This window comes from Aotus nancymaae, unplaced genomic scaffold (genome assembly GCF_030222135.1).
Source record: "Aotus nancymaae isolate 86718 unplaced genomic scaffold, 86718_ANA_hifiasm-v0.15.2.pri h1tg000006l, whole genome shotgun sequence".
Lineage (NCBI taxonomy): Eukaryota > Metazoa > Chordata > Mammalia > Primates > Aotidae > Aotus > Aotus nancymaae.
In genome coordinates, this window is record NW_026988417.1 from 96,629,981 (window position 1) to 96,759,160 (window position 129,180).

At 43.6% G+C, this 129,180-nt stretch overlaps 1 protein-coding gene across 10 annotated transcripts; it reads left to right on the plus strand.

Annotated features, from left to right (window-relative positions):
- The first annotated feature begins 45,312 nt into the window (after window positions 1–45,312).
- On the plus strand, window positions 45,313–116,598 carry ACSL1 (acyl-CoA synthetase long chain family member 1). Of its 10 annotated transcripts, none has more exons than XM_021670124.2 (21): window positions 45,313–45,397; window positions 68,315–68,541; window positions 83,717–83,831; window positions 87,832–87,896; window positions 91,319–91,420; window positions 94,643–94,742; window positions 94,963–95,141; window positions 98,340–98,372; window positions 98,505–98,556; window positions 99,071–99,144; window positions 101,791–101,868; window positions 103,827–103,961; window positions 105,581–105,715; window positions 106,344–106,439; window positions 107,709–107,781; window positions 109,354–109,442; window positions 110,069–110,185; window positions 112,026–112,169; window positions 114,287–114,388; window positions 114,501–114,572; window positions 114,936–116,598. In XM_021670124.2, exons 2-21 carry the CDS (start codon window positions 68,347–68,349, stop codon window positions 115,074–115,076), a joined length of 2,097 nt encoding a protein of 698 aa, XP_021525799.1. In that variant the 5' UTR covers window positions 45,313–45,397; window positions 68,315–68,346; the 3' UTR covers window positions 115,077–116,598. The 10 variants fall into 10 exon arrangements, with proteins under 10 accessions (XP_021525799.1, XP_021525800.1, XP_064225881.1 ...); XM_021670125.2 differs by lacking the exon at window positions 101,791–101,868 and adding an exon at window positions 101,939–102,016; XM_064369811.1 differs by lacking the exon at window positions 45,313–45,397 and adding an exon at window positions 49,009–49,027.
- Window positions 116,599–129,180: the final 12,582 nt, after the last annotated feature.

The window sequence follows — 129,180 nt, forward strand, 5'->3', positions numbered from 1 at the left end:
CAGAATTATTTTCACTAGGGTTTATTATTATTCTACATAACAATATAATTTCTGTCAGTAACATCAACCTTGGGACCAAGGCATTATCCTGCCTATTCCTGGAGTCAGAACTTTTCAGAGGGACTAAACGCCTTCATTTATTTCTTTCTGTGAGTAGGGGTTGAGAACAGGATGCAGCCATCACAAGAAGTCACTGATTTGACCAATGGCATTTGTAAGAAATCATTAGGACCATCCTAAGCCTCAACAGTGTAAGACTAGATTTATTATTCATTCATTCCTTTATCCAAAATAATCATTGTTGACACTCACCATGTATTAGTAATTGTGCTAGGGTTTGGAAATACAACAGGTGTGACCCCTACCCTTTCTCAGCCTACAATCTAATGGGAGAAACAGACAAATAGAACAAACAATAGAAATACAGCGTGCTAGCATTGGTCGCTAAGCAGCCCTTCTTCTCAACTCAGCAGAAACCTTTCCCTGCAGCTCTGGGTTGAAACTATTCTCAAATGAATGTAGGCCAAGAACCCTGCTATCAAAATACTAACGCTAACTCCTGCTGTCCCAGAATGGTTTTATTCTCTTGTGTTCCAAAAGGTGTTTGGTCTTCAACGGTTCCCCGATTGGTGTGATAGACACTAAATGGAAGCCAAACTCTTGGTGTGTTATAGTTATATGGCTAAATAGATAATAACTAGTCCTTTTTCCAATATAGATAAAAAAGTATTATGATGAATAAAATACAAGTTCATTTGAAAATGTTACTGAATTCATTGCAACTTTGATTGTTTTTTTATTTTTTCCCCCAATCACTAGGTACCAAAAATACGATTACTAACATGTAGGAGAAATCCTCAAGATTAGTTTTATGTTAAGCAGCAAACTTCATTCATTTAAATGCTGTGAATTACAAATATGAAGAATAAATTCTTAGTGGAGTGGAGAGGTGTATTAGTTTTCTCCTAAATGAAACATTTCATCCAGAAACGATTGGAGATAGATAGATGGTAGATAGATAGATAACAGATAGATGATAGATAGGCAGATAGATAGATAGATAGATAGATAGATAGATAGATAGATAGATAGATAGATAGATAAAAGAGATTTAGTATGAGGGATCACTCCTGTGATTATGGGGGCCGAGAAGGCCTACAATCTGCAGTCAGCAAGCTCTAGGCCCAGGAGAGCCAGTGGTATGGTTCCATTTCAATGGTAGAAGTCCCAGTCCAAGTCCAAAGGCTTGAGGACAAGCAGTGCTGATGTCCAAGGATGAGAGAAGATGGATGTTCCAACTTAAGCAGGGAGCAAATTTGCCTTTCCTCCACTTTTGCCTTCTGTTCGGGCCTGCAGTGGAATGGTGATGCCCGCCCACATTGGTGAGGGGAATCTTCTTTACTCAATCCACTGATTCAAATGCTAATTTCTTCCAGAAACACTGTTACAGACACTTTTAGAAAAATAAATGTTTTGCCAGCTATCTGGGCATCCCTTAGCCCAGTCAAGTGGACACCTAAAATTAATTGTCACAGGAGGAGAAAAGGGAAGGGCGAGGGTATGTAGGAAAGCAGGATTCCTGGGAATGAGGAACCAGGCATTGAGGAGATGCCATTCGAAGTGTGTGTATTTAATTCATTTACACCAGACTCCTGGAGTTGCTAGGTGGGCTAGCATGTGTTTTGGTTATGTTCTAGGTGGGCAAGCCGCATTCTACATAGCCTGTGATGACTCGTTCAATTAATTTTTTTTTACTAAATTGATTAAACTAATTTGGTTAATCGGCTGCTTTAGTGTCACATAGACAGAACCTAGCCATCAAATGTTGGGGTTCCCTGAGGGCAAAGACCAGGCTGGCTAACTGCCTGGTCGGTTTCCCTAAATTCAGAATTCCCCTCCAGTAATGCAATCCACTGCGTGTCTGCTTGTCACCTGCCTCTCTTTGTGCTGCCCTGTGAGCATGGCGACTCCGGGAATTGGCATAAGAAATGATACTCAGCCTACTGCTTTTGCTATGAGTAATAAAGTCCCGAGCTTCTGACATCTTCACATATGACATATGTCATAGGTTCCACCAGCACCCACGAAACTATGGAAAGCTAACTTGCAGGCAGGGCAAAATCCCAGCGTTTTTACACTTCTTGACAGCATCCTCTGTGCTTAGCCAAAGACACAGGTCCAGCCATTTAGGTCCTTGACATGGCCCCAATATAACAATGAACCACAATACTCAAGGGAATGCAGAAAATGTGATTTCGGCTTATGAAGTGTTCACCCACATTGAAAAGAACGTGGGTACATGACTGGAATTTACCTCTAAGACCACATCAATTCAGAACACTTGCCACGTAGTCCCCTTTACCATGAGCTGGCAGGCTTCGCTGGGATGATTCTGAGCCATCCTCTTTCAGTGGCAATAAAAGAACTATTCCCAAGTCTGTGTGCTACGCTTTGCACAACATAATGCAATCAGAGCCTCCTAAAAAGCATAGCCTCTCACTTTTGTTATTAGTGGAATCTGTCTGCTACCAGTGCTCATTTGCCTCTGCTAAAAAAAAAAAACTTGGCTAGGCGCGGTGGCTCACACCTGTAATCCTAGCACTTTGGGTGAGCAGATCACGAGGTCAAGAGACTGAGACCGTCCTGGACAACATGGTGAAACCGCATCTCTACTAAAAATACAAAAAATTAACTGGACGTGGTGGCGCATGCCTATAGTCCCAGCTACTTAGGAGGCTTAGGCAGGAGGATCGCTTGAACCTGGGAGGTGGAGGTTGCAGTGAGCCAAGATCGCTCCACTGCACTCCAGCCTGGCGATAGAGCAAGACTCTATCTCAAAAAAAAAAAAAAAAAAGGTTCATCCTGAAGATGGTACAGAAATCAGAGTAAATAATGCAGTTGTTCCCCTTATTCACAGTTTTCTTTTCCCTCATTTCAGTTACTCATGGTTAATTGTGGTCTAAAAATATTACAGTATTCTGAGAGAGAGAGAAAAAAAAACATATTCACATAACTTTAATTACAGCATATTCTTATAGTTTCTCCATTTTTATTATTATTTAAACTCCCACTGTGCCTAATTTATAAATTCAACTTTATCGTAGGTGTGTGTATATATATATATGTATGTGTGTATATATATATATGAAAACAACAGTATATCTAGGACTTGGTACTATCCATGGTTTCAGGCATCCACGGGGTGACTTGGAAGGTGTCCCCCATGGGTAAGGGGGACCTACTGTACTGACCTACTATTCGTGCATCTGCCTTGGGAACAGAGGTCAAAATTCCTGCTCTAGCGACGCTTTTGTGGATACGTTTGTTCATTACTGCCTTTGAAGATGTCCCTGGACAGTGAACTCTGCCTACTAAAAACCATGATGGTGGCCTTGCTTCTATTCCACTGGGGATTTCCTAAACGTTGGATTCAGCTCAACCACTCGAATCACCACAAACAGCTACAACTTCATACATTTGTTAAGTTCCTAGACCTTGCACTTGCCTCCAAATGCCAGCCTTCTTGGGCTTTCTGCCTTCATGCCCAGATAAGCAGCATTCACTCATTTTGTCATTAACCAGACTCCCAGCTCTGGCTGGTCCAAACCACTCTGGCCGGTTTCCCACACAGGGCCCATCAACAGTGCCATGGATCTGACATCAGCTCTTCCTGATCACCATGACAACTTTACAACCTGACATTTAAGTGCCCTTTGTGTTAATTTCTAATTTAGTGCATACATTTTAATTTTACAATCTACAAGGCAAAAGGACAATTTTTACAAATAGGAAAACTACTTTTAGAAAATTCAATGCTGGCCAGGCGTGGTGGCTCATGCCTGTAATCTTAGCACTTCGGGAGGCCGAGGCAGGTGGATCACCTGAGGTCAGGAGTTCAAGACCAGCTTGGCCAACATGGTGAAACCCCATTTCTACTAAAAATACAAAAATTAGCCAGGTGTGGTGGTGGGCACCTATAATCCCAGCTACTTGGGAGGCTGAGGCAGGAGAATCACGTGAACCCGGGGCACAGAGGTTGCAGTGAGCCAAGATTGCACCACTTCACTCCAGCCTGGGCAAATGAGCGAAACTCAATCTCAAACAAACAAACAAACAAACAAACAAAAATTCAATGCTAAGTATGTCCTTGCAAACTAACCTTGTAAAATATAATTGAGACCTGAGAATTCAAATAAAATAAATAACTGAGTAGTACTTGATCTTTTAATAATACAGAATTAGGCCAGGTATGGTGGCTCATGCCTGTAATCCCAACACTTTGGGAGGCCAAGGTGGGAGGATTGCTTGAGGCTGGGCAACATAGTGAGATCCTGTCTGCAAAAAAAAAATAAAATAAAATTAGCCCTGCATCAGCCCATGCCTGTAATCCCAGCTACTTTGGAGGCTGATGTGGGAGGATCGCTTGAGCACAGAAATTCGAGGCTGCAATGAGCGATGATGGTGCCACTGCACTCACTGATAGGGCAAGACTTTGTCTCTAAAAAAATAACATAGAATCAGACATGCAGATTCTATGTGACTTAATTAGGGTCAAGTCAGGAGGACAAACCACAGCAGTTAATCTAGCAGGGAGAATTTGATCTAAAGGTGAATGCTAGTTCCCTATTGCTGATGTAACAATGACCACTAATTTAGTGACTTAAGACAACACAAACCTGTCATCCTACAGTTCCGGAGGTTAGGTATCTGCGATCGTTTCACTGGGCTCAATCAAGGTCCTGGCAAAATTGTCTTTCTTCTGGAGGCCCTAGAGGACAGTCTGCTTCCTTGCCTTTCCCAGCTTCTAGAGGTCAACTGCACTTCCTGTGACATGGCCCCCATTGCTCCAGCCTGTTTCCCCTGCTGCGTCTCCTTCTCTGACTCTGGCCGTGTTGCCTCCCTCTCATAAGGACCGTTGTGATTACATTGGGCCCCTGCAGATGATTCTGGGTAATCTTCCCATCCCTCAGTTGCTAACTTAATCATACCTGCAGAGTCCCTCTTGCCATATAACAAGCTATTTCCAGGTTTGGGGGATTAGGATGTAGGCCTCTTCAGAGGACCATTATTCTATTAGAGTAACTAACAGGCAAAAACAGAACTCTAAGGTGCCATAATTTATGGACTGAATCAGCAACTGCAGGAAGCTACAACCTTCCCCAGGGTTGAAGTCATGAAGAGAAGATGTTGGAATGTATAAAACATGGAGCCTTTAAAATGGGACTCCACAGGACAAAAAAACCAGACCTCGTGGACAAGTTGCCAATGGCTAGTGCTACTGTCTCTGGAGGGGCCAATGAGGCAGGTTCTCTGAAGGTGGGGAGAACTGCAAACTACTGCATCCGCAATGAAGTATGGCTGCGGAGGCGTGGGGTGAGGGCTGGTAGTGGGGTGGGAAGCATTGCTGGCCAGGCAGGAAACAGACAGGAAACTCACAAGAAGCTCCAAGGGGCAGATCCCTCTCCCTTCCTCCCGTCTGCTGGTTTTATTCTAGTGCTCCTTGTTGGCAGAGTCCAAGAGGGAGCTGGGAGGCAAAGGAGGTACACAGAGTCCCAGCCCCAGCGTCGCAAGCGGAGCACAGAAGGGCAGTGCAAACCTGAGAGACAGGAGCTTTACAGGTGCTACAGAACTCAACCTGATGGAAGGCAAAACGTATGAATCAACCAATTGTTCTTGAGCAGGATTTCTGGATCAATACAGTGGATGTTGCATCAAATCATTTCACAATAATAAATGAAAGGAAACCCATAGAGGAGATGTCCTGAGGCACAAAGTCAGAGATTGAAAAATCTATCCCATTTTGAGAGTGCAGTTTATTCATTTTCACTCATATTTCGGCCTCGTTTTAATGACGTGTGTGTATACAGCAATCTGGGATTGCTAGAATCCTTAATTACTAAGAAAAAGAAAAAATTTCCCTCTTTATTGAAAGATACCATCTTAGACTTCAATTTATCACTACAATTTTTTATATACAATATCTGGCACTCATTAAAGATAATCAGACATTTGAAGAAACAAGTTAATGTGGTAGATAACTAAGGGAAAAATAGACAATAAAAATGAATTACAAGAATCTAAATAATCAGATACACAGACCTTAAAATAACTGTACTTAATATGTTCACTGAAATAAAAGCAAGGTTTAGAATTTATGTAGAAACTGGAAATAAGTTTTAAATGAAATTTCTCAAAGAGAAAAACTCTAACGAGTTTAACAACTGAAAAGAAAATTAGTGAACTGAAAGGTCAGTAAGAAATATCCAGAATAAAAGCACAGAGAGATTTTGGCCGGGCGCGGTGGCTCACGCCTGTAATCCTAGCACTTTGGGAGGCTGAGGTGGGTGGATCAACTGAGGTCAGGAGTTCAAGACCAGCCTGGCCATCATGGTGAAACCCCATCTTAAAAAACAAAATAAAATAAAATAAAATAAAATAAAAAGCACAGAGAAATTTTTAAAACCTAATAATGCAGAAAAGAGGCTAAGAAACAGAGGATTCAGTAAAAAGTTTTAAAATATGAGTAACTTGGTGTCCAGGGGAGAAGAAGGGGAGAATTAGGCAGAAAGTTTATTTGCCAAGTTAACAGTTGGGATGTTTCCAAAATGGATGGGTGATATCAAACTGGATTCAGGAAGCACCACAGAACCAAGAAAGTAAATGTAAAGAAAATGACACTTTTGCACAGTGTAGCACAAATGCTGAAAACCAAAGACAAAATTACCTTAGAATTAACAAAAGAAGAAAAATAAGCTTCAAGTTAGTGACAATAAGACTGACAGTTAACATTCCAAGAGAACCAATAAGGCTGGGAGACAATGGAATGATATCTTCAAAATGCCAAAAGGAAGTCATCGTAATCTCTATTTCATCCAAAATGTCTTTTAAAATGTAAATTAAATACATTTTCAGATAAGAGAATTCAGCAGTAGCAGACCAGCACTAATGAAAACAGCAAAAGATCTTCAGGCAGAAAGAAAGTGATCCCAGATGGCAGCTCAGAGATGCAGAAAGGAATGAAGAAAAAAACCAAAAGGTAATCACACAGGGGACTATAACTGAATATCAATGATTAAATTATCATAATGAAATACTTGGAGGCTTAAATATATACAAAGCAAAATACATGGCAGAATCACTTTGGAAAACAATGTGGTAGTTTCTTAAAAAGCTAAGCATACATTACCATGTGACACATCACTTCCAGTGTCCATGAAACAGTGAATACATAAACAAATCGTGGAATATCAGCACAGTAGAATACCACCCAGCTCAGTATAATAGCAGAAAGCAAATGGCAAGGTAGTTGATCTGGATTTAAAAAAAGACTACTCCTTGCAGAAGACACACCACAAAGATAAGATACAGAATTCAAAGTATAGAAAGTAAGGAAATAGAAAAAATAAATCATGCAAACATTAACCCAAAAAAGCCAAGGTTATCACATTAATACAAGAGAAAGTAGACTTTCTCTTAGAAACGAAGGAAACACAGAGAGATTAGGATCCCTGGAGCTTTCTGAAGAGGCAGATGAGAGGCTGAGAAGCTCAGCAGAGACAGCAAAAGCTCATGACACTTGAAAGAAATACCTAGAGCTCGTACACTATCAGAGAAGGAGATTCTAGCAATCCCCCTAAGCTTTGGAAAGGGTGTGAGACTACACTCTAGGACTAAGAGTAAACTGTAAGTGGGCTGACCTTCTCAGAGACTAGAGCCAGGTTTAAATCGTCTCAATCTCTGATGAGACTCAGGTTGCCTGGGATTGCTAGAATCCTTAACTACTAACAAGAAGAAAAAATTTTCCTCTTTATTGAAAGATAACATCTTAGGCTGCAGTTTATCTCTGCAATTTTTTATATACAATGTCTGGCACTCATTGAAAGATAATCTGACATTTGAAGAAACAAGTTAATGTGGTAGATAAAGGCAAAAATAATTACTGGAGATCTATAGGAATATTTCATGATAATGTATAATTTAATTTACCAGAAACATATAATGATTATTCAAATGTATGCATCTAATAACATAGCTGCATATATTTGAATAATTATATCTTTCTGGTAAATTAGACAAAAATTAACCTTACAATGGGACCAAATGAATAATTCTACAATAAGAGTGGGAGATTTTAATTTAACATAGATAAAATTTAATGTAGACAAAAATTAACCTTATGATGGGACAAAATGAATAATTCTACAATAACAGTGGGAGGTTTTAATATACCTCTCTCATTAAGAAGACAAAAACAAAACAAAAACCTGGTGCAGTGGCTCACACCTGTAATCCCAGCACTTTGGGAGGCCGAGGTGGGAGGATTGCTTGAACCCAGGAGTTTGAGACCAGCCTGGGCTATGAAACAAGACAAAAAATAAAATTAGCTTGGTGCACTGGTACCTACCTGCAGTTTCGGCTGCTTGGGAGGCTAGGGTAGGAGGATTGCTTGAGCCCAGGAGTTTGAGACTGGAAAGAACTACAATCTCACCTGAGTAACAGAGCAAGACCCCATCACACACAAAAAAACTAATTAATTAATTAAAAATTCAAATAAATATTTTTTAAAAGACAAAAATAGATTTGAACTTCACAATTAACAAATTCGATCTACTTGACATATGAAGACTATTTCACCTAATGCTGCAGAATTATTTTTAAAGTACACTTGGAGTATTTATAAAAATTATCACATGCTGATTCTAAATTTAATCTCAACAAATATCAAAGGCCTGAAATAAAATAGTTTGTTGTCTGCCAATTGGAGAATTACATTATAAATAGATTATAAGAAGATAATTTGAAGATCCCTCCATGTGTGAACATTAAGAATTATCCTTTAAATAATCCACAAATCAAAGAAGAAAAAGCAATGGCTATTAGAACATATTTTAGTAGGATGAAAATAAAAATATTACAAAGAATGTTGGTAATGAGTGGCTAAAGCCACAGAGTAAAATTTATACCCATACAGGGCACACAATAAAAAAAAAAAAGGCTGAAAAAACAATAATGTAATCATATCTGAGAGCAGAAAAAACACACTTAAGGCAGGGCGCGGTGACTCACGCCTGTGATCCCAGCACTTTGGGAGGCTGAGGCAGGAGGATCATGAGGTCAAGAGATTGAGACCATTCTGACCAACATGGTGAAAGCTGAATCTACTAAATATATAAAAATTGGCCTGGCATGGTAGCACATGCCTATAGTCCCAGCTACTCTGGAGGCTGAGGCAGGAGAATCACTTGAACCCGAGAGGCAGAGGTTGCAGTGAGCCGAGACTGTGCCACTGCACTCCAGCCTGGCGACAGAGCGAGACTCTGTCCCAACAACAACAAAAAATCAACAACAACAAAAACCACTCAAAGTGCTTTATTGCTGTTCTTTCACTGTATGACAACAAGCAACACAGAAGACTTCTGTGGTCAAATGTGGGAGTTTCTCCCCAAACACCAAGAAAGCAAGCAATTCTGCAGCCAGCACCCCAGCTGGGTGTCCTCCAATTCCGCTCCAGCATTATCTACCTGGAGAGAGTCAGATCCCACCTGCTGAGGCAAAGTATCCGAGACTGCTCCCACCTCAGGCACCAGTCGCAAGTCTGGGCCTCAGGAACTGCTGACCAATGAGCTTCAAGTTGGAGTTCCCACAACTCCCTCTCTGAATTTGATTAATTTTCTCCCAGAGAACTCAGAAAAACACGTAAGTTAACCAGTGTAATATAAAGGATATTACAAAAGGCACAGATGAAAAGATGCATGGGGCGAAGTGTGGGGGAAGGGACACAGAGCTTCCCGGCCTTTCCAGGCTGCACCTCTTCTTATAGGAACCTCCACGTGTTTAGCCATCGCAGGAGCTCTCTGTACCCTATCCTCTTGGGCCTTTTATGGCGACCACTGAACAGGCATGCTGGACAACCATGTAGATACGTGATTGGACGAAAAAGATCAGATCTAATAATAGACTGAGTGGGGACGCCCAGCAAGACCTGACCTGTTCAGATTCTTCTTGGTCTCTTTGTGCGGCATACATTCTTCCAGGGTGTGGGGCAGGACCCCTTCTGAAATGAGCGTCTTATGACACACAATCAGAAAGGTAGGGGAATACTTGAGCCCTGCTTTGGGCAAGTGAAAGGAGGGCAGGAGAAGGTCAGAGAAAGAGAGAGGTTTTGTTTCCTGAGTCCTGCTTCTGCGGCCTAAAGTTCCACAACATTATTACAAGACTATAACAAGAGCCATGGGAGTTATAAGACAGGAACTGTGCATAAAAACCTACATATATATGTATGTTTTCATCATTTATGTATTATAAAATATTCCAGCATCTGTCTCAAAAAGTTAGAAAAATATCAAGTTAAACTCAAAGATAGTAAAAGATAAAAGAGAGAAAGTATAAAAGAGGAGAATTAAATGGAATAGAAAACAAATATATAGGGCAGGCGCGGTGGCTCAAGCCTGTAATCCCAGCACTTTGGGAGGACTAGGCAGGGGATGGGGATCACCTGAGGTTGGGAGTTCGAGACCAGCCTGACCAACAGGGAGAAACCCTGTCTCTACTAAAAATACAAAAGTAGCCAGGTGTGGTGGCACATGCCAGTAATCCCAGCTACTCAGGAGGCTGAGGCAGGAGAATCACTTGAACCTGGGAGGCGGAGGTTGTAGTGAGCCAAGATTGCACCATTGCACTCCAGCCTGGGCAAGAACAAAGAACAAAACTCCATTTCACAAAAAAAAAAAAAAAAAAAAAAAAAAAAAAAAAAAAAAACAGGGCCAGGCGCGGTGGCTCAAGCCTGTAATCCCAACACTTTGGGAGGCCGAGGCGGGTGGATCAAGAGGTCAAGAGATCGAGACCATCCTGGTTAACATGGTGAAACCCCGTCTCTACTAAAAATACAAAAAATTAGCTGGGCACGGTGGCACGTGCCTGTAATCCCAGCTACTCAGGAGGCTGAGGCAGGAGAATTGCCTGAACCCAGGAGGCGGAGGTTGCGGTGAGCCGTGCCATTGCACTCCAGCCTGGGTAACAAGAGTGAAACTCCGTCTCAAAAAAAAGAGAGAAAAAAAATCACACACACACACATATCACATATATGTGTGTGTGTGTGTGTGTGTGTGTGTGATTTTTTTTCTCTCTCTCCTCTTTTCCTTGATCCATCCCACCAGGGACTTAGAATTTGCTAGTCTTTTCAAAGAACTAGCCACCACGCCCACCCACAGTGTGGTGGTGGTGTTATCGTTCTTGCAAAACTAAAACAGCAATGTCTAAAAAGGTGAAAACATTGTGACAAAACTGGCCTATTTTAAGAGTAAGAACAGTTAAACATTTGAAAACAGTAAAATTCATCTCACTAACAGAAGAAAAGGACAAAACTTAATACTGCCTTCTAGATAAATGCTGAAAACAAAATTCAATATACATTTATGATTAGGTCTTTTAGCAAATATAAATAGAACTACTCAAATCTGTTAAAATACACCAACAAAAATCTTATGTAAACATTTCGATTAAATGTTAAAAAACTTTCCCTCTGAAATTGAGACTAGACAGGAGTGTCCTGGCCAATCTGATAAGCAAGAGAAAGCAAGCAAGCATAAGAATGTGAACACAAGGACTAAACCTGTTCCCATTTACAGGCAATTTAGAGATGTACGTAGAAAATCTGCTGGGCATGGTGGCTCACATCTATATTCCCAGCATTTTGGGAGGCTGAGGCAGGAGGATCTCTTGAGGTTAGGAGTTCAAGACCAGCCTAGGCAACATAAGGAGACCTCTATCTTTACAGAAAATTAAAAACAAACAGACAATAAAAAAATACAGTCTTCATGGCACGCCTGTAGTTCAGCTACTCAGGAGGCTGAGGCAGGAGGATCACTTGAAGTTGCAGTAGGCCATGATCACGCCACCATATGCCAGCCTGGGTGACAGAAGGAAACCCTGCCAAAAAAAGAAGAACAAGAAGAAAAAAATCCCAAAGAATCTACAGATGAACACTACATTTAAGTTTAGCAAGGTTACTGGATATACAGATGCAAAAACCAATTGTATTTTTTTATCTCAACAAGCAAAATTATTAAAAAATCAATTATACCTTTTATAATAGCATAAAACCTATCATTAACAATGTAAAAAAAAACCTAAGTAAAGACATGCAAGACATCCTCAGTAAAACTGTAAAAATATTATTAAGAGAAAATTTAAAACATAATAAGTGAAAAGTTATATCATGTTCATGGATTAGTAGCTTCTGTATCATAATATAGAAAATGTCAATCTCCATGAATTAATCTATATGTTCAAAAGAAGTTCCAGGCCGGGCGTGGTGGCTCACACCTGTAATCTCAGCACTTTGGGAGGCCGAGGTGGACTGATCACTTGAGGTCAGGAGTTTGAAACAAGCCTGGCCAACATGGTGAAATCACGTCTCTACTAAAAATACAAAAATTAGCTGGGCGTGGTGGCAGGCACCTATAATCCCAGCTACTCTGGAAGGTGAGGCAGGAGAATCTCTTGAACCTGGGAGGCAGAGGTTGCAGTGAGCCGAGATCACACTATTGTACTCCAGCCTGGGTAACAGTTCGAGACTCCATTTTGAAAAACAAACAAACAAACAAAAAACAAAAGAAGTTCTAGGTTTATTTTTGTGGTAGTTGACCAGGTGACTCTAAAGTTTATGGGAAAATTAAAAGGACCACAGGTAGAAGACGTTACCCTAGAGGAAGGTCAAGTAACTAATCTAAAGCAAATTAAATCAACGGGACACCATTTTCCATCAATCAAATTAGCAAAGACATCTTAAATGATAACACTCCATGTTGGCAAGAGTGTAATAAACTAATTTTCTCATGCACATACAGAAGAGTGCATATAGGTACAACCTGTCTGGAAAGCCAGTTGACAAGCAAATTGGCAAGAAAACATGGAGATGTTTAGAATTTCATATCCTCGATCACAGTGTTTCACCTTCTAGGAATCTATCCTTTGAAAATAATATTCATCACACACTTGGCTAAAGTTTTATGTCTGAGGGTGCTGCAGCCTTATTTGCCATGGCAAAAGTTTGAAATCACCTAAATGTCCACACAGACACACACACACACACACACACGCACGATTAGATTACTGTGTCCACTGATAGTGAGAGGTGGCACTCAATCAGAGGAAATGTTTCCAGAAGGCAACTTAATAAAATGGAGAAATGCTCGTAATTATAAAGTGAAAGAAGGAGATGCAAAGTATATGCACTGGAAACAGCCCAGACGCTTCAGCAGATGGGTGAGAAACAACATGTAGCATTGACATACATGCAATGGAATATTTTTTAGCCTTTATTTTTTATTTTATTTTATTTTTGATGGAATATCGTTCTTGTTGCACAGGCTGGAGTGCAGTGGTGAGATCTTGGCTCACTGCAACCTTTGCTTCTCGGATTCAAGCGATTCTCCCTGCCTCAGCCTCCTGAGTAGCTGGGATTATAGGTGTGCACCACCACGCCTGACTAATTTTTGTATTTTTAATAGAGACGGGGTTTTGCCATGTTGGCCAGACTGGTCTCAAACTCCTGATCCACCGGCCTTGGTGATCCTCAGGTGATCCACCAGCCTAGGTCTCCCAAAGGGCTGGAATTACAGGTGTGAACCACTGTGTCTAGCCATTTTTTAGCCTTTAAAAGGAATTAAATGGCACTATATGTGACAACATGAGTGAACCTTGAGAACATTACATTATCTAAGTGAAGTAGGTGACGCACAAAAGGACAAATAAATACTCTATGATTCCACTTATAGGAGGTACCTAAAATAGGCAAATTATTCGAGACAGCAAGCAGAATAGAGGTTACCAGGGGTTGAGGGAAAAGCAGGAATGGAGAATTATTATTTGGTGGGTACAACTTCAGTTTTGGTGGGTACAGAATTTCAGTTTCTTTTTCCAGAAAAAGTTCCGAAAATGGATAGTGGGAATGGTTGCACAACATCGTGATGAAACACTTCCACTGAATTACACACTTGAAAGTGGCTGAAATGGTGACTTTTATGTTAAGTATATTTTGCCACAATAGAAAATGCATAGAAAAAAAAAACTGTATCCATGAGTTTATTTAAAATGCATGCTTTGAGATATAGGACAATGTGTAATGAGATATGAAGATGTAATCTCAGAGTATGCATTGATTCATTGAAAAAAGAGAATTCTATTGAGCCCCTACTTGTGCCAGTTACTCTTCTGGTTCTGGGAACGGAGCTTGGTAAATAAGACAAGCAGCCTCTGGCCCTAGTGGAGGGGTAACAGACACTGGGGTTATAAGAAGATTCTTTCTTTTTTGCCCCTGTATTTTTCAAATCTTTCCAATGGGCATTGTATTTTTATGTATGGGAAAAATATAAATGGAAGAAGGGAGGCAATTATGAGGTCATATTGGCCTGAGATGGTTGTTAATTTTCCTCTTCCTCTTGGGCTTATGCTGTGAGTACAGGCCTCATCAATACAGAGAGGACCAGGTCTGATGATGATGAGGGAGGGACGCAGGAAGATCAGAACTTACAGAGCAAGAGAGTGGCGCCTGCCCAGTCCGCCATCCTGCTGTCTCCCGGCTATGCTTTGGGCTTACCGGCTTCCAGAGACATTGGGACTCCAGTGACCTGTCAACTCCCCTCATTTTACCCAATGGGCATTTACATCTATGTTCAAAAGATTCAGAGTTTCTCTTTTTTGGTGCTGGGATTTTCATTCTTTTAACCATAGTCCTGCAATCGCTCTTGAATAATTGTCTTGATCCCTCCTCTACTTACACCAGGCCATCCCACTTCTAGACACTCACAAAGCTATCCGAAACTGTAAGGCAGAGGTTAATAAATGAAAGGGCTCAGCACCTTTCCTCCAAGAAATCATTGCTAATTTGGGGCTCCTCTTGCAACATAGCAAAACTTAGAATTTCAGGGCCTGGCAATGTAAAAAGTCCCCAGTGGCCTCATTTCTACATGTCCTCTCCACCCCCAAATAATTGACCCTAAGTTTTTGTTCATTCTTGTCTCATCTTGGCTGATATTAGGGGAGGTATTCAGACCCAGATGAATGAAACTCTGCTTCCTTGATCATGGATGCAAAGAAACACCGCTCCCCCCGCCGCCCACCTCCTCTGTGCCCAGATAGAGTCACTCAGAGCGCACAGCTCTCTCCAGCCTCTGACAGCCTGCGCCCTGTGCTGTAAGAGATGAAACAGATCCGCAAGATGACCCCTGGTATCTTTGGCTACTGTTATTCTTCTGTATCCCTTGGCCTAGGGATCTATTTTAGGCAGTAACTTCTACTCCCTCTCTGTCAGAAACCTCTCTCATCTTTGAACTAGATTTTGGAAGTGTATGAACATCTGGTTTTTGGACTGTGAGTCCCCTCAAGGCTAATAGCATGTTTAATTTTAGCTAATGAATGAATATTTAATTTATAAGTATATGATGAATGAACAAAACCAGTTTGATGGCTTCATTTTAATCTCATTCCAGGACAAATCTTACTTTCTATATTTCCCCCACAAAAACTGATTTTTCTTCTCCATTTCAACTGTTTTCGTCTCCCTAAAATCTCCAATTATCAGCTCTTCCATGGAAAATTCCTTCTCTGCTCTCTATTCTGACTTGTTCATGATCTAGTAGCTTTCTCTAAGGAAGGCTGTGTGGTTTGGAGGTTATAAAGCTCAGGCTTCCTGAGTTCAAGTCCTGATTCCACCATTTGATGGTTGTAACCTCTGTGTGCCTCAGTGTCCCCATTTGTAAATTGGGGCTAATCAAAGACACCAGGTTGTGGGGTACTCGGGGGAGGGGTAATGAAGGTTAAAAAATAAGCATCTATCATAGAACCTGGCAACTGATGAAAGATTCAATAATGTTGACTGTTAGTAATGTTACTTAAGTAGATAGAAGTTATAACATTATCTAGGTAGGTTGTCCTTTCTTAATGGCCTTGGTCTCAACCAACACTATCGTATGGGGAGAAAATGTATAATTGATGCGTGAGGAAAAATCTGAAAGAATGAGTTGCTGGTGCCAGAAAGCAGGTGCCTGGAAAGTGTAACAACTCCTCTTGCCCTGCACAGAACCTGCATCCACATGCCTCAGAGCCTTTGAGCCTCCAGATACTCTGCCATCTGCTCGAGGTGTGAATTTAGCACATGGAGAGCTCACCAAGGTTCAGCCTACTTATCAGTTGTCTTATTCCCCCTTTCAAAGAAATGAGCATGAAATTATATGACATTTTGGCCAGGCCCGGTGGCTCACGCCTGTAATCCTAGCACTTTGGGAGGCCGAGGTGGGCAGATCACCTGAGGTCAGGAGTTTGAGACCAGCCTGGCCAACATGGCAAAACCCCGTCTCTACTAAAAATACAAAAATTAGCAAGGCATGGTGGCATATGCCTGTAATCCCAGCTACCCAGGAGGCTGAGGCAAGAGAATCACTGGAACCTGGGAGGGCAGAGGCTGCAATGAACCGAAATTGTGCCACTGCCCTCCAGCCTGGGCAACAGAGCAAGACTCTGTCTCAAAAAAAAAAAAGTGTAAGACATCTTTAAAACTGTGAGGATTTAGAGCTGGGGTATCTTCTTTGTTACCTAAGGAGGGAAATGTGCTTACGGGGCTAGATTGGGATAGATCTGTTTATCTTCTGGGGGGTAGGGAAGAGTGAAAACTTTCTCTGCCATAGGTAAAGAACTCTAGTCTTTATTTTCAACTCATACCCCTCACACTACATTCAATAATCACCTTTTTCTAGCCATGTATGCTATATCATACAGATCTTTTTTAAAAAAAGTTATTTATTATTTTGTATTTTTGAGATGGAATCTTGCTGTGTCATCCAGGCTGGAGTGCAGTGGTGCGATCTCAGCTCACCGCAACCTCTACCTCCTGGGTCCAAGTGATTCTCCTGTCTCAGCCTCCCAAGTAGCTGGGATTACAGGCACCTGAGATCACGCCCAGATGATTTTTGTGTTTTTAATAGAGACAGGGTTTCACCATGTTGGCCAGGCTGGTCTTGAACTCCTGACCTCTGGTGATCCACCTGCCTTGGCCTCCCAAAGTGCTGGGGTTACAGGCATGAGCCACTGCACCCCGCTCCCGCCTTTTTTTTTTAACTTTAAAATCCACTTTGACACTTTTAAAATGCCGTCAATCTTGTGTATTAAGCTACTGTCATGACAACCATGATAATTTCCTTCTAGAAATGGTTTGGAGACATAAAATAACAAAAATAACTTTTAAAATGCAATGTCACTCTGATTCTATCAGGAAACACAGAAGTCACTGGATTCAAACTATGTCAATGCCCTGTACTTTCTGTCTCTCAATATGCGCCGTAACTGTTGGCTAAATAATTCTTTTTCATGGTTTCTTTCTCATTTCTGCTTTTTAGATTTTTTAAATGTCTTTGTTTCTTGGTGAGCAGAATTATTTCCTACCACGTGACCATGAGTCATGACCTTATACTCTTCTTTCAGTACAGGCAAGAGCTTCATTAATTTACTAATGCATTCATTCAACATGTAAACTTCTGCAATCCTTGTTTACTCATATACTTTTACAAGAACAAAAGGAGACCCACACGCTCTTTTCAAATACATGTTTTTGGTCTTCACAACCCAAAAACATGTATTTGAAACTGAAAATTAAATCATTCCATGTTTATAGGCATATTGATTGGTAGAAACATAGAAATCATTTCCCAGATTTTTTTTTTTTTTTTTTTTTTTGAGGCAGAGTCTCACTCTGTCATTCAGGCTGGAGTGCAGTGATGTGATCTCTGCTCACTGCAACCTCCGCCTCCCAGGTTCAAGCAATTCTCCTGCCTCAGTCTCCCGAGTAGCTGGGATTACAGACCCACACCTGGCTAATTTTTTTTTTTTTTAATTTTTAGTCGAGACAGAGTTTTATCATGTTGGCCATACTGGTCTTGAACTCTTGACCTCCAGTGATCCACCCGCTTCAGCCTCCCAAAGTGTTGGGATTACAAGCATGAGTCACCAAGCTCAGGCTGAATTGTTTTTTAATCCAACCCAATTCCATATTTTCCTCTAGAGAGACTGACTCATCAAGCCTATCTCCTTTTCCTGGAAACACAATCAAATTAACATCCCAGTCACCACTGCATTTCAGGTGGGGCCATATGAGTAGTTCTCACCAGTGGAATGTAGTGAAAATGAGATGCCGTCTCTTGGGGATTAAGGAAGCTGTCTTTCCTCTCCTGATATTTGCTGGCTGGATGATGCTAGACGATCCTGAAACCCTGTGCTGAAGACCGAAGACGGCAGTGGTGTCTCTGAATTATCATGTAGAAGGCCACTTGTCTAGCATCTGATGACTCTGAAGTAAAAGTTGTTAGGGATCTGGGATTGTCTGATACAGCAGTTAGGAGGCCCTGAGTGACATATCCCTCTTACTCTTTAAGTTGAACAAATTAGAGACTGGAGTGTTTTGGGTAGCCTTGCTGTGTGGCAAGGTCAAAGACGGGGCTTCACAGATGATCTACAATCCTCCTACCATTTACACTGTCTTCATGTTAAGAAATAAAACCTGTAATTCCCTCATCTTCAGCAGAACAGGAAAAGGGGCTCAAAGCCGCAAACTCACACGCTGCCTTTCAGTTTACCTTTGCTGCTAACCCACAGTGGCGGGTTCCTGAGCCTGGCAAGACCTCTCCCTATTTGAGCATTTTATGAATACAGAAGAATGGGCGCCTGGTTTGACTCAATGTCAGAATCCAAACATGGCGTCTGTACCTAGCCCTTTGCTTCTTTTAGATCATTCAATATACATAATCTGTTTTCTTTCAAAATAGCATGGTTATCTAATTCCCTTCATTAGCAGCTAGTGAAAGAGGCCCCGGGCTTCCCATGACCTAATTCGCTGCGTCCCTGAGCTCATTTCGGGTTTTCCCTCTCACTCTTGTGACAGACACAATCTCACTTCTTTAATGTAAAGGTTTTTCTGCTGAAATGTGCTTCTTGTTTTCCCCTCCATAACTTCCAGGCGTGACTGCCTGGGTCTCCTTTCATTATTCCCAGCCCACTGCCTCTTCATATCCAGTGGGACCTCTGTCTTCAGGAGCCTCCTTCACTACTGTTCCCTGGAAATTTATCTCAGATCATTTTCTTCTGGGTCTATCTCTTCTTTAAGAGAAATAATTTTAAAGTTAAAGCTCCACAATAGAGATCCGTGTCTCTTTCCCGTCACATGTTTTCTGAACCTCCCCTCCTGGTTCAAGCCCCTGCAGGATGATTTGAACACAAACCATCGACTGCCAACTGAAATCAAACAAGATAATGTCCAATTTGCCCTTTTTTCTCTCTCATTTGTCCCAGTGTTTAGATTTCTCCAACAATCAATGAACAAATCCCTTTGGTACACTGTGCCAGGAGCTTTGATGGGCGAACAGAAGACATATAAGCAAGCTCACCAGCAACTTATGAGGCTCACTTACACAAAGCCGTTCAAGAGTAAGGCAAAAGACAACACCAGTCCCTTAGTGTACACAGAAAGTGCATTCAGAATTGCAGAGGGGAGAGATCACCGTGTGCTAGAGCCAAGGGAACATTTAGTAAAGATGGGATTTAGCCGTTAAGGACTGTTAGGCTAGAGCCATAGGAAGGACAAACATTTCCTATGCAGAGAATCACACGAACAAAGGCACAGGAGCAGAAATATTAGTAAGAGCCCCAGTGGGTCCTGTTCATCATGCACCTACCACGTGCCTCGCACCATGCCTGCCGCATCCTTTGCACTCCTCGTATCCGATGCTCACAGCAATCCTGAGGCTACAAGTTGGGTATTTTACAAATACAAGAAGTCAGTTTTAGAGAAATACTAAATGGCAGAATCAGAATTTCATGTCTGCACTTCATTCACTGCATAGGAAGGTGAGGGTGGTTAAGAAGGTACCACTCTGTGAGCAGACGGCAGTCACCGAGGCAGATGGGTGGAGCTATGTTATGGAGATCTGGTAAGCAGCAGGGACTGCCGTCGATGTTTTAGCACAGAAATAGGATGACAGAGTTTACTCAGACAAAATCTGAGTTCAAGGCCATGTTCTGTGTCAGCTGTGTGACTGGGAACCATGGTTAAACCTGCTGAGATGCTGTTTCCTTCTCTATAAAATGTGTTCAACAGCAATATCAATTTATAGCACGGAAAGGCTTACATGAGATAACTTTTACTAAAGCACCTGAGACATAGTTTGCATTTGATATATTATAGATGTTGTTGATGTTAGTGCTACCACCAGCACTGCTACCGCGATGGTGATGGAAAGAAGGATGATACTGGAGAAAAAGAGCCAACAGGTACTTCCTGAAGACATGAAATGAGACGGCATAGATAGGAAGGTAGGTAGGTAAACAGATATAGATATATGCCATTTCATTATACATACGTAACCAAAACTTGACTCTGGAAATATAGATGAATAAATAAAGGTGAATTAGAGGCTAGTATAAAGAGAGAAGACCAGTGGATGAGGATTGACACACCCGGGGTGCCCACAGTTGGGGAGTGGGACACGGGAGAGAGTCAGTGACAGATACAGGAAAAAGCAGAGGAAGAGGTAAGATGGTAACACAGACCACAGCAGTCAGGTGACAGGAAGGGGTTCCTCCAAAGGCGAGGGAGGTCTATTGTGCCCAGGGCTGCTGCGGGGAGAAAAGATTGAGGACTAGGAAAAGGCTTCTGCCGCTGGGGCAGTGACGACATAGAACCCAGACTGGGAGGTGGGAATGAAGGACGCTGGCCACAGCCACAGGCCCTGCCCATTCATCTGAGATGTAAGTACACAGAGAGAACTCAGCTGGGGCTAGAAGTGGTAGCAAGACAAAGCAGGTTATTTTTAGTTCTTGGAGAGGCCAATACCGCTGATAATCCTGAGTGAGCTTCAGTTCATCTCCACCCCTTACTATGGCACAATTCTTCATGGACGGGTTCCTGAATCTGCACCCTCTTCCCATGGCTACAGCCACAGAGAAGAAGGTGCGCGTTAGGCTTGCACTTAGTCTGGCTTCTGTTAACTCTTGTTTTCCCCTTCGGGTCTCACCGTTGCCACCCCACTCATCAACCTGATCTGTTTGACCCCAATCCCACCATTTTGGATGACGTTATGAATCCTATGAGCTTTAACAAGTCCATCCAAGATTGTCTGTTTCTCCTAAGGTGTCCCCAGGAATGAAGATTCTTTCCCCTAGTTTATTTTTTTCTGGTTTGACACATGTGTCTGAAAAAATGATAGCAATTATTATTATTATCATTGTAAGATTCACTCCGTTTAAACACGTTCAAAACGTTTCTTCCTCTCTTTCATCATGATTGTACTAAACTGCTACCCAACTATGCAGCTGTGTCTTGGAGCCGTATAATTCCATCATGAGTTGTACTCAACTGTTATCCAACATATCTTGGAGCATGTACCAGGAACAAACTCCCTGACTCAGCCCACTTTGCAAGTAATTCTTAGACACACACTTTTAAACTGAAAGACTGGAATTCAGAGCCACTGTCATAGACTGAGAAAGTCGATGACTGCAGCACATTTGCAGAAAGTGAAAGGAAAGTGAGGCTATTTAACTGCCATTACATCATCCAAAATGGTGGGACTGGGTTCAGACAGATCAGGTTGATGTGTGGGGTGGCAACAGTGAGACCTGAAGGAGAAAACAAGGGTTAACATCTCAGTTAACCCTTTCCTGCAGTTACGTCTGTGTATCCTGTGCTGGTGAAGGGTGGGTGGGCTTTGTGCAAACCTTTCTCCACAAAGTCTGTCTAGTTGAAGTTCTCTAAATCCCACCTTAAGCCCAGGACTTTCATGGTCACATCCCATTTATTCCTTTCTCAAATACGCTTAATGCACTTTATCTCCAGCTACAAACATTGTCTGCTAATGAGCAATGCAGATAGCTACCACGTTGCATAAATAGTTTATCTATTTCCCTTCTGCTGTTGGTTTTATCCAATAAACTAGTCTGATCGGCTTCATTTTATATCACCTTGTCGCATACAGATTAGAAACTGTACCTAATTCAGCCTATCTAACTGGAGGTAACTCTAGACTGCAGCATTTCTGCACAACGTAGTATTAAAAATGGCACCCTATAAATTTTTTCATGCGTTAATAATGATTGTGATCCCATTCCTATTCTCTACAATTTCTTCTATTATGGTGGCAATTAAACAGCCTCACTTTCCTTTCACTTTCTGCAAACCTGCTGCAGTCATCATTAACTTTCTCAGTTGACAGTGGCTCTGAATTCCAGTCTTTCAGAGAGTTCCCGTAAAGAGCCTCTTTCTTAATACTTATAGCATAATGTTTTCCTCCTTTCCTTGCATTTCATTTGGGTGGGTACATCATTTCAAGCTCTTCTGGGGTTTCAACACTGACTTCAAAGCACCCTTGCTCATCTCACTGGGAGACTCTGCAGCCAAGCAGGGATTTGCATTAATCCCACCCACTCTTCTGCAGCACAGGATACACAGACATAACTGCAGTGACTCTTGGCAACTACTGTCTGTGCTGCACACTCTCCACCCTACCACCAAAAAGGTCCCCAGTACCCTAAAAGGGACTCTGGACTCAAATATCACCTCAAATAAGACAAGGTCTTTCTGAGAGAAAGGAGATGTTGATGCACATGAGCGGGACGGGATAGGAGAGGCTTATTATAAAATGCAATTATAGGCTCTTGTGGTTTCCAAAGAGGGGATGATTCAATGATTCCTGACTGCTCCACAGCCATATATCAATCGAGGTTAAAATGCTAATTCGAATTGTAAATCTCTTAAAAGAAGGGGAAAAGCTAAGGAGATAAAATTTAATGGGGTGAGTCCTGAATTTAGATTTTAAACAAACTTCACAAGTACTAGAAGGCAGAGGCTGGCAACAGTACTTGCTGTCTTGTTTAGCTGGCTGTGGTCAGTCTGAGACGGCAGTAGGTGTGATCGTGTAGCAGCTATAGAAAGCTTATGCTGCATTTAATAATAGCAGTGATACGTTAAAGTGTGTTTCAGTTATGAGTGCATTCTGACCAGAAAAGTAACTTGCACCAGCTTAACAGTCAAATAGCAAGACGCATGGAGAAGTGGCTGCTCGCCGTGCCTCAGCAGCTCAGCAGTGTCTCTAGGACTCTTAGCCTCTTCCTACTGCCTGCCGCCTCTCAGTCACAAGACAGCTGCTGCGACGCAGGCTCAGGTCCTAATTCAAGGCAGCAAGAAGGCAATGGAGTGGTACCTGGCAGTTACGTCCCTTTCCCAGGCATCCCCAGCAGGTTTCTCACTGTCTGGAACTGCATCCCATGGCATTCCCAGGTGCGAGGCTGGCCTGGAGAGTGCACGCTTGCACTTTCCAATACCTGCACGGGACATGGATAAGAAGGAAGGGAGGGGGTTCAGGGAACCAATAGTGCCAGGCCTTTGCTTGTATGATCTCTGATCCCCTCAGCACCCCTGAGGAGCAGCTATTTATTATCCTTATTGAGCAAATGAAGAAAATCAAAACCAGCAACATCAAGAAAAAGTGAGGAAAGATGTACATTAGTAAATAATAAAGCCAGGGTTCCAGTTCATAGCAGGTTGAATTCAAAGTTCCTCTCCCTGCCATTATGACCCATCATAGTGTTCAGTTCATGTGGGCCTGGGAAGGATAAACCATGATCAACCATCCCACCACATTTTTGGCCATTTTTTAAAAACTAAAGTGGCCGGGCATGGTGGCTCACGCCTGTAATCCCAGCACTTTGGGAGGCTGAGGTGGGCAGATCACCTGAGGTCAGGAGTTTGAGACCAGCCTGGCCAACATGGTGAAACCCTGTCTCTACTAAAAATACAAAAATTAGTCAGGCGTGGTGGTACGTGCCTGTAGTCCCAGCTATTAGGGAGGCTGAGGCAGGAGAATAGCTTGAACCTGGGAGATGGAGGTTGCAGTGAGCCAAGATCATGCCACTGCACTCCAGCCTGGGTGACAGAGTGAGACTCTGTCAAAAAAACACTAAAGTCTAACACACATCTTGTTATGTTAATACTGACATCTTAAGAATATTAAATCTTCCAATGCATGAACATAGATTGTTTTTACATTTACTTAGTTTCTTCTTTGATTTATTTCAACAAATCTTTGTAATTTTCACAGTATAAGTTTTATACTTCTTTGTTAAATTTACTCCTAAGTATTTTAGTCTTTTTATATTAAGTGAAATTACTTTCTAATTTCATTTTTGGTTTGTTCATTGCTACTGTATACAATACAATTAATATTTGTACATTTGCTCTTAATCCTGTAACCTTGCTGTACCTTATTCATTTTGTTTGTTCTTTGAATACATGAAACATTCAAAAGATTTAAAAAGCCCAAAACAATACAAAAAGATATTGTCCTTATAATTTTATGTCTGATTGGAAGAATTCTCCACAGACTAGCTTCTGGTCTAGAAGCTACTATTTTTCAGACCTTGTTCTTCTCCACTACCTATACGTTTTCATGTGAATTCTGGGTACAGAAGATACAGTCATACCACAGTATGACCTCTGGTCCTGAACTTTAGTATCACAATTCTGGATGCGTTAGTCACCAAGTCATAGGAGTATTCCTGGAAGTCATTTCTACACTGGAATGCCCAGTAATAACATAACTGTATGTTGAAGTTACTGAAAAAGACATCATTATAACTTACTCCACCAAAACTCAATGCATCTTAACTCAATTTCCCCTTAACTGGATCTCCAAAATGCCCAGTAACACCTGACCCAAGGAGAAATGTGATGGGGGGGAGGCTGAAGTGAAGGTATACCAGACTTAACCAGTTGTAGTAAAGATCTTTACCACTGAACATTGATGAAACATATGACCATGTAAACACATTTCTGGGTCCCCTCTGGGGCCTCGGAAGAAGGTGTCCGTGCTAGTGAGGGGCTCTAAAAGTGAAATCGTCATTAAATTCATTGCAAATTCACCTTTCTACTCCAACTCTCTGAGTTGTGTTCCTTTATTTGCAAAATACAAATAATATTTGCTTTGCCTATTTGAAAGTTTGTTGTGATATATAATGAAATTTGTGTGTTTTTTTTAAAAAAAAGAAACTTTATATTTTTATTTAATGCCTGATTAGAGTTTTTGTGTATTTCATGTATTAGAGTTTTACATGTATTTTCCAAAATTGGCTACAACAATATCTCCCTTCCCACATTCTCTTCTTCTGGTGACTTTGACACTCCTCCACTGGGAGGTAAGGTCTTTGAATTTGAATGTAGTCTTGTGACCACAGCAGAAGTGATACTATGACTCCAAAAGCTATGTCATAAATTGCAATACAGCTTTCACCTGGCTCTCTTGGGATACTGCTTTTGAAATCAAACTGTTGTGAGGAAGTTTAAGCCATAGAGAAGCCCACACAAAGAACAGACAGCTAGCTACCTCCAACTTTCCAGCCATGTGAGGGAGCCAATTTGAAAGCGGTTTCTCCAGGTCCCATTAAGCTGAACACAGACAAACTATAGATTCACGAGCAAAAGAAATGCCTATTGTTGTTTTAAGCCTTTAGATTTTGGAGTGGTTTCTTTATGCAGCAACAGATCACTGATACACCCTCCCATCTTTCCAGCTAAACCCCTCTCCACTCACACCAAAATGAACTTGCCCCTGTTCTGCGATACACTTCACAATTCCCCGGCAGTTTGTCTTTTCTCACGACATCTCTTCCACCAGAGCGTTCTCTGACCATTGAAATATGACTTATCCTCAAAGGCCTCTTACACATGTCACTTCCACTCTGAAGTTCCTCTCACTGCCCGCGTCCGGTTTTGCTATCTCTCTCCTCTGAAATCTTGGAGACCTTTGATTCCATCATTTATACAGTACTTATTGCCAGGATCGATAATTAGGATATTTACCAACTGGTCCAGGAGGGAAGCTTCCTGGATTATCAGTCCTGGGAGTGCCCTCTGCCTTGCAGCAAAGTTAGTTCCACACCTTTTCTGCACCTCTTCTAGCCTAGAAGCATCTTAAGGGCAGGGTGCCTCCTATATTTTTCCTCCATGCAAAATAAATTTGCACATAATAAACATCATACATTATTTTATAAATAATTTGTTGGGACTTAAAAATGGAGAGATAATGGGGAGAAAGAAGATTAAACCTTTAAAACTATAAATTACTGGCTGGGCATAGTGGCTCACGACTGTAATCCCAGTATTTTGGGAGGTCAAGGTGGGCGAATCATGAGGTCAAGAGGTTGACACCAGCCTGGCCAACATAGTAAAACCCTATCTCTACTAAAACTACAAAAATTATCTGGGTGTGGTGGCACACACCTATAATCCCAGCTACTCAAGAGGGCGAGGCGGGAGAATTGCTTGAACCTGGGAGGCGGGGGGTTGCAGTGAGATGAGACCACACACCATTGCACTCCAGCCTGGGTGACAGAGTGTGACTCCATCTCAAAACAAAAACCAAAAATCTGTAAATTACTGAGAAATAAGATCGTTTTTCTCAAACTGAGATTGTGAAGTCACGATATTTTTGATCTGGCAGCTTAGAGATCATTTAATTGGGTCTCACATTTTTCCTTTTTTTTTTTTTGGGGGGGATGGAGTTTCACTCGCTCTTGTTGCCCAGACTGTAGTGCAGTGGCACAATCTTGGCTCACCGCAACCTCCGCCTCCTGGGGTCAAGCAATTCTCCTGCCTCAGCCTCCTGAGTAGCTGAGATTACAGGCGCCTGCCACTGTGCCTGGCTAATTTTTGTGTTTTTGGTAGAGACAGAGTTTCATCATATTGTCCAGGCTGGTCGAAAACTCCTGAACTCAGGTGATCCACCCACCTCAGCCTCCCCAAGTGCTGGGATTACAGGTGTGAGCCACCAGGCCCAGCCAGTTCTCACATTTTTGTATGCAAAAGAATCACTTGAGGAAGATGGGAGAGGAGCATGCAGGTTCTGGAGTCCCCTTCTAGACATCCTGAACGAGCAAATCTGGGTGTGCTGATACGGTCACCTCCTTAACAAGTGACACTGATGTGGGTAGTCTGAGGCCCATGCTGTCAGAGGCCCTGGTTTAGTCAGGCTCCTGCATGGTGACTGGTTTGTCCCCTCCTGAGGGAGTCACGTGCCCTTTGAACTAGCTGAGGCTGCTGGAGGGCCGTCGAGCAGAAGAGGTCGCCAGAAAGGAAGGACAACTTGTGGGGACAGCCACAGCTTTGGGGCTGGATTTGAAGAAGAAATCACTGCCTTTCATCCTTGTGTGGTGGGAAAAGCAAACAGAACACTTCACTGAGATCAGCAGGGAGGCTTGGAACCTGTGTGGGCGTCTTCCTTTGGGGATGTCCTCAGGTGGAGTGATCTGTTTCCTCACAGTCAGTCATTGTTAATGGTGTGAATCACTCAACTCTGGTTCAATCTCCACCCTCCCGGTTCCCACCAGTCCCACGTCTAATTTCATTTACTCTTAGCCTCAGGGCCACGCTGAGATTCTAACACTAGATCGTCTGCTGCTGCCCATTTTTCTACCTTGTTCTGAAACCTCCATCTATTTAGAAATAGATCCATGCAGTCTTTCCAGTTTATTTTTCCAGCTACTGTCTCCCTATCCCCTAGAATGCGCGACAAAATGAGTGACTCTGCCCTGGGATCTGCGTCTCTGGATGAGGGCTTGGAGCCACTGCCTGTGCCTATGAGCTCACCCCATCATTGCTAACAGGTTGCTCCACAGCCTTTCAGATCTCAGTATTTCCCAGCATAAAAACCAAAAGGCCAGGTTCGGTGGCTCATGCCTGTATTCCCAGCACTTTGGGGGGACGAGGTGGGTGGATCACTTGAGGTCAGGAGTTCAAGGCCTGCCTGGCTAACATGGAGAAAGTCCGTCTCTACTAAAAATACAAAATTAGCCAAACATGGTGGTGGGCGCCTGTATCCCACTACTTGGGAGGCTAAGGCAGGAGAATTGCTTGAACCCCAGGGTGGAGGTTTTGGTGAGGCAAGAATTGCCATTGCACTCCATCCTGGGTGAAGAGCGAGACTCCATCTCAAAAGAAAAAAAAAAAACCAAGGGACTTCCAGGAACTGAAACAGCTGGACTCTGTCATCACAGTGTCTTCCTCATCTTAGAAGCAGAAAAGGAAAAAAGCAGTTGGAAGCAGTAAGAAGCTACGGCTGATTCATCATGAATTACTGTCAACTGAATTATTCAGCAGCTGCAGAATAGCCATCTTTTGTTTTAAAAAAAATGCCTTTCTGAAATTCTTTCCATGTTTTTTATTTTTATAAATACCTGCCCAGAACATAGTCGAGACAACTGGCATCTGCTAAGTGACTGAGGCCCTGTAGCATTTGTACACTGGCATGGTGTGCTGTTTTGTGCAAGTATAACCACAGAGACAGACAAATCTCTATCATCGCGACAGACTGCTTACAGCAAAATTCCAGAGCTCCTGTCACTGGTCTTCAATAGTTGTGCTTTGTTGATTTTGTTACAACATGTGCATTTGTATCAACATTATACAAAGCACTCCTTATCACAAGAGATCGTTTCACTCTACAACCACACTGTAAAACAGGTATTATTTTAGGATCAAGAAATCGAAAGCTCTGAGAGGTTTAGTGACTCACCTAAGATCACAGAACTAATAATAAGCAACAGATCAAGGACTTGACCCGGGACCTTGATGCCAATTCCAGGGCACATTTCACTGCATCATGTGGTACTTGCTCGACCTATGTGCCAGGCAGCACCCACAAGTCTTTTTCATGAGACAACCGCAGTTGTGAGAAACTGCCTCGCAGAGCTCCACCTGGGAGCACATCTGGCCCAGGGCGCCAGCCACCACTCCATGCTCTGAATCCATCCTGGTTTGTGCTGATGCCCCCCTTTCCATGGGCTGCTCCCGGCCTATGATGGGGCATGGCAGGGGCACTAGGCAGGCCCCTTCCTGAGAGACATGAGGCTCCTCTGCCTAGAACTTTGTCTCAGCACTCCTCTTCTGCCTTGCTGAACTTTCCCTAGAGCCAAGGAGGCTTCCATACAACCTTTCCCTCCTTCATTTGGAGTCAGACTTGCATTGCAGTCTAATGGTGATCCCACTTTTCTCCAGCTCCCCAATAAAATCTATGGCCTCTGCTTCTTGGAGGACCCAGATTATCACAGTTTATCTCATTCCTTTTGTTAGATAGAGTGAACTCCAAGTTTCTCTTCATAGAATTAGTATGTCAGTATGTTCAGTTTTCTTATTCTTTAATTCCCCATTTTAAAGTTTAACTTCCTTGTAGTTTCAGTAAACAACCTTTTCCACCAGTTCTAATTAGTAGTTCACATCTATTGCCCCAGTGCCCTGCTCTGTCCTGACTCATTGTGTTCACCTGCTGTGGTCACCTGCCCTGATCACCTGTTCTGACCTGGCCCGTAACTGTCCTTCCCGCCAAACTACCCACCCCACCACTCCAGCTCATACTCCTGCTCTCTTTAAAATAGCCAATCAGATTGAGCTTAGACTATGCTATCTAACCGTAGCCAATAGGGGAATGACAGAGCAGTAGGGCTACCTGTGTCAGGAATAAGAACTCCTTCTCCTTCCTTGTTCAGGTATGCTTTCGATGTTGCTCCATCTGTGTGATGCACCCTTCTATAGAAGTAAATTGCCTTGCTGAGAGAATTTATATTCAAGTGCTACTTCTTTTGCAGCACCAAAAATTTACATATAACACTTTGCTGCAGATGCTCCTGCAAGCCGTCTCTCTACGCTCAGGAACCTAAAGGAAAATCTGGCCAGATGTGGCGGCTCACACCTGTGATCCCAGAACTTTGGGAGGCTGAGGCAAGAGAATCACTTGAGCCCAGGAGTTGGAGACCAACCCAGGCAAGATAGCAAGACCCCCATCTCTACAAAAAATTTTAAAAAAAAACATTAGCTGGCTGTGGTGCTGCACACCTGTAATCCCAGCTACTCTAGAGGCTGAAGCTGGATGATCACTTGAGCCCAGGAGCGAGCTATGGTCGTACCACTGCTTTTCAACCTCAGTGACAAAGCAAGGCCCTATCTCAAAAAAACACACACAGAAAACTAGTGCTCAGGTTCTCTAGCAAAGAGGAAGGCAAAACGTAGAAAGGTCAGACAAACTTAAACATGCATGCCAAGATTGGCCTGGATCAGTCTGGAGACACGGAGGAATCTTCCAGTGGAAAGTTAGACAGGGAAATGGGCACTGCTATAGGCATGTCTGCCTGGGCAGCTTGCAATGGTCAGGAGGAGGTGATTGTTCCCCAGCAGTGATGCTTCTGATGAAGCCCTATGTTGCAGTGGAAGACAAGCCATTCCTGTCACCTGCTGCACAGTGCCTAGGCTTCCAAAAGCTGCTATCTACTAGACCCATTTTTGTTCACCTTTAAACTGCTTGTTATGGGGAGGAGCCAGTCCGCCATGATGCATACTTGTTAAAGAAACAAACGCCCATATTGAGCTGTCCTGATAAGAAGACGTCAGAGAGGTATTCATCATTGTATCTGTCATTTGAAGAAGGAACCAGTATCAAAAATCCCACACATTCTCCTCCTGTGAGTCACAGAGCAAGCCTCCCATTCTTGAACCCATTCATTCACCAAACACATTCTGAGCCCTCCTGTGCCCAGGTGGTGGGATTCAGAGAAGAAATGCTGCCTAATAGCCAGCACCCAGTGCCAGGAAAACAAGACAGGGGAAGTTGTCAGGGGAGACGCCTGGATTGAAGTTGCTTTTACTGAAAAACATTTCTTTTTTTTACCTTGTTAGCAAACATATTTACCATGGTACATGGTACATGGTGGCAATTCTCCCAGTTTTAAAACACAGTAGTTATTTTCCAGTGGTCACTAATTAATGCAGGTGTGTCTAGGGATAGCTGGATATTGATCTGCGTGACGATGGCACCTCTGTCATCAGGCCGCCATTGCTGGCACTTTGGGGAACGTGGCTGTGTGCCCCGGGTTTACATCTCACTACTTTACAGCACAGTGGAGCTCCCAACAGTCCCCCAGAGCCCAGAGATTACCGATGGGCAGAAGAGAAAGGAGGGGTTTAGACATCACGGAGCAAAGTTCTACAACATCCTCTAGATCCAGCCTACCGAACGCTTGAAATGTGGCTAGTCTGATTTGAGATGTGCTGTGTGTAAGAGACAACAGATTTTTAAGACAGTATGAGAAAAAGAATATAAAATATCTCAGTAATTTTATATTGATTACATGTTGAAGTGATACTAATTTTTAATATACTGGCTTAAATAAAATAGATTATAAAAATTAACGGCACCTCTTTCTTTTGACCTTTTCAACGTGACCACTAGAAAATTTCAGCTTACATAGTAGGCTCACTTTCTTTCTTTTTTTTTTTTTTTTTATGAGATAGAGTTTCACTCTTGTTACCCAGGCTGGAGTGCAATGGCACGATCTCGGCTCACCGCAACCTCCGCCTCCTGGGTTCAGGCAATTCTCCTGCCTCAGCCTCCTGAGTAGCTGGGACTACAGGCACGCGCCACCATGCCCAGCTAATTTTTTTTTTGTATTTTTAGTAGAGACGGGGTTTCACCATGTTGACCAGGATGGTCTCTATCTCTTGACCTCGTGATCCACCCGCCTTGGCCTCCCAAAGTGATGGGATTACAGGCATGAGCCACCGCGCCCGGCCCAGTAGGCCCACTTTCTACTGCACAGCCCTGGATGTCAAACTCAATGAGAGCAGTGTCTGTATCTGTTTCTGGTCCTCCAGTCCACAAAAGTCAGCACAGTACCTAACACTGAAAGTACTCCGTGAGTATTTGAGGAGTAAACAAAGTACAGGTGAACAAATAGCATCCGTTACTCATTTCCGGTAAGTCAAGAAGGAGTTCTATCCTCTCCTTATCTTCATCTAACCTCTGAGAAGGAGTTAGGAGATTTGCAAAACTCCATCTCCCAGATTTGAATCTTCAGCCCTGAACTCCCCGAGATGTACATCTGACTGCTTACTTGCAAACGCCACTTAGATGAGTAATAGAAGTTTCAAACTTCGCATCTCCAAAACAGGATTTTTTATTTTCCCCACAAACTGTCTCCTATCTAAGTATTTTTCGTCTTAATAGATGGCACCATGATCTATCTTTTTTTTTCCAAGGCTAATACCTAGTAGTCATTCTTGAGTCCTCTATTTTCCTGCTCTTCTTCCCCCATGACCACCACCACCTAATTCCATCCATTCAAGAAACAGTCCTATTGCTCATGCCTGTAATCCCAGCACTTTGGGAGACTGAGGTGGGTCGATCACTTGAGGTCAGGAGTTCGAGACTAGCCTGGTCAACATGGTGAAACCCTGTCTCTACTAAAATACAAAAACATTAGTTGCACATGGATGCTATGAACTGTGCAGTAAGATGACTTTGAACCTCATGTAACAGATGCACTTCCACAGAGACACCACTGTGGGAGGGAAACATCTGGAGGCAGTCATCTAAATATACGCCTGTCTTCGGGCAAGTCTTCACTTGGCTGGTCCAGACAGAAATCTACCCTCTTATAAAGCCCTCCACAGATGTGGGGTCCAGAGACAGGCATGCCCAGCTTTGACTAGACCATTCATTAGCTGCATAACCTTCCCCAGGGGGTGGGTACAATAACAACAGCGAGCATCACTTTCCACCCCAGTGCTCTTCCCACTGCCTTTGGTGACCTCATCAACAGCATTACCCAGTTCAGAAGCAAGCAAAGTAGAACCCTTGCCCCCACTCAGAATGTACAAAACCAGAAACAGCCTTCATCTGCAGGATCACAGAAAAATGAAGGAGGAACAAAAGATCATAGAACCACATCACAGACACACTTTCCTGATTTGCTGATTTAATGAGTTTCCATTGCTACAGAATTGCAGAGGAAATTATCTCCGCTTACAAGAAGAGGGAGGACTTGGAGCCTGAAAGTTTCACATGAGGGCTTTGCCACAAGAGCAGACAACTCTGATGCTCATCTCTGCGATTAGACTAGGGACTCCACACCTTCATGCCCTCCCTCTTCCTGCCTCTAAATGTCACCTTCTCCTATGGCAATCCTTCTTAGACATCCTCCTCTCTTACAACTTGATAGGCCCCGTAAAAACACTGCCATTCTTCCAGTCATCTTTGACTCCTCCTTCTGCTCAATCACTCATCTCCATTGCTGATTCTTGTGTTTTCCTTCAAATGTTTCCTAGACCTGCTGGCCCCACCAGGAGCAGATACGTATGTCCATATTTCATGTGACCACCATTGTCTCGGGAGGAGGTCCTTTCTTCACCGTCTTCCCTGTTAACTGATTAACCGCTGCCAGGTTAATCTCCCAGAAGCACCATTTTCTGTAATTCATTCTAAATAAGAATCTGCAGTTGGATGGGCACAGTGGTTCATGCCTACAATCCCAGCACTTTGGGATGCCAAGGCGGGCAGATCACCTGAGATCAGGAGTTCGAGACCAGCCTGCCCAACATGGAGAAACCCCATCTCTACAAAAAATACAAAAATTAGCTGGGCGTGGTGGCGGGCACCTGTAGTCCCAGCTAATCGGGAGGCTGAGGCAGGAGAATCGCTTGAACCTGGGAGGTGGAGGTTGTGGTGAGCTGAGATTGCGCCACTGTACTTTAGCCTGGTCAACAAAAGCAAAACTCCCATCTCAAAAAAAAACAAAAACAAACAAACAAAAAAGAAACAGAATCTGCAGTATCTTCCTATGGCTTATTCATACATTTTTTAAAAAATCCATTCATCCAACACATAGTTATGCCAGGCCATATGCTAAGTGCTGGGGATAATGATAAACAAGACAATTTAGCATCAACTTCATAAATTCCAATGAACTCCACACTCTTCTGTATGATTTTCAGCCCTTCACCAGCTCTCAATCAGGTCTTTGCTTTCATTATTTCCCCAATGTGAAGTTTCTCCTCCACGTACATTTATCCTCTGAATTTTGCTCATCATGAAAGGACCAAGTCAAAGCCTCCCTCCTCAATACGTCTCTGAATTCTTATCATTGACCTCCTATATGCCATTCATTTGGTTCTGATCCTCTACTGTCTTTTTTTAAATGCATTTCACAAATGAAATTACTTTTTTATTTCTGAGTCTTATCCCCACAATTATAAAATAAAAACACCCTGAGGAGCGTTCTCCCAGAGATTTTAGTTGGTAGAGCGTTTCACACCAATTTTTGATTAATTACTTTACCTACATAGAAATTTATTATTTGGGCCGAGTGTGATAGCTCACACCTGTAATCCCAGCACTTTGGGAGGCCGAGGCAGGTGGATCACTTGAGGTCAGCAGTTGAAGACTAGCCTGGCCAACATGGGCAAACCCCATCTCCACTGAAAATACAAAAGTTAGCTGAGTGTGGTGGCATGTACCTGTAATCTCAGCTGCTCAGGAGGCTGAGGCATGAAAATCACTTGAACCCAGGAGGCAGAGGTTGCAATGAGCTGAGATTGTACCACTGCACTCCAGCCTGGGTGGCAGAGTGAAACTCCATCTCCAAAAAAAGAAATTTACTGTTTGAGGAATCAACTCCATTATGTCAGTGAAGGCCATATAGAGGAAATGAGACTATCATTTTATTGTTGTCATCATAACAAATCCTCCAGTTGAATTTCTACCATTTAGACTGTATATTAAATCTTTGATAAGCCGGTATTTAACATCTATCCTATACATTGAAAAATTGTTTACAAACGCTATCTGTAAAACAGGAACCATGCTTAAAGTCAGGATTTGATATTTTGCTTTTCGTTATTACATATTGTGCTTAATACGTCATTGAACAAACAGCAAGTGCCCATTACAAAATGATTCACTGTAATATTTCCCTGTGCTTCAATGGTCAATTTTCTTGTCTGACTTTGCTGTTTCTTTCTGACTTACTCAAAGGCATGATTGTGTTTTGTCCACTGTGGCATCAAGTGGTACCCAGGACAGGCCTGGTACTGACTGAAGGGGAAAAGATCAATGAAGGTGATCAATGGAGGGAGGGATGGCTGAATAGACAAGTGAACAGATAAATGGGTGAGTGACATAGAGCAGCAGAGATTTCCCCCAGTCTGGGGTATTAGAAACTTCCTCAAGGAACTGGTTGGTATTTAAGCTGAATCTTACAGGCTAAGGAAGATTTAGCTGTGTAAGGTGATAACAAGGGCAAACCCAGGCAAAGCCAACATCCTGAGCAAAAGCTTAAAGTGTGACTGCAGGAGAGCTGGCAAGTTATGGAGACATAGAAAATAAGATTGGTGAATAAAGGTACGTTTGACATCTTTTGGCCAGATGCAGTGGCTCACACCACAAAATTAGCCAGGTGTAGTGGAATGTGCTTGTACTCTCAGCTGCACGGGAGGCTGAGGCAGGAGAACTGCTCGAACCCGAGAGGTGGAGGTTGCAGTGAACTGAGACTGGGCCATTGCACTCCAGCCTGAGTGACAGAGCGAGACTCTGTCTCAAAAATAAAATAAAATAAAAGGGGGCCAGGCGCGGTGGCTCATGCCTGTAATCCCAGCACTTTGGGAGGCCGAGGCGGGTGGATCACGAGGTCAAGAGATCGAGACCATCCTGGTCAACATGGTGAAAACCCGTCTCTACTAAAAATACAAAAAATTAGCTGGGCATGGTGGTGCATGCCTGTAATCCCAGCTACTCAGGAGGCTGAGGCAGGAGAATTGCCTGAACCCAGGAGGCGGAGGTTGCGGTGAGCCGAGATCGTGCCATTGCACTCCAGCCTGGGTAACAAGAGTGAAAACTCCGTCTCAAAAATAAATAAATAAATAAATAAATAAATAAAAGGGTACGTTTGACATATTCTAAATACCTTAGAAGGGGTTTAAGCTCCTTGAAGTCATGGCCAGTTCATGGTTGCACTCCCAGATCCTAGCACAGTGCCTCTCCCACTGAAAAAATATTATAAGGCAGTGGCACACACCTGTAATCCCAGCTACTCAGGAGGCTGAGGCAGGAGAATTGCTTGAACCCAGGAGGTGGAGGTTGCAGCGAGCTGAGATCATGCCATTGTACACTAGCCTGGGAGACAGAGAGAAACTCTGTCTTGAAAAAAAAAAAAAAGGAAAAAAAACTATGCTGGATGCTGAAAAGAACAGCCTGACAAGCACCTTAAAAAATGGATTTTTAGGCATGATACAAAGTCATTCCCCCAAAAGTTAATAATCTTTAGCTGTGTAGAGTGCAATATTATAATCAATTCTATTCAGTCAGTGAGAACATTGATATTTACCATATTGAACTCATTTCAAAATCTCTACATTCAATATATTCAGGCCAAAGACATCAATTTTTACTACACAAGAATATCTCTAATGGAGGAGCTTGGCATTGAGTTTAACGTAGTCAAGGAGGAGAATGTATTTTCACAGAGATATATGGGTGTCAAACACAGGCCAGACTTTGATCCCATAGCCAAAGTGCTGGAGGTCGCAAAAATAAAATGTCTTTTTAGCAGGTTAATCAGGTAAAACATTTTATGCTAAACATTTTAGGCAAGATTGCATTCTGTGGATAGATGGGCACTAGGTCATCATACTACAAGCTCCCTGAGGTCTCATATTGTATTCAACTCTGTATACCTTTCACAGCCAGGTATAAACACACACTTGCATACTCCAGCACCTACCACTGTGGTTAGCACAAATAAATGCTCAGTAAATGGTTTTACGCGAGTACATGAAGACATGAACTTGGAATTAAACTTCCACCTGTTAGCTCCAGGCACTTGCAAATGGTAACCTCATATCTAGAAGGCTGAGACGGGGAAGAGAAAACTGAGGACCTATCACATAGCAGGCCCCTTACAACCTGCAGTCCTGGCTATTATGATACCTCATTTTCAGATGTAGAAATTGAGGCTCAGAAAGATCAGCCACAGAATTAGTAAGAGGTAGAATCAGACCTTGAACTTAGATTTCTGAAACTACAAATCCAGCGCCCTTTCTATTCCACCATGGGCTTTTAACCGGGGACCCCAGGGAACCCATAGAAAGCATGTGGGAAATGTTTGTGAGGAGGGTGTGTATCCTTCATTGCATTCCCAAGGTGGTGCATGGCCTCCAAAGTGCTGAGATGTGAGCTCGCAGCACGCAGGCTCTGGGCTGGCGCCGGCCTGCTGCAGAAGAGAAGGAGAGGGTGCAAATGGAAGTGGAGGACAATGCTGTGCTGTTCCACTCACAGCTGCACATCCTTCTGAGCTGATATGCCGACTCCAGGGAGTCCTGGGGCCCTGCCCCCACAGGGCATCATAGGGTGACAAATGACCTGATCCAAGTCCTGTCCACTGCCTATGGTATTTATAGACACACTCTACTCACATAAACTTAAAATACTGATGTTTGTGCACATGTGTGAGTGTGTTGGGGTGGGGTGGGGTGTCAGAGAGGCCACGGGGATATGGATGGGGCCTCCAGTGATTCTCTCTGTTGTGGTGATGTCACTGGGGTTTGATATAAAAAGGAGATAAAAGCCAGCAGAGTGCATACCCTAGGGATGCAGTAAGAAACAACTGTTGACAGATTAAATACTAAATCTAATTTTACTCTGGCCTCTGGCCCACAGGCCTTCTTGGGTGTAAGACAGAGATTGAAAACTCTGTTTTCTAAATTTAATAGGTATTAAATTTAGAGTGGCTCATTAAAGCACTCTAAATATTAAAGCACAGTGGCTCGTGCCTGTAATCCCAGCACTTTGGAAGGCCGAGGCAGGCAGATCACCCGAGGTCAGGAGTTCGAGACCAGCCTGGCCAACATGGTGAAACCCTGTCTCTCTCTATTAAAAATACAAAAATTTGGCTGGGTGTGATGGTTGATGCCTATGATCCCAGCACTTTGGGAGGCCGAGGCAGGTGGTTCACCCAAGGTCAGGAGTTCAAGACCATCTAGTTTGATTACTATGGTGAAACTCCATCTCTCCTAAAAACATGAAAATTAGCCAGGTGTGGTGGCGCATGCCTGTAATCCCAGCTACTTGGGAGGCTGAGGCAGGAGAATCTTTTGAACCTGGGAGGCAGAGGTTGCAGTGAGCCAAGACTGCACTCCAGCCTGGGCAACAAGAGCAAAACTCTGTCTTAAAAAAAGAAATACAAAACTTAAGTTGGGCATGGTAGCAGGTGCCTATAATCCCAGCTACTCAGGAAGCTGAGGCATGAGAATCACTTGAACCGGGAGGCAGAGGTTGCAGTGAGCCGAGATTGCATCACTTCACTCCAGCCTGGGTGACAGAGTGAGATTCGATCTCAAAAATAAATACTTAAATAAATAAAATGTAACAGGTATTTACAGAGTATTTGCTGCTACCACTAGTCATGGTACTGGGGAGCTCTGTGTAATATAAAGAAATAAGGAAAATTATATATGTGTGCATGTTATGCAAACAGGTCATCACAGCTCAATGTGACAAGTCCTATACTAGAAAGATGATAGGGTGCTGTGAGAGCACCCCCAGAGGAAAGGAAGATGATACCCAGAGGAATGAGAAGCAGTTCTGTTGGAAGTGACGTGCCACTTCAATTAAATAAATACATATCAAGTGCCAGGCACTGTATTGGCTTGGGGAAGGAAGGTGTCTAGACACAGAATATCTGCTACGAAAGAGCCCAAAGCCAGGCCCATGGAAACAGAGGAATGACAACCTGCCACAACAAAGGCAATGTGTGTAAAGTACAGGGTGGCACAGCCCTGAGAGCAACAGTGTGTGTCCTAGGGAGAGTGATGTCCGGGTTTGGGAGGATAAACATGAATTTACCAGCTTTCTGGTAGAAAGAAGCGCAGACACAAATGCGATAGTAATAGTATGTACAGAACATTCGCTGGGCCAAGCACTATACTAAGTGATACCGCTGACACTAGCTCACAGAGCAGCCCTCTGAGGTAAGCACTACCTCTACATTCTGTGTACCCTTGGTACATATCTTTCAGACTTTATCATCTACACAATCGGGATGTGGGTAGATTGTGAAATAGTCAGCTTAATTCTCCTCCTTTTACCTATGTGCTTCAGCATTTCTTTCCCATACTGAGTCTTGACTTGGTCATGTGGCTTGCTTTGGCCAACAGAATTCATCCCTGCTGTCATTCCCCGCTCCAGCAAGACAGAACTCTACAGGTTAAGAACCAAGGGTCTGGAGCCAGACTGCCTGGATTCAAGCACACAAACATGATGCAAGGGGTTGTGAAAAACGCTTATACCCTGAGGCTTGTCCCTTTTGCTGTTCTTGGAGCCCTGACGCTGCTGTTTGAACACACCTGAGCTAGCTTGCTAGGGTGGCCATGTGAAGAACTGAGGAGCCTCAGCAAACAGACTACCAACCATTAAACGTGTAAATGAGGCCATCCCAGAGCATCTGGCCCCAGCTGGTCCACCAGCTGTTGGTGGCTGCAGGATGGAACTCAGGAGAGACCAGAAGAGGAACCACCCAGCTGAACCTAGCCCAAGTGCCAGCCCACAGAATGATGAGCTAAAGAATGACTGTGGTGTTAAGCCACTAAGCTTTAGTGTGATTTGTCATACAACAAAAGCTAATTGATAGAGGGTGTATCTTCCAATGGACAATGTTTTGCAATTAAAATGAGCAGAAATGTTTTAGCAGGGCTACATAAACAGTGCATCTTACAATTGGTGATGTAGATTTGATGCAATACAGGATTGTAATCACTCAGCAAATAAGAAAGATAGGGATTTGAGGGTTACTTGCCTTGGGTCTGAACTAGTAAGTAGTGGCATTGTATCCAAGCAGTGTAACTCCATGGTGGTGCTGAAGTGGCCAAGGACATTTTGGAACCCAGCTAAGGGGAGCTGGAGCTGAACATACATCTCTTTGGGTCTGGGGAGATGTAGTTATGGAATTCACAGTGACTTGCATGTATGTCTCTAGCTTTCTCTCACAGGAATGCCTTCAGGGATACTTCACCCTCTCTGTCAACTCATCTAGCATACCGGCAGGAGGTTCAAGGCCAGAGATCATATCTCTCTATCAACTCAACCTTTCCTAAGTCCTCTGGAAGTATATGGGCAGGGGAAGAGAAACACATAGTGAAATGGACATAGCCAGTAGGTTTACCACTGAGAAGTCTTCCCATCAGCATTCATTTAAAATGAAAAGCAATGAACTTAGTACTCGTCTACATTGAATCAAAACTACCAGTGTAAGAAAAGCCCATCAATCATAGTAAAGTCTGAATTTTCTTTCTAATTGTTTAAAATTATATTATAAAAATGTCATATGTGGTCTTCCTCCCAAAAACCTATAACCCCAGTCTAATTGTGCGAAAAACATCAGACAACTCTCAATAGAAGTATGTTTTACAAAACACTGGCCAGTATGCCTTAAAACTGTCACAATCCTAAGAAACAAGGGTAGTCTAAGAAACTGTCACAGTCGAGAAGAACCCAAGGAAATGTGACAAGTAAATGCAGTGCCATATCCAGGTTGGGATCCTGGGACAGAAAAAGGACACTGGGTAAAAACAGATGAAATCTGAAAAATGGATGGGCTTTAGTTATAATAATGTGTCAATATTGGCTCAAGCATCATCACAAATGTTAATCTAAGATACCAATCTGTGGAAATTGGGTGGAGGTTTTGTGGGAACTTGACAATTTTTCTATAAATCAAAAACTGTTCTATAAAGTTTATTAAAAGTGTCACATGAAGAAAACATTCATGAGTATGCAACCCAAAACATAGGAAAAAAACATTATTAGAGAGGTAGGAAAAAAGAATTAATAAAATGTTTAGGTTACTTTTTTCTGGATTTTGTGAAATTTATGGTTGCAATTAGGTATGGAACATTTTTTCCCTTCCCTACTGCTAGAGGCCCTAGAAAACCCAAACTTTTAAAATTTATATTTTACTGTGATTTCTGTTCTAATTCTAAAGGAAACATTCACTTTTATATCCAACTTTGTATCTGTAATTTTCTTAAAGAGGTCCCCTAAATTGTGTAAGTTTAAGGCTCCAAACATGGCTCCATCCTTGGTTGTCATTGATCACATGCATCTGGGTAGTTAGAAAAATGTGTCCAACTCAACAATTGAATACCTAATCTGTGTCAATGCAGAGGACTTGCAGGGGAGTAAGAAAGACCGGGATGGTTCACGAGGATTCACGGGACACACTGCCTCCCTCCAGGCCCTTACCGTTTCATGGGGGACATGGATGTATGTCTAACATAGTTGCAGCCCAAAAACAGATTGAACAAGCCCTCAATTACTGATGCCAATCTTCCTTTAGCCAGCCAACTACCAAAGTCTGTAATTAAAACCACATGGGGCACTGTTAATTGATGTGGCTATACTTCAGACAGCTGTGCTCAAAAGAAATAGATGCAGAAGATCAATAATAATCACAGCTTTGTAGTTCCCAATCACGAGTGGGAACTTCTGAGACAAGGGCACTGTAAACATACCAATCAGCTTGTCCCAGAAAGAATTTGACTCTTTTGTAGTTGTTGTTGTTGTTGTTTTTGACAGGGTCTTGCTCTGTTGCCCATGCCAAAGTGCAATGGTGCAATCACGGTTCACTGCAGTCTCGACGACCTCCTGGGCTCAAGAGATCCTCCCACCTCAGCCTCCCATGTAGCTGGAACTACAGGCTATAGGTGCACACCATCATGCTGGACTAATTTTTCTATTTTTTGTAGAGACAGGTTCTTGCTCTGTTGCCCAGGCTGGTCTTGAACTCCTGGGCTAAAGCAATCTGCTGACCTTGGCCTCTCAGCATGATAGGATTACAGGCATGTGCCACTGCACCCGGCCCAACTCTCTTTAGCTTCTCTAGGAGATTGATCCATCGGTGTTAGACAGGTGTCAGTGTGGATCTAGCCAGAAATAGCCACAATATTTTAATCAGGCCAAAATGTTACAAGGGCTGGAGCAACCGAAGAAAGACTCAAATTTCCATTAGGAAATTTGCTCCACTACAATATCCAATTGGCTCTTATTCTGTTGGCTAGAGAGGTGTTGGAAACAAAAAACAAAAAAAAGAAAGAAAGAAAGTAGAAAGAAGGGTTAAGATTGGTTTCTTAAAGAAGTAAGTACAAGAAAGCATAAGTTCATGCTGGCTATTTCTAAAAGAATTCCATTCCTCATAACTATATAACATTATAATGCTACTGATTCAATGGAGTTTAAATTAACTCTGTGCAAGAGGACAGCAATATTATTAGTGTTTATTTTCATCTAGGATCTTTATTCTTTAATATTCTTGGTTCCATTGAAACACTTCAGTATACAAAAACACTGCAGCATTAATAGCCAAGAGAAAAGCCATCATCATATGGATGGTGGTCACTGTGATCAGTGTGGTACGATTTTTAAAAACGTTTTGTTAGAGACAGTGTCTCACTATGCTGCCCAGGCTGGTCTTGAACTCCTGGGCTCAAGCAATCCTCCTACATTTGCCTCCCAAAGTGCTAGGGCTACAGGTGTGAGTTTCCTCCAATTTTAAAAACAAACTATCATGTCTTTCATTTAAAAAAAAAAAAAAAAAAAAGACTGGTTTTTTACCTAAGTCACAAAATGGAACTCCAAACTATAGAGTCTGGAATATTCATTTAATGAGAACATCAAGGGCATGGCTGTCAATCTATGACACCTGTCTGAGGTAGGTATTTTTCCTGTTTTACAGAGGATGCAATGAGGCTTGATGCAGATTCATCCACCCCAAAGTCTGTGTTATTAACCACTATGCAATACTGCCTCCCATCAAAGTCCCTATCACAAGGCCACAGGACAACCCCATAAATTGTAGAGCTTTTTGGAATGATTAGATAAAAAGTTTTTTTCAAGTGTTCGTGCTGAAAGAGATGAGAGACTATTCAGCCAAGACCCCTTGTATCCTGAGGAGAAATCTGAGGTTCTAATGAATGAAGGTGCTTCCCAGTGTCACACAAAAGCTCTTGCCAGGGGGAGTGGGAACTCAGGTCTGATTCTGGTTGTGTGCCTTTCCCAACCTTGAGTTGGAAATCACCTGCATTAAGGGCTAGAGCCCAGGGAGAGGCACCCAGTTTGAGAAAAGTGTCTTGAGAAGAGAGAAGGTGAGACAGTCAGTGACAACTGTCCACATGTTATGGGTTGAATTGTCACCCCCCATTACCCAAGTTCATATGTTCAGGTTTTGTTTGTTTGTTTGTTTGTTTTTTGAGACAGAGTCTTGCTCTGTCTCTCAGGCTGGAGTGCAGTGGTGCTATCTCGGCTCACTGCAACTGCCTCCCTGGGTTCAAGCGATTCTTCTGCCTCAGCCCCCTGAATAGCTGGAATTATAGGCATGCGCCACCATGCGCCGTTAATTTTTGCATTTTTAGTAGAGACAGGATTTCACCATGTTGGCTAGGCTGGTCTTGAATTCCTGACCTCAGTTGATCTGCCTGCCTCAGCCTCCAAAAGTGCTGGAATTACAGGTGTGAGCCGTTGTGCCTGGCCATTCAGGTATCTTAGAATGTGACCTTACTTGGAGATTACCTCTTGATTACAGAGGTAATCACGTTAAAATGAGGCAATTAGAGTGGGCCCTAGACCAGTATGACTGGTGTCCTTATAGAAGGAAGGAATTTGCACACACACACACCACAGGGAAGATGGTGTGAAGAGACATAGGGAGAAGATGGCTGTCTGCAAGCCAGAGAGGCCTGGCACAGATGCCTTCTCATGGCCCTCAGGGGCAGCCAGCCCTGCCCATGCCATGATTTTGTATTTCTAGTCTCCAGAACCAGGAGAGACAATACATTTTGGGTGTTGAAGCCACTTAGTGTGTGGTACTTCATTCCAGCAGCCCTTGAAAAAAATAGACCACAGAACTTGGGAGGTGCCTGTGGAGGCTCTGGGGCTGAAGGACTGGTTGGAGAAGTAAGAGGAAAAAGGAGAGGGGAAGATGACGAAATCACAGGTGGGGAGGCGAGACCTAGACAGAGAAACCAGGGAGTAGCCAAGCGTGAACCAGTGAAAACGAATGTGGAGTCCATCTTTTCTAGATCTGGAAGATACAGATCTAGATGAACTGAGCTGTTAGAGATGCTGCTGGTGTGTGCGTTGGCCTCACGTCACTGCACCGCTGCGCCCTGCACACAAAGACACCCAGGGAAAATCCTTAAGATATCTGTGGGAGTGAACTGCAGGGTGCCCAGGGCCTGAAGTGAACCCATGGTCAGTTTCTCCGGCCTGCAGCCCAGGCATAGTCCTGCAGTGGTTGTGCCCATACTCAGGGGGCAGGCTGCCTGAGTGCCAAGTGTGGGACTGCCCTCACTAGCATTTAACCTCTGTGCCCCAGCTTCCTCTTCTGTGAAAGGGCAGTAATGACAGTACCTACCCCATCGGGTTATGAAGATTAAACAGAATAATGTGTATGCAGTGTTTGAGGCACTGCCCGGCATCAAGCACTGTGTAAACAGTGTCTGTTATTCACAAAGGCATTTATGACAACAATCACTCTTCAAACAGCCCTCCAGCCAACGCTAGACGCAAACCCCACGGTAACGGGGACCACTGTTGTTAGAGGTTGAGGTTCCTGGTAGGCCCCAGGTGCTAAAAGAGCAGCCTTTGGGATATGAGCCTGAAACCATCGTGTTGGCTTCTGAAGCCCCCAGATGGCCATGGTAGGGAGGCGGAAGCCCTCAGAACCGCACAGCAGGTGGCCGCCCCGGTGCAGCGCGCAGTCGGCCTTCCGCTCCCCTGCACCGGCACAAGCTGCGGGCGCTGCGCACGCCAGGCTCTGCAGACACCCGACAGAAAGGGTCTTCCGGTCAGGCAGCGTGGCGAAACCCTGTGGGGCCGCGGTGGAAAAGGGCTCAAGGGGCCGCTCAGGTCAGTGTCAAGGAAAAACAAAGAGGAAGGCCCTAGCCGCCAGGGCCCTCGCAGCAGAAGCCCGGCCTGCTCAGGGGCCAGCGGGACACGCGCTGAGGGTGCAGGATCCGGAGGGCGCCGGCCGCCCCTCGGGCATCGCGGGGCCCAGGGTCCGCGGGGCGTCTGAGCTGAGGCGGTCCAATATACCCTTTGTCCTTCCTCAGATTCATTATGAAATCCGGGGCAGTCTGGGCGACTCCAGCCGTGTTCGCCCGCCGCCACCTCTAGCCCGCCAGCCACCCACCAGCCACGCGCGCACAGACTGGAGGGCTGCAGGGCGCGCAGCGGGGCGTGGCTCGGACGTGGCGGGCCCGCTGGAGGGCGGGACCTGAGGGGGCGGGGGCGGGGCCGCTGGAGGGCGGGGCCGACGCTGCGAGAGTGCAAGCAGCCTCCTGGCTCAGCCGCGGCGGCGGCGGCGGGGGCGCAGCCAGCGGGCAGCGGCGGCGGCGGCGGCGGCAGCGGCGCCTTAAATAGCATCCGGAGCTGGCGCAGGGCAGGGAGTGGGCTGCAGTGACAGCCGGCGGCGGAGCGGCCCGGCCACGGAGGAGGTGAGTGCGCCCGCCGTGCGGAGCCGCGCCTGCTCCCGCAGCGGTGCCCCGGCCCGGCAGAGGCGCGGGCTAAGGTTGCCCCGCAGGGCCGAGCCCGAGCAGCGGCCGCCGCGGAGGCGCGTGAGCCGCCTCAGGCTCTTGGGGCCGCGCTGCCTTTCCGGCCTCCTGCCCGCGGCCCGGCTTCCCTCGGCAGCCGGAGGCCTCCAGGGCGCCTGAGCCACCGCGGCTTCCTGTGTTTGAGCTGCGGGAGGCGCGGGCGCGGTGCTGGTGCGCAGCGGGGGACGCGCGCGGTACCGACCCCTATGTGTGCGGCAGCGGGGACCGGCGTGGCGGAGCAGCCGGACGCCGCGCTTCGGTCGGGAGGAGGTGGCCCCGCCGGGCTGCTGACAGTGCCCTCGGCCGCGGCCCCCACCTGCCCCAGAGGCCGGGCTCGCGGGCGCTCGGACCGCGCATGGGGCGGAACTGCATTGGCGCCCACTGAGATGCGGGCTCCACGCCGCGCGCCGGCACGAGGGCCACTGGCAGCTCAGAGGCCGCTGCCAGAGGCATACATTCTTGCGGTGTCTACAGAGGAGTGCCCGTGGCCTCTGCTCTTGGCCGTGGGGTCATTGATTTAAGGAGCGCTGGCATTTTTTGAATTTGGGAAGCAAAGATGATGTCTGTCACCTGGTAGCGTAGACGGAGAGTGTTGGTAGATGACTTGAATGGACACGTGGATTCGAGTCTGGGGACAGGCGTTCCCCCAGTCAGTCCGTGTGAGGGTGTGGAACCCCCCGCAACTCCGTCCAGTTTGAAGGTTATGGAACGTAATTAAAAGTGGCCATTCTAAAAGCGTCCTCTAGTGTCCTGGCTAAAGCTTCTTCGTGCAGGCATATCTGAAGACCTGCGACTCTCACTGCTCTGCTTTTTATTATTTCTTGACCTTCGATTAGTGTTGAGAAAAACTGGTTAAATCTTGCAGTTTCTGCCACACATTTTACAACTTGACCTGTGATTATCCCAAAGAAAACAATTATTCGCTTCGTGCAAGCAAAAAAATCAACCAAAACCTTCTGGTTGATTCTGTTTTGGTTTTTTTTGTTTTTGTTTTTGTTTTTCAAGTGGACGAGGAAGGTTAGATTGGCTAAAACGTAAAAGTTTTGAGTTGTAGGTCCGTTCTGGGTAGGCCTGAGAAGATGGAGCTTTTTAAGGAACAATTGCTTGCCATCAGATTGGAGCCAGACACTGCAGTGTGATATAGTGGAAAACAGGACCAGTCTTGGGAGACTTACTTTCTTGTTCTGACTCAATTCGGAAAACACCTCCCTAATCGGAGGCCCTCTCCTTATATTTGTGAACAAACTGCATTAGACTAAAATCTTTCACGAGCGAAAATTTTGTAACTAGAAAAAGAAACTTGCTATCAGCACAGCTTACACCTCTCCCCTTTAAAATAACAGACATATTAAAGACTTATGTTTTCTGAATTTACTGTAAACAGAATAATTTTTAAAAAACAATTACCCAGCCCAGCGTGGTGGTTCACGCCAATAATCCCAGCACTTTGGGAGGCCAAGGTGCGCAGATCACTGAGGTCAGGAGTTCGAGACCAGCCTGACCAACATGGCGAAACCCTGTCTCTACTAAAAATATAAATAATTAGCCGGGCTTGGTGGCACGCACCTGTAGTTCCAGCTACTGGGGAGACTGAGGCATGAGAATCGCTTGAACTCAGGAGGCAGAGGTTGTGGTGAGCCAAAATTGAGCCATTGCACTCCAGCCTGGGCGACAGAGGGAGACTGTCTCAAAAAAAAAAAAAAAAAAAAGACCAATTACCCTTCCCCCACAATTATAAGCATTTTGACATATTTCCTTCCTGTCTCTGTTGTTCCTATTTTGGCGGTATTTTTATTATTATTGCAGGCAGCCTAACTAAAAAAAAAATCAGTGCTTTTAAGTTTTTGGCGTTTGGGAGGTAGATACATGTGACCCATACGTGTAGGGACAAGTATCTATTTATACCATAAGGTAGAGTTTTCATAGCCACCTCTACTTTTTGGTGAAGTTTAGGCTAACTGAAAGAGTACCAGCATGCCGTGGTGTATGCAGAAAAATGAACATAACTCAGATTATGTGATAATTTTCTTCTGTTGCCATTGTATATAACCCAAGGCTTACTACAAACTGAAATTTCTTAACACATTGACGTTAAGCATTTGATGTAAAATGACAATCTCAGAGTTGCTGCCACAAACACTGGTAAAACTGTCCCTACCTTCTAGCGTGCTTAATGTCTAGGTCTTGCTACATCTTTTTTGATGTAACTGTTTTGTGGAAAATGGTTGTGCATTTGGGGAGGCTTTTGAGAAAAGATCAGGTTGTCTTGTTATTATAGCTGGGTATTTCTCCTCCTCTCTTCCTTCCAGTTTCACTTTTCTGGAAAGAGCAAGACTATAGGAATAGTGATTTCTAGATATTTATAGTCAGTAACCTTAGAGGAATGTTTTGGTTTTAAGATCAATTGAATTTATTGTGTAAGTTTGCCATTTAAAATAGATGCCCATTATTCCTTTGTGTTTACTGTCTCTTGGAACGAAGCTCTGTTAAATTAGAATCCATTAATAATGTTTTGTGGACAGTCTTGTTTACATGATGCAATGCATGAGGCTCCTGTGTTACAAAATAGAAAAGTATTTCCTTTAAGGCAGCTCAAAGCTGTTTGTATATGAAAACCTTTTAAGTCTTACTCTCTGACAGACAGTGATCTGACAGGAGGTAGATAAAGGTACCAGAGTTTTTAGTGAAGGTTGGCAGTCCAACTTGGTAGTTAAACACATGACGGTCATGAAGTGCCTTTGACACTGGTGCCTGGAGAAGAATTCTCAGTGACCAGAGCTAATCTGAAGCTGCAGGCAGCTGAGTTTGCGTTTCAACATGCTGTTACTTCAAGGGGCTTCTGAGAACTTTTAAAGGAGCACAAGCCCTAAAGGAGTAGCTGACCTTTGTGAACTAGTGAAGGCAGGGGCAGTTTTACCAGGATTTGTGGCAGCAACTCTGAGATTGTCATTTTACATCAAATGCTGAATGTCAATGCATAAGAAATTTCAATTGGTGGTAAGCCTTGGGTTATATATAATGACAAGAAGAGAAAACTATCAGATAATCTAAGTTATGTTCATTTTTTTACATCATGACATTCTCACTTTCTTTTTTTTTCCTTTTTTCCCAGATAAGATCTTACTCTGTTGCCCAGGCTGGAGTGCAGGCATGATCATGGCCCATTGCAGCCCTGGGCTCAGGTGATCCTCCCACCTCAGCCTCTCTAGTAGCTTAGACCACAGGTGCACACCACCATGCCCAGATAATTTTTGTATTTTTTTGTAGAGAGGGGGTTTTACCATATTGTCCAAGCTGATCTCGAACTCCTGGGCTCAAGCAATTTGCCCTCCTTGGCCTCCCCAAAGTGCTGGGATTACAGGCATGAGCCACTGCACCTGGCCCATTTTCACTTTCTTGATTGTGTTAGAAACAACACAGTATCCATTCACTTATGACCTTTGAGGAATCAAGAGGGACCTGTGAAATACCAGAGACTCCTTGAAGTGTGGCTGGCTTGGAGGGTGTCACTCTTGGACAAAAACTTAAGTGGAGGTAAGTAAGGGCCCTGCTCTCCTGTGCTGCCTACCTTAGAAGGATATGATCATCTGGAGGCAAATGTCTTGTTGCTTGAGGCCAGGAGTTCAAGACCAGCCTGGGCAACACAGTAAGACCTCATCTTTAGAAAAAAACTAAAAACAATAAAATAAAATCTCAAAATGAGAGACTCCATATAGGTGCCTGGGCTGATTCTCTTTATGAATTATTTGCTGGTCTTCAAGTTTTAAATAAAAGTCTGAAAGCTGTGTAATATCTAAACCAAAACCACTCGCTATAGAAAAGCTATATTCATTTTTCATATTTTAAGAGTCATACATGCTTATTGGAGAAAATTTGGGAAATAGGAAAAATGAAGCTCTAACAGAGATTAAATTCTTTTAACATTTTGATATATTTCCTTCCAGTCTTTTTTTCCCTATACAATAAATGAATTTTAAGCATACATTGTTAATTAAAGAATAAAATTTTGACAATTTAACTTTAATCATCTAAGCTATATTGTGGGCTTTTTTTCCATGTTGTTACATATTCTTCAAAAAATAAGTTCTGAAGAAGACCGCGTTATATGCTGTATGCGCCGTGTTAGTTACTTCCCCCTATTGTTGGATAGTTTTCAGAACAGTTTACCAACCTTTATTACATGTTTAAATACATCTTTTTTTTTTTTTAAAAAGCATGTTCTGCTTTAAAGCTCTTGAAATTAACAGCAATTTGAAAAGTGTTTTTACGAATGAATAGGTTTAATGGACTTTTGGATTCATGTATTCTAGTCAAAAGCGGTTGAAATAGGGATTTCATGGTTTGGAAGACAAATGGAAAGAAGTTAGGGCATCAGAGAAGGAAACGTGGCCTGCTTGTAGACCATTTCCTCATTCTGGAGCAGACTTCTGATAAATGTAGAATCTATCTATTAGCACAGCTTTGGCTCCTATAGAAATGGGTATTTTCCACTGAGGTTTGTTGTGGGAGAAATGTCCGTATAAGAAGGACTGAAATACTCTGAATACTGTTTATTCCTTTGTTACGCAGAGTCATGAGAAAGTGCTTCAGGAGCTAGTTTCTCCCCCAAGGCTCAGGTGTCTACCATAAAGCAGATTTGTGGTAGCTGACCAAGGTGGTGGCCATAGCCTGGACATGGCCAGGCTTAGGAACAGAGCAGTGATGATAGCAGCCGACAGAGCCAGGCGCTGCTAGGATTCTGATGTGTTAACTCATTAGTACCCCCAGCAACCATGTATGGTAGGTCCTGCTGCCATCCTTACTGTATACAAGATAAAGGAACAGGTGCAAAGATTAAGTTGCTCAAACCAGAATTTGAACGTAGGCAGTCTGGCTTCAGGGTTGGTGCTCCTAATTCCTTGGCTCTACTGCCCCTCCAGAGCTAGAAGTTTCTCAGTCCAGGAGGGCCTAGAAAGTTCCAGATCCTGGTGCAGTGGCTCACGCCTGTAATCCCACCACTTTGGGAGGCCAAGGCGGTGGATTACCTGAGGTCAGGAGTTCGAGAGCAGCCTGGCCAACATGGTGAAACCCTGTCTCAATACAAAAATTAACCAGGCATGGTGGCACATGCCTGTAGTCCCAGCTACTCGGGAGGCTGAGGCAGGAGAGTCACTTGAACTGGAGAGGCAGAGGTTGCAGCAATCCAGTCTGGGAGACAGAGTGAGACTCTGTCTACTGAAAAAATAAAAGAAAGTTCCAGGCTATGCAGATGTCAGTAAGACAGGAAGGACAGAGCTGGGTCTCCTTCATTGTCACTGCTCCTTGATTTCCCCCCATCTCATTTACGTTCTGCCTTGAATTATCTCTTTATACCACTAGAGTGCTGAAAGAGACCACAAATTTTGATTCAGCTTGGCTCAGGAAGTGATAAGATCACTTGCTATGTAGCTGTGACTTTCTAGAGAATTAAAAAATAAAAGGCTTTACCTGCCCTAGACGTTGGTCTTGTAAGGCTGGAGAACAATTGGGATACATGATTAATGCATCCAGTTTGCTGGGGGAAGAGAGCACATTCCAGCTGGGAACGGGACCCAGGCTCAGCAGATGGTGGAGCAGTGCTCAGTTAATGTAGGAGATTGGCCTCACTGTGCACATAGGTTTGCTTTCTGCTGTGTATCCGGGGGTACTTTTATCAGAAACAGACTTTCTCAGTGTATTCTAGATGACATTCAGCACTTTCAATAGACAAGAGAATAAAATTGTGACTTTTCAGGGTTTGAAGGCACAGTAGCGTTGCCTAGTAGTTATGGGTCTCTTTTTCCCAGTGGGATTTTAGGCAGAACCCTGAGAGATGAAATACATAAAAGCAGGACTGCAGTGGTTGAAGGGCTTCCTCTGTTTTCCTTGCCACCTCTGAGCGACTTCAGAGCAACACTGAAATAAGCCTCACTCATTCATTGCACCTGTGCAGTGACTGCAGGGCAGGGAGAGGGGTGACTTGGCCAAGGTGACACAACCTGGCTGTTCCTCTGGCCATGGCACACGTGGACTTTGTTTCTGGGCCCTGTGCCTGTTCAAAGAATCGCCGGACCTCCGTGTTGCCCTTGATTTCTGCCCAGAAGTCCAGTCAGTCAGCAGTTCTGCTTATTCCTACTCTCTGTGCAGTATTGCCCAAAGCACATGCATTTCCTCCTTGCCTTCTCAGTATTGCCATTCTGATCCAGAATTGTCACCTGCAATTTAAACAGTGAAGGCCCTTGTTAGAAAGCAGGGGAGGGTGCAGAGGGGGAGGGTTGCTTTTTCTAAAGCACAGCTCTGATCAAATCCCTCCTGAGCAGAAGCCTTCCAGGCTCCCCTCCGTAAGGCCCCAGGTCTTTATTCACCTTGCCTCTCAGGTGCTTCTGCAGCTTGCTTCCTACCTGCTATCTCCACACCTCCCTAAAGCACTATATCCTGAGGCTTCACGTACAGCGAACTCTGGTGGCACAGGGTTAATGGTTCTGTATACCCAAGAGATTGTACATGGGTGCTGTCAACCGCCCAACTGACTTCCTGTGTCCTGGTCCAATGGTATCCTTGATCTTACAGCTAAGATCAAGACATTGAAAATCTCTAGACCCAAGCCTGTGCTTTTGTTGGGATAAAGTTTGTGTTGAGTACATCTAGGCCAGGTGTGGTAGTTCACACCATTCCACTCTTTGGGAGGCAGAGGTGGGTGGCTTACCTGAGGTCAGGAGTTCGAGACCAGCCTGGCCAACATGGTGAAACCCTGACTCCACTAAAAGTATAGAAATTAGCTGGCTGTGCTGGTGTGCGCCTGTAATCACAGCTACTCAGGTGGCTGAGGCAGGAGAATCACCTGAGCCCTGGAGGCAGAGGTTGTAGTGAGCTGAGATGGCACCACTGCACTCCAGCCTGGGGTATAGAGTGAGAATCTGTCTCCAAAAAAAAAGTACATCTAAACGGTACAATGCCCAACTCGGCCTATTTGAAGTGCCATTCCTTGTCCCACAGAGCCCTGCTCCTCAGAGGCACTTTTCCTGGAGTGACTTTCCCCTTCTTCAGCTACGCTGTCATTCAGTTGGAATGCATCAGCGACCATACTGATGGTGAAAATGTCAGAATACTCCCGTCCTAGGTAGAGAATAGCTGCTACCTCAAGTGCCCCACCCTTAATTCAGAAACTAATGGGTTAATACCCGGGGCAGCAGAGGAACTTCTGAGCCCTGTTCTGGTGCACTGGCCTGTGTCTTTTCTGACTGGTTGGTGCCTGGCCGTACTGGCTGTTAAATATTTTGACGAGCATCCCAGCCTCTGTCCTGCATGCAGCTTTTCATGAGCGCATATCTGGCTTTCTCAGATAGGCACCACAGCCACACTCTAAGCTCTGGGCACGGGGGAGACCTAGTCATTGTCATTTCTGTGTTTTTAACAGCATTTAACATAGGGCCTTATAGCTAGTAAGCATGTAAGATTATCTGATGATGGATTGAGGGTAGGGCAGTTTCCAATGGTCAGATATCCCATAGAAGGTGGTCACTGATGAGAATATACGTTGTAATGTTTTACTGTTCCAGGTTTGTCTGTTGTGATACTGTGCAAAAGTTAGATTTTTTTTTTTTGAGACGGAGTTTCGCTCTCGTTACCCAGGCTGGAATGCAATGGCGTGATCTCGGCTCACCGCAACCTCCGCCTCCTGGGTTCAGGCAATTCTCCTGCCTCAGCCTCCTGAGTAGCTGGGACTACAGGCACGCGCCACCATGCTCAGCTAATTTTTTGTATTTTTAGTAGAGATGGGGTTTCACCATGTTGACCAGGATGATCTCAATCTCTTGACCTTGTGATCCACCCACCTCGGCCTCCCAAAGTGCTGGGATTATAGGCGTGAGCCACCGCGCTCGGCCCAGATTTTTTTTTTTTTTTTGAGACAGTTTTGCTCTTGTTGCCCAGGCTGGAGTGCAATGGTGTGATCTTGGCTCACTGCAACCTCTGCCTCCCGGGTTCAAGCAATTATCCTGCCTCAGTCTCCCAAGTAGCTGGGATTACAGGCATACGCCACCACACCTGGCTAGTTTTGTATTTTTAGTAGAGACAGGGTTTCTTCATGTTGGTCAGTCTGGTCTTGAACTCCCAAATTCCAGTGATCCACCTGCTTCGGCCTCCCCAAGTGCTGGGATTACAAGCATAAGCCACCGCATCCAGCCAAAATTTAGATCTTATAGCTAAGATAAAGGCATTGAAAGTGTCTAGACCTAAGCCTGTGCTTTCACTTGGGTGAAAGTTTATGTTTAGGAGTACTTCTGAGGCATTTCTTTCCGTGTAGTTTCAGTTGTGTTGGAGAAGCAGGTGGCTGTGGTCTTTGCAGGGTGTGGGAGGGGTGGAGATTAGTGTTGAGCCCCAGCTAATCTTACATAACTGTACTGTAGTCTTAGTTTACCTGGTATTCCTGCATTCAAATTGCCCCTTGTTTCTGTGCCACTAGTGAAATGGTCAAACGGCTCATTGTTCCTTCTGTAGGACAATTACCTACACTGTGCCTCAGGCAAGCTTCTGAGGTATCCCAGGATGGAGAGCTGGCGGGGTCCTTGTCTGTTAGGCAGCCCAGCCAGGCCCCTCACAGTGGATGGAACTGAGTTCTTAGCAGCCCAGAGTCCCAGGATGGACTCTGAAGACAGAGCCAGTCTGTGCTTTTCTCTCCTGACATGAGTCAGAGGCAAACTCTAGTTCAGGCAGGGTGAAGATCCTTGTCCCTGGGGTAAGGGCTGAAGCTGCAGGGTGTCCAGGACAGACCTTCAGAGGAGGCCAGCCATGGAGCCTGGCATGGGCCTTGGCCTCGAGTCTCTGTCCTCTTGAAAGGCCAGCTCAGTCTACCCGGCCTCTCACGCAGGCCAGGTGATGGTCACCAGCAGCGACCTCCCCACTCTGGCATGCTTCTCTCCATCACTGCTTCACTCCCTTCTTGATGTAACAGTCCCTTTTTGCAGGCTTTGTCAGGCACTGTCCCTCTGCCTCCCAGGCGTGGCATGCGTTTCAGGGTGCTTCCATTAGCAGTTTCATTCATTGTTGTCCATGGTGGGGAACAGATGGAGATGCTGGCCAGGCTAGCCACCAGAGAGGCTGCAGGGCTGCTCAGGAGATTGAAGGACTCTCTCCAGAGTGGGGTGTCTGCCCCATAGTGGGTGGCTAGAACATCCATTAGAGTATAGAACAGAAATATTAGAATTTCTATGGATAGTTATTTCTTTGGCCATCTTTTAAATTCATATTTGTGTGTTTTCTAATGTTCAGAAAATATTTGCAGAATGTATACGTTTATAGTTATAAATAAAAGCATTTACATGTGAGAGGTGCATTTATTTGTTACTGATTGGGGTACATAATCGAAAATTTAGAAAACCAGAAAGTTAACTCCTTCTCTAGCACCAGTATCGTAGAGACCTCTGAATGCCATTTTTTAAAAAGGAGATAACTCAGTTTGTCAATTAAAAGGGAATAGAGGCTGGGCGCAGTGGCTCATGCCTGTAATCGCAGCACTTTGGGAAGCTGAGGTGGGTGGATCATGATGTCAGGAGTTCAAGACCAGCCTGGCCAAGATGGTGAAACCTCATCTCTACTAAAAATACAAAAATTAGCCGGGCGTGGTGGTGGCTGCCTGTAATCCCTGCTACTCAGGAGCTGAAGCAGAGAATTGCTTGAACCCGCGAGGTGGAGGTTGTAGTGAGCCGAAATTGCACCACTGCACTCCAGCCTGGAAAACAGAACGAAAATGTCTCCCACCACCAACCAAAAAAAAATTGGGGAATAGAAACAGCTGTCTGGCTAGGTTGTGATTCATCTTAAATATATCTGTGACTTCAGGAGAGTCAGGTTAACTCCAGAATATGTTTTGTCTTTGGTCCCAAAACTTAGCAATGTGGAAGCCTCATTGGGATAAGCCTTTTATTTTTTTCTCTTTTGTTTGCTCTTACGTGCCCTGAGGCCTAGCTGTCTTAACTATCCTGAATATTTGCAGATTGAATACATGGGCCTTTTTCTTGCATGACAAATACTATGCTGAGTTGGATGCTTTAAGTCAATATTCAGGTTGACTCCTTTTGTTGGAATCTTTGGGCAGTTGGCAAGATGCAGCCTGTGTGCCAGTCAGTTTTACTGACTGCACATGATATCCCCACACCGTAGAGCCATAGAGCCCTGGAGGCCTCCGAAATGTCACCCGAGAGACAGGGTGTTGGGATGTACCTTAAAGTAATTTTTTAAAAAGTGGATGTAATGAAGCAATATTAGCAAAACGTTGATCATTATTGAAGCTGGAATCATGGGTACATAAAATATAGTTTAATTTACTACTATGTCTACTTTTGAGTAGATCTGAATTTCCATAATAAATTTTAAGTGAAACATAAAGGGAATACAGAGACCTCAAACTAGTATCACCTATTCCAAGCAGGTAAAGGCTGAACTGGACAGTCTCCTTTTCTCTTTGTCTTTTAAACACTGGTCATTATTCTCTAATCTTCTGCAGCTCGTTAGCTTTGTTTTGATTTGGGCTTCCGCACGGCCAGTCACCTCTTTTTATAGTTACCTGAGCTCTCTGTGTAACTTTAGCTCATGTCTCGTGGTTGTCACCAGGACCTCTCTTCTTCCCCATACGATGAGCTAAGTCCTGGTGAACCTTTTCTCTATTTCACTTATTGCCTCCTCCAACACCACTGAGGTCTCCACGTAACAGGCACAGTTTAGAGGTCAGAACGGGGTCCCATGTGTTTTGCAGGCTGTATCCAGTCCTAGGGAACCTCACAGCCTATAATTATCTTGTAGATTCCATTCATCTTCCCTTTTTTTTTTTTTTTTTTGGAGAGACAGAGTCTTGCTCTGTTGCCCAGGCTGGAGTACAGTGGCGCAGTCTTGGCTCACTGCAACCTCCACCTCCCAGGTTCGAGGGATTCTTCTGCCTCAGCCTCCCGAATAGCTGGGACTACAGGTGTGTACCTTAACGCCTGGCTAATTTTTGTATTTTTAGAAGAGATGGGGTTTCGCCATGTTGGCCAGGCTAGTCTCGAACTCCTGACCTCAGATGATCCACTCCACTCAGCCTCCCAAAGTGTTGGGATTACAGGCGTGAGCCACCACACCTGGCCTCATCTCTGATTTTTAAAGTAATGGTAGGTACCTGTTGAAATATGTAAAAACTCAACTCAGAAGGGGATTCTTCCAAACTTGTGAGAAGCTGGTCTTTCTCTCCCTGGGCAGAGAGGTCTTTGTGTTCTGTCTTCTCACCCATGTCCTGCTAAGCCATTTCTCTGGTTATCAGTCTCTCTGAAACCTTGATCTATTTTAAGAGGTGTAAGTAACTCTACCTAACCTGCGCCCTCTTTAGCCTTCTTATCCAGGTCACTGATATGTGATAGCTGTGACCTCTGTGAGCTGTGGGGTGGTGTGGACTCTTTGAAGACAAGGACTGGGTCTTGTTCTTCCCGGTCTCTCACCCCAGGCCTGGGTCCTGGCGGGGACAGGAGGGCTCGGTGAACTAAACACCAGCTGGGCGAGGGCGAGCCTCCTGCAGCCAGCTGTTTCTTACTCAGCCTGTTGACAAGAATGCTGTCATGGGAGAGAGAGGCAGAGGCTCCTGGCCGTTGCTTTACAACACTGCTGTGAGTCCCCAGCCCACCTGCTGCCCCTGCAGGGCCTCCTCCCTGCCTCTTTGCTTGCAGCACTGTCTGGCTCTTACTGGTGTGCCTCCACCCCCTCCTGTCTCTGCCTGTTCAGACCTGGCCTGGTTCCACCCTCAGCTCTCTGGACAGCCCTCCCTCAGATCCTGGTGCATGCGTACTGTTCTCTTCTCTAGATTCCTGCAGCACCAGGCCCCTACCGTTTATTTCTGCCGTGGTTATCAGATCTGTCTTCTGTAGGTCTGTTAACTCTTGCAGGTGTGTTTGTCTTCACTGATATCCTAAACTTGCTGAGCAAAGAAAACATTGTAAGTTCTTTATCCTCAGGCTTTCTGTTTGCCTGGGACTAAGGAGAGTTCTTCATCCCCCTGTGATGTTCAGAGTGTTGCCTCTTTTTTTGTATTGTGACCCCTTTTTCAAAGAGGCACTTAAGTGGAAGTGGCTCACATAGCAGGTCAGTGGCTGAGCTGGGTCCAGTGCAAGCTTAGATACGTATTTTCCAGGAGGGGTTTATATCCTATCTGTCATTCTGTCTAAGGACAGCTTGCTACCCTAGATCTTTGTGGAGCAGGTGGGAAATACATAATACAAGAAGACGTGAACTGACCTGACTCAGTTATAGCTTCTTTATCTTGAGAACCTTTAAAAAATACAGCTAGGCCGGGCATGGTGGCTCACGCCTGTAATCCCAGCACTTTGGGAGGCTAAGGTAGGCGGATCACGAGGTCAAGAGATTGAGACCATCCTGGCCAACATGGTGAAACCCCGTCTCTACTAAAAATGCAAAAAAATTAGCTGGGCGTGGTGGCGTGCACCTGTAGTCCCAGCTACTGGGGAGGCTGAGGCAGGAGAATTGCTTGAACCTGGGAGACGGAGGTTGCAGTGAGCTGAGGTCGCACCACTGCACTCCAGCCTGTCGCCTGTTGATGGAGTGAGACTCTGTCTCAAAAAAAAAAAAAATACAGCTAATAGTTAGGATGGCATATTTTATATTATATGAATTTTACCATAATAAAAAATTGGAAAAAATACAGCAACATACAAAGAAGAACAAAATAGTAGTAAAGGCACCCATAGACCCACCACATAGAATTGAGGGTTTTTAACATTGATTATTTTCTTCATACATCACTGTTCTCTGGGGTCTTTGGGTATAGGTGGAAACTTGATTGTTTAGTCCTGGACACCAGGATTGCCTGGCCATCTTTTCTCTTCTCTTACATAGTCTTGGAGAAGCTACCATGGTATTCATGATGGAAGGAGGCATAGCTTTCCTCTGTTCCCTCTCTCTTCTTTATTCTCCCTGAAGCCCACATCAGTAGAGGAACTGGCTCAAACTTTGCAGCTCATCAGAGGCACAGCCAGTACCTAGAATGTGGTCTTTTTGCATCTGGGTCTAGGATTCTTTCCATGTTCATATTCTGTTTATTTCCATAGTCACACAGGAAGATGGGAAGATCCTGACTTTGAGCAAAGCACCTGAGAGGACCCCAGGATCTAGGTACCTTCTCTGCATGCAGCTTCTCAAACAAGTGGACCTTCCTCTCCATCCCTGGCCCTTGGGGGAGGAGAGTGCCTTCCTAGCTTGGGGCCAGCTCTGGCTATTGTGAAAGGAAATTTGATCCTCTCTGCTGTTAAGTTGTCCTCCCTTATGGTGTGGGCTCTTGCTTCAGGGCTTACTTTGTGATTCAGCTGAGTCCAGTAAGGTGAAGCCTTTTCTGGATTATTTCAGTGGCAGAAAGCCTTTTATTTCCTTCTTTAGCTTTTTAGTAACAGGCTCTGTTTGTCTTGCCTAATACCCTTAGAACGTGGTGTCATGTTCTTCAACATGCAGTCATACAGACATAATTCCAACTCCTCCTGTGCTGAACGTCAACTGAAATAATATGCTTTATTGATCCAGTTTATCAGTGAGAAGTTTAATCTACACAAGCCTTTTCTGTCTTGCTCTTTGCAGAAGGGTTGGGTCAGCCTAACAAGCAGGTCTTGTCTCCATCCGCTGCCACAAAGCTGTTGACTGAGGCTATCTGCCCAAGCCTGCTGCCTTCTCTAGCTCTTACCAGTAAACCTCTCTGTGTCGTTGGGACATATCTACAGCAATTGCTTAGCCATATTCAATCAGTATTGGAAGACAAGTGGACTAATCTTGCTTCTAGGAATTTTTTTGAATGGAAACTTGCCCTCTTAAATATGTACTACCAAGACACAAAGGCTGTACGTGACCTAGATATCTTCATGGGGCATGTCCTGACTATAATCATCATTTTCTCAAGTAGATGCACATGACAGGTCCTTGTAGCTGTGTATGAAGAGAGAAGGAGGAGAGCTATATGGTTTTTGTTGTTGTTGTTTTCGTTTGTTTGTTTTGCTCTGGAGAACGTTGGGCAGGTCTCGTCGTCAGCATTCCTCATATCTCAGATGGCCGCCCACTAGCTCTGTGTTTCTGGGAGCATCCTCCTCACTAGAGTCCTCACGTGGGACTCTGGATTTTGTGCTTGAGTCTTGTTTGTTCCCCTGGTTTGGAGGATTCTCTTTTCTGTCATATAAAATTCACAGAAGTTGGAGTCCAGCCCTGGTATGGGGCTCTGGGCTTAAGACCTTCTGATACTTGCTGTTCTACCTAAGAAAAATACTTATTTGATCTCGTCCCTTCCCCATGGGCAGCCACGATTTGTTTTGAATGAATCATCAGTCGTCTGTCCAAATATGTATCTCAGTGTCTTCTAAAGACGCTTGCTCTTAAGTTGACAGTGGTCTTGGGCTGACATTATACATCAGTGAAGCAATTTGAGAACTATAAAACATGATGAAAATAAGAGCAAGAGAATATTTTTATATAGGCTTTAAATCAGTGGCTTGCACCCTTTTCTTTTTTCCCCCAAGTCAGCCAGGAGATGTTCTGTACTCCTTTCTGGTGCACTGGCTCACAGCAACTCTGTGGGGGGGGTGGGTAGAAGAAGGAGACTACTGAAGTTGGAAAATGCTTTCAATACCCCCTTTCTTTTTTTGAGAATCACTGTTCTATAAATATATCCTCCAGGGACTTGCCACAGAGAAACAGTGAGAATCACAGAGGGTCATTTATGACTCGGTAGATGCTTGTGAAGTACCTGTCCTGGGCTCCAGACTGTGTTAAGCACCAAGGGCATCTAAAGATAGATGGGAGGAGGCCCTGGCCAGGGAGAGGGAGAAGCATGTGCGTAGGTACTAAGTACCACTCTCTGTAAGTATAAGACAGGATGTGCTAAGTACCCCCCAGGGGTACAAATAAAGAATTCCTGCAGTTCAAAGGAAGGACTGATTTGGGGGTGGCCGTGGAACCGCTGCCTCCTCACACATGAAGGAGGGCCCGGAGGACCCTGGTAAGTTGGGCCTGTTGCTCACAAATCACTCTTCTGTCTCCCCCTCCCAGTGTCTCTGTAGTGTTTTGCCATGCATTCTCAGGCTCAAAATTACCTCTCTCTTTTCTACTTGTTTCTACTTAGTGTATCCAATTCTTAAAAATAATTAAACATTTTTTATTGTGGTAAAACATATATAACATAAAATTTGCCATTCTAACCCTTTTTAAGTATGAAGTACATTCACAGTGTTGTATAACCATCACCACCATCTAGGTCCGGAACTTTTCGTCATCCTGAACTGAAAGTCTGTACCTGTTAAGCAATAACACTCATTCCTCCTCCCCCCACCCAGCCCCCAGTAACCTTTCTGCTGCTTTCTGTCTCTGTGAATTTGCTGATTCTAGGTGCCTCACAGAAGTGAGATCATGCAATATTTGTCCTTTGGTTCATCCATGTTGTGGCATGTATCTAAATTTCCTTCTTTTTAAAGGTTGGATAATATTCCATTGTTTGTATAGACCATATTTTGTTGATCCATTCATCTGTTGATGGAAATTTGGGTTCAAATCCCGGGCTCTTAAAGCATTGTGCATTGTGGCTTGTCATCATTGGTGTCACCTATTTATTCCCTTTGTCTAGACTTGAACACCCACGCGTGCCGGGGCTGATGTGCTTGGCTCTTGAGGTCCATGGGCTTTGGCTTCAGACCCAGGCACTCGTCCTGTTCTCATGTGGAATAAGGGCAGGACATTTGACTGCTACACAATTTCCTGGTCTTTGAGCTGTAGGCAGTAACAACACCGTGCAGTAGGGACTGTGACGAGAATGCATTTAGTCCTTTGCACGGTCACTTAGCACAGCACCTGACACCTGGCAAGTGCTTAAGCAACAGTGGCTCCTAAATCATAGCTAAGCCGATTTCTGGGAAGTCTTCCTTCCCCTCTCCTATCCGCTTGAGCACTATTGTTTGTTCCAGATTAATGTGCGAAAATGTGAGCCCTGGGGTCAGGAGGCACTTGTGGTAGCCTTTTCTCTGTTCCCGTAGCCTGAAGGATAGCTCCTTTTCCTAGATGATATTCATTTGTTGAGGACCAGCTCAGCTGTGCCTTCTCCATGCAACTCTCCCTGAGAGCGAACGCTCCATTTCAGAATTCCTTTTGCACTTACTGCTGCTTTATCTACTGTTTTGTGTATACATTTATGTTATGTCTTTTCATGCCAAGCCTCATGAGTGGGGTCTGAAAGTTTTTCCTTAGTTTGAACCCCCATCTGAATATGAAAAATTAATCTGCCCCAATATAAGATGAAAGTGTCCCCCAAATTCTCCTTCAGTCTTCCTATTAAAGTCTTACCAAGGCTGTCGTATTACGGGGTGCTCTCTCAGCCCCTGTATTTTGAACAGCATCAGGGAGAGAAGGCACCTTGTCCTGAAACCATCTCTGCCAGTCCTAGTCATGGGTCTTTCTAAAGGTCAACTAGCTGAATTAGACTTTTTCTAAGGCAAATTTAATGCTAGCTGGGTAATTACTTTTTAGGGTTTGACCTTACAAAAGCAAATGTTGGTTGTTATTGTAAAAGGTGCATTTAAAAAGCAATAAAGTATGAGGTTTAGTTAGATAAATGTGGACCCACAGGACAAAATTTCTACTGTTCTGTCGTTCAAATGTGTTGTGACTTGCGAGAATTTTTTCACTAGTAGCACATATACGACTTCAAAAACTGCTTCAACTTCAACAACTTCAATGGAAGAGGAAAATGTGAAGATACACCACAGAAAACTGTTAGGGGACTCAACAAGTGGCTTTAGCGATGCCCCAAACCCTATTTGGAGATGCATGTTCAAATAATTCAAATAACATATTAATGAAATGTGGATTTAAAGCAGTATTTCTAAAGTAATTTAGTTCTTCATATGACTTGAATATATTTGTAATTTAATGATTACAGAAACTGCTATATTTGACCTGGCATCCTAAAAATTTATCTGTTCAAATTGGACACATTGTGTTTGAGATCTGTTTATTTTGGGGCACATATATGATACATGTGATCAATGTGAACGGGTGAGGTATGGTCTCATATTACTGGTTAAAAGTTAGTGTCGCTTTACACTTGCTCTTAAAAGCTTTGTGTCTCACTCTTTCTCTGATAACTTTAAGGGGATGGGCAGGGTGTGGTTTAAGTGTAGGAGTATTCAGCTGGACTTGAATATTTCAATAAGTCAGATTTATAAAATCAAGGCATCCGCTTTGTTTCTCCTTTTTAAATCTTTTGGAAATTCAATTGGTAACCTATAAGATCACTTTAATGAAAATTAAGTGGGTTTATGATTTATTATACTTAATTGGGAAGAAAAAGCCCCAAGGCAGTGGGTGGGAATAACCAACTCCTGTGGAACCACTTGCATGTTTGTGCTTGGGATCCCAAAGTTACCCCACATCCTTCTCCTGATGCTCATAGTAAGGAGATGGGCCCAGGGCAGTGACCACAGTCAGGCATCCTGTGGGATTTTGGACAGTGGCTTCTGCTTTCCTCTCTAGCTGGGAGACTGGCCTCTCTTTTGAGCTACTGTAACCTCCCTCTCTAGGGACAGCCTGACTCTTCTTTTGGTTCAAGAGGCAATGGCTTAAGCAAATCTAACTTTAGGGAATTTGCCAAGTCAGGGTTAAGGAGCACGAATCCAGCGGGTTTGGAGTGGTGCTTTGAAAGAACAGCAAATGGCCTGGCTGCCGCTCTCTTGTTTCTCCCTGAAGCCTCAGCTCTGCCCAGCTAGTGAAGGACAAAGGGGGCACTTTCTGCCTCTGTAAATAGCCTATTGTACAAGGGGAGGAGGCGGGGCACGGAATGGCAGCATCTTGCCAGCTTGGGTTGCTGCATTAAGGAAAGATGTCAGGCTTTCTTAATTTGCCACTGCTGGGGCAAGGGTGCTATTTATGTGGGTTTGTTTGAGGACTGCATTCCTAGTAAAGTATTCCATCAAACTGCCATTATTCATCTTGATGAAAGCTTGAGGAACTTTAGAAGGAGAGGAACATTCAGATCACCCGCTTTTTGGTTTCTAAATGACGTGAAAATAATACAATGTTAATGTAAGTAAAAGTTTGCAGAATTGCAGGGGCTGTGTGTGTGTGTGTGTGTGTGTGTGTGTGTGTGTGTGTGTATCCCCAAGAGAATGATGTCCTTGTGAGTCACCTCTGGCCCTGAGCCACTATTTTCATGGTACAAATAAAGTGGTGAAGAGGTGAACCTTTGTGTATAGTGGGCCTTGAACCCACATGTTCAGAGGCCAGGGTGATGGGATAAATGCTAACATTTATGTAAGATGTTGAGCATTTAGATGGATTTCAACACGGAGCTCTCATAATACCTGGGAGTATGAGAACTGGAAGGACTTTAGAAACCTGACCTCATGGTTCCTAACCTGGGTTGGGCTGAAGGGGACTTGTGATAATTATGTGTATTCTCGGGGGACAGGGTCAGTGACTTAGCATAGTTAAGAATTATTAGCATAGGTTGGATTTAAAGTCTCATTGGTTGGTGTCCCGTTCTTGACTAACATCTTGGGGAAGACTTATCAGTCTCTGGCCTTGGTTTCTTCCTCATCAGTTTGCTTTTATGGTGTTCAGATAAGACATTGGATATGAAAGCCTTTCCAAAACACTAAGTAAATGCTAATTGCATTTTTAGTTCTTCTATCCAAAGTCTGGGTAGACAGGTACCAGGATTTCTGTTTTCTGATAGTCATGCAGTTCCGTTTCTGTCACCCTGCCTTGCTATGCCTGTCTCTACCCAGGTCTATTTAAAGGAATCTTCTGCGCTGGCTCTTTGCACTGGGCTTGTGCCAGTGTAAAGTGCCTACACTCGGTAGGCCTTGGCCATTGTTACCTTCCCTGTCATTCTGTGGTTCAGCTTTATAGGAAATTCAGAAAACCCAGCTGAGCAAACCCATTTTCTGTGTGTGGGGAGGAGGGTGCGCAGGAGTGGCTGTAGAGGAAGGAGAAGCCGGCTGGCAGTAGCCTTGTGTGTTCCTGGCTGGGAAATACTGGCTTCTTAAGCCTTTAAGCCAATTGAATCATATTTTTGGCAAACAGCAGCATGATTTATATGCCCAGCCTATAAATTTCCTTAGATATTTATGTGGAAATTTGATTTTGAAAGAATAAAGAAATATTCAAACCAGAACACTGTTGGAATAAGAATAAAATATGTCTGAGTTTTACCATTTGTTAGCAAGTGTATAAGTCTTAATCCTTCTTAGAGACCCCTTAGCCTAATGCTTATTTTCAATACAGCATTGAAAGGCTACTTACTGTGCCTGATTTTCTTCGGATGTAGGTCTGCCTCCATATCTAAATACCCCAACTGCCTTTTCTTTAATAGCATTAAATAGAAGGGAAAATACTTATAATGCTATCAGTGTCATGTTGAAGAGTTGTTGTTCACACAGATCTAAATGAGCTATTGTCTTAATTCTTTATGCATAGACTATAGTTTTCCTGTGTGTAGTGTTAATCAGTTTGCTCAGTGAAGTTAGTTTGCAGCTTGTTACCTGGCTGCCATCTAACAGGCATGAATTAAACTGCTGTAGTTTGTCATTATTACCCACTAAATATAGGAATTTGGCTGGATTCACACCCTTAGTATTACAGATTAGTATCTAATGAAATGCTCTTGCATACATGCTACTAAATTTATAATTTTCTGAAGTTTTTTAAAAAGTGTTCTTTCTTAGACTTTCTTGATATAATGCAGTTTATAGCATGGCTACTGCTGATGCTTAAAATAAACAAATTAATCACCTGTGTCTGTATGTGTTTGTTTATAGAGGAATTATTTAATATTCTCACTCAGGGATGTGATTCTGTTGAACAGTGCCTTCAAGTTCACACAGTCTAGGTTTTATGGGAGTTACTGTAGGAGTTTTGGGGAGAGAAGAAAGAAGGGCATGGGAGTGTGTGTAAGGGGTGAGTGCTGCAGGCTGATGAAGACAACTAGAGGTGGAAGGATTTGAGGGCAAGGCAAGTTTGCACATTGTATTCCGAAGACTGCTTTGAGGTTGTAGAGTTGCAATACTGTTTATGAAATCTGACCACTCAGTGTCAATAGGACATGGACTTGATTTGTCTGCTTATCCCACCTGGTGCACATCCCTTCCTCAGAAAGGCCTTCCCCAGTGCCTTGCAGATGTTGCCTGTTTAATTTTCTATTTTCCCTGCTAGAAGGTTAGCACATTGAAAGCCTAGACCAGGTCATCAGCACTGTCTTTCCAGGGCCTAGCCAAAGCCTGGCTCACGCTGGGCGCTCAGATATGTAGAGTGATGGGAGTAGCTCAATTCCTCTGTATTCATCTAGAATAAATTTGCTGTCAGCATGTTCCAGGCAATCCATTTCTTTCTTGGTATGCCTTACCTTGGTTAGACATACCACCTGGCATCCGATCCTTCATTTCAGTGTTTTAAAAAATATATGCCCAATGTCTCTTATTGGGAAGCTGAGCAGAAAGAAAACAGTGTCTGTTTTCAGAACTGGTCTTGGCAGCAACACTCACTGATGCCTGTCCCTGCCCATGGGTGGGGCAGTGGGGTGACTCGGCTGCTGGCTGCCCATTGGCCCATCCTCCACCCTCTGCTCTTCTGAGAAGTCAAGTATGGATTTTGCCTGCTAGTTACCTTTAGCCCAGTGGGCAGCAGCGTGGGGCTCGGCATGTGATTCATGCCCTGAGAGACCTTGGTAGGCCAGGGGAGCCCAGCTGAGCCTTGCTAACCCCCACCCCGCCCCCAGGCTCACCACCCTCTTCTGTGTCTGCAGTGGGGTGTCACCTAGCAGTCAGCTGTTGGTAGCACAGATGGTGAGTGGTTTTGTAAGTGCTGGTGCCTTCTCTCCAAAATTATGACCTGAAGAAATCTGCTTATCACTTCTTTCTTTGCTGTCATGGTAAACCTTGAAATTGTGTGTGTTTGTGTGTATGTGTGTGTATGTGTGTACACTTACACGGATTCATTGTAGCAGAGATTGAACGAGTAGAGCAAATACATTATGTTGGTTCCGATAGTATTAATGGCCTGTAAAACAGGAGTCATTAAGTTTAAAATTAAATTTCATTTAAATTTAAATTTTAGCAGAAAATTTATGTATTTTAACAAAGAAAAATATTTTCAGTTTTGTTACTTAGCTATTAAAAAGAATATTTAGTAAGTGGCTCACAAATGTATACTAATAGTTAAATTGTTAACACTTGTTGCGTTGGCAGGGCGTTTTTGAGAAAAGTCTTTCAGATCATTTACTATTATTTTCTTCCCTTTGCTGTCAAACTTTAGAGCAGTTGTTCATCAATAATTTTCTAATTAAAATTATTATCTGGACTGCACATTTTTAATACATGAATTGTCTGTAACATTCTGTTTGGGGCTTTGGTATATGTCTATCAGTTTACTGTAATTTTCTTCTGTGTGTTTTGGCTTCTTAATTTTGTCTGAACACTCCTTGTAGGCAGTGTTTTTACCTGCTTGCCTTAATTGTTCTGCACTCAGGACTAATCCCAGAGCATTGGTAGAGGAAAGAATCACAACCTCTAACATTTTTGAGCACTTTCTAGTGTGTGTGAGATCATCCTTGCCTCTTTATATGAGTCATTTAGCAGTCAGAAAAGCCCTGCGATAGATAAGGTGCTATTTCTGTCTCCATTTATAGATGTGGAAACTGAGGCAAAAAGAGGAGAGGTCATTTGTCCCAAATCGTATAGCTCATAGGCTGGAGAGGCAGATTTTGGCTCTAGCATCTAGGATCTTTTTTTTTTTGAGACAGAGTCTCACTCTGTTGCCCAAGCTGGAGTACAGTAGCGCGATCCCAGCTCACTGCAACCTCCATCTCCCGGGTTCATGCGATTCTCCTGCTTCAGCCTCCCTATTAGCTGGGATTACAGGTGACTGCTACCATGGCTGGCTGATTTTTGCATTTTTTGTAGGGATGGGGTTTCACCATGTTGGTCAGGCTGATCTTGAACTCCTGACCTCAAGTGATCACCCGTCTTGTCCTCCCACAGTGTTGGGATTACAGGCATAAGCCACTAAACCCGGCCGCATCTGGAATTTTAAATACCATTCTGTACTTTCTCTCAAACACTGTGCTGTATTCCCTCTTTAGATATCTGGTGGTTAGTTGAAAATTCATGTGCATCAATTTATCTGTTTTGTTTCTTTTTGATATAATGTCTTGGGGAATGTAAAAGAAACTGATCTTACCAGAATAGCCAACTATGGGTTTCCCAGCATTTGTATTGCCACCTTTGTGGTTTGAAGAGTATAGGAAGGTGAAATTTAGATTGGTCTGTTTAACCAGTTTGGGAACTTGTTCTTAGATCTGTTGGAAGAAATAGAAACTCATGGCCCTTAGGTGGTTTGGGCTCGTTCTTCCCCTTCACTCATATTCCCATTAGCCTTGATAATGAGAGTTGGGTGTTTTTGATTAGGTGGATGAGAGCAGAGACTTAATATCAAAGAAGAAAATAGAAGGTTCAATCTATTTATTTGAGTTTTTATGGGAAGAATTCTTTGTGAGTAAAATATTTTTGATATGGTTAATGAAAGGAAGATAATGGGTTTTTTTCAATACAAGATAATGGAGAAATAGAATGAAAATGAAATCCTAAAGTATTTTTTAAAAAGTGACTCTTGATAACGAGGAAAAGACCTGGACCATTATACTGTGGGTTTAATGCCTGGACTGGCCGGCCAGCTACCCAGTTAAATGGCTGGCCTTTGGGAATTCTGGAGTTCTGGAGAGGAGTCCTGCTTCCCTGGAATGAACATGACATTTTTCTCTTCCAACAGAATTCAGCTTAGAGAACTATCAACACAGGACAATGCAAGCCCACGAGTTGTTCCGGTATTTTCGAATGCCAGAGCTGGTTGACTTCCGACAGTACGTGCGCACTCTTCCGACCAACACGCTTATGGGCTTCGGAGCTTTTGCAGCACTCACCACGTTCTGGTACGCCACGAGACCCAAAGCCCTGAAGCCACCATGTGACCTCTCCATGCAGTCGGTGGAAGTGGCGGTGAGTGGAGGGCCCAGCCTGTCTCATGTGTTTTCTCTGCATTTCCCCAGATAAGTTAAGCCCTGTTGAATGTGATATCGATCAAGATCACAATCACAATCACAATCAAATGTTTGTTTGTGAGGGCACTTTATAAATGTAAATGTCCTAAACAAACAAATTACTGATGGTAGTAAACAGAGGTACAGGGCAAAATATAGGCACAGGGACAAATGAGAGATGTTGGTTGGGTGTCTACCTCTAGTCACATGGAAGCTCATTCTAGAAATCACATTGAGTTTCTACCCTGTGCTAGGCACTGTGGTCAGCCCAGAGGATTCCACAAGGAAAAAGACAGCACAGAGCCCCTGTTCTCACGGGGGTTAGATTCCTGCAGCAATGAGAGTTATCAAACAAATGTTACCAAAAGAATGTTTGCACTCATGGTGCATCTAATACTTAGAACACATCCTCAGGCTGTTGAAAGGGACTTTGGGATTTCAGATAGAATAGGGCTGGAGTAAGAACTTGCCAGAAGAACATGGCTGCAGAATTCAAGGTAGGACATGAAGAAACAACACTTAAGAGGCACGTCTGGCTGGGTTGCTGAGTGCTGTGGTTGTGTGTGACTTGGGCAAACTGGAGGCTGTGCACTCTTGTTAGGAAAATGAAACTGGAACGCAGTTGATTAGGGTTTAATAGGTGGGATGGCATAGGGAAACCTTAGGATCTTTTGAGGAAGATTCTTTCTTAGTGCTTCTGCTCTCCCTGCCTTCCCTAGTGAGAAAGGTGGGATGTGGAGAAGATGAAGAGGCCGCATGCTCACTAGTACTTCCACTCCTCACTGTTCTTTGCTTTTCTCTGTGGTCACTTGCTTTCCCCTACCCAAGTCAGTCACCCTTCGGTGTTTCCCATGTTCAGCAGATACGCAGAAGAACGTTGTGAAACACAGGATCCTCCCATTTACTGCTTCCAGATGTAAGAGATGGAGGGCCTTCCCCACCCTCCGGGGCTGACCGCTGCAAAGGGAGTGTGTGCCCTTCTACATAAAGTCCTGGCTGGAGTCAGCATTTTGTTATTTATAGGATTCTAGGTCTTTGTTTTATTTTAGACAAGTTCTTGGATTCATTAATGTGAAACTCTTAAAATATATAAAAGATTTTTCAGTCTAATTCATGCCAAAATATAAATATAGAATGACTGAACTACTGCTGAGAAAAGTTAACTTTCTACTTGATTTCTATTTAGAAGGTCAGGGTACCTTAATGTTTCACCTCAGCTAATCACATACCAGTAATGAGTGGAATCTCCCTTTCCCTAAGGGATTCCTGTGAGGTTCTGGCTTTGCTTATCTACTGGCGGAGCACCTAATGTGTCACGGCAGAGCTTCCATCTCTATGAGGAGTTGTTGGCAAATGCAGCATTAAGACATGTATAATTTAGTAGTAATTGTAAGAAATGAGTAATTCCTATTATATGAGAAATTGTGGAGGCACTTAATATGTGGTTTTAAGACTTTAGCTTAGCATAAAGGCATTGTGCCTTATTAAAATAATTATATATGTCCTCTATAGAACAATTTAAAACTTCAGATATGCAGCAAAAAATGAAAATCTATAATTTTACTGCCCAGTATAGAGGCTTCCTGATTTTTCTCTGTTTATAGAAATTGATTTAGCTCTTATTTTCAGAATGTGTGTGGCTTAGAAATAGATACTGAGCTTGCTTTGCCTTTTTAAAAAAAGAAGTTAAAAATTTAAATTTAAAAGTAGCCGTGGAATTATGGTGCTTAATAATTACAGATGCTTTGATATAGCTAGCGTCATCCTATGGACATCTAGGAAAGGGAAAGAGGAACTTGAGTCATTTCATAACGTACTGGTGAAGAGCCTGTGCATCTAGAGTGCTGCAGGGGGCTGGCAGTTGGAGTGGAATATTGTTGCTCTGTTCCTACTTTGAAAACAAGTAAGCAGGGTTTACCATTTCCCACCCTCACTCCACATCCCCATCTCACATGCACAATTTTTATCACCCTCCTCATCCAATAAAGTTTACATGGACAATAAAATGAGAAGAATCCTCTTTGTTTGGTTTAGCCACTTCTCATCACAACCCATGCTGGCTGTTACCCAGCTACTGATTTTTAAGGCAGTAGCACAGAGGTTCTTTGTAAGTTACACCTTTTGAAATTTCCTTTTAAAAATCAGTATCGTAGGGCTGGATGCAGTGGCCCATGACTGTAATTCCAGCACTTTGGGAGGCCAAGGTGAGAGGATTTCTTGAGGCCGGCTTTGAGACCAGCCTGGGCAACATAGCAAGGCCTCATCTCTATAAATTTTATTTTAATTAGTTGGGGTGGTCGCTCATGCCTGTAGTCCCAGCTACTCAGGAGACTGAAGTGGACGACTTGTTTGAGCCCTTGAGTTGGAGGCTGCAGTGAGCTATGACTGTGCCGCTCAATCCAACCTGGGCAACAGAGCAAGACCCTGTCTCTTAGAAAGATAGAGGATGTTAGCACTCATGCTGGTGACCTCTAATGAAGACCTAAATTAGAGAATGGGACAGACAAGCTGGGTTAGGAACAGAAACCAAAAAGTGTTTCCTAAGTTTTGGAGCCTGGACTGATCAGGGCCCTGTCTGGAGAACCATGTCCCTGTGTCTGGAGTGGCAGCTCACAACCATAACTGTGACTCCCTATGTGCCAAGGAAGAACTTCCATCTTCTGAAGGATTTTCCTCCTGCTGCTTTGTGACTTTGAGCAGTGGATGGAAGCAGATTTTGTGGGTTTGGTTTGTTTTTACATCACTGTCACAGATGATGCAAGATTTCCGGTGTCAGTTGATGTTCCAGTTTAGCCTGGCGAAATGTTTTAGCCTGCTCTCTGAGTTTGAAGCCCCATGGCCCCCTAGTGAAAACAATCTTCACTGGAGGGCCTGGAACCCTTTTGGGATTGGCCAGAGCCTAGACATATGTGGTTGCAGTTAAACAAAGCACAGGAGCATGTTGGAGCGGAAAGGGACCAGGGAAAAGAGGGATGGGGCAGATATGGGACTGGACTCCAGCTTACACCAGGCAGCCTTGGGCAAGTTCACCAGGCTTTTCTGACCTTCAGATTCCTTATGTGGAAAACAGAAGTGACAGTACTTTTTCTCCTTCGGTGTTGCTAAGAGGACTGAGTCATTATGCAATGTCTGCTTGGCCCACAATAAGTATGCAGCAAATGTTAGTTTTTTCCCTTTGTCTTTTAACCTTCACATTTTATACATAAGAAAACTGAGTCCAAAGAGGTAAAATTGTATCAGTTAGTGGAAGGTCCAGAACTCTGTTATGCTGCCCTTATTATAGTAGTAGAAAATTGTATATTATAACGAGGGCTTTGGGGAAGGGGGCAGTAAACCAGGATAATGAAAGTTTTGGGATCTGTCCAGATCAATTTGAAGAGTCAGTGGCTTGAGCCTCTGAACCCAGGAGCAGTCTTTATTTGTTTGTTTAGAGACGGGGTCTCACTCTGTCGCCCAGGCTGGAGGTGGTGTTATAGCTCACTACAGCCTCAAACTCCTGGGCTCAAGCTGTCTTCTCACCTCTACCTCCAAGAGTAGCTAGAGCTATAGGCGTGCACCATCATGCCCGGCTAATTAAAATAATTAGTCTTTTTAGAGATGAAGTCTTGCTATGTTGCCCAGGCTAGTCTCAAACTCCTAGGCTCAAGCAATCCTCCCACCTTGGCCTCCCAAAGTGCTGGGATTATAGGTGTGAGGTATAGCACCTCATCTAGAGCAGGCTGTCTTGAAAATGGACATATAGGCAAATGAGTCTAAAGGTAGTCATGGAAATGGACGGCGCAAAAGGGACAGGTAAAATAAAAACAGAGTCTAGGTTCTATTGGGTATCGTATCAGAAAATGTCAAGAATTGGGTAGTGGGCTTAGTGGGCTGGGCACAGTGGCTCATGCCTGTAATCCCAGCACTTTGGGAGGCTGAGGCGGGTGGATCACCTGAGGTCAGGAGTTCAAGACCAGCCTGACCAACATGGTGAAACGCCGTCTCTACTAAAAATACAAAAATTAGCCAGGTGTGGTGGCGTGCGCCTGTAGTCCCAGCTATTTGGGAGGTTGAGACAGGAGAATTGGCTTGAATCTGGGAGGCGGAAGTTGTAGTGAGCCGAGATCATGCAACTGCATTCCAGCTTGGGCGACAGAGCAAGACTCCATCTCAGGTATTGGTGAGGACTGGTATGAAAGGGGCACAGGACTGTGAAAACCTGAGTGGTTCTGCCCTTCCCTTATCCTCTGTCCCTGAACCAGCTCAGACATAGGTGGAGTCAGAGAGGGTTTCAGGTCCACCTGTCAGAGTTTGAGAGATTTAGGACATGAACTTTTATGAATATAGATGAGAACCTTTGTAATTGCTGAAGGAGGTAGTAGTGCAGGGAAGTCCTGTGCAACACCTGCTGCTCCCGGTTTGTATGGACCCCTACGACATTCACAGAAGCTCAGACTGTCTGAGATGTTCTGGAGGCTACCTTGTCTCACATTCAGCACTGCGCCAGCAGAGCCAACCTGGCCCCGCTCTGGACTGGAGGCATCCTCAAAGGGTGCTTCCTGTGGAAGCAGTTCGCTGGACTGAGGCGAGCCACTGGAATTTTGGAGACTGGGCTCTGGGGTCACCTGGGAATGGGAATGGCTGCTGTGTGGTCCTGTGTGCCAGAGGAAGCCATTAGTGATGAGCCCCATGCAAGTGGCATCTGCTCTTTTTCTGCTCCTTCTAAACAGCAGCATGGAGACCCTCCAGAGAGAGTATCTGAGTTCCTCTTCTTATGAGAGAGGTGGCATGGTGGCATGAGATGACTGACTTGTCAAATTAGTTCAGAAAGATTTTTGACAACTACTACAAGATTATAATTTACTTAAAAACCTGTGATATTTGTTGTTTGTTTTTAAATATTAGAGAAGGGAATAAATTTCAGCAAGTTTCTGCCTTCAAGTCTTTTCTAAGACTTAATTTTAAGAATATCAGAACCTGGATTAAGGTTTACTTCTGGTAACTAACCCAGTTAGTCTACCACAGATTCACTGTTTAGACTGTTATCAGACCTTGGTTCCAGCCTGGGTTCTTATCTTTTAATACACAGAACCAGTTCCTTGAGTATAACTGATCCTGTTTCCTACTTGGATGACTAAATTTCACGCCATTGATCTCATGATCTCCAGGTCACATGCTGGCTGGTGGCCCTTTTCATGAGAGATTGAAATGTATATATCCGTATGTGGGCATATATATATGGTTAGCAACTTGCTTTAGCATTTTAATGCTGTGCTTCTTAAAGCCTGCTACAGAGGATGCCACACTTTGGGTTTAATTCTCCACAGGTCACAGAGAATAGTTGTCAGATCTGTGTTCATTCAGCAAGGACTTGAGTTTCTCCTGCACGATATGCAAAGTACCAGGGCAGAGCAGGATGCTGCCTTCAGGGAGCCCCAGGCCAGCAGGAAATACTGCCCAGGCCCCCTGGCCTTGGCAGAGGGTGAGAGCCATCTTGAGACTAAGAGCAATCAATGCATGTGACTTGTTTTCGTGCCATAGAACATAGGATTTGGAAGAAGCAAACTAAAGGTGGCATATCCAGGGTGTGGAAGCAGTGCTCAGTCAACAGCATGGTTTTACAGTTCAAAAGTCACGGCCCACACAGCCCTTCTCAGTGTCATGGCCTTCATGAACAAACCACAGACCTCCCAGCTCACATGCACACTGCGACAAGGACTGGCATCCTTCATCCATGTTTAGAGGGTGTATATGGAGCATATTACTGAGTAGGATTTCCCCATGTGGCTGGTGGAATCCCTCATTTCACAAAACCGTACTTGTAAAGGCCCACTTGCAAACTGGGAGAAGTAATTTTTGCAGGAGAAGAGAACAGCTCGTTGACTGATAAGTTTTTATGAAGACTCACACCAGACTTGTGGAGATAAAGCAAGTGCAGGCCTATAGGGGTCATGCCAGTGGAAACACTAAGGGTGGCAAGGCACCCTTCTGGACTTGAGTGGCTGGGGCCCACTCTGAGCGGGAGCTATTGTTGATCTGGGCAGGATTACACACGTCTGTGAGGCAGACATCTGGGAACAAGCCTAAGTGGAAACTGCCGGGAGAGGGCAGGAAGGGAGCTGTGCAGGAAGGGCAGCTGGGTTGGGTTGGATGGTGATGTCACTTGCCCTCACTGACACCAGCCTGGTGGGTCTGTAGAAGGAGTGTCACAGTTAGCTGCAAGATGGGGTGATAGATGAATGAATTTGAACCAGGTGGGAGGTAGCAGGTAAACACTGAGAGGAAGGGAGAAGTATTAGAAACAGTAGTAGCATCTGGTTGTTTCTGCAGTTATTTGTAAATATGACCTAATAAATATTGTTTCTGTAGTCATTTGTAAATATAAACTTAACTCTCATCTCTGGGAAGCTTTGGAACAGAAATCAGTTATCTGATGTGTGTTTAACTAGAAGTGTGCGTGAGACTTCAGAAGAATCTCCTGATCCAGTGCTCTGGTTTCATCTTTGTCCCTCATCCTTATGTGAATCCTGGCTGGTTTTAGGCATTAACTTCCATTTGCTTACCATGTGTGGTTGTAGATTCCAGGTCACTATTCCCCATGGCCTGTTCTTCCATGGTTTTGATAGCAATATAATTGTGCAAGTGGTCAAATGAAGATGGGAGCAAAGATTTCCCCTTTTAATTCTACCCCTAGCAACTTTGCTGACTTGGTACTCAGGGAATTCCTGAAAAGTATTCCAGCATTTGAGGACATTTGCGGCAGGCGACCCTGGCTGTTGGGGCAATGGGGTGGTATATTAGTCAGGGTTCTCTAGAGGGACAGCACTAATAGGATGGATATGTATCTATATATGTGTGTGTACGTGTGTATATGTGTGTGTGTGTGTGTGTGTGTATGAGTTTATTAAGGAGTATTAACTCACATGATCACAAGATCCCACAATAGGCCTTCTGCAAGCTGAGGAGCAAGGAAGCCAGTCCGAGTCCCAATGGTGAAGGATGCGGAGTCTGATGTCCAAGGGCAGGAAGCATCCAGCACGGGAGAAAGATGTAGGCCGGGAGGCTAAGCCAGTCTAGTCTTCACATTCTTCTGCCTGCTTTTTATTCTGGCTGTGCTGGCAGCTGATTAGATTGTGCCCTCCCAGATTAAGGGTGAGTCTGCCTTTCTCAGCCCACTGACTCAAATGTCAGTCTCCTTTGGCAACACCCTCACAGAAACATCCAGGATCAATACTTCGTATCCTTCGATCCAATTAAGTTGACTCAGTATTAACCATCATAGGTGGGTGGAGAGTACGTTTAGAGGGCTGTTTTTGTTCAGAAATGTTATTCTGGCAGGGTAGGGTACAAAATCAGCATTTTCATGCCTTGAGGTAACTTTAGCACCTTTTCTAAAACTTCGTGAGCTTCTTAATAACAAATTATGAACAAATCTTGCTAAATTAATTTTTCTTATAAAACTCACATTATAGGAAACAACTGCGTTGCTCTCTAAGAGACTGTAAGACCTGTCTGCTGACTTAGAGACGTTTTTAGGTGGCTGACTTAGGTAGGAAAAGTGTCAGCGCTGGTAATGAGCAATGGTGGTTGGGTGGGGTGCCCTGCAGGGTGAGAACTGAAGGCAGAGTTTCTGATCTTTATGCCAAGACCAGGCCACAGGAGTATTAAGTGCCTGGCTTAGGAATTTAAGGAAAGAAAGAGGTTGATTGTTATCTTTGAAAAACTATTTCTGGGCTCCTTTTACCCAGGAAGAAAAAGCCCAACGTCCTACAGATATATAGGGAATATGATAAAGCAGGCCTGAAAACACAATTTGATTTTGTATAAATGATGCCACTTCTCACAGGCGTCATTAAACAAAGAACGTATATACACATAAATGACAGAAATGCGTGCTGTAATATTTGCTCATGTTTAAAAATAGCCTCCCCCAAATGGAGCCAACTGGTACCAAATGAAAAATGACCAGCGTAGGCTGTCTGTGTTTCTTGACAAAATCCCTTCAGCAACCAGTGTCCAAAAACTGACCAAAGGTAGTAGATAGGAATGTGGCTCCTTTGACTAGGCAGAAGTGAAGCAGAACGCCTTGTATATTCAAATGGTCGGCATGTAAAAATTCTACTGGCAGTCCTGTTTTCTGGAATGAGTGTATTTGTAGGAATTTGGATGTTTGACTTCAGATTTTCTTCCCTTTCATCAGGGTAGGAGGGTAATACTTTCCCTCTTGTGGTCAGCTGATTTTTTTTCTGGTGATGAGATATTTTGCAAAGTACCGTGTCAGCCTCCTACCCCTACCCTGTCCCTCTTCAGCAAATCCTCTGATTGGGATAGTGGGGAGCCAGGAAGTTGGAAACTGGAGATGAACTAGGAATGAAAAGAAAAATGGTTCTGAGGGTTAGAGGCAAGTGTTGAAGAATCAGAAAACCCAGCCAGGCACATGTGATCTCGACCCTGCCTCCTCAAGGATGAAGGATGTCTCCACACACGAATGAACGCCGTGTGTGCATGTTTGGGACCTGGCTGTGAACCGTAAAGCAAACCTCGATGTAGCTGGATGTCTCACTGAGCTGGTTTCAAACCTCTGCTCCACTACGTGGTGGACATGGGACTGAGAATGGAGGCGGCCCCCAAATCTGAGCTTCCTCATCTGGAGAGGGCCTGCCCTTTAGCAGGCTCTGTAAACACTTCCTCGCCTTTCCGTCTTTTCTGCACGATGTCAGGATAGTTCTGCCCTTTCTGCTGGGAGGAAAGGATCTTGAGAAGTCAGCTAGTTAAAAATAGTGAGCATGAATAGTGAAGATGAGGCCTCATTGTTACCTTGTGACATTTACAGTTCACTGTGTTGTGGGGGTGGAATCTGGAATTTTAAAAATATCTGTCCATTGTCATTTATAAATTATCGTGGAGGGGGAGTTGCCCAGAGGCTGGCCTTTAAAAGACCTAGTGTAATATATATCAGAGATGTAGTTTGCTAGATATGAGAATTGATGGCCAGAGTTCCTCTCTGAAAGGTCACTGGATGGAAAAGTAGTTTTGTGTCTGTTTACAAAAAGCAGCACATGACGGTGTTCTGAGCAGCCTAAGATGCATGTAAAATGTAAATGCTGGAAGGATACGGTTGGCGCTCTGCATCCGTGGATTAAAAATATTCCGTGGCAATAAATGGATGGTTTTGTCTGTATTGAACACAGACAAAACCATATTGTCATCTTTTCCTTGTCATTATTCCCTAAACAGCATAGTGTAACAGCTACTTATTTACATCATATTAGGTACTGTGAGTAATCCAGAGACTATTTAGAGTATATGGAAAGAGGTGCATAGGTTATATGCCAGTACTATGTCCTGTGGATTTGGACATCCTAAAGGGGAACAGCTGTATAGACCACATGGTAGGTATTAGAAGAAACAAAAAGGAATCATTTTTACCCCCGGACTGTGGTTCTTCATGCTCCTTTGCATCCTAGAGATGGATCCCGCATTAGAACCCAGCCACGTCTTTGGCAATCTCTTTAGAAGTTACTTGGCTCTGCCTTTCCCCCTTCTCTTCCTTTCCCTCCTCTCTCTCACTCTCCCCTCCCTTCTCCCTTTCGTCCTGCATCCACCTCCCTATCACTCTCTTGCATAAACAGTAACAACACAGGGGCATTTAACTGCTATGCCCCGTAGTGCCCATTTGGAAATGGAGACGTAGGAGACTATGATTGGTAAAGCTTGGAATCTCTACCCCTAAGAAATCCTCAAGGGCATAATTTGCTTTTGCATTTAAGTAGGGGAATAGCACAAAATAACTGGCCATTGTGTTCTTATTAGTTAAATACTGGTGAGAGTTCTGGCCTTGGGAACCTTTGATATGCAGATATTCGCGGTTTCAGGGTTTTCTGCCCTTCCTGCCCCCACGGGGAGCTTGGACGTGTTTCCTAATTCAGCCCCTGTGGGGCACTGACCTCGGGAGGAACCTTAGCTGGTAGAGATGTTGCGGAATATACTGGTCGTGACCACAATTTCACTGTAGTGGGTTTGACTCACCATCTTTTTTTTTTTTTTTTAAACTGGGAAAACTATATAACCACTTTAAGGAGGTCTGTAGCAGAAGAAATAAAAGATCCATAATGCCTGTTGACTCACTGGCTCATGACTGATGTCCTGCACATTCAGTTGGGGTTATCTGCTTTGTTTGCCCTGTTTCTTGAGCCCAAGCGACTCCCACACACACCGTCCCCTCTCCCCCCATCAGTAGGTTATGTCCGAAGTCCATAAAGGTCAAATTTAAGCTATTTTTTTTTAAATTTAAATAGGCGTTCCTAGAAATAGCCACGTGGATGTACATAATATAGCATTTAAATCCCCAGCTTTTGAAGTGACTCTATCTTGCAAAACCTACAGACGTTTTGGGCTCCAATTGTTACAGCTGTGCTTCCCAGCACTCAGCTTGCAACCCCTTGCTTATGTAGATATAACTAAGATTGCTGACACTCAGTTTTAAATATAGCATTTTTGTTCAAAGAATGGTAACACTTGGCGGGGTGCAGTGGCTCATGCCTGTAATCCCAATACTTTGGGAGGCTGAGGCAGAAGGATCACTTGAGCCCAGGAGTTTGAGACCAACCTGAGAAACATAGTAAGACCTTGTCTCTACAAATAATAAAAAAATGAGCCAGTTGAGGTGCATGTGTCTGTGGTTTCAGCTACTCAGGAGGTTAAGTGGGAGGACTGCTTGAGCCCAGATGGTTGAGACCACAGTCAGCTCTGATGAGGGCACTGAACTCCAGCCTAGGCAACAGAGCACGACCCTGTTTCCAAAGAAAAAAGATTATGGGAATGTCTGGTCCTTTCATAGAGCCGTGGATTTTGAAGCACAGATATTAATGTTTTGTGCCCTTCCCCTTCTTATTCAACCTCCTTTCTTGAAATTATAGTTATATCTGACAACTGAGTGATAGTATGACCTTTTATCCAGTATCATTGAGCCTTCAATTAGTGTCTCCTTTTGGCAGATGTCTCATTTACTGCTTCATTTTCAAGCTTTTCTCATTATTCTAATTGCTAATTAGTGTAATAATAAATATCATGCCCCAGGTTACAGTGTCAAGATGATGCTTTATTGGGGATATCATTCACTTCTTTAACTTTGATTTAGCTAGCTTGCCTCCATGTTTCTCAGATTCCAGAAGATTATACGCCACCAAAAACTTAAACCTAACTAACTAATTATTTAGCTAAAAGTTTGTTATAAAACGGTCCTGTAGAGCAGTGGTTCTCAAAATGAAATTTGGGAAGTTGACCAGGGAAAGGTAGTTGGCCTGTCTTGAAGGGATGTGGTCTCCATATGTCCAAAGCTAAACTCAACCTCTTTTCTGAAGCCTACCCCCAGTGCCCAGTCTTCTGTTTGATTAAAGGGAACAGTTTTCCTTCTCAGCCCTCCTTCTTTTCGCCTACACCCCATTGCCTGTCAAATCCCTTTCATGAGTGCTGCAGCACGCCCAGTGTCTTGGTCCTTCTCTGCTCCCCACTGCCACTGACCTAGCCAGGTCTGTAGGAGTTGGCTTCTCTCTAGTCTCTCCCCTCCCTCCTGTTCCACACACCGCTTCTTGTAGATTTCTTTCTAACCCATTAGCCCATCTTTACCACTTCCCTGTTGGAGACCTTGCTGTCTCTAGGAAGGTGCATCTCAAACTTTAGCATCCCCGGAGGGCTTCTTAAAGCATTGCTGGGTTGTACCCCCAGAGTTTCCGATTCAACAGGTCTGGTGTGATTTGCTTTCTTAACAAGTGCCAGGTGTTCCCCAGACCACACTTTGAGAACCTTGGCTCTCGGATGGGCCTGTGCACCAAGATTTCAATCCTGCTTCTTTCTGCTCATCCTGACTCTGCCTGCAGTCTTCTGCTCAGCCAGTGTTCCTTGGAGTCCCTCTGGTCACTTAGAGTCAAGACTTGGGCTCCTTCAGAAAAAGCTTGTGTCTTGTTCACCTTATCCCCATCTGCCCATTCATAGCTAGGGGTACAGGAGTACTCCTCTGCTGAGTGCAGAAAGTGGTGTTGCTTTTGAAGAGATAGCCTTGAAAAAGACCATGAATGCATTTCTGTTGTGTCAAGAGGTGTAGAAGGCACCATCCCAAGCAGAGCATTGTGAGGACCTCCCTGTACAGCCACGCCTCCTGCATCTCTAGGCCGTGCTGAGACAACCGCACTTCACCATGCATCTATGGTACTTTTCTTATTTCTTTTCACTCTCTCTCATTTTTCCTATTTCTATCATTTTGTCCTTTCCTCCTTTCTCTTTCTACCTTAGCCTTGGTGCACTAGGTGCTTCTGGTGGCTTCATGGGTTGAGGAGGCTTCTGATACTCACTACAAAGCCACAAAATTCCTTCTGAATTTCAGCTTATTTGTTGGCGTCAAGATCGAGGTGATTGATGGAGGACTTGTACTATAGTTAGAGCATGTTATTGGGTGCACGAGCAATATTCTACACCATCATATTTTACAGGAAAGTTCTTCTTTAACAAAAAATAACCCTGTAAGTAGACTCATGATGTCTCCATTTTACAGAAAAGAAAGCAGACTCAGCAATTAAGTAATGCAAGATACTAAAGTGAAGATATTCTTCCATTCTTATGCACACAAAGAATAACTTTTTTGCTTTATAAAGTAGCTTAATAAAAATGTTTGGAATCATGGCTATAGGTATTAGAAAGTTTCTGCCAAGAGAAAGAAGACAGTGTGATGATTAAAAGATATGATTGGTTGGGAGGCCGAGGCGGGTGGATCACGAGGTCAAGAGATCGAGACCATCCTGGTCAACATGGTGAAACCCCGTCTCTACTAAAAATACAAAAAATTAGCTGGGCACGGTGGCGCGTGCCTGTAATCCCAGCTACTCAGGAGGCTGAGGCAGGAGAATTGCCTGAACCCAGGAGGCGGAGGTTGCGGTGAGCCGAGATTGCGCCATTGCACTCCAGTCTGGGTAACAAGAGCGAAACTCCGTCTCAAAAAAAAAAAAAAAAAAAAAAAGATATGATTGGGTCATATTTACTCCAGAAAACTATTTGCAGTTTTGGATCAAGAGTTATACATATGTAGCACACAGTAGATATTGACAGAATGTCTATAAATGTATAAGCATAGAAAAAAGACTGGTAGGAATTTACCAGACTATTAATAGAAATCATTTTTCCTTGATATTCTTCTGTATCACTTAAATGTTTGTTTTTTGTTTTTGTTTTTTGAGATGGAGTCTCGCTCTGTTACCAGGCTGGAGTGCAGTGGCGCAATATCGGCTCACTGCAACCTCTGCCTCCTGTGTTTAAGCGATTCTCCTGCCTCAGCCTCCTGACTAGCTGGGACTACAGGTGTGCACCACCATGCCCTGCTTATTTTTTTGTATTTTTAGTAGAGACGGGATGTCACTCTGTTGGCCAGGATGGTCTCGATCTCCTAACCTCATGATCTGCCCCCTCGGCCTCCCAAAGTGCTGGGATTACAGGCATGAGCCATTATGCCCAGTCTTAAATGTTTTTTAAACAGTATATACATTATAACTTAAGCGGGGACAAAAAGCAAAAGAGCTTGTAGGAAGAGGAGTGGATAATCCTAACAAAAATAGAAGAGCCCATGGAAACAGATCAGGCAGTCATCACCTTCTAAGGGGTCTCCATGTCACTACATCCCCTGGCACCCATTCATTTCCTCCTCAGCGCTGCCTGCCCAGACTGTCTGCTCTGAGACTTAGGTTTTCTCCCTTGTTTTTGGCATCTCCTGTTTTCTTAAGCCAGAAATGATCTCGTCCACTTTTGGACAGCTCTTTCCTGTTGGTACCAGAAGTTTTCATATCACAGTCTAATTTCTCCAAGAGTTTCCAGACTGTTGCAAAAGTGAAGGCCCCTCTCTGAAATTTAAAAAAAAAAAAAAAAAAGATAGGCTCTAACATCATAGTCACTGTGCTTTTATTCATCAGTCTCTAAAGAGTGCTTTTTGGCTTTCTGTGGATGTCTGGATACGTTCCAGTGTCCTTTGGCCCCAGAGGACTCAGCAACTCACAGTGGAGACCTGCCACCTCTAGAGACTACTGCTGTTACTGTGGGAGGCTAGGCCTTGCCGCCTTACCCATGGTCAGGAGTTCTTACACATAGCAAGTATACTTAGGAAGCCAACAGATGAAGACGGCTTAGAGAAAGGTGCACAGCGATGTCAAATCTGCATGCTTATAAATGCTGCAAATAAAACTAGTAAAAACCTGTCTCTGCACATTCATATGTTTTGCATATGATTTTAACTGTTAGAGATGCTATGCAAGGAAGTGAAGTGAAAGGAAGTGAAGTTTCTAGCAGATTATATTGTGGCTGGTGAGGAGATAAAACAGTGGAAATAGTCTCAAAAAGAATATAGGTAACATTTTAGAAGTATAACCAAGTGAGGTTCATTTCCACCAGGGCTGAACAGGGTCAGTCCTCTGTGCTGTGGGTGGCAGTGGCTTGAGAACTGGCAGTGTGTGTAGTGGCGGTTTCTGGTTCTCCTCTTGCTCTCTTTGGCCTTATCCAGCAGGTCCAGCACGTATAGGTCTGCGAACCTCTTTTCTTTTTTGACAGCCCTATTGTCTTAGGCGTGTTTCCCTGAAGCTTGTGCTTACCTCCAGGTGAATGATTGGTTTACATCAGCACATCTTGCGCTTCAGTCATTCAGCAGACACTGAGCAGCTGTTCTGCAGGCAGCCCCTGGAGGGGTGCATATATATAACATAATTGTATGTTAGACTTTATATTTAATTTTTAAACATTTTATTTTTTTAATGGAAAAATATAAATTTTATGTATTTTTTTGTAATTTTTAAACATTTTATTTTTTTAATGGAAAAATACAAATTTTATGGTATATAATAGGAACAAGTTCAGGACATCTATTTTTAGTAAAAATGCTGACTATATATGTTCACTATTAGTTGATGACTATAGTTAATAACAATGTACTATGTATCTGAAATTACTAAGAGAGTAGATTTTAAGTGTTCTCACTACAAATAAGTGATAAGGATGTAAGGAGTGGATATGTAAATTAGCTTGATTGAGCCATTCCACAGTGCATACATGTATCATCGCATCACGAAGGATCTTTATTTTTAACACTTTCTTCTAACATGCTCCCTTTTCTTTTTTGATAGGGTAGTGGTGGTGCTCGAAGATCCACACTACTTGACAGCGATGAGCCCTTGGTGTATTTCTATGAGGATGTCACAACATTATACGAAGGTTTCCAGAGGGGAATACATGTGTCAAGTAAGCATTTTCCTGCATCTGCGTGGCTACTTCTTGCTGTTTTTCATGAAGAAAGAGTGGCCTTTCAGAAATACACATTTGCTCCTATCTTTCACCTCCTTAGTATCACTCAGGCCTCTCTGTCTCCTCTGTAACTTCCCCAGAGTCAATCCCAAATCCCTGTGGCCCCAGGGGCTCCATGGTCAAATATGTGAGTGTCACGTCCTATATTTTATGATGAGTCACATGTTACACCAGTGCACGATGGGCTCTGATGTTTCCTGCAATACAGAGGTCTGTTAAACTGGGCCCAATCCAGCATTTTTCATGCTTACTTGACCATGAGACCCATATTTTGAGAAAGAAATACTGACATCCCAGTATGGCAGTATTCTGTTAGAGACACTTGGGAAATGTTGGCTCATGGGATTACCCTTCATTACTAACTGTGGCGTAAGAAACCCTGTGATATCTAGCACACCTCCTTTCCAGCCTCTGTCCCTCCCAGGCATCCTGTATATGGCCCTCAGGTCATACTGAATTTCCTGCAGAACCACCACTACCTCTGCTCTCTCCCAGCCCGGAGCCTTTGTGCAGTTTTTTGTTGTTGTTTTTTAGAAACAAGGTCTTACTTTGTTGCCCAGGCTCGACTCAAACTTCTGGCCTCAAACGAGCCTCCTGCCTCAGCCTCCCAAAGCACTGGGTCTACAGGCATGAGCCACCACGCCCAGCCTTGTGCACTTTCTTGATCATAAAGCCTCTTTCTACCCCCAGCCTGGGTGCTTGATATATTCTTATTAATCTTTTAAAACTCTCACTGCATTTAACCTTTTCTCTAAAACCTTCCTAGTTTATCATTTTCAGCCCCTACCTCCTAGTGAGACATTTCTTCCCTTTTTCCTCCCAGCACATTATATTCTTTCTGCATAACCCCTGATGGCACAGAGGTGTTCACCTGGCATTCTTCCCCCTACCCCTCAGTCCGAGCTCTTTGAGAACAGGGTGGCTGTCAGTTACCTCTTTTCACAGCACTGACAGTAGCTGGCACACAGTGGGCACCCCACTAATGCATCCTCAATGAAGGGAGGAGTACCCTCTGGTTTTCCCAACCCTCTTTCTATTTTAGTCACTTCATTTTTGCTTATACCAGGTTCGTCTCTGAAAATGGTCTTGGAATCCATGCTTTGTTATTTAAATCATCTGATATTTATCTTTAATTTGGGCCACTGCTAGCTAGATTGTAATCTCTTTATGGTCAGGAACCATGTGGTATTGCTGGCTCTATCCTCATGATATGTTGCGTGTAATATGCACTCAAGAAGTGCCTATTGTTTTTCAGTTGACACTGGTAACATTGGATGTCTCAGCGCAGCGTGTTTGTCCCAGTGTTCCCATAGCAGGTGCATTAAACCCCATTACAAAGGAAAAGCAAGCTTACTCGTGTATTATTTAATTTATGAACATTTTCAAAGTTGGTGTCAAGGTCAGGGTTTGTCTGCGATAGTTAATATCCATCAGGTGGATCAGCCTAACACGTGGCATATGAAAAAGTGTGGGTGTGTGGGTGTGTGTGTTCTTTTTCAACATCACAGAGCATGTATACGGTAAGTCCTCAGTTAATGTCTTTGATAGGTTCTTGGAAACTGCAACTTGAAAACGAGTATAATAAAACCAACTTTCCCATAGGTTAATTGATGTGAACAAGACTTACATCAATTAGCCTATGGGAAAGTTGGTTTTATTATACTCGTTTTCCCACAGCATATCTCTAATCAGAAAAACATCACCAAACTTCTGAAGACCACACTTCTTATATTAAACATTGAAATAAATGTGAGCGATACATACATTTAGGAACAATTAATAAAAACAAGTAAGATAAGTATTTTCCTGTTTATTCCGGCTCAGGGTCATGGGTGACTGGAGCCCATCTGGGCAGCCCAGGGTGTCAGGTGGGAACTGCCCTGGCTGGGACACCCTCTCATCATAGGGCGACTCATGCTCACACCCGCTCACACTCTCCCACTCACCCACACTCGCTAGGACCATGGGGATGCACCAGTTCACCTCACAGGCACAGCTTTGGGATGTGGGATGGACCCAGAGTTCCCAAGAAAAACCACCAGATGTCGGGGGAACAACATCTGATATGCATGATATGCCATTATATGAGGACCTGCCACATACATGCAAATGTATATCTGTTCATCTAGGAGCATGGTGACTTACATTATGCTTTTGACTCTCTTCTGATCTGAAGACAAGTTACATAACTTTTCTTTGGTCACTTGCTCTCCCTGGAAAATGAAAGTCCTTCTATAGGTGTGTCAGAGAAGGTGAAGGAGAGTAAGTCCAGTCTTCTTGATCTAGACTCACTAAAGGGAGCTGCTGTGCAGGTCTCAGTTTGCTTTTTTTTTTTTCCAGAGGAACATTTTATTCTAAGCTTTTATTTCTTAAGCTACTGTAGAGTTAAACTTCTACAAAAGAGTAAAACCTAGCATTTGGATAAGGGGCAGAAGTTTGTTGAATGATAGAAGAAGCCTGCCTAGAGTTTTTAAACCTAGTACTTTGAAACTGCATCGAGGAAGCCATTTATAAAGATCGAGCTCCTTGCTTCTCAGTGACTCTCATCTCTAGCTGCTCTTTTGTGCCATCAGAGAACTTCTAAAAAATACTGAGGCCTAGGCCCTATCCCTGTCCAACTGAGTAAATAATGCTGAAGCCTGGGCATCATAGAGCCTAGGTATAGTATTAAGTTCCCCCGGTCAGCCTGAGGCTTAATGACCGTGGTTCTAGAGCTAGAGTTGGCATACATTTTCTGTAAAAAGCCTGATAGTAAATGATTTTGGCTTTGGTACCATATGGTCTTGGTTGCAACTATTCAACTGCAGCATAACACAGAACAAAAATGAATGAGTGTGGCTGTGTGCCACTATCACTGTGTTTACAGAAGCAGGCGGTGACCCTGATTTGGCCCTTGGCTGTAGTGTCCCCATCTCTGTTTTCGAGGAATAAAATTGCATCGTTTCATACGGCTAATGCAATTTTTTCCTCATCTGGAAACAATATCTGATTGGACTCATCTTGTACGGCCCTGTTTTTTTACAGTCTCTGTAAGTTGGAGAGGGTCCGAGAAGAACTCTTTTTGTTTTCATCAGGACTGTTCCTAGGGATGGCAGAGAAATCAGTGTGTCTGGGCTGTGTCCTCCCCAGCCGTGTGACTGACTCCTGAATCTGCGTGTGCAGTACACTGCTGTTCTCTGAGGCCTGATCTGTGTGATGGGGCCAGCCCTGCCTTCCATCCTACTTCCTTAGGTCCTCACATCAAATCAGAGCCCCCCATGAATACTCAAACCTAACATGCCAAAGCCAGATGCATTTTGGTCCCCTCTTGCTTCTTTGAAACCTGAATGGGAATCTGGACACATCCCGATAGGACTTTTGCTTCACAAATACCCCTTCATGTCCCCTCATTTTGCATCTTTTCTTTGGTTTTGTTTTTCTGCAATCATGACTTCACCTACGTAACTAGGATTCCAGGTAATTCTTGATACCTTTGGTCATCAGAATTTGGACACATAAAGAATTATATTTTCCTTTCCATATTCTGAGTCAGAATGCTCAGACTTCTTGAAAAGTGTTGATGAATGCCTCTTCTGAAAAGGTACTTCATTTTCACTATAGCAGGATCTCTTTACCACCCGTCTACTGACTCCTAGTCTAAACCAATAGGGTGTTAAAGAGGAATTCACAAATTAAGTGTCCTTAAGAGTTGGCTTTTGCCTTTTCTCCCCTCTGTCCCCCTCTCCTTCCCCACTTAAACAAAACAGAAATAAACAAGCAAATAAAAAATCAGACCAAAACTGAGGGAGAAAACATTTCCAATCCGAAGTCACCCTTTCTTATCTGAGAACTAAAGTCGAGTCTACCTGATATTTAGTCGAATAGGGCTGGGATACAAATTAAAATCTAGGAAAATTTATATGTGTTCAGCCCATCCATTGTTCCTTCTCTTTTTTAGATAATGGCCCCTGTTTAGGCTCTCGGAAACCAGACCAACCCTATGAATGGCTTTCATACAAGCAGGTGAGTTTGTATGAAACAGACTCTGTGGGCTACTCTTGCTAGCAGGGATGCTTCCGTATGTGAGCGCTCGGAGCCTGAAGGTTTCTACAAAGTGTATGTGCTGGACCAGCTCAGAGCATTGCCGGAAGCATGGGGCGTCCAAGGAGAAACCTGACACAAAGGTTTAGGGAGAATGAGTTAAGGAATTTTAACTAGTAGTTCAAAGCACTGTATTTCAAAGCTGATGTGGATACATTGTGAAGTTGACTATAATTTTTAAGATAAAATTCTAGAAACTGCTCCTCTCCCAGTCCCCCTGGCAGGACAGGATTATTCCTCTCCAGCTAAGGAGTACCAGAAAAACTCAGAAGCCGGAACATGGAAACATGTCCTCATTTTACAGATGAGGAGAGCCTGTCCCAGGAAGAGAGGTGACTCACCCAAGATCATAGCTGGTTAGTGGCAGAACCAGGACCAGAAGCAAGGCCTGTAGCCTCTTGTGTGGGCTCTCCTAGTATGTCTTGCTGACCTTCAAAGCTGTCTTTGGCCATCTCACCACCCATGTGACACTTACCCCCAGGACAGTCGTAGGGAGGAGCACAGATGTTGGGGAAGACACTTGTGTTACTGTAGGAGCACAAAGGAAGCTGGGATCTGAGTGTAGTGTCCCTTGTCAGTCTCTAGTCCCCACCCGTCGATGGCTACAACTGTTGAAACAGCGGTTCATGAGTGGCAGTAGCAGTACAGGAAGATGTTGCTGTTTATTTTTATCATGATTACAATGAATGTAGATGCCACGGCTCTTCCCTAGTCCACGCGGCACCCTGGGACAGTCAGGCGCCCCAGATGTGCCAGCTCTGTTTTGCTGCCTGCTGCTTCCATACAGCTGTCCAGTAAAGGCTCCTGCCGCTGGCTCCCCGCTCCTGCTCTAGGAGCAGGTAATCCTGCGGATTCATGAATACAAATGCACTTCCTCCATCTGGGTTTTGTATGAAGGACGGTTCAGGAGCTGTTGTGTTTGGGGTGCATCTGTGGGAGGGATCGTTCTCTGCAGACGCAGAGCCACACTCCTGCAGTAGTGTTTGTTGGTTCTTCTCAGACTGAAGTGCATGATTTCTCCCCAGCCATCCTCTGGGGTCGACAGGATGCAGAAGGCTTTGCTTGAGAGATGTTCGTCTGTGACTTCTCACACCTCCCCTGTAGAAGGAGCTAGGATTGGTAGCTCACATGACTGGAAGGATTTCCCGTTTTTATTCTGTCCTACCAGAGCCAAATAGTAGTTTCCTGTACAAATGTAGTTTACGGCATCCCTCATTTTCATAAGTGTAAGAACAGCTTGTGTGTGTTGAACACATAGCATTGCTTGATGGTCCTGAGGCCTCATGGAATCCTCTGTGCTGCCTGGGTTTCTTCCGTTGTTTATTGGCTGGAAGAGAGAACCATCCATTGCAGATTGGCGTTTTCAAGGCAGATTGAAAATCACTGGGGTTTCTGAAGGTGTGAATCTATGACTTGCATGCTTCATTTGGAAGTGGGTGAAGATACAAAACTGAAGCCAACTTGGATTTGTACATTCAAATCCTTTTTTTTTTTTCAATCATCCAATGAATATGACCTTTTAGTGGCGAGGAATGCCTTAAAGGGATTTTCTTTTTTTTAGAATGTATGAACTGTCTTTCTAGAAATATAAATGTGCACATATTATTCAATAATATTTACCAGCTATAGAGCATCCAATTGCAGGCATTTCTCAGGTTCCGATTCCTTAAATGCAACCAAGACTTTCGAACTCATCTGTGGAGGAGAGGGTAATGAGTCTGTTTGTGTCATCCTATTGTCACCTTACCAGGATCAGTCTGATCCCCATAGGCAGGGCCAGGATGGTGCCAAGGCCCAGAACCAATAGGATTTCAGGCCAGGGGCAGGTGTGGCCTTATTTCCTATGGGTGTGGGTGTGCTTTAAGACTGCTCTTAGAATTTGCCTGCAGAGAATAAAGAAAATAACTCCAGGTGGGGTGCAGTGACTCACGCCTATAATCTCAGCACTTTGGGAGGCCGAGGCAGGCAGATTACCTGAGGTCGGGAGTTCAAGACTAGCCTGGCCAACATGGGGAAACCCTGTCTTTACTAAAAAATACAAAAATTATCTGGGCATGGTGGCAGGTGCCTGTAATCCCAGCTACTCGGAAGGCTGAGGCAGGGAGAATGCTTGAACCCTGGAGGTGGAGGTTGCAGTGGGTCGAGATCGTACCACGGCACACTGCACTCCAGCCTGGGCAACAGAGCGAGACTCTTGTCTGAAGAAAAAAAACTGCAAAGTTTAAGATTTCTTTAAAATTTTAATTTATTTGGGGTAGGGTCGGGGAGAGGATAGGATAACTGTGCCAAATATTGCAAACCTACCAATTTTTAGTTATTATAATATGCATTCTTATATTTACATGTGTTGCTTATCACTGTAATATTGTCCTAAGTTTGGTGCAGTTTTCATAATTATAATATTTACTATGTAGCATTTTCTTAGTAATTTACCATCATTTACTTAATCATCCAGCCACTGGATGATTAGGTTTTTTACCCTAGAGATTTTTGATGCAATAATTTTGAAATATTTGCATATGTTTATATGTAGGCTTTTTTTTTTTTTTTTTTTTTTGATGGGGTCTTGCTCTGTCGCCCAGGCTGGAGTGCAGTGGTGTGATCTCAGTACACTGCACACTCTGCCTCCCAGGTTCAAGTGATTCTCCTGCTTCAGCCTCTCAAGTAGCTGGGATTACAGGTGCCCACCACCATGCCTAGCTAATTTTTGTATTTTTAGTAGAGATAGGGTTTTACCATGTTGGCCAGGCTAGTCTCGAACTCCCTCAAGTGATCTGCCTGCCTTGGCCTCCTAAAGTGTTGGGATTATAGGCGTGAGCCACCATGCCAGGCCTACATGTAGGCTTTTAAAAACCTTCTCCTGAGATTGAATTGTTTCCTAAGAATACATTCTCAAGAATGGAACTGTAGAACTACATGATAAGAGCTTGCTCTTATTTTTTTATAGGTCTCTCAAAAAAGTTGCTGTTTCTTTGTTTGTACCAAATAAGTTTTGGCTGCTTTATAAATAAAAAAAACTCATGTCTCTATTAATTTTATAATTTTATAAAACTAAAATAGAAAAAAATGTCTAAGAAGCCCTGCCATATAATTATCTGTGACCTGTAGCTGTTGGGATAAGATTAATTTGCTTTGCAGAAGGAACCCTTCTCTTAATTCTGGTTTCTTGTGAATAAAACCTTGTGTTTTATTAAAAAAAAAATCAGTAAAGGAATATTTGCATGTTCCATCTCCCCTTCTGTGTGCAGCATTGCTTGCTGGCTGAGATACAAGTCTGTCATCTGTCAGCTTTGTTTCTGGAGTTGGGGCCTGATGCTGTTTCTGACTTTTCCTCTCCATTTTAGGTTGCAGAATTGTCGGAGTGCATAGGCTCAGCACTGCTCCAGAAGGGCTTCAAGGCCGCCCCAGATCAGTTTGTTGGCATCTTTGCTCAAAATAGACCGGAGGTATGAGCCAGTAGATACTTGCTGTACATGATTTTGAGAATTCTCAGATATAAGGGCCTAACTTCTGCAAGAGACCAGATTTTGTAGTCCGATTTCTACTAAAAATACAGCTTTGTGTTATACCTTAGAAAGTTGCACATATGAAAACCTGAACCAGTGCCATTTAATTGCCTTTAAGAGAAAACAAAAAATTACTCTTTGGGGGGCATTATTTTTGTTTTTTTAAACCAGGTTCCCAGACAAAATCCTTAGAACAGATAACTAACAAAGAAGTCATTTTACTTCAAGAGTCACCTCTCTGGGGCCCGATACAGTGGCTCACGCCTGTAATCCCAGCACTTTGGGAGGCTGAGGTGGACAGAGCACCTGAAGTCAGAAATGCAGAACCATCCTGGCCAACATGGTGAAACCCCATCTCTGCTAAAAATACAAAAAATTAGCTGGGCGTGGTCACGGGTGCCTGTAATCTCAGCTACTCGGGAGGCTGAGGCAGGAGAATCGCTTGAACCCAGGAGGTGGAGGTTGCAGCGAGCTGAGATCATACCATTGCACTCCAGCCTGGGCAACATGAGCAAAACTTTGTCTCAAAAAAAAAAAAAGTCACCTCTGTGGTTAGAAAAATGGCATTAATAAGTTATTAATATAATTTGCAGGCTCCTTTGTTTCCTTTCTGAAAGCTATGAGGCTTTCCCTCTGGTTGGTTTCCAGAGTTTAAAATACCGTGGGCAATGGGACAGTACTCACCACTCACCAGCCTTCATTTGGGCAGTCTCTCATTGGCTGTCTAGGCCCAGCACGGTTTCTATAAACCAATGTGTGAAAGTGTATTTGTCCGTTTTCACGCTGCTGTTAAAGACATACCCAAGACTGGGAGGAAAAAGAGGTTTAATTGGACTTATAGTTCCACATGGCTGGGGAGGCCTCAGAATGGTGGGGGGCAAAAGATACTTCTTATATGGCAGCAGCACGAGGAAGAAGCAAAAGTGGGAACCCCTGATAAACTCATCAGATCTCCTGATACTTATTCACTATCACAAGAATAGCACGGGAAAGGCCAGCCCCATGATTCAATAACCTTCCCTTGGGTTCCTCCCACAACATATGGGAATTCTGGGAGATACAATTCAAGTAGAGATTTGGGTGGGGACACAGCCAGACATATCAGAAAGTGAGTTTAAATGAGCAGCTCTTTTAGTGTGACTCAACAGATTAGTAGGTCTAGCTGTCTTGGAAAAACGCAGGCACCTGGATTGAAGAAATCCAATTTATTCTTAATACCTACCAGTCGCTGTGCTACTGACTTTTTTTTTTTTTTTTTAAATAAATAAGGGTGGCTTCTTCCAGTTTTGTCACCTTTCAAGGGGAAAACAGCACTCTCCACAGCTGGACTATGGGTGGGCTTGTAGAATGTAGTTTTTTTTAATCCCAAATGACATCAAAATGTTTGTTCTGATGGAATTTTATCATGATTCTAGAACTGCAAAATGAATCTCTTACTTCAAGAAGTAGGCTCCTTCATATATTCAACAAATGTTTGCTGAGCACCTATTATATGTCAGAAACTGTGTGGGGGTGCCAAAATACAGTGACTCAGTCCCTCTTTCTGAGGTACCACATAAGGAAATACAGACCTAAACACTGGTGCTTTCTCTGTCATGTGGTAAGTGTGGACACAGAGCAGAAGGATTATAGAAGCTCAGTCAAGGAGGGCTTCCTGGAGGTGACACCTGAGTAGAATCTTGAAGGAAATGGGGTTGGGGAGGCCAAGGGAATGCCCACGTTCACACCTGTGTCTGGGAGCGGAACATTTTCATGGGGTGGAGTGGCAGGAAAGAGCGCTTTCCTTATGTGTCACATGTACCCAAGGAGCCTGGACCTGATCTCCATGGTGGTGGCTGAAAATTCCTTCTGGGAAAACACCAAAACTCAGAAACCCAATTCCAGGCCAACTGGCTGTGAGCGGGTTGTGCCCTGTTCCCCCAGCTGTGCCTTTATGTGTCCTATGTGTTGAAGTTCTGCAGATGACTTCATTAGAAAAGTGCAGCCGGAGGAAGTGGGGGGCCCTTGGGAATGATAGTGAAAGAGTGATCTTTCACCTTTGTCCAGTAGTAGGGCAGTGGCTGTGTGGTCAGTGCCTTCAGACACATCTCTCTGCATCTTCCATGTGGTGATGTGGCCAGTTGTTGTCTCACTTCTTTCCTTCACTTTTCTAGAGGGACTTTATCAAAACAGTTTCACTGTTAGATAAGGTACTCCTTACCTATTCTGGGCCATACTGTGTCCTGCTGCCAGAGGGATCTTCCTCAAGCCCCAAGCCACTGTTGTGCTGAGAAATCCTCAGTGACTGCTCCTGCTCTCCAGCCAGAACTGTCTGTGCCAGTCAGATCGCTCTCACCCCCCTGCCCCTGCTTTTGATCCTGCTGTCCCCTCTGTTAGCATCTCCCTCTGTCTCCTCCCTCTGTCTCTGCCTCTCTCTCTCTTTTCCTCTCTCTGTCCAAAGGCAATCTCGGTTACACCCTCCCAGTAGCATCTGCAGCCACCTTGGCCCGTGGTAGGCTCACTTATCTCTGAGTCAGTCACTGATACTGCTAATTATCTTTTCACATATTTGCCTCAATTCTTCAGGCAGATTTTAATCCCTCCCTCTCTCCCTCCCTCCCTTCCTTCCTCACTCTTCTTTCTCTCTGTTTCTCTCTCTCTTTCCTTCCTTCCCTCCCTCCCTTCCTCTCTTTGTACATACATACATACATACAGGCTCTCACTCTGTCACCCAGGCTGGAGTGCAGTGGTGTGATCACAACTCACTGCAACCTCAACCTCCTGGGTTCAAGCAATCCTCCCGCCTCAGCCTGCCAAGTAGCTGGGACTACAGGTGTGTGCCACCATGCCCAGCTAACTTTTGTAGAAGCAGAGTTTCGCCATGTTGCCCAGGCTGGTCTTGAACTCTTGGGCTAAGCTGATTCCCCCCACCTTGACCTCCCAAAGTGCTGGGATTACCGGTGTGAGCTAGTATGCCCGATCCTAATTTCTTTTTAAGAAGAGGATAAGTGTTTTGTTCTCATTGTGAATCCCTCATAGCACCTGGCACAGAGTAGTAGATACACAAATGTTAATTTTGCTGCATCAAACGTTTTCACTTTGAATCTCTCTTGAGTATTGTTTTCCTTATTGATTCTATGATGACATTTTGTTTTCTCTCCCTGACCTTTACTGTTTGTGTAGTGGGTGATTATTGAACAAGGATGCTTTGCTTATTCGATGGTGATTGTTCCACTTTATGATACCCTTGGATCCGAAGCCATCACGTACATAGTCAACAAAGGTACGGCTGGTTTTTTTTGCCTAGATTATTGGCCTAGTAATTGGTTAGATTCAGTGACTTTACATTTGCTTACATTTGATTTGACAAGGATTTTACATTTAAATGTATATCTACCTTTTTATTCAAAGAATGTTGTACTTCAAGTATCCTTGTGCCAGATATGACAGTCAAACTTTTAACATCCCAGAGCTTATTCTTCATTGTATCTCTTCATTTACAGCTGAACTCTCTCTGGTTTTTGTTGACAAGCCAGAGAAGGCCAAACTCTTACTAGAGGGTGTAGAAAATAAGTTAACACCAGGCCTTAAAATCATAGTTCTCATGGATGCCTACGGCAGTGAACTGGTGGAACGAGGCAAGAAGTGTGGGGTGGAAGTCATCAGCATGAAGGCAATGGAGGTGAGTTCCCCTGCCTCCTTCCCTGAGGGCTTTCCCTGGAGCCATGTTGGCTCACACAGTCTGTCCAGTGCTATCTAGTGCCATCATGCAGTCCCCATCGGTGACCCATGAAAGAGCAGAAATTTCTGTCTCATTACTGGAAAAAGGATTCTACGTCCATGCCCAGTGTTAACACATCACACCTTACCCAAGTGCTTTCAGCACTCACGTATTTATTCCAGAGCACTGACAAGCTGTGCCCGTAAAGCCGGAAATGGGAATTTCAGCTTCAGGCAGGTGGAACTTCCAGTTTCTGTGTCTTCTTTGGGCTTTAATGCCTTCTGCTTACTGATTTGTCTCTAATGCCAAGCCAAATATAGAAATCAGCCTCATCACTCTTTTCCCTGGGTGGCTCATGGAGAGTCCTGGTGAATTTCCAACATACGTGTTTGATTTGGTTTATTTTCATATTGAATCTTTTAAGAGTCACACTAACCAACTTTAAAAGCAGCCATTCCAGGAGAATGAGTGTGGGGCATGCTCAGCTTGGGTGCTGATGTCAGATGATTTAAGACATTGGTCCCCGTCAGCTGGACTTGGATTAGAGTTCCATCCAAGGAACATGGCCAGAGGAAGCTCTTTTTATATACATACCGTAGCAAGTCACAGGAAAACAGTCAGTCATTCTCTTTTTAAAGATGTTAGAAATCTTTTTCTGAAAGGATTTTAAATTTTTATGTGTGATTTTCCTCCTCCTACAAAGAATTGGAGGCTATAAGTAAGGATCTGTAGAACCTTTCCTGAGGAACCTAGTAGGTACGGGGAAGCTCGTGTGTTCTAACAGAACCTTCTCTCTGTGCATGTGTGCGGCCCTGCCTGACTCTCTCTCAGTAGCATCGAACATGATTCCGCAAGTGCTGACCTGTGTGCTTTCTTGTTGAATTGGGGTATTATCTAGCTGGTTACCTGGCGTTTCCCCTCTTCTGTTTTTTCACTTGTAACCCCCTTTTACTATAATGCAATCTCTTTTTCCCTACCTTCCCTTTTATTCCCCTCCCTTCTCACAGATGCAGGAATTTTTTCTGGTATTTTTTGACTGCTGTATGATAAAGAAGTAATGTTAAGATTTAAAAATTATTTAGATGATTGAAGATTATAATATAAAGTTTATATTAAAATATTAATTTATAGAAGACATTGTTTTACCTGCTTAATATGATTCATACTTAGTTTTTAAAAATATTCTGAGCAAAAGATGAAGGTCTGAAGAAATGAATTTAAAATTAGCATTATGGTTGATCTTATGGTTGACTTTATAGTAATGTATTTTTTAAGGGATCAAAAATAGAATCATTGGTATTTGGAATGTTTGCACTTTTTAATAATCATGAAAATTTTAAACATACAAATAGTCGAAAGAATTTCTTAGCAGATGCTGTATACCCACCACCAATTGACATTTTAGTATATTTGCTTTATCCATATCAGTCCATCACTCTATCCTTCCATTCATCTTATTTTTTTGATGCATTTTCAGTAAGTTGCAGATTTTATTACTCCTTAATACTTCCAGTGTGTTTATCATTAACTAGAATTCAGTTTTTGTTTATGGGTTTTTTTTTCTTAGAACATAAAAATGACAAGATTTTTTTTTAATAATTGCAGTATTTTTCCTAAATGATACCGTAAGACAGATGTAAGGCTGTGAAAACTTTCATGACAGTAGAGCACTGATTTGGATAATGTTTGTTCCCAATAAATTAAGAGCCAAATTATGTGTAAATGGTTTATTTAACATCAGTTTTTGAAGAATTGGACATCTTCAAAAGTTATGTAAGAATTTTTAATAGACGAGTAGAAATCTGGAGCTAATAAAGGTTATTTTGAAAAAATATACAGAATTATCATTGCTTTAGCTTTTAGTTGACTTTTAATTGGATGTATTTGTTCCTGTTCTTAATCAGTGGTCTGTCACTTATGTCATTTAAAATGTGATTAAGATTAAAAATTTAATATATGCTGGGCAGAAACTCACTGAGCCCTGAGCATACCCATCTAATTTCCATACGAATTGAACATGTTCAATGGCACGTTTATTCCATATGCTCACTCAAGCTGTTCCATTTTAATAGGAAAAGAATATGAATAGTTCATTTACTAAAATTAATAGATATTAAAGTGGCTCTAATGCAGTAAAGACTGCCCTAATGCAGTAAACCGAACCCCATCAGTGGTAGTGACTGAAAGCCTGACGCTGGGAAATGCTGCCCTGGGCAATGAGTCTGTCATTCTTAACCTTTAAGTCCATTCAGGAAGTAGTCCTAGAGGTTTTACTGTGGCCTGTTTTATAGTTGGAGACTCCCAAATCCTATTTCAACTCTACGTGGGGAGATATTTGAGCCTCTTCAAAATGGCTAGCATTTCCATCTAGCAGAGATTGATTTTTCTCCCCAGGTTGCAGATGTCAGTTGTGCAGAGCTGGGTGATGAGGTAGTGCTGTGCTCTGATTTGAGGATCATATGGAGTATCTGCATTATCTAGTTATGATTAAGAACAGGGTTTTGTTGAAGGCCCTACTAAGAAATGGAAGTGGGGACCAGAAATGCATTGTAAAGACTTTGACTGCTGGGAGGGAGCAGTGGCTCACACTTGTAATTCCAGGACTTTGGGAGGAAGAGGCAGGTGGATCACAAGGTCAGGAGATGGAGACCATCTTGGCTAACACTGTGAAACCCCATCTCTATTAAAAGTACAAAAAAAGTTAGCTGGGCATGGTGGTGGGTGCCTGTAATCCCAGCCACTCAGGAGGCTGAGGCAGGAGAATCACTTGAACCCAGGAAGCAGAGGTTGCAGTGGGCCGAGACTGTGCCTGCCACTGCACTCCAGCCTGGAGGGGCAGAGTGAGACTCCTCAAAAAAAAAAAAAAGACTTTGACTGCTATTTTTTAATACATTCTATTTTAAAGGCCAGTCCTAATACCATTTATGTAGTTTTATGTAAGAGAGAAGGTAACTGGAAAATGGCTTCTCAGGGTGAATAAATATTTTGGTTTTGGTTAATTAAGGCTACTATAGTTTCTTTAATTAGAAAATTATGCTGTTTTCTAGCCAGCTGTGAGTGAACCCCACAGTAAAGGCAGCTTTAGCTGACTTGATATGACCTTATCCTTTACAGTTGGAAAACATTTCCATTTAAGATTTTTTTTCTTTTCTAATTAAGGACCTGGGAAGAGCCAACAGACAGAAGCCCAAGGTAAGCACACTGTGTCAGACTCTGCTCTGTCCTCTTTGTAGTTTTCAATATCTAGCCTGGGACTTTGTGGCTTATAGTTAGTTCTCTTTTCTGGTCTGATTTATACCAGCTTTTTTTTTTAATCTTCTTTAGCCTCCAGCACCTGAAGATCTTGCAGTAGTTTGTTTCACAAGTGGGACTACAGGTAAGTGTTGAGATAGAATTGCTTCTATGTGTGGCAGCCGGTGGTCTGTACTCTCCCCCACCTCTTTTGGATGACTCACCAGCTAATGGTAGATGGACCGAAAGCAGAAGAGAAGGAAGTAGTTCAAGTGCTGTCTTCATGTTGCTCTGTAAGATCTTCTCAGAGTCCAAGAGTGCCAGATAATTCCTCAAGCATTTATTGAAGGTGATATTAGATTCACCTGTCTTCCTAGGACAGATTATATTGGTGGCTCCCAGGAAGAAAATTTCTGGTTTTTCTTCTCTTATTACTGTGTATAGCCTTTAAAATTTGCCTATATTAATAAAGGTTTTTAAAGATAAGTCAGTGAAAGGATTGCAGGTTGCACAGGAATTTAGTGTTGTTCAACATTTGGTTTTCCCGACGTATCTAACAGGAGAGGTGTCTGAGGCCCTAATTATTTGGAGTTTCTGGGCCTCCTTCATTTCTGTCATTCTTTACTCTCACTTTGTTCTGCTTCATATGTGCTCCACAGGCAACCCCAAAGGAGCACTGATCACTCATCGAAACGTAGTGAGCGATTGTTCAGCTTTTGTGAAAATGACAGAGGTAACTTTTGGGGATCTTGTCATCTTTCTTCATTGGTTGACATTAGTCCTTGAGAAAGAAAGTGCTGAAGGTGGCATCACGGTGTTGAGTTCATGCGGTATTTAGAAACGATCTGACCTACAGATAAGGGCAGAACTGTAGGCCAAGGTCCACCTTCTCTCACGGTTTTCACTTTGAACCTGATCACCAACCCTTGCCTGTGACAATTAAGGTGAATTGACAGATGAAGTTTACTGCAACATTTATATAGTGAAACTTTATTTGGATATTGCCCTAGAAATATGTCCAGGAAAGGACAGAGAAGAGATGGACTCTCTTGTGTTTTTATCCAGTGTCTCAGTATTTGGGAAATAATTTATTTTAAATTGGCAATGAAATGTTAAAAGGTTTTTAGTTATTATTATCTATTGTGGTCAGTATGACTTCCATTGCACTAGAAGTATTAAAGCCTTGCACTTCGACTCATTTCCAATAATTTTAAAGTTTACTATCCAGTGTCTTAGTCTATTCAGGTTGCCACATAACAAACGAAAAAAAAAATCCACAGACTCAGTGGCTTAAACAACAGACATTCATTTTCTCACAGTTCTGGAAGCTAGAAGTTCAAGATCAACTGCTGGCAAATTTGGCTTCTGGTGAGGGCTCTCTTCCTGGCTTGCAGACGGTCGCCTTCTCCTGTGTCCTCACATGGCCTTTCTTCCACGCATGCACGGAGAGAGAGAGCCTGGTGTCTCTTCCTCTTCTTATAAGGACATCAGCCCTATCAGATCAGGGCCCACTTCCAAATACAGTCACAGGAGGGCCCCATCTACATTGGAAGTTAGGACTTCAACATAGGAATTTAGAAGGGGTGGTGACATGATTCAGTCCATAACACCAAGAGCCTATTCCAAACTTGCCTTTTAAAAGGTACTTATTGAACAATATAATGCCTTTTCCTCATATTCTTTTCACATTTAACATAATTGGCTTTTGCAGTCTCTTTGGGAGTATTCTGTAGCTCTAATTTTTATAGCAGGAGCCCGAGCTTTTAATGGCTTTGGGAAGTAGACATGTTTGGTGGCTGCAGAAAACTGATCTTTGAGGGAGCTTACTACTTACTTTAGTTGGCTCACACTTTCCAAGTACCCTTTTAAAAGGTGTATACTTTCTAAACAGAGTTCAACATTTAGTACCTTACCAAAGTAAAATTTTAATTTCCTAATTGGCCTTAAAAGAAAACTTAAAATGCATTGGTGGCTCATTGAGGCAAATGGTTACAGAACTTTGTTTAAAGTCAGTTATAATATCAAATCAGTTACAACATCAAGTACAATATCAGTATCTTCTCAGCTTTGTAAAATGTCTCATCATGATAATGGACAATGTTTTTGTACTAAGTTAAAAAATGGAAAAGTATAGATCGTGTGGAGTCTGATTTCTCATATTAATATAACAGTTTCATCCTGAGAAGTGCTAGTTGGGATGCCTGTCAGACTTGAATAAAATCAAGCAGCCCACATCCAGTGCTTCTGGGACTGCTGTGTTTGCTCAGGATTGATGCTTTCATCCATTGTCACATTATTGTGACAGCTTTAGGAAAGGAAAGGGCATGGCTCAGAACGCGGTACATCATCCCCTAGGTAACGACAGTGCCCTCATTTCTTAGTTGGTGTGACAGCAGCTGCTATTGGACACCTCCTGTTTTGGCCAGAATTATTTATGTTAATAACATGAATATGCTATACAAACCCTCACTGTGCCTGCCCTAAGTAAGGCCCATTGTGACGGAAACCAGATGTCCAAATTTAATCTGCCTGTGGACCCGTCATGATCAGCGTTTTATAGGAGAGCAAATTCCTGGGTGCCAGATCTGAGGTTGCATTAAACAAATTGTGGTATTTTTCAAGGAGTGAAGTAGGACTTTAAGGTAAAAATGTTGATTAAACTCAAAATACTCTAAGGACCTTGGAAATCTACCTTCTTTTATCTTCTCTCCTCCTTTCCTTTCCAACATAATATGGAATTTTATGTTGAAATGGGTCCTATATTTCTTAAGGTATAATTGAACTTGCTGGGTATTGGGATACTGTAATGATGAAATACTAACTGATTAGAGCACATAATCCCTTAACCTTCCAATTTGGGCAAAATTTTCCTTGTTTTGATTAAAGTCCTGAAGTGGATTTACTTTGTTATTAGGAGTGACTTCCACTTTATTCGAATAATTAAAGTATTACTTTTCTTTCTTTTTTCCTTTTTTTAATTTGAGAGTGGCGCAATCTCGGCTAACTGCAATCTCCGCCTCCTGGTTTCAAGCAATTCTCCTGCCTCAGCCTCCTGAGTAGCTGGAATTACAGGAATGCACCATCATGTCTGGCTAATTTTTGTATTTTTAGTAGAGAAGGAGTTTCACCATGTTGGCCAGGCTGGTCTTGAACTCCTGACCTCAAGTGATCCACCTGCCTTGGCCTTCCAAAGTGCTGGGATTACAGGCATGAGCCACCATGCCCCTTGCCTTTCATTTTATTATTTGGTGAGAAAAAATTACAGACCATAAGCAAAAGCTGTTCCTCCTTAATGTTGAGGTACTATGTGCTCTGAAATAAAAGGGAAATTACTGGAAATCTTAATGCTTTTCTGCCTTGCTGGTGTCTTTGCTTACAGAATACAGTCATTCCTTGCCCAGATGATATTTTGATATCTTTCTTGCCTCTCGCCCATATGTTTGAGAGAGTTGTAGAGGTAGGCATTTAGTTTTGTTTTCCTTGCTTGCTTGTTTGTGTATGTTCTGCTAAGTTGTTGTGTTTTACAGAAAGTACTTGCCTTGAATGCCAGTGATACACACATTTCGTTTTTACCACTTGCACACATGTATGAACAGCTCATGCTGGTAAGTGTAATGTACAGACTGTTGTCCCTATAGAGAATTCTTTGCTCAGCCCTGTTTTAGAAATGGTGCGGATTATTTGAGAGAATATAAATTCTTTTTCCGAGTTTGAATAGGATACTTGAATTTAATCATGCATTTTAAAATTAGGAGCTCAGACTTTTGAAGGATACTAATATGGACATGAGTCCAGAAAGATCACCTCTAAAAGTTTGTCATTATTAATTCAGTTCTACAAAGCCCAGTGAGGCTTCCGTTCTGTAAGAAGTCTCAGTTTTTTAGTGTGCTTGTTCATAATGCACAAGTTGGCATGAGACTAATTTTTTTTTACATATATTAAATTATTGACCTGAAGAAAGAGAGAATAATTTTTTCACCAGTATTCTAAGTGCCCTTGGAAAAAGAAGATGATCTTTGAGTTGACCTTTGCCTAGGCTCCCTGTACTCAACTGTGTGACTAATTTTAAAACTGACCAAGAACCACCTTTTTTCCTTCTTGGACAATTTTGGATTTTATACTATAGGAAAAAACAATGGGCACCATTCATTCATTTAGTGAGTAGTTACTGAGTGCCAGCTGTGCGCCCACCACTGTATTGGAGACAAAGCTTTGGATGACTGCTGCCCTGTAGGATTTCCTCACCCCAAAGGATCGGAGGCAATTAGATCCTGTCTGCCATCTGTTCCTTCTACTTCCTGCACACCTCAGGATCTTCTGGGTTTATGAAGCAATCTCAAATGAGTTGCTGTACCTAACTGTTTTAGAGGTGTACCTAGAAGGCAGGCCACACTGAACAAAAGCCTTCTGAGCGGTAATTGTTTAACAGTGAACCATGGTGTACCTTTCTTGTGGTTTCTGCTTTTATGTCAGAGAATGCTTCTACTTTCCTTTGCGTCATCTTTTGAATTTTTTTTCAATTTAAAATAGGCAAACTGTTAAGTCCATATGGTTTGCCAGTACAGTTTGTACTAGACAGGAAAAAAATCACGCAGTGTATTCCAGCTGAATGGCAAGCTACTCTGTTAGATACTCTGGCATCACAACTTCATACTTGGTGGTCTTTCAGAAACTTTTAGTTAGATTCAAACAAAAGAAAGCGAGGCTTTAATAAACTTGGACTGTAGGCACGTAGTTAAGTTTTTATTTTGAGAATAAATTAAAAGTAAAGTTTCTAGAATGCTATATATATATTTGAGACAGGGTCTCCCTCTTGTTGCCCAGGCTGGAGTACAGTGGCACGATCTTGACTCTCTGCAACCTCTGCCTCCTGGGTTCAAGTGATTCTGCAGCCTCAGCCTTCCGAGTCACTGGGACTACAGCCACCTGCCACCAAGTCCAGCTAATTTTTGTATTTTTAGTAGAGATGGGGTTTCACCATAGCATGGCCAGGCTGGGCTGGAATGCCTGACCTCAAGTGATCTGCCTGCCTCAGCCTCCCAAAGTGCTGAGATTACAGGCATGAACCACTGTGCCCAGCCACTAAAAATATTTAGAGTACATCATATCACATCATTCATTCAGCAAATACTTATCACCACACACCAAGAGAGTAGAATCTCTGTGATCATCACTAAAAACAACATAGCCTGTTTTTTTACTAACTCCTGTATCTTCAGGATGACCAAGAGAAATACCACATTTCCATGTTGTACAATGACTAGTATATGCACGGTTTTTTTAAAGTTATCTATATTTAGGAAATTTAAGATTTCTGGAAACTGGCCTGAAATGCTAAAGTCTTGTGTATTGTCCATACGTTGTGTAAACCCTGCTGTGATGATAAAATGTTTGTTGTCTCCATTACCCCTGTAGTGTGTAATGCTGTGTCATGGAGCTAAAATTGGATTTTTCCAAGGAGATATCAGGCTACTTATGGATGACCTCAGGGTGCTTCAACCCACTGTCTTCCCTGTGGTTCCGAGACTGCTGAACCGGATGTTTGACCGAGTAAGTTCCAAACAACAAAGTCCCAGGACTGAGCACTGACTTGGAAGCAGAGGCTTGGGTTTGAATTGGGCTGTGCCATGTGCCATCTGTATGACCCTGGACAGTCCTCTTAATCTTGCAGAACTTCAGTTTACTCATCTGTAAAGTTAGAATGCATTTACCTCTCAGAGTTGTTGATAAGGATTATAAGATAAAATGCATGAACGCACTTTGTAAATCACAGTCACAATAGTCACAATACAAGTGTAAGGTGGGAGGTCATTTTATTTTTACAATAAACGCTTTGAGCCTCTGCTTCCTCATGTATAACGTGGACTGTTTCCTCTTCTCTCCTACTGTTTGTCTCAGAAGTTACTAATGGGATCACATGAGGATAGTGACTATGAAATGGTTTTCTTAATTGTAAAGCTCCTTGCATGGACATGTAAAACATTACTTACTTCGCCACATTGAAAGAAGTGACTAAGCCACAGCAGAGCCCAAGAGAACACTAGCTCCTCTGTGGTGGGTATCATCGCGTGGACCACACAGCCAGGGCCAGGCACGTGGGCATGAGCAGTCTCCAGAATGAGTTTTCACTGGGCAGTATTAATACTCTTCATTTTGAGGCAGGGCTTCTGTCATCTCTCAGAATCTTCTTATATTTTTAATGTTTTTTTAAAACAGTTTTTAAAAGAACAACTCTATTGACATATAGTACACACTCTGAATAATTCGCTGATTTGAAGTATATAATTCAGAGGTTTTGAGTATTGTCACAGAGTTCTGCAGCCATCATGACGATCAATTTTCGAACATTTTTATCACCTCCAAGAGAATCCCTTACCTAATCTTTAGCTGTCATCCCCAGACCCCCTCCATCCTTAAGCATCCACTCATCTGTGTTCTAAATCTGTGTATTTCTCTATTCTGGACTTTTCTATGGATTGAATCATGCCGTATGTGCTTCTTTGTGACTAGCTTCTTTCACTAGCATCCATGCAGCACGTGTTAGCACTTCATTCCTTTTAATGGCAAAATAGTATTCCACTGTATGGATAGAACACATTTTCTTTATCCATTCCTCCTTCTTCTTTTTTTTTTTTTTTGAGAAGGCTCTCATTCCATTGTCCAGGCTGGAGTGCAGTGGTGTGATTATGTCTCACTGCAGCCTCCATTTCCAGGGCTCAAGCAATCCTTCCATCTCAGCCTCCCGAGTAGCTGGGACCACAGGCATACGCCACCGTGTCCTGCTAATTTTTGTATTTTTTGTAGAGACAGGATTTCATCATGTTAGCCACACTGGACTCAAATTCCTGAGCTCAGGAGAGCCGCCCACCTCGGCCTCCCAAAGTGCTGTGATTACAGATGTGAGCCGTGACACCTGGCCTATGCATTTCTACTTGAGGGGCATTTGGGGCTGTCCATGTTTTCGTTGCTCCTGGGGGTGTCCCGAGGTGTGGAATTGCTGGTCCTGTGCTGAGCATGCGTGACCATTAGAGGACTGGCCAGGCTGTTTTCCAGAGCAGCTGCGCCATTTTGTGTTCCCCAGCAGTGTATGAGGGTTCCGATTTCTCCACACTTTTGGTCTCTGGCCATCCTAATAGGTGTAAAAACCTTCTCATGTCTTGGCTAATTAGATTTTCGGACAAGCAAACACCACACTGAAGCGATGGCTCTTGGACTTTGCCTCCAAGAGGAAAGAAGCAGAACTCCGCAGCGGCATCATCAGAAACAACAGCCTGTGGGACAAGCTGATCTTCCACAAAATACAGGTAACACGTGACTCACAGCTGCCGTTCTCATGGAAACCAGCTTAGGTTTTAAGAGTTCTATGAGGTTTTTTTTGTTAGAGAGAGAGATGAAGGTAAGGGAGAAAATGACATGTTTGTATTAATTCTGGCACATGTTTAGAAACTAAGGCAAAGCCATTAAATAGGGCTCAGTTTCTAAGATAAATAGTATTGCAACCATCTAGGGGGAAAAGGATTCAGGGTAGTGTAGCCTTTCTAATTCTTCATTTTGTTTCGTTTTTCTGGAACAAGTATGTCACGCTTAAGGTAATTTTTTAAGCATGAGTGATAGTGGTTTAATAATATTATGCCCTGCAGAAGGCTGGAATTGGGGTAGTTACCACAGATCCCCCAGTCCTGTTCTGATTTCCTGAAATAGCCTCTGCAGAGGTGGAACTGACTTCCATACACACTGGAAGGGAACAGGGCAGTCACAGGTGGAGACAAACTATGCCCTGTGTTGCTGTTGTGAGCGCCATGAGTTCTCTGTGTGGCCTGCAGAGGCGCTGTGGGTTAGGGAACAGGGCCCCAGGTAGGCCTCTTTGGCTGAGAGGCCGCTGACTTCCAGATGTGTAACCCTCACCTTCTCCCACTCTCCCTGCCTTGCAAGTCGAGCCTGGGTGGAAGAGTCCGGCTGATGGTCACAGGAGCCGCACCGGTGTCTGCCACTGTGCTGACGTTCCTCAGAGCAGCCCTGGGCTGTCAGGTGAGGTGGATTTTATGGCACCTGATTCTCCCAGACTAGGACGCCCAGTCTGCTTCTGCACCAATGTCATTTGAACTCTGTGTGTATGTGTCTTCATTTTTAATTGACGAGAGTATATTTGTGGTGTAGGTGATGTTTTGATGTATGTAAACATTGTGGAATGGCTAAATCAAGCTAATTAACATGTGTCTTACCTCATATACTTTTTCTTTTTTCTTTTGAGATGGAGTCTTGCCCTGTCGCCCAGGCTGGTGTGCAGTGGCGCAGTCTTGGCTCACTGCAACCTCCACTTTACGAGTTAAAGCAGTTTTCCACCTCAGCCTCCCGAGTAGCTGGGATTACAGGCGTGTGCCACCACACCCAGCTAATTTTTTGTAATTTTAGTGGAAACGGGGTTTCACCATCTTGGCTAGGCTGGTCTTGAAGTCCTGACCTCGTGGTCCACCCGCCTCGGCCTCCCAAAGTGCTGGGATTACAGGCATGAGCCACCGTGCCCGGCCACCTCACATACTTTATTTGTCTGTAGTGAGAACACTTGGAATCTACCCTCTGTGCAGTTTTCAAGTATACGATACATTGTTGTTAGCTGTAGTCACCTTACTATGGAGCTCTTAAACCCATTCCTCTTGATGGGGACTTTGTGTCCTTTGACCAATATCACCCCAATCCTTCCCACCCCCCACTTTGTGTGTGTGTCTTATTTTTGTTTGGAAGAGATATATATAGATATATATGGAGAAGCAAGCATATATATATTTTTTACCCTAGGCAGGGGAATGTGTGTGTCTGCTATTTGTTGAATTTTCTCTAGGGTCAGACACAAGACACACCATTAGAAGCAGGCATGCAGGCATGGAATGGGTCACAGGTGATGACCTTACCCACACACTATGCTGAGAACCTGGACTAAAGGGGGAAAAGAGGATTTGGTTACAGGATGTGTGTGGGATACACGTCCTGTGAATTGACCAAGCGAGTTCACTGCTGTTAGGTGGTGACCAGTCACACAGGGCTTCTCCCTTGCTTGGCCACAGGAAATTAAGTAGAAGGTGCACCTGGGTGATGGCTGGTGTTGGCAGAGGGGTGAAGGTGTGTGCGTGCTGCCGTAAAGCATACCGGACCGTTGAATGAACTTACTGAACAGACCGTTTGAAATGAAATTTCACCACAGCCAGTCATGACTTGGGAGTTAGTGAGACTTCATTGTGCACTTCCAGCAAAGGTGTGACTGTGCTCTCCTTAATAACGTCCCGTCTCTTGGTGCCTCAGTTTTATGAAGGCTACGGACAGACCGAGTGCACTGCCGGGTGCTGCCTGACCGTGCCTGGAGACTGGACCGCAGGTATGACTGGGGGAGGCTCCTTTTTGGAATTTTGTGATTCATATTGTATTATTGGTGTGTCTGGAATTGGGTTAATCACTGATTGGTTCATTAACCGTCTTAAAAGTGCTGTGTCTCTGATCATTAGGGCTGGGAGCAAACACTCTGTGTCAGGGCACTATGGGGAAGGCACCTCTGGCGACTGAGGGGTGGTGTTGGGTATCTGGCTATAAAGCTGGTGGCAGCAGAGACTTGCCTAGACCCTACCAGTGATATCTGAGAGGGGCCTGTGTTCCAGATTGAGAATGTCTTGCCCAACAGAGGTTCCCAGTAGTTGAGTAGGATCTCGTTTAAAATGACAAATAGTTATTTTAAACAACAAATAGTTATTAAATTTGTGCTGTGTGCTATGCTAGGTGTTGGGACTACCAATAGGAATAAATACAAGTCCTTTTTCTCAAAGAGTCTTTTCTCAAAAGGAAAAAGGAGGAGGACAAACACAAATAATTGAGCACCTGTCATGGATAAGCCTCTATGATGGGTGTTTAGGAAGTACCTAACATCAGTGTAATCCCAACAGTGTCCCTGTGAGACAAGTACTGGTACTTCTCAGAGGAAATTATAGATGGTTGCTTAAGTAACACATAAATAATGTATGAGAATTTACACAGCATTATGCTTTGGAGCCAGGATTTCAACCCCAGCCTGACTGCAGAACTGTGCTTCCTCTGTATCATGCAAATAGTAAATTTTGCACTGTGATAAACAAACTTCCCCAGCTTATTTGGAGTATTACAAGTCTTAGCACCATCTAGTAACATAGATTCTAGAACCTAGCACTGTCTAGTAGCATACTTCTACTGGAATTGACACAGTCTGTGAATCTTCTTTATGGCATTTAACTTTTAACCTCAGTTTCCTTAACAGAGAATTTGGAATACTGATCTCTAGAAGCTCAAATTTTAAAACATAGGAATAATTATTTGTGACGCTCTTAAAACATACCTAATGTCTGTTGTTGCTGCTTTTGGAAAAGACAACCCAGTCTTAACAGCCATTGGCAAGAGAGTTAAGTTAGCTGTGGAAATGAGCACTGTCCCGTCTTAGTAAAAACTGTAAGACATGCTTCTTCATATGTAAGGGAATAAAGGCCGTGTTGATGAGAACCAAGTGGTGCATGAGGTTTGCCAAAGCTGCATGTGTTCTCTCTTCTTACAGAGAACAGGGACACTAAAAAGTCTGTGTGAGATGAGTGCTAGTAATGGGTGTGGGCAATGGGAGGGCAGAAGCCAGCTGAAGGTTTGAGTGCGCCTGCTTCCAGGTGTTCTTAGGAACCTTCACAAAGACCCCAAATCACTCGTAAATAACTCAGACAAGCACACTTGGGAAAGGTCCTGAAGAGACTAAATATGTTCTTCTCTAGTCTAAGATAGACTCTCTTAAATTATACTAGGGCAATGGCTATAATTGCAGAACTCAGAAGTTTATCCCAGCTTTTTTTCTTATGTGAAATCCTGTTTGCTTTCAAAATAATTTGACTTGAGGTTATTGGTAGTCCCCTTAAGAATGATTATTTGCTTATTTAATATACAGGTCATGTTGGGGCCCCTATGCCTTGCAGTTTGATAAAACTTGTTGATGTGGAAGAAATGAATTACATGGCTGCCAAGGGTGAGGGCGAGGTAAGTGACACCTGTCATTTTACCTCGCTGCCATTTCCTGTGATCACTGGCCATTGAGAATGCAGTGGCACTTCCCAGCAGCTCAGTGCAGCTATTGAGCTTGACTTCAGTGATCTTGGAGTCTGCCAGGCTCCCTCCTGAGGGTACATTTATGTTCAGTTCTCAGGGAGTGGGCAGGAGGGACACTGACGCCTGCCTTCCTCTGCCAGGCCTCATAGGGATTTGGGCTCGAGAGCCTGCAAAGAAAGACTTAGTGGCCTCAGTTCTGGGATGAAGCTCCTGCCTGTTACTTGCCCTGGGTACCTATTAGTGAGCTACTGGCTACTGGATGGGAAGGCTAATTACTTAAAAGTGATTTTATCCCCTGTGGGGCTTTCCAGCATCTTTGAGCCAGAACCTAGGGCAAGCATTAGCCCGACAAAGTGACCACAGCTGAAGTAATTCAGGAAGGGACATGGGGCACTGGAGATCCCTTGCAGATCCCGGCAGAGCTCTGGAAACTCCCTCTGGATCCTGGAATTTAGGGCTTCCAGTTAAAGGTTGGGGCAGACACACACATACACACACTGGTTTTCTTTGGAGAAACCCCAGTAAATGCTGTTCATTGATGATCTTCTTTTCTTTAGGTGTGTGTGAAAGGGCCAAATGTATTTCAGGGCTACTTGAAGGACCCAGCAAAAACAGCAGAAGCTTTGGACAAAGACGGCTGGTTACACACAGGGGACATTGGAAAATGGTTACCAGTAAGTTGCTGCCTCCTCTCCTCACAAACAGTTTTGTTCCATTGTAGGGAAGAAGGCATCTTGTCTGCTGTACAGCTGCCACGTGGCAGTGGTACCCTGAATTTTCTCTTTCCCTTCCTCCTTGTTGAGTGATATGATGGAGACTGTTCCATTTCCTGCAGGGGACAGGTTTACACTTAGCATCCTTGGTTGGATTTTCACGTTAGCAAATATGTTTTGTTTTGATGCTTTTGTTTTGAGATGGAGTTTTGCTCTTGTTGCCCAGGCTGGAGTGCAATGACGCGATCTCAGCTTACTGCAACCTCCACCTCCCAGGTTCAAGTGATTCTCCTGCCTCAGCCTCCCAAGTAGCTGGGATTATAGGTGCCTGCAACCACATCTGGCTAATTTTTATATTTTTAGTAGAGATGGGGTTTCGTCATGTTGGCCAGTCTGGTCTCAAACTCTGACCTCAGGTGATCCACCCACCTCAAGCTCCCTAAGTGCTGGGATTATAGACGTGAGCCACCACACTCGGCCTGTTTTGGTGCGTAACATAAATTCTGGTTGTTGCTTCTCAACTGGGATACAAAGAGAGAATGGCTTTTTAAAATATCCATACTGAGTCGTGATGTTGAGCCCTCAGTTAAGTAAGATACAGGGGAAGTTGTGGTAGTCTCCTAGGAATGCAGGATGGGCAAGAATTTGGGAATGAATGTGTTTCTTAGGTTTGTCATCTCATTAAAAATAAGGTGTTTTACAGATCAGGTGAACTCCTTGAATTTAGTTGAATTTAGTCTCAGAATCATTTACTGTAGAGAAATTCTGAAGAGTCCATCTTAGGAATGAGCTTGTACAAGAAGCCTCACCTGTCCCATCTATTGGTTTGACCAGTTACCTGCTGTTTTTAAGTTATTACTAGACTGATTGCAAACACTAAAATGACACATGTAATTTTTATTGTTGTATATGGCAGATTCTTGTAGATTTTAGGTGCTTACTTCTCTGGAATTTGTATTGATTAGAAAAATGCCTCCCAAAATTACTTCAGATTTTGAAATACCCAAGCTATTTAAAGCTAAATTAAGTCCCCCTCTTCAGGTTCAAGAGAGATTAAATATCAGTTCTAATTCTACCGTGGTGCTCACGAACACATCCCATAGTCTCTCTGGACCTTGGTTTGCTTTTTCTGAAAATGGAGAACTAGTGTGGGCGAAGAGAACCTTAGACACTTTCCTACAGGTGACTTATGGTGCCATGAGAGTGGCCCTGGTGTGGGGATGCGGGTGAAAGTGGGACAAGGGTTTTCCTCACGGCACCACTGGGATGTGGCTGGTCTGGTCCAGAGATGCTAGAGCACTTCCACAGTTGACTGACTCTTCCCAAAGGGCCAAGATCACCCCTCCGGATATCGAGGAAGAAAACGGGAATTTGGCTTTTGTATAGGAAACATTTCTTGAACTCTTAGTCTGTGCAGAGCACTTTGGAGGGAAGAGTCTGTGTTCCTGCTATTAAGGAACTTGACTCACTTGGTGAGCCAGATATGTATGCACATAATTCAGACAGGAGGCTAAATGAACCAGCAAATCCTTGCTAGTGCTGACCAGTCAGTGGTGCCAAGCGGTGACACTGAATGAGCCCTTCGCTATCTCTGCACTTGGCTGAATAGCTTGGGACAAGTTCCTCAGTCTCTCTAAGCCTTAGTTTCCCCCTCTGTAAAATGGGATCATAACTGACCTCTGTGGGATGTTATTAGAATTAATCAAGAGTGTGCATTAAATACTTTTCACTGTGTTGGGATCCATCCTGGTTGGAAACCAGCCATCAGGCCATTCATAGCCCCCTCCCTTCTGATCAACAGAATGGCACCTTGAAGATTATTGACAGGAAAAAGCACATATTTAAGCTGGCACAAGGAGAGTACATAGCACCTGAAAAGATTGAAAATATCTACCTGCGAAGTGAGCCTGTTGCTCAGGTGTTTGTCCACGGAGAAAGCTTGCAGGTATGTGCTTTCCAGGTCATGAACACTGCTGCATAGACATTGCCAGGGTCTGGTACTCCAGGGGCTTTAAAAATGTGATTGGAAGTTTGAGATCCCTATATATTGGCCTTCGTGTCTAATATGCTAAAATATCATTGACCTGTTACTAGTTTTTGCTGCTTGGCATTTCCTACTTGGAGAAATTTGTTCTCTTGAATTTCCACATTTTTATTTTACTTAGAGAGGTCTGATGTACCAAGGGAGGTTGGATAAGCATACTAAGTGGGGTGGATAATATCTGTTTCTAATTATGAAAGAAAACATTGACATGGATTATAAGAAAGTTTAAAATTTTCAAACATGTTAAACCCAGCCTATTTATGATATGCTTTGTCATTTTTGACCAAATGGTAGTTGTGAACCAAGAATACTCAAAGTTGAAAATCAAAATCAATATATCAGCGAAATATGTATGGTATTTGCCAAAATGTTGGACAGATGATGTCAAGGAATAGAGGATCTGGTTTCCTGAAAATTAACCTTTTGAAATTTTAGAAGGACATATATATATATGTCCTTTTTTTTTTGAGATGGAGTGGATTGCAGTGGCGTGAGCTTGGCTCACTGCAAGCTCCACCTCCCGAGTTCAAGCAGTTCTTTGCCTTAGCCTCCCGAGGAGCTGGGATTACAGGCACCTGCCACCATGCCTGGCTAATTTTTTGTATTTTTAGTAGAAACAGAGTTTTACCATCTTTGGCCAGGCTGGTCTTGAACTTTTGACCTTGTAATCCACCCACCTCAGCCTACCAAAGTGCTGGGATTACAGGCGTGAGCCACCGCACCCAGCCAGATGGATATTTTCTTTTAAGAGAATGCACTTTTTTTTCTTTGAGATTGTATCTATTTTCCTTTGTTCTAGAATCTTCTCATTCTTTTGATTTTAATTTTATTGTTACTAGATTATAAAGGATGGGATATTAGAGTTTTTTTAAATAAAAATGAATCTATATAAAATTTATTTATTTTCTCTTTTTTAATTTTTTTTTTTTTTTTTTTTAATAAAGATGGGGTTTCACCATGATGGCCAGGCTGGTCTTGAACTCCTGACTTCAGGTGATCCACCCACCTCGGCCTCCCAAAGTGCTAGGATTACAGGTGTGAGCCACCGCGCCTGGCCAAAATTTATTTATTTTCTTAGAGATAGGGTCTCACTCTGTTATCCAGGCTGGAGTGCAGTGGCACAATCGTAGCTTACTACAGCTTCAAACTCCGGGGTTTAAGGGGATGCTTATACCTCAGCTTCTCAAGTAGCTGGGATTACAGGTGTAAGCTAGCATATGCAGCTGATTTTTAAATTTTTTGTAGAAATAGAATCTCACTATGTTGCCCAGGCTGGTCTCAAACTCCTGGCCTCAAGTGATCCTCCTGCGTTGGCTTCCTAAAGTGCTAGGATTACAGGCATGAGACAGGCTCCCATTTTTCCTGTTTTTTAAAGCAGTTATCTTTTATCCATCACCTTATTTGGCCCTGCTTTTAAAAAATAAGTATACAAAAGTAAATACAAATTAAAAGTTTGTTAGATTTTTATTTCCAGTGGTTTTTTAAAAAAAACATTAATTATCGCTGCACGCTGTGGCTCATGCCTGTAATCCCAGCACTTTGGGAGGCCGAGGTGGGTGGATCACCTGAGGTCAGGAGTTCAAGACCGGCCTTACCAACATGGAGAAACCCCATCCCTACTAAAAAATACAAAATTAGCTGGGCGTCATGACGCATGCCTGTAGTCCCAGCTACTTGGGAGGCTGAGGCAGGAGAATCGCTTGAACCCAGGAGGCGGAGATTGCAGTGAGCCGAGATCATGCCATTGCACTCCAGCCTGGGCAGTAAGAGTGAAACTCTATCTCAAAAAATAATAATAATTATTATTGCAAAATTTCTGATGCCATCCACATTTTAGAGCCAGGAGTTCTTAAGTTGGATTCAGTGAACTCCTGGGGGAGGAGAGTAGTATGTTCTGAAGAGATGAGTCATAACTTTCATCATATTCTCCCAGGGGTCCATAAGACAGAAAAATAAAGAGCCACTCTTTTAGAGCATTTGGATCAAGCTATGTAGTAACTCACTTGTCTGTGTTAAAGGCATTTCTCATTGCAATTGTGGTGCCAGATATCGAGACATTATGTTCCTGGGCCCGAAAGAGAGGATTTGATGGGTCCTTTGAGGAACTGTGCAGAAATAAGGTAAGGTTCTGAAGGGTCCAGTCTGTCCTCATCTTAACTTGGCGTTAAATGTACCTGTGGATATTCAGGGACTTCCAACAGAGGAAGTAATTTATTTTTCCTACCCTATTAGGATGTCAAAAAAGCTATCCTTGAAGACATGGTGAGACTTGGGAAGGATTCTGGTCTAAAACCATTTGAACAGGTATGACCTTCATCTGAGTGCATGAATTCCTTTAAAACAAATTTTCCACTTGAGGATTTTTTACAGATTATATAAGCTTATGGGGTGACCTAAGGATATACATGAGGAATAAATAACGGAGTGGTTTGACAGGAAAGGGTGTTAAATCAAGAACATGTGTTCTCTTTTCCTGGACATCAGAATATGATCTTGAATCCTATCCTAAGAATAGGATGCCCATCCTTTGTTGAGAAAGTACAGCGTGGCTGAAATGAGAGGATGGATTGGATGGCCAGAGGGTGTTGATCCTCTCCCAGGCTGACATGCTTTTTAGACTGGTGGCCTGTGTCCTCTTTTCTCCTTTAACTGCTTGTTTTTTGGCAGGTCAAAGGCATCGCACTGCACCCTGAATTGTTTTCTGTCGACAATGGCCTTCTAACTCCAACAATGAAGGCGAAAAGGCCAGAGCTGCGGAACTATTTCAGGTCACAGATAGATGAACTTTATTCCACTATCAAGGTTTAGTGTGAGGAACAAAGCTCAGAGGAAATGGCACAGCTCTACAATCTCTTCTCCTGCTGATGGCCTTCATGTTGGTAATTTTGAATACAGCAAGTGTAGGGAAGGAAGCATTCGTGTTTGACTTGTCTATTTGGGGTTCTTCTCATAGGAATGTTAGAGGAAACGGAACACTGCCTTACAGTCACCTCATGTTGCAGACCATGTTTATGGTAATACACACTTTCCAAAATGAGCCTTAAAAATTGTAAAGGGGAAACTATAAATGTGCTCAGTTATTTGAGACTTCCTCAGTTAAAAAGGTGGGTTTTAAATCTTCTGTCTCCCTGTTTTTCTAACCAAGAGGTTAGGACTTTGCTATCTCTGAGATGTCTGCTACTTGCTGCAAATTCTGCAGCTGTCTGCTGCTCTGAAGAGTACAGTGCACTGGAGGGAAGTGTGCCCTTTAAAAATAAGAACAACTGTCCTGGCTGTCATCACAAGCGGACCAGAGATTTTAAAATCCCTGCTACTGTTCCTTCTCACAGGCACTCACAAAACCCTTCTGATTCATAAGGGTTATGAAATTCATGTTCTTCTCCAGTCCCTGTGGTTTCTGTTGGAGCATGAGGTTTTCAGTAAGCAGAAGGGCAGATCCAGCGCAGAACCATGCAGATATGGAGCCTCTGGCAAATGGGTGCTCATCAGAGCGCACGGATTCTCATTCATGGCAGAATGCTCTTGGACTCTGTTCTGCAGGCCTGATTCCCCCGTTCCATCCTTTTTCAGGGGTTATTTAAAAATCTGCCTTAGATTCTACAGTGAAGACAAGCATTTCAAGAAAGAGTTACCTGGATCAGTCATGCTCAACTGTGATGACTGAATAACTGTCTACTTTATCTTCACTGAACCACTCACTCTGTGTAATGGCCAACGGATTTTTAATGTGGTTTTCATATCAAAAGATCATGTTGGGATTAACTTGCCTTTTTACCCAAAACATAAACTCTCAGGCAAGCATTTCTTTAAAGATATTAAGGGAGTAAATATACGTGGGTACTTATTGAAATGGACAATAATAAACAAATGTTCTTATAATGCTACCTGATTTCTATGAAATGTGTTTGACAAGCCAAAATTCTAAGATGTAGAAATCTGGAAAGTTCATTTCCTGGGATTAACTTCTCAAGGGATTTTTTTAAGTTAATTTGGGAAATTAACAGCATTTCACTTTATTGTGAGTCTTTGCCACATTTGACTGAATTCAGCTGTCATTTGTACATTTAAAACATCTGTTTTGGGGTATGTGAGAGTACATGTATTATATACAAGCACAACAGGGCTTGCACTAAAGAACTGTCATTGTAATAACACTATTTGGTAGCCTGACTTCATATATGTATTCCTAATTGCACAAAAAGTCAGTAATTTGTCACCTTGGGGTTTTGAATGTTTGCTTTAAGTGTTAGCTATTTCTATGTTTTTAATAAACCAAAACAGAATTTCCAAAAACAATGAAGGAAACCAAAATAAATATTTCTGCATTTCAGGTGAGTGAAGCATCTTTTGTAATGTCATGCTTAATATTCAGAACAGCCTGTAATGTGCACAAAGAGCAAGAATGGCCCTCGGCCTGGAATCCTTCCCAGTTGTCTCCTTTTCTTCTTAGGTCACTCTCTTCTAACTCAGCTGTCCTCGGACACTAGCCTCCCACCAGGTTGTGTGTGGCAAAAGTCCTAACTGGTTGTGGAGAAGAAAGTCACAGTGTCAATAACAGAGAAGGCCCTGAAAATGCAGCTACCTTGCTGGAAAATGTATTTCAGGCAGCACTGGCTGCAGCTGGTGATTCTGTGGTGCATTTAATTCCACGATTGTATTTTAGCAGTTTTAATCATTCTCTTACTATAGAACTATTTTAAATGTCACTTTATAGCAGCCAACTTTTCCTTGTTTCTTTTCCTCTATCTCTACCCTATTCCTTCTGTTACTATTTTAAAGATTTTCTTTTCCACAGGTATTAATGAATCAACCCCCAATTTCTTCCAAGCCTGTTGTGTTTAAATCTAGTTTCCTCTCTTACCTTCTATGTTTGATGTGATGATGTGCACATCAAGCCCTGTGCAGATACTCTCTGTGGTAGAGCTTCTAGTCCATTCTTCCACTTTTATTAAGATCTTTATCTTAGCTGGGGCAGTGCCATGCACCTGTAGTCACAGCTACATGGGAGGCTGAGGCAGGAGGATCCCTTGAGCCCAGGATGAGTCCAGCCTGCCTCTTAAAAGAATTGTTTCAAATGAAGATCTTTCTCATGTCTTTTCTCAGCTTACCTTCCTCCTCTTCTCTCCTGATGAACTGTGAGGTTCTTAAGACCTTGCCTTTCTTCCCGCTCCCTTAGCACTGAACATGGGGCTTAGAAACTAATAGATGTTCATTAAACCTTTTGAACAAATACTTGAAATTGTGAACAAAGTCCTCTTGCAATCAGGTTTTAATAAACACTAGGCTGTGTTAAAATCATGGCGAAATACACATAAAGTTAGCATCGTCATCATTTTTCAGTGTACAGTTCAGTGGCATTCTGGACATCCATGCTGCTGTGTGTCATCAGTACCATCCAGCTGCAGAAGCTCTTCATCTTGCCAAACTGTACGCATTAAATGACAACTCCCCGTCCACCCCTCCCACTAAACTACTGGCAGCCACCACTTACTTTCTGTTTCTATTAAATTGACTACTCTAGGTATCTCATATAAGTGGAATCATATATGGAATCATACTTTTGTGACTGGCTTATTTCACTCAGCATAATGTCCCCAAGGCTCATCCATGTTGTAGCACGTCAGAATTTCCTTCTTTGCAAGGCTGAATAATATTCCATTGTCTGTATAGGCCACGTTTTATTTATCACCTCATCCATCGATAGACACTTGTTCTTACCCTCTGGCTGTTGTGAATAATGCTGCTGTGAACACTAATGTACAGTTCGGTTGGAGTCCCTGCTTTCAGTTCTTTTGTGCATATACCCTGAAGTAGAATTGCTGCATCATGTGGTAGTTCTGTTTAATTTTTTTTTGAGAAAGTACCATATTGTTTTCCACACCAACTATATCATTTTACATTTCCACCAGGAATGCCCGAGGGTTCCAGTTTCTCCACATCCTCACGAACACCTGTTTTCTGTTATTTTCAGTAGTAGCCATCCTAATGAGTGTGCAGTGTTGTGTCATGATGGTTTGGATTTGCATTTCCCTGATGAGCAGTAATGTTGAGCATCTTTTCACATGCTTGATTACCATTGGGTCTGTCTTTGGAGAAATGTCTATTCAAATCCTCTGCCCATTTTTAAAAACTGAGTTGCTTGGGGTTTTTATGTTATTGAGCTGTAGGAGTTCTGTATATATTCTAGATATTAATCCCTAAACACTGTTTTTAATTTTTAATTTTCACTGCCCTGCTTGGGTTCAGTGCCTCCTCAGCAGCACTAGAGATGTGATGGTGCTTCTTCCCAAAAATCAAAACCAACTCAAAAGCCCAGTGGTCTCTCTCCAGCCAGAACAGAAAAGAAAAAATATGATTGATTGCAAGATAGTTGTTTGCCTGGCTGTGTGGCAGTCCTTTCTTCCATCCAGGCCCCTGGCATGCTAATACCACTTCTTTCTGGAACTTCCCTGAGAGCTGAAATCTCCAGTAGGGCCTGAATCAGGAGGCCCAAGTGGGGAGGTGGGGGCCTGGCAAGAGCACCCCTGCTCCCCTCAGAGCTCACCAGGGACCCCTCCCAGATCCCAGCTCTGCCATACCCTTATTTTTACATGTAAACTTGGAAAGTAATTTATTTTTAATCTATTTGGCATGTGGTAGTTAAATATTTTTGTCCCACTCCCTATTTGTAGATTATTGGAATAATTAAAATGTGTTGCTGCACACCAGGAATATTTTACATAGATTGCCCATTTTATACTTACAAACTTTTGAGCCAAACGCTGCCATTATTCCAGTTTACAGATGACGAAATGGAAGCACACCAGTAATTTTATCAGCGTCATGTCCCTAGACGGAATTAGAGCTAGCCATCTGCCTCCAGAGACTGAACTCTAAACCTCATGCTGTGGATTGCTGTCCTTCTTGTCTATTTTTGGCACTGAACTTCCTGACAAGACCTGGACTGCTTGGTGCCAACAGTTCTGCTGCCAAGCTTCAGTACAAATGGTTTTGATTCCCATCTAATGGCTTTTCCTTGCCCCAGCAGAGGTTAATGCAACTTCCCAGAGTTTTATTCTGGTTTTATGACTTATCAAAAATGAAACCCCAAATCCATCAAGGACGGAAAGCTTAATAGAGACACCACTCACCTGGTGTAGTGGCACATGCTTGTAATCCCAGCACTTTGGGAGGCCGAGGCAGGAGGACTGCTTGCCCTCAGGAATTTGAGACCAGGCTGGGCAATACAACGAGACCTCATCTCTATGGAAAATAAAACAATTAGGCATGGTGGTGTTCACCTATAGTCCCAGCTACTTTGGAGGCTGAGGTGGGTGGATTCCTTGAGCCTAGGTGGTCAAGGGTACAGTGAGCTATGATCTGCCACTGTACTCCAGCCTGGGTAACAGTGCAACAACCTGTCTCAAAAAACAACAGCTATTCTGTGTTAGGAAGAAAATATGCGTGAGTCACAGATGTTTGGTAGGTTCATGTGATTCTCTAGAACTTCCAAGAATCACCAGCCCATGGAGATAATAGCTACAGGTATTGTGGATTTGCTAACGGGCAGTATGCTATGCTGTACTCTATTTATGGTCTCATTTAAACCCCCTGTTAGGTGGGTGATCAGTCCATAATGATGTATTTACCATCAACTAAGTGCCAGGCACTACCGTATGCTGTGAAGGTACAGCAGCGAATACGGCAGACAAGATCCTTGCCTTTGGGAGGCTTACTTCCTAATGGGGAGAGAGAGGCAATTGACAAGAAAATGAATAATGCAGATTGTGATGGATGCTTTGAAGAAAGCAGTTGTATTAACAGTGCCCATTTTTAAGTGTTGTCAGAAAAAGGTCTCTTTGAGGAAGTGACATTTGGGGTGATAATCCAAAGAATGAACAGAAAGCCTTACAAACCTCTGGGGGAAACATTTTCCAACAAAAAAGGAGTGGGTGCAAAGGCTCTGGGGGTGAGAAAAAGCTTGATCTATTCAAGGAACTGAAAGGAAGCCCATGTGTCTAAAGCATCATGAGCAACAGAGAAAGAAAGAATGATTTAGGAAAGGGCTAGCCTGAAAAGTGGGGACGGTTAGAACTGAAGGTTAATGGCAAGATTGACCATTACTCTTGCAATACAACAGGAGAAGACTTGGCAATGTGGGTTAGATGTAGAGTAGACCCATGGTGATTGGGGTGGGAAGATAGGGAACTATCTGGATACTTCTGTTTTTCCAGTTAAGCATTACCTCCTTGTTGTGGATGAGAAATGACTTGGAGGGATCAGCTATTTTGTCCAAGTGCAGATGTTTAGTAAGTGGAGCTGGAGTTTCTGACTCCAAGGCCTCTGAGTGCTTGAATCGCCTTTTTGCTGTTCCTTCCCCTCTGATGCAAAGCCCAATGCCTTGAGCTTCCTGAGTGCCTAATTATTGTTGAGTAAATTTTCTTAAGTTACCAATCCTCAGCTAAACTTTCCATTGTAATTATACCTGTTTGTGGTTCCAGCTTAGTCATGCCATCAGGTAAAGAAAGATAAATGCTAGGGACTCTGGAATTTCCTTTTTATGTCTTCATCTATATTTCTAGTTGCCATTTCCTGTCAAGCAGCCTAGGCAGAAGAGAAGCCTGCCACTCTGTCCCCCATTGGCACACAGCAGGTGGATGAAGAGCAGAAGGTCCCAGTAGCACCAGAACAGGCCAGGGCCATGGCTCAGTTAGACTGGTCAGACCCACAGCATCCCTCCCCTTCCTCAGCCTCCAGCCCCCTCTTCCTTTATTATGGAAAATGATTGCAGCCCTGAGTCTGACTGGAGGGAACTCTCCTTAGGCTCTCAGGACAGAGACAATACTTCCAACTCTTGTCAGCAGAGCCGTGTTGGTGCCCAGTGCTGAGAATCCTCTACTCCAGCTTATTCTGGAGCCTGCAGAAGGGACCCCCAACCCCAGTGCCCTACCCTGGCTGACTCTTCACCACTGTACCCTGCAGTAGACACCTCGGGATGTGCTGGTTCAGATTAAACTCACTTCTTTACTCAGCAAGGGTAATTAGGGAAATTTTCCCATCTTACTATTATTCATATATTTGGCATAAACAGATCTAGAGTTTTCTTTTGGACTCAACTCCTTTGCATGGTTGACTTGCTCAAAAGGTAGAAGTCTTGCTAAAGGAATGTGTTTCTAAGCAGTGTTCTTCAGCTGCAGAGGGATTCTATTCTTGGCCTAAAACAGGATTTTTCATAAACATATTTTGCATGGAAGTTCTTAGTCACTCTTTTTTATTGAGACTTTTATCAGGTAAAGGAAGTGGTTTTGACTGTCAAATTTCTCTGACCAAAATTGTCCTTGCTCAATACTAAAGCTGCAGTATTTCCCAAGAACTCCAGGCAGCCTTCTTGCTTTGCATGTGGCCTGTTCAAATTGGAGGGTGAGCAACAGAAGTACTGACTCCAGAGCCAAGCTGCAGGAACAGTGAAGCACCATGCTTTGAATGGGAGACACATTGAGCATATGTGAAAACCAGTTTGCTCACATTCTGCACCAGGCGACATGTGCAGACACAGAGGGACTCTGGTTTTGGAGGCTCTTGGGTTTCCCACACCCACTGATACTGCTTTCCCCACCCTGCTGTGCTGCCGCCAGCGCCTGGGCCCCACCCGGGCCCAGCTGTCAGTGGACCATGCATTTGAGAGAAGCTCCAAGGCCACTCCAGGCAGCCTCAGCCACCAGTTCCTGCCACTGCTGTCTCATATTGGCTACCAAATACGGCCACCTCTCTCCATGCCCCATTCCCACTCCTCACACCAGTGCTGCCTTCACACAAAGTGTGCTACACTTTGAGGAGTGAGGGACTGGAGGGCCCCTGCTTGCCTCCCTGGCCTCACTTCTTGCCACTTCCCCAACTCGAGCACAGCCTGATTTTGCTCACTGCAAAGGCTTTGCACAGACTGGCCTCCCTCCCCAGAGCACACTCTCACCCTGGCCTGGCTGCTCCCACGGGATTGGAGACGGCACTTCCCTTACCTTCCCCGAGATTCTCTGAGCCCAGGAAATAAAGAGCATGTTTGTGGCCTGGGTGATAATGATCTTTATGCTCAACGACAAGGTCAAAGGGGTGAGAGAGCTGGCCTGTGAGGTGCAGGGCTGCAGCCAGAGGTTTTGTTCTAGAGCAGGTTCTAGAAGAAGGATTCTGCGTCACCTGGGAAGCATGTCTGCCAGCTACCATCTGCTGACTCCATTTTTGCCTGAGCGTAAGGGTTCTTGAGCTCAGGACACTGGCTGAGCAAGGTCAGCCTCCCAGCTGTGTGTATTTTCAGGCCAACCAAAGTTCTGTCAGAGTGAGCAAGTTCATTCCAGAGATGAAAACTTGTTTCAGAAAGTTCTTTTCCAACCACAGCTTGAGGGAGAGTTACGGACAAAAGACTCTACGGTAGACATTTTATTTCTTTTCTTATTTTTCTTATTTCCTTAAAACACTTTTTCTCAGGGTTATGTACTCACTTGGTTTCTTTTACATCCGGTTCAGTTATTAAATTATTTCTTATGCAGGTTGGAAGTCTGCCACTCCTTGCTAAAGAAATCCTGAATTTTGCTAGCATGCTCCTGCCAGGATCCCAGCACCAGACTCTCCTGGCCCTTAGGGGAGCTGAGAATGGAATCTGAAGCATGTGACATTGCATGGTCATGATATACTGGCCAGACCTATTTAGTCGTGTGATCGCAGCTTGGGTAGGAACAGTGCCAGTTAGGTCTGGAAAGTAAGACAACATTAGTTACACAGCAAATAAGTTTAGCAGCGGGTAACACCACCCAGGAAATGTTGAAAAGCATGTGACATAGGAAGGGATCCAATGTCATTGTGGTTTGCTACAAAAAATCTTTGTCCTCTTACTGTAAAAGGCTAGGAGTACTTCCTTTCCGGATTTTATTTCCTCTTTTACTTTTTTTCTTTTTCTTTTTAATTTTTTTTTGCCATGGAACCACATATAATCTGAACACATACTTCCTCTTTCTTAAAGGGAACGTCCAAGAGAAAGTATCCTCTTCTGCTCCCCAACCGCTGCCCTCCTGGGACGTGTTAAGGCCATTTTGCAGTGTCATAGTTACAGAGGTTGAACAATGGGTCTGCTGAAAACAGATAACAGCTTCATTAAACTCCAAGTTGTATGAGATATTCCTCTGTACTCAATATATTAGAAAGTGCTGTAGGAAATTATCTAAGAAAGTGGGAAAATTTGAGACGTCAGTTCTTTTCCTCTCCAGCATAGAAAATCATACTCTGCCTTATGGGAAATCGACAGGAATGGATTGGATGAATTGTGGAAGAAAGGGGAGATGGGTTAAGCAAGGGCAGTTAAAATGTCTAGTCTTATTCATCTTCAGCTGACTTTGAAGCAATATTTATGTCTGAAAGTGAGGAGCTCTGTGCTCCAATGACATCGCCAAATCTCCAGGCCCTTTCTTCATCTGCCCCCTGGTGGACCCAGTGATGAACAGAAAATTCAGCAGAAAAGCTCCCTAGAGAAAAGCAGAGTCCAGTAAGAAATGACACCCCCGGGCCGGGCGCGGTGGCTCACGCCTATAATCCCAGCACTTTAGGAGGCCGAGGCGGGTGGATCACGAGGTCAAGAGATGGAGACCATCCTGGTCAACATGGTGAAACCCCGTCTCTACTAAAAATACAAAAAATTAGCTGGGCACGGTGGCGCGTGCCTGTAATCCCAGCTACTCAGAAGGCTGAGGCAGGAGAATTGCCTGAACCCAGGAGGCGGAGGTTGCAGTGAGCCGAGATTGCACCATTGCACTCCAGCCTGGGTAACAAGAGCGAAACTCTGACTCAAAAAAAAAAAAAAGAAAAGAAATGACACCCCCTCTGTGTATCAAGGGGCTTCTATATTCTTCTCTTCATAATAATCCTGTAAGATAGAAAATAATATTCTCACTTAAAATCAAACTAATGAGGCCAGGCGTGGTGGCCAACGCCTGTCATCCCGGCACTTTGGGAGGCAGAGGTGGGCGGATCTCTTGAGCCTAGGAGTTTGAGACCAACCTGGGCAACATGGCAAAACCCTGTCTCTATGAAAAATACAAAAATTAGGCTGGATGCAGTGGCTCATGCCTGTAATCCCAGCACTTTGGGAGGCCGAGGCGGGTGGATCACCTGAGGTTGGGAGTTTGAGACCAGCCTGACCAACATGGAGAAACCCTGTCTCTACTAAAAATACAAAATTAGCGAAGCATGGTAGCGCATGCACTTGTAGTCCCAGCTACTTGGGAGGCTGAGGCAGGAGAATCACTTGAACCCAGGAGGCAGAAGTTGCGGTGAGCCGAGATTGCGACATTACACCCTAGCCTGGGCAACGAGTGAAACCTATCTCAAAAAAAAAAAAAAAAAAAATTAGCAAGGCCTGGTGGGTGTGCCTGTAGTCCCAGCTACTTGGGAGGCTGAGGCAGGAGGATTGCATAAGCCCAGGAATTTGAGACTGTAGTGAGCTATGAGGTCACCACAGCACTCCAGCCTGGACAACAAAGAGAGACCCTTGTCTCAACCAATCCAATAAATCAATCAAAATCAAACTAGCAATCCCAAAACATGGAATTCATATATATACCAACCCCCACCACAGGGAAGATGTATTTCCACAGGGAAGTGTCCAGGCTCAAGCACTGAGTATATCCCAAGCCTCCCAAATGTTTTGTGGTTCTTTATTTTCTGTAGTTTGCATAATAAAAGCAATAGTTTTTCTTCCATCTCCTAAATATGAAAGGATATAATATAACCTAAGGACCTGCCACCTAGGTGTCGTCCAGCATCCTGAGCCTCTGGTCCTCTGGTGTCTCTGAAGTTCCTTGCAGTTGCTCACATTGCTCCAGGTCACCTCTAGGACCCTGACCACCCTGTGGTCATTCCTGTGTTTTTAGCCCATCCCTCCCAACAAGCATGCTTCACCCCACCCTGACTATCTTCTTAACAGCAGCGAATCCACACAGGTCTGCGGCAACCTCAGTTCTTGCTTCCTCAGAAGAATTTGACCAAGGGGCATAAGGCAGAGTGAGAGACAGAGCCAACTTTTAGAGCCCGAGTGGAAGTTTATTAAAAAGTTTTAGAGCACAAACAAAAGGAAGTAAAGTACACTTGGAAGAGAGCCAAGAGGGGACATAAGAGATTCAAGTGTGCTGTGAGACCTTTGGCTTGGGGTCTTGTATGTTAGCATCCTTTGAGGGAGGGGGGGTATTACCTCTCCCCTGATTGTTCCCATGGGGTGGGCTTTCCTGATGCGCTGTGGCCTGCCAGCACTTGGGAGGGGCCACAAACGCAGTGTGTTTACTGAAGTTGTGCACATGCTCACTTGAGGCGTTCTCCCATCTACTAATTAAACTCCATCATTTTGCCTCTTAGTGTGTAGGCTTGAGCTCACTCACCCAGATCCTGAGATCTTATCAGGAAGCTGCTAATTACCAGCTTCAGATGTTTTCTATTGGGAAACTGAGTTTCCCTGGTACTGGCTGTGACCAATTACTATTTTAGAGAAACAGTTTAACAACTTCCTGACCATCATCTGGTGGCTGCCTGACATTCCTGGGTGGAGAGGCCCTCTCCTGCCCTGCTCATGTCTGCCTACTGTAAGGATCCTTCCTTCCTCACTGCCCCTTAGAAACGCAAGGCTGTGGAGTTTAGCAAACTTTATTAACGGTTAACTGGTGGAAAGAGACCAGCACAACACAGGCATCATCTTACAGTGAAAAATATTGGCCATGGCTTCCCTACAAAGTAACCCACCATTCTCCTTGCAGGGAGTTTCTTTATTGATTGGCTTGAATCTGCTGGGCACCTCCTCTCCTCTCTACAGATCCTTCTCCCCTATGGCCAGCCTCTAGCACCACATTTTTATCGAGGTCTTACGATGAGCCTTTGTATTCTCTTTCTGCCACCCCAAACCAGGCTCCCTACCTGGCTTTCCACATCCAGAAGCTCACAGAGATGCTGTAGTTTCCATCCTCAACGACACAAATCACTACAGAAACTCTGGGATGGCTATTTTGGGTCAGAATCGCAGGTAGGACTCTCACGCAACCTCTGCCCAGAGCACCCTGGGAGTCTCCTTCCTGTGATAGCATCCACTGGCTTTATCAGGTTACCCTGCCCCAGGCATCCTGGTCTCCCTCTTTCCCTCTGCCCTCCCCTCACCCAAGCTGAGAATCACTGCTCTAGGCTGACAGTCTAACTGAAGAAGCAGCATGGAGCAAAGGCAGAAGTGCGCTGGAATTCCAGCTTCCTTACAAATAGCTCTACAACCCTGGGCAAGTTTCTGTCGTGGATTTATCTGTTTTTGCAGCATCCATTTCCCCCCTTCCCAATTTATAGCCCCCTAACCGCCACTCCAGTTCCAGTGGGAATCCAGGTGGTCCCAGGAAGCTAAGGAGTATATTCCATTTCCCTGGCCACAGGGCTTGGTTCAGGGGCAGTGTGATGCTTAATGTTAGGTATCAACTTGGCTATGCTACGGTGCCCAATTGTTTGGTCAAACGCCAGTCTAGGTATTGCCATGAAGGCATTTTTTTAGGCGTGATTACTGTTTAAATCAGTAGGCTTTCAATGAAGCACATTACCCTCCATAAAGTGGGTGGGACTCACACAATCTGTTCAAGGCTTTAAGACTGAGGTTTCCTGAAGAAGGAATTCTCCTCAATCCTGCAACACAGACACTGCCTGAGTTTCCAGGCTGCTTGGCCTGCTTTGTGGATTTTGGACACATGATGGCAACATAACTCTTACCTGAATTTCCAGCCTGTGGGCCTGTTCCTAGAGATTTCAGACTTGCCAGCCTCCACATTCACATGAACCAGTTCTTAAAATCTCTCCCCACTGTCCCATATGTACATTGGTTCTGCTTCTCTGGAGAACCCTAATGCAGGTAGGTGTGGCAGCCCTTTTTCTGGGAAGGCTGGGAGATAGGAAGTCTCTTTCTCTGAATGGTAGATTCAGACAGACTTGGAATGGCTGCCGGGTTTCAAGCTCTGAACCAGGCTCCCAGGAGCTCACGCAGGCAGCACCGCTTCCTGTCAGTGGGACTGCTCCCTGGGAGCCTCCGCTGAGATGCGGGATTACGGTGCCTACTGCATGGGGTGATTGAGAGGATTACATGAATCAACAGATACTAACCACTTAAGACAACGCCTGCATCAGAAGTGGTTGGTAAATCCGGAAGGAAGAGTGGGAAAAGAGAAGACCCAGCCTGAGGAAAAGTCGATGTACGAGGTGGGCAAGCAAAAGGACACAGAGCCCTGCTGGTTTCTCAAACCTTTCCATCCGACTCAGCTGGACACTCATTCTACCTCTGCACTTTTCAGTGATGCATGCTCCTGATCTTCTTTCATTATTTAAATGTATTTGGGTTGAGCTTTTGTTATTTCCACCCAGAATGCTGAACCTCTTCTTGTTTTGACAACTGGGTAGTTTCTTTTTTCAGACCCGCAAGCACAAGAGGTTTGACCATCCCCTTTCCTAGGAAATGGAGCTTCTCACTCTCCTCAGGGCAACTACGTTTAGTAGCTCCAGGAACCTATTTCTACCCACCCACAAGGAACTACCTTCAATACCTTACAGGTGATTCCCTTCTATGGCAGTTGCCCACATGATTTCCAGGTAAACAAGCATTTCACTGAGGCGGAAATAGGAATGACCTATAAACAATAAAAAGTTGATCAACTTATGAGAAATGCAAACCAAAACCCAACTGGATACCCATTTGGAAACCCATTTTAACTCACTGGATAGGTAAAAAATGTAAAAGTCTTTAAAATGTTGAGTATTGATAGTATGTGGAGCCAGTGGGGGTAGGGGGTGTAAACTGTATCATCTACAACGTGTAAACACTGCATTATCATGGAAAGCTGAAAATGTCTATATCCTACGTAGCAGTAATATCTCTACTGAATCTATCCCTAGAGAAACTCTTAGGTCCTTTGCAAGCCTCCTGCAAGAATGTTCAGTGCTGCACTGTTGGTAACAGCAAAGTACTACAAACAACTGATGTATCCACACACAAGACAACAGATAAAAAATTAAATATGGCATATTTACTTATGCATTCCAAAGACTGAACATGAATGAACTGCAGCTACATGCAGCTGTAGACACAATGTGGATACATCTAACAGTAATAGCTTTTATAAGGACTCAAAGACATAAAAATGATACAATGGACTTTGGGGACTCCGCAGAAAGAGTGGAAGAGGGGTGAGGGATGAAAGACAACATATATACTACTACAGTGTATTCTTCTCGGGTGATGGGTACACCAGGATCTCAAAAATCACCACTAAAGAACTTACTCATGTAGGCCGGGTGTGGTGGCTCACACCTGTAATCCCAGCACTTTGGGAGGCCAAGGTGGTGGATCACAAGGTCAAGAGATCGAGACCAGTCTGGCCAAAATAGTGAAACCCCTTCTCTACTAAAATACAAAAATTAGATGGGCCTGGTGGCACGCACCTGTAGTTCCAGCTACTCAGGAGGCTGAGGCAGGAGAATTGCTTGAACCTGGGAGGCGGAGGTTGCAGTGAGCTGAGATTGCATCACTGCACTCTAGCCTGGTGCCTGGCGACAGAGCAAGACTCTGTCTCAAAAAAAAACAAACAAACAAACAAAAAAAAACAACTTATTCATGTAACCAAATGCCACCTGCACCCCAATAACTTATGGAAAAATAAATAAAAAAATAAATTAATAGCTTTAGTAAGAAAAGGCACTTGAAGAATACCTACCAAATATAGAAAGTCTAGAAACATACAATAATCAATACATTATTTGGGCATATATCAAAGTAGAAAAGCATAAGAATGATACACATAAAATCAGAAGAGTGGTTATTCTTTGGAGGAGGAAGGTGACATTCAGAGGGTTACCGAAGAGATATATATAATAATTCATATCCCCA

Excerpts from the sequence above, each read along its gene's own strand:
- ACSL1 (XM_021670124.2), top strand. The coding sequence starts at position 68,347 with ATGCAAGCCCACGAGTTGTTCCGGTATTTTCGAATGCCAGAGCTGGTT. Across the intron at positions 107,782-109,353 it reads GCCTGGAGACTGGACCGCAG|GTCATGTTGGGGCCCCTATG; the intron begins GTATGACTGGGG and ends TTTAATATACAG. Across the intron at positions 114,573-114,935 it reads GTCTAAAACCATTTGAACAG|GTCAAAGGCATCGCACTGCA; the intron begins GTATGACCTTCA and ends GTTTTTTGGCAG.